This window comes from Neophocaena asiaeorientalis, unplaced genomic scaffold (genome assembly GCF_003031525.2).
Source record: "Neophocaena asiaeorientalis asiaeorientalis breed wild unplaced genomic scaffold, Neophocaena_asiaeorientalis_V1.1 scaffold124, whole genome shotgun sequence".
Classification (NCBI taxonomy): domain Eukaryota; kingdom Metazoa; phylum Chordata; class Mammalia; order Artiodactyla; family Phocoenidae; genus Neophocaena; species Neophocaena asiaeorientalis.
The window spans coordinates 15,121,304-15,265,482 of record NW_020174135.1 but is presented as its reverse complement, the minus strand read 5'-3'; the positions used below and the strand labels follow the sequence as shown (position 1 = coordinate 15,265,482).

At 44.9% G+C, this 144,179-nt stretch overlaps 3 protein-coding genes across 3 annotated transcripts in view; all 3 read left to right on the top strand.

The window, feature by feature from the left end:
• ZNF532 (zinc finger protein 532) overlaps positions 1 to 37,449 on the top strand; it is a 107,671-nt gene extending 70,222 nt beyond the window's left edge. Inside the window, exons 6-10 of the mRNA XM_024754922.1 lie at positions 4,486 to 4,648; positions 8,540 to 8,821; positions 31,536 to 31,648; positions 33,846 to 33,993; positions 35,415 to 37,449. Of these exons, the coding sequence (XP_024610690.1) occupies positions 4,486 to 4,648; positions 8,540 to 8,821; positions 31,536 to 31,648; positions 33,846 to 33,993; positions 35,415 to 35,909 (1,201 nt within the window). The 3' untranslated portion in view covers positions 35,910 to 37,449. The remainder of the gene's footprint in view (positions 1 to 4,485; positions 4,649 to 8,539; positions 8,822 to 31,535; positions 31,649 to 33,845; positions 33,994 to 35,414) is intronic.
• Positions 37,450 to 45,009: 7,560 nt separating this feature from the next.
• On the top strand, positions 45,010 to 110,659 carry LOC112406155 (O-acyltransferase like protein). The gene is given in 15 exon segments (XM_024754866.1): positions 45,010 to 45,018; positions 46,259 to 46,373; positions 62,696 to 62,835; positions 64,349 to 64,427; positions 74,540 to 74,681; positions 75,983 to 76,209; positions 80,290 to 80,427; positions 80,430 to 80,468; positions 81,355 to 81,382; positions 81,384 to 81,446; positions 88,957 to 89,058; positions 94,913 to 95,078; positions 96,506 to 96,585; positions 101,019 to 101,132; positions 110,586 to 110,659. Coding segments are annotated over 15 exon segments (1,473 nt in total). The 3' UTR covers positions 110,617 to 110,659.
• A 22,515-nt stretch (positions 110,660 to 133,174) lies between these two features.
• Positions 133,175 to 144,179, top strand: part of SEC11C (SEC11 homolog C, signal peptidase complex subunit) — a 15,131-nt gene continuing 4,126 nt past the window's right edge. The window contains exons 1-3 of the mRNA XM_024754935.1: positions 133,175 to 133,611; positions 140,709 to 140,818; positions 142,805 to 142,954. Of these exons, the coding sequence (XP_024610703.1) occupies positions 133,525 to 133,611; positions 140,709 to 140,818; positions 142,805 to 142,954 (347 nt within the window). The 5' untranslated portion in view covers positions 133,175 to 133,524. The remainder of the gene's footprint in view (positions 133,612 to 140,708; positions 140,819 to 142,804; positions 142,955 to 144,179) is intronic.

Here is a 144,179-nt window from a genome sequence, read left to right as displayed (position 1 = left end):
TTATTTATTTGGTTGCGCCAGGTAGGCTCCTTAGTTGCGGCTCGCCATTTCCTTAGTTGTGGCGAGCATGCTCCTCAGTTGTGGCATGTGAACTCTTAGTTGCGACACATGGGATCTAGTTCCCTGACCAGGGATCCAACCCAGGCCCCCTGCATTGGGAGTGCAGAGACTTAACCACTGCGCCACCAGGGAAGTCCCAAGAGTTGGAGTTTTGGAGCAAGTTCCTAAGAAATAAAACGGTACAAAACTACAGTAGCGGCGTGGTGGAGGACTTTGATTCAGACGAAGCTGAATTTAAAGCACGGCCCTGGGATTTACACAGCATCAAGCAGATTCTCTAATCTCTGAGCCCGTGTCCCAGCTGTGAGGGGGCAGTGGTGCAGATTCACCTAATGGAGGTGTGGGGACGTGTCCTACTCGGACGGTGCCTTGTACCTGGCTGTACTCACTCAGTGGTGATGGAGGCAGTTGGCAGCAATTCTGAGCTTAGAATCCTTTACTCATGTGTTTTTACATTTGTTTCAAGGGTAGCACTCTGTCCTGACTGAGGGTGGGTTTTTGGATTTACTTTTTCCTTTCCACCTCCTATTTTCCTTCCCCTACCTTCCATCCCCTGCCTCCCCACCCCTGCAGATGTTTTTCAGCCACCTCCTCCCTCCTTTGTTCTAGTCCAGTTATCCTGCCATTCACTCAGTCTTGCAGTTGGGTCAAGTCAAACTTTTAGGTTCATCTTTCAAAATGCCTCCCCTGTATCCAGCCACACTGTCCCCGGCATGCTGTGCCTGTGTAGACTCCACCTTTGTGCGCACTGGTCTCCCTGTCTTTTTTCTAATTTATTTATTTATTTTGGGCTACGTTGGGTCTTCATTGCTGCACGTGGGCTTTCTCTGGTTGCGTCGAGCTGGGGCTACTCTTCGTTGCAGTGAGCGGGCTTCTCCTTGCAGTGGCTTCTCTTGTTGCGGAGCATGGGCTCTAGGTGCGCAGGCTCAGCAGTTGTGGCTCGCGGGCTCTAGAGCGCAGGCTCAGTAGTTGTGGCGCACAGGCTTAGTAGCCCCGCAGCATGTGGGATCTTCCCGGACCAGGGCTCGAACCCTTCTCCCCTGCCTCGACAGGCAGATTGTTAACCACTGCACCACCAGGGAAGTCCTGGTCTCCTTGTCTTGAACAGAAGCCCTCCCTCCTCTCTGCCTGCCAGTCGCCCTGTGGTTCTTTCCTGCACTGTAGCAATAGTTGGAGAGTCTGCTCTGTGGTCACGGCCTATCACTATGTCTGTGAAGTTCGTGGTACCCTTATTTGGACTTTTCTTTTTTGACATTAGCACCAGATTTTAATTTTTTTTTCCCCCCCGGTACGCGGGCCTCTCACTGTTGTGGCCTCTCCCATTGCGGAGCCCAGGCTCCGGACGCACAGGCTCAGTGGCCATGGCTCACGGGCCCAGCCGCTCCGCGGCATGTGGGATCTTCCCGGACCGGGGCACAAACCCGTGTCCCCCGCATCGACAGGCGGACTCTCAACCACTGCGCCACCAGGGAAGCCCCCAGTTTTTAATTTTTTAATCGTTTCTATCTTACAGAAAAGTTGAAAGAGCACTGTGGAGAACTCGTGCGTCCCCTTCACCCATATCCCCCAGTTGTTAGCATTTCTGACATTTGTTTCATCCTTTCATTTTCTTCTTTCTGTATCTCTCCCTGTCTCCTATTTAGGAATAATGGGGCATCATGACATAAATATTTGAGTGTGTTCTGCCTCTCCTCCCCAAAAGGACACTCATGTATATCATTACTACCATCTAGCCTCCCACCCAGGAACCAGCGTGGATTACGTTACCAACCAGTCATAGATCCCATGAAAATTTCTCCAGTTGTTGAGATATTGTCTTTTTTTTCCCTTTCTTTCTGGTACAAAATCTAGTCCAGGAGCACACTTTGCGTTTAATTGTCCTGTCCCATCAGCGTGCTTCCATCTGGAGCAGTTGCTCAGTCTTTCCCCCTCATCCAGCGGAGGATACCGGTCTTGTGTTCTGAGGATGACCCTCCTTCCCGGCCCGGCCCCGCTTTCTCATAGTTGGACTCAGGATACATACTCAGGCAGGAATCTCCTCATCAAATCCCATCGAGGATGCTCACTGCCTACCTGTCCTTCTAGGGATGTTACTCTCCATCATCTAGTCCAGTTGGCAGCGGCCAGATTTCTGTACTGTGAGCTCACCATTTCCCCTTGGTTTTTTTTTTTTTAAGGATAGCTAATTAAAAAAAATTTTTTTTTATTTGGCTGCATCGGGTCTTAGTTGTGGCATGTGGGATCTTCCTTGTGGTATGTGGGATCTTTTGTTGCGGCACGTGGGCTCTTTGTTGCAGCGCGAGGGCTTAGCTGCTCCGCGGCATGTGGGATCTTAGTTCCCGGACCAGGGATCGAACCCGCGTCCCCTGCATTGGAAGGAGGATTCTTAACCACTGGACCACCAGGGAAGTCCCTCCCCCTGGTTATTTGTTAGTGGTTTGTAGGGTGTATTCCAGTATTACACCAAAAACCTGTTCCTCAGAAAAATGCTGAAGTAAATAGATTATGTCCTGTCTTAGACTTTCTTTGCAGTTCAGTAGAAGGCAACAAAGCAAAACAAATAAAACCTGAAAGGAATGTAGCATGAAATAAACAAGCCGTGCCCTTTTTCATGAAAGAGTTATTTCTGAAAGTGTAAGAATAGAGTCCTGAGAAGATACTTAGCCTAGCTAGTAAGTCTTAGTACTTTTCTTGAGGCTATTCTGCTAATTACAGAAAAATTAGGAAATATAAGCAAGCAAAACAATAAAAAATTGCCATCCAGCAGAGATGATGATAGTTATATACCATCTGTTTCTTTTCTATACCCTTTAAACAAATGTGGTCGTATCCCGCATACTGTCTTGTTACCTGTTTTTTAATTTGCATGAAGATCATTCCATGTCATTGGTATATGTCCGCATCATAATTTAAAAAAATTCATGTGTTATTGTTCTTATTTAACTACTTATATTACTAGACGTTTGGGTTATTTCCAGCTCTAAGCTATTTCAGACAGTGAGGAGATGCACGTCTTCGTCGCATCTGGTAGACTTAAGGGTGACACATCATTAATGTACCACCTTTGGGCTGAATGATGAAATCCTGTAAACCTTGTCTGATCTTAAAAAAAAAAAACCCTTTTTCCCATCAAGGGTGCTTGTGCTCTGTGCCAGGGTAACTGACATGTCAGGACCTTCTAAAAACACGTCACTCACGCCAATTAAATTTATAAATTTCATGTGGAAAAAGAGAAAACAAGTTAAATCTATAATTTTCAGGTATAGAAATAGAGAGTGAGGTCCAAAGGTACGTGAGAAGTGGTCTCTTAAGAAGACCCTACGAGGAGACAAGTGGTCTCAAGAAGAAAGCCATTCCTTTTTTTCAGCTTTTCTGGAGAAATAGCAAACAGCCTCAGCTCTTTCTTTCTCATGTGGCTCACACCTTTGGTCAGTGTTTCTCTGCCATTTTCCTAAGCTGCTCTTTGGGATTCTTTGTTATGGTGATCCTGGTTTTTCAGAGGAAACACAGGTGTCCCTAGGGCCTCCCTTAAGGCCCAGGACGACCCTGTTGGGAAAGGGTGACCTCCTGTGGGCAGACGCGCTCACCAGTGACTCAGCAAATCCCTGGGGGCAAAGGTTGGCAGCGGGGAGGACTCTCTCCTGACGGCCAGAGGAAAGTGTGGATGGATAAAGGAATTATGTCCAGAAGGTTCAGAGCTGCTGAGTTAACTTCAGGAGGCTGCTTGCTAGTAACATATTAGGTAGGGAAGTGGTTTGTAGTGGTTAGTGAGTGTTTTAAACCATTTAGAGCACAGTAGACACTCAGGTGTTGAAGCAGCATTTGATTTGTGGATTTTCTTGTATGCATCTTTATTTTCATGCATAATTGCTTCCTGGTGCAGGGCTTTCATTGTTAAGAACAGGTACAGAAATAGTGATGTTCAAGTGTAAAATTGCTACTAACTCTGAAAGAAAACCTGGAACAAGTAACAGTGTGTTCAGGCATCCAAGATGTGTGGGCCTGCTTAGTTCATCAGTCAAATTCTCTCAAGTTAGGGTACCACCATCAGGCTGTGTTGCTTGTCTGATCTTTAAAAATATTAAAAAAAAAAAAAAAAATCAAGGATGCTTTTGCTCTGTGTTAAAGTAGCTTACGAGTAACGACCTTGTAAAAACGTGTCAGTTGTAGATCTGTGGGTAGTACAATGATTTCTAAGCAAATGTGGTCCAGTGCCTCTATACCCAAAATGTTAAGTTGAGCTGCACTCCAGTGATGCCAGCTGCCTTCGAAAGTTTGTTTCAAAGCTAAACTGCTCTATTCTTTTTATTGTGTGTGTTTGTTCTTGCTGCTTCTGCCTCCTGAATTCTTGGATGTGAAGTAGTGGTTCCTTTGGCCTGAGGGATGAGGGCTGACTGACATTTCCCTGCACCTCTTCTGTTTTAGAATAATATATAAGTGTTCCATGTGTGACACTGTATTTACCCTGCAAACCCTGCTGTATCGCCACTTTGACCAACACATCGAAAACCAGAAGGTGTCTGTTTTCAAGTGTCCAGACTGTTCTCTCTTGTACGCACAGAAGCAACTCATGATGGACCATATCAAGGTGTGTGCGCATCTCTTAACGTCCTTTAAATGAACCGCAGATCCATTCATTGGTCATAAATCAAGGCTGAGCTTCAGATTACGGTAAAGCATGTGCTCTGTCGAAGGAAGGGATGGACGCTGGTCGTTGGTAATGAGCAGTTTACAACATGCTGTCATCACGAGTTCACTTAACTGAGGGATGCTTTTTATTCCCGAGCCCTGGTCTGCATACCATGAAAAATCAAAGCAAAGTAACAAATGCATGCCCTGACTTTAAAAGAATAATCAAGCTTTAGGGTTTTTTTTCCCCCCCATATGTGAAAATGAAGGCTGTGAAGTTTACTTTTTTGAGAACTTGGTGTTATATAGGATTTAGAAATAGACAGGGACTCTGATGAATTATGTTAATTTGTATAAATACTGGTGTGTTTAGAAAAATGAAGATTTTCCCTTGAAATTACTTAAGCAGTTAAGTTTGCATTATAATTGATGCCCTGGATCTTGTAGTCTTTTTTTTTTTTAATCAAGTTTCCATGTAAACTGACAGTGAAATGTCCAGGATACAGCACAGTATCTGGCACCTGCTGGGTGTTCAGTTAATGAAATAAATAAATGTCCAGTTTGGACGACCCACTCTCCAGTCCCCAAAAGGGGCACCTAAATCTCTTTATAGCCTTTTAAGCTCACTAAGGACAGAGCTTAGTCCTAGCCTCTTAACTGTCCACTGTGAGAGGTTAAGCAGTTTGATTCCTGTGTCATTAGGAGATAATATCCATTGGCTCTCAGAGATTAAAGTGACTTCCTTTTTAAAAAGAGAAACAACAGACCCAGTATTACATAAACGCAATCTCTCTTTCTCTTAGTTTTTCTGTTTTTAAATGTGTTATACAGAAAAGGTCAGTTTAAAGAGCAAACCAAGTCCCTAAATTATTCTAACCTCATGTTAGTTAAATGAATGGACTCTTAATTCTTGAAAGTTCCCGTGTTGAACGTATATGAGCATAACTGCCTAAAACCTCTCAGAGAGGCCACTCACTAGAAGCCAGGTGAAGGTAGTGACGGCGTGGCATTACTAGGACGAATAAAATGCATGGGAGAAGTGTTTCCTCATTCTCACTTTAAGTACAATAAAATCCTCTTAAGATGTTTTAAAGATTCTTACTAAAATTACAAAATTATCTTGACAATAAATATTTAATGAATGGTCGGGAGAAACTACATACTGCTAATAAAAACACAGGGACATTGGAATCAGACCCAGATATTTTACATGTACGATATGCGGGTTGGGTGGGGTGCGAGGAAAAGAAGAAAAGTTGCTTCTTAAGAGGCTTTTAAAGTATTTGCTTTCTGGAGCTCATGTTACATCTGGAAGTGGGGTCATCCGACTTTGTGGTTAGGGTCTTCCTTGTGTTAATACTGAATTTGGAGGAATACAAGGTTCCAAGAAATAGAGACTGAAGAAGACTGCTAAAACCCTGTGGCCCCAAGGAGGAGAGAATTGTTTTTATTCATCTGAACCTTCACGAGACTCCATGGTACAAAAACAGTGGGAACGCTCACTTATGTTCTTATTTCAAGTATGTTCTGTATGTTCGAAAATATCATCCTGCCTTTATGTGTTTGGGGCTGGGTAAGGATAAAGATAGTTTTAGGGGCACCCTGTTTTTGTTTTTTACATGTATGTATATATCTAGCTTGTGAATTTATTTACATTGTCTAATACCAGCGCTGTTCAGTTTTTCATGAGGAAGAAATTAAGAGAAAGGAGCCCAGGAACCCTGTTTCTCTACATACATATTTATTTAGAGGTAGACTTTTATTTGCCCAATTTAATCCAATTTGTATAATTTCTTTCTTCCACCACAGTGTGGACTTATTCACTGTGTGGGACCCCTGTGCTCCATGTTGGCATCTACATTTAAAGTAAACCTTCAAGTTATAGTCATTCAGGGTTTTTTTTGTTTGTTTTTTTGTGTGTGTGGTACGCGGGCCTCTCACTGTTGTGGCCTCTCCCGTTGTGGAGCACAGGCTCCGGACGCGCAGGCTCAGCGGCCATGGCTCACGGGCCCAGCCACTCCGCGGCACGTGGGATCTTCCCGGACCTGGGCGCGAACCCGTGTCCCCTGCATCGGCAGGCGGACTCTCAACCACTGCGCCACCAGGGAAGCCCCATTCAGGTTTTTTATTGTTGCAGGAGCTAAGGAAGCATTAATTCCAGAAGAATTAAGTTGTATTTCTTTTATTTAAAAACGACATTCATCCTTAAAAAATAATTTTATTTTTACTTAAAATACAAAAACAAAATGAATAAATCAGAAATTCTCATTTTTGCACACATTCCATTGCTCTGTGGTCACAGCGGCACTTTTTTGCCGCCTTTCTGGAGTTTCTATAGCATAAGCCTATCTTAGAATACTTTGATACTTTACCCTCTCTTCAACTTTTTAGTTAGTAAAAGTGCATTTGCCTAGAACCTTATGAAAAGTATATCAGAAGATTTGGGGTTTGTTTTCTTTGGGTTTTAAGTGGTTAAAAATGTAAAAATTTGGCTTCTGTTTTGAAAAGGACCATTTAAACACAGAGGCCTCTGCACTGCATGGTGGAAAAGAAGCAAATGCACAGTTTTTGGTGTCAAGTAATGACATCTCTCCCCAGATTTTCTCTTTGCAAAGGCACATTAGACATTCAGCCCAGGCCCTTTTCACAGCCCAGTTTAACGATTGTCTGGGGAGACCTATAACCTCTGCTCATGAGGAAATTATAGAAGCCCCATTTTTCCCGCTGGGGTGAGACAGTATTGAAGAAGGTTGGTTAATTCTTGGTACAATTTAGAGAAGAGCCTGCCTTGAGAAAGTATGCTGGTGAGTTCGCCAGAGGAACAGCTTCTTACCTGAATACTCAGAGTAGGGAGCTGAGGTCTGTGCCAGTGTGAGTCTCTGTGGCCCAGGGCTAGCCGTGCTAACACGAGTTAGGACGTGTCCTGTTGTCTTTCTGAAGATTCAGGAACTCGGAGGACCCTGAGACAGCCCCATCCAGAGATGAATTGTAAATTGAAGCACAGACATATTTGCTTGCTTTCTCTTTTTGGACTCCAGGCTTCTAGAACACAAACAAAACAAAAACCAAAGTGAGGTCTTCAGGATCAAATTGCACTAGTTTTACGCCAGTGGAATTTGAAATCCTGTGAGTTTAAGTTGAGGCTATGGAGGCTACTATGTTAATGATAATAAACAGGCAATTTAGAAAGGCTTTTTGAGTATCTACTGTGTATAGTTCACATGTCTGGGTGCTATCAGTAAGAAGGGGTGGATTGGGATAGGGGTAGAGATTAAAATTACCAAAAATCCCCCCAGCAAAAACCCAAACTGTAAGAAGTATTTCAAGAATGTGAAAGACATTCAAGGGAGGGAGAAAGGTTTGCTATTAACACATTGGTCTCAGGTGTTTGTTAAAGTTGGTTAGCTAAGGGTTTTGAACCCCTACCAGTATATTAGCCTATTTAAACATTTTTGGGTAGATGTGAAAGTAAAATGTTCTTCACCAGAAGTGGTCTGTGGTAGAGAGGACTCACTCTGGTACATTGGGGGTTGACAGAGTGCCAGGAATGATTTGGACTCAATACAGAAGTCTTTCTTTTCAAATTTTAAAATGGCACAAGCAAATAAGCTTTTAAAAATTACTTGGAACAAGAAATGCATAACTTAGAGCAACTGTAAAAGTTAATACTCCTTTATTTCTTTTTATGTGTATATCTTGCTTAGGTTTTCATCTTGCTATATTAAGAAATATTTCTGAGTGAAAATAAAATCGTACTGAAATGTCTATAATGTAGTAAGATAGTCCACATGTGCTTTCTTTTAGTGGTGTGACTTGTGAAAGATATCTTTTTTTTTTTTTTATAACATAGTCTATGCATGGAACATTGAAAAGTATTGAAGGGCCTCCAAACTTGGGTATAAACTTGCCTTTGAGCATTAAGCCTACAACTCAAAATTCAGCAAATCAAAACAAAGAGGACACCAGATCCGTGAACGGGAAAGAGAAATTGGAAAAGAAATCCCCATCACCCGTGAAAAAATCTTTGGAACCCAAGAAAGTGGCCAGTCCTGGGTGGACGTGTTGGGAGTGTGACCGGTTATTCACGCAAAGAGATGTTTACATTTCCCACGTGAGGAAGGAGCATGGGAAGGTAAGTGACGAGTGAAATCCTCCCTGTCGGTGTAAGGAGGACACTCCAAGACGTGGGTGCTCGCTTGGCTCTGCCGGTAATTACTAGGATGACATCTAAAATCACTCATTATCTCTGAGCCTCAGTTTCTTAATCTATAAAATGGACTCTCTGGGATTTCCCTGGTGTTCCAGTGGTTAAGACTTCGCACTTCCATTGCAGGGGGCACAGGTTCGATCCCTGATGGGGGAGCTAAGATCCCACATGCCGCGTGCCGTGGCCGAAAGAATTTTTAAAAAAAGGACTCTCCAAGTCCTTATAATCTTGTGTGATTTTGCTGATAACGCCTTCACTTGTGCTCCCCGGGGCCAGCAGGGAGTTATCCACCACAGCCGTGTTTATAGCTGAGGAAACGGAGAACCATGATAAACCAAGGTTAAAAACATTTGAATTTGCCTGTTCGCTCTATGACAAACAAAGGAGAAAGGAGGAGAGAAAGAAAGTGGGTGTTTTGAAAACTGTTTGTAACATTTGTCTGACTTCTGTGATTCTCTCCTGAGTTTGGTGATAGGAGGAGGACCTCAGCCATAAACCATCCAGGAGAAGCTCTGTAACTCAAAATCTCTGAAAAATCTGAGTGTGCATACTTTTTCTTTTAAAATAATAAGTATACATCTCTAACTATTACGGATTTTTTTTAATGCCCGTTATTAGACTTAATAAATTAACTAGCAAGATTATTTTTTAATATTACTCTCATTGTCTCAAAGTTGGTTTGTTCCAGTTAGGATCCAAAGAGTCTGCTTTGCATTTGGTTGTTGTATAACTTAAATCTCTTATTCTCTAGCATTCCTTCTTCCATTTTGTTTTCTTTTTTAATGTGCTGTATATGTTGGAAAAATTGGGTTATCTGTCTTGTAGTTGTCCCTCACATTTCTGGACTTAGGTAATTGCTTCCTTTTGACATTGTTTGTTTCTCTTTATCCCATAATTCCTAGAAATTGGATTAGATTCAGGTTGAATTTTTTAGATGGGAATATGTCATCATTGCTGTATTTCTGTTTCACGTCCTGAGGCACCTAATACCAGCTTGTCCTACTTTTGGTTCGGATGACACTGTACTTTTAAAGAAACCATCTTATTGCTTTAATTTAAGCCAATAAAACCAAATAGTTATTCTTGGGGAACCTGTGTAAAAAGTGCATAAGAATTGGTTTGTGATTAGTATATACTAGATCCTTGAAAAGTCTGTTTCTATAGCATTTACGAATTAATTAAAAGCATTACTTTTGTATTCTAACTTATGCTGTTTATTTGAGGTACTCATGAAGCTGGCATGTTTGGCCTTCCTGCCATCCAAACAATGTAAACTTGCCTTTGAGCGTTGATCACAATGATCACAGATGGCAAAAAGATGGTTTTTTTATTATATTTTGTCTAGCTACACTTAATTCAGTATCTCCTCATGTAAGAATTAGTTACTTAGAGAATATAAATGGCTCTAGCAGCAAGCACATAGCTCATTTAACTGTCTCAACCTTAGGCTCCCCTCATGGGCTGTAGCAGCTTAGAATATTCGTGCTAAATATTTGGTAGTTCTTTTGCAGCAATACTTAATAAACCTAGTATATAAATACACGACCTGTAGTTCTTTCAGAGCCCAGTGTGATGATTCTAGGAAAAGTCTTCTTTTCTTGGCATCCAAACTGGATTTAACAAATGTTGAAACAAGAGCAGACGGTAATAATTATCTGGTAGTCCGAACCCTTCATTTCTTATACATTTGAGATTTCTGTAACCAACTTGGAACCTTTCAGAATTATTTTCTTTCCTTTTTTTAAAAAAATATCTTTATCTTGCACGTCTGACAATTATTGGGTCTAGAATATAACATGAAGAGACAGCTCGTTGAAAGAGTTGGTGGGATGAAATGTCACACCTTCCTGCGGGACCACAGCCGGCCGTGCGCGCATGCGCGCCGTCACGCGGTGTGAGCCCTGACGTTCGGGGCGCCGCTCGTCACCGAGGAAATGTTTAGCTTAGCAGGATTTTAGGATTAGCTTTGAAGAAGTTGAGACTCTCTGCCTTTTGGAGTGAGGCACATCAGATTAGATTACAGCTTCAATTCTGTTCACTCGGGCCTCCTGAAAGAACCAAAGGGAGGTGGGGAGGGAAGGAAAGACACGTCTTTCTAAGCTGTTTTGAAATGAAAAGAGTGTTGAACTTGAGTCAGAAACCAAAGTGCGAGTTCTCTGCGCTGAGTCAGACTGGGCCCTCTGCTTCCACACCCCACCTACAGACATCCTTGTGTCTGTTCCCACTCTTTCCTTCTTCCCTCCTGTCCCCAAACCTCAGATCTCCTGTCCCCTTATTTTCTCTCTCCTGCCTTCGGACAGCCAGCAGGCATCCTGCCGTCCGCACATTTCCACCCCCTGTGCTCCTCAGCTGACCACTGCGGGCTCCGTCACCAGACCCGCCTCACTCGTGACCTCCTTGTCGAGGCAGGTGGTCATTTCTCCGTCTGTACGTCCCTGACCCACTGCAGTATTTCACCCGACTGACAGTTCTTCCTAAAAGCATTTTCTACTCTTAAGTGTGGAACAGTACACTCTCTCCTGCGTTTTCTCCTGGTAATTCTCTCTCTGGGAAGTTTCAGGTATCCTCACAGCTTCACTTCTTATATATATCAATATATGTGCAGATAACTTCCAAATCTCTGTTTATAGCTTTGGTTTCTTGCCTGTATTCCAGTGCCTGAAATCCAGCCACTTATCAAGTGTTTCAGCTTCTTGTATCATTTACAGAAGCTTTAAGCCGGTTCAACAAGGAACTTGAACTATTCTCAAATATAAAATCAGAAAGATGAGCTTGTCAGTATTATTAATCCAGTGATCTCATCCAAGCTGTGAGCCTTCTCCCAGATAAATGTACAAATACACAGAATTTTATATACAATTTTCGGGGCTCACGTACCTCCTGAGATACTCTCTTGGTTGCTCTAGGGGTGTCCTAGGGACCTCAAATTAGGATCCCCTCAATGAGATAGTGTCTGAGGTCACTCTTACAGATCAAATAAATCTAGAATTTAAGGCACCTGATAGTAAATAAAAAAGTGAAAGTTGTCTGTACTTGTTCCTATCTTGAGAATTACTCAGTGATCTATGATAACTGTAGCCATTTTCTCATTTGCTGCCAGGTACCCCTGCCCATCAAGGGACCATTATTAACTTTTAAATAGAAAGATCCTAAAGCAGATTTGCATTTACTGAATTCTGGGACTCAGATGCCATCAAAATGGACCTTATGAGACTTTCTGAGGTTCTCTCGGGGCATAGATGTGGTCCAGTTCTGTGTCTGGAAATTGGGAGGAGCCTGGGCTTTCAGAGCCTGACAGACTTGGGTTTGAATTCTTTCTCTGGCCTTACGGAGCCCAACCATTTCAGAGAACAGGTTGTCGAGTAGCTTGGTTCTGAGCACCAGGAAAAAGAATGTGGTGAATCCTAACTACAGGTAGTTCCAGGTAAGTTTTATTTTCTTCCGTTTACCAGGGTACTTGGTGGTAGTGGAGTAACACCAGAGATGGAGAGTAAGTGGGTTTTGCACAACCTCTGACAGAGTCACTCAGTACTGCTTTGTGTAGGATCGCACAAAAGGGCCTGATGAGACGTTGAGTTTATAGCTGGCTCACCATTCATTGCTCTGTTGGAGAGAAAGCTTCCATTTTGGATCAGATATTACCCAATATTACTATCAATGACTTTTGACTGTAGGGAAAGAAACGGGGGCGGGGATTTCCCAAGGTAAATCTTAACCAGTAAACACAGACGTTTCATTTAGGTTTTAAGAAATCGAGCACCCTGATATCATGTGGAGAAGATAGGGTTTAGTTATCTTACATGAAAAAACATTCCACCTTTGTCTGCCCATCTTAAGACCACCATCCTTTGTGGCTGCAGAGATAGCATTCACATCAGGGAAGTGAATGCCCTTTGATTTGGCACTGTAATCTAGCTGGTGGCTCTCCAAACTTGACTGTGCATCTGAATCCCCGGGGGGAGGGCTGGTTAAAATCTTTATTTCTGGGTTCCATCCCCCCCACAGTTTCTGATGCAGTAGGTCTGAGATGGAGCCTGATAACTTGCAGCTCTGATAGGTCTCCACTCTGAGAACCGTTGGTGTACCCTAGGTAGCAGTAAAGGCCCTGGAGCCCATCGATTTGTATGAGAAATGCTTATTTCTTGCCCATGCAGAGTTTGTTACAGGTGTGAGCAGTTCTCTGGGGCAGCTTTCCTTCCAGTGACTCAGCGATCAAGACTGTTTCTTTCACCCCCATCATCTCAACATAGGTGCCCCTGCAGTAGGGAAAAAAGACTAGAGAATCACATGCCCTTATATTCTGGCTGTGACATGCAACACATACCATTGGCCAGTACAGGTCATGTGACCAGATCCACTGGCAGTGTAGTCTTCACTGTGCCCCGGCTGGGGGGCCGGGGAGGGGGAAACGACAGGCAACGTTTACCATGCCCAGTGCGGTGGCTACGGCATTGGAAGTGGTGTGCCCAGGTTCTCATGGCACTGACTGAAGGTGGGTATTGACACTAGCACTTAGGAGGGTAACCGGAAGGGTGAGGGTCTGGAAACAATGTAAGGAGGAAGAGAAGTTGGAGTCTGAGGGAGCTTTGATAGCTGTCTTTAGATACCTGTATCCTCCATAGAAGGACCAGTGCATGATTAATTACAGGGGAGCTAGAGCCTTGTGGGTGAAATACCTACCTACTTGTCATGGGCAGGTAGATTCAGGCAGCAGCCAAGTGACCACCTGTAAAGGGATGGAATAGAAAGGATGCCTTTCAGACTCACACCGGGATTAAATGAAAGCATCTGTAGTAATACACGCAGTGGTGGCCTAGCTACCAGGAAGTAGGCATCTGTATGCGATCATAGTCTAAAAGTCATTCCATCCGTCTGCAAAAAGCATTTCTTCTTACAGTTGATCTGATTTGTAAATTGCAGCAGACCTTGCAGAACAAAGTCACTGTGACCCCCAGTGGAACTGAGTCCAACAGAGTGACCGCGCATTAGAATCACCTGGAACACTAGAATCCCAGCACCCATGTGCTCCCCAGGCCAATTTCCTGGGTGATGCTGGGGATGGGACCTGGCATTGGCGTTTTAAGCCAGGTGATTCTGGTGTGTAGACAGGGTCAAGAGCAGATATCACCAGGGACCTGCTGTGGCCCTCGCTCATCTGACTGAAGCACACACCTTTGCTGGTTTATGGTGCAGGGGAGGCTGGTCCCAAGTGCATTTGTTTACGAGACTCCACCTAATGCTCACTGTTGCGGGTGAATGCAGGTGACACGACTCATGGAAAGTTCAACGTTAGTGAGTAGATGAGCAGCTGGGCCTAGAGTCTCACTATTCAGTGCCTAATTGGAAACTATTCCAGGATGTCTTACTGTTTCTGTTTCTAATGAGTTTGTAAACCCTTTAAAAAAAAGTCCAGAGATCTCATCGCCTCCTTTTTTGGTACTGGTTGCCCGTGACCTGGAATACTTGATATGATTTCGTCTCTTCTGTTGTGAAATAACACTTTCAGCATACTCAGAGATGCAGGTGAAAAGGGGGCAATGGCAGAAATGGAAAATGGGAGAATGAAACGATGAGAGTGTCTGGGAGATTAGCAGAGCTATTGATGTCATTTGCCTTTGTAAATGATGGTGAGTTTCCTGTGTGTGTGTACGTTTGTGTGTGTGTTTATGTATGTATTTTTTTAAAGCACCCATCCGACCTGGATCCTAGCCATGCTTATAAAATATATGATAGGGCATACTTTTTTCCCTTAATCTTTCTGAAACACTTTTAGAGAAAATTATGTAATAAAATGTTACATCTCCTTTTTGTTTCTGTCTTCCTGCTTTACTGTGGTGGTGATTATTAGTTAAGAGTATGAAAATATTGTTTGCAATTAACTGTTTGCCGTTAATTGCCAGATGGTTTCACTTTCATTCTTTTAGCCTTAGTTAGAGTTCATCCTGTTGTCATTATGCCTGTGTTACTTAGGAATACGAAAAGGCCTTTAATTAATGTGACTGTAAGAAGAGGAATAGGTTTTTATCCTGAAACTCAGTCTTTTAGCTGTGGTGGTGTTAACTCTGCCAAAATTATACTACCCTGGCAAGAGGTGAAAAAAATCAGTTTCTCATATCTTTTTGGCTTAGAACTTATTTGTGATTGCTCAAGGTCTCAGGAGAAGTGTATTTAAGTCACTTGTGTATTCTGCACTACTCCTGGTCAGTTGTTGCTGAAGGATGGTTTCCCACTTGATTGTATGTTTCGCATCAGATTTGAGCCCAAGGGTTGAAAGTCACATAAGTTAGAGTTTGTATATTAATGCTTTGTGCAAGAAATGTACATCATTGCTGGTTTCAGGAGACTTATTTTTAATTTTGGCCACTGAAATTGATATTTTATTAATATATTTATTCTTTTATTATAATTTAATTATAATTTTAATATGTAAAAATTTAGAATATATTTTAATTATATATTTTACTATATAATTTAAATTATACGTTTATTATAATTTTAGTATATTTTATTCTATTACATAGTTTATTAGTATAATTTATATGGTTTTATGAAAGTCTTCTATGTGATTCAAAAACTTTAAATGTAAAAATGTCAAAGTTTTTAGTTCCAAGCATATTAAGACACACCTATTGATGATGTTGGTGAGTTGTGCTGATTTGGAAGGTGGGGTGATGAGATGACAGGGGTTGAGGACTTGCTGCCTGTGTGGCATGCACCGTTTTAATAAGTAGTGCCCTTGTCCTTGACGCGGGCTCTAAGGTGGACGTTGTTACGAATGCCGTTTTACAGGCGAGGAGTGGAACCTTAGGGGAGGTTGATTTATTACCCCAGGCTCTACAGCTTGTGAGCAGCAGAGGTAGGATTCTGATCCAGACTCCCCAGCGTAATGCTAGCAGCTACTGTTTGCAGAGCAGGAAAGCTTGATATTTCAAAAATAGCTTACTTTTCATCTCATTGGAGCTTTCAGTACCGATGTGGAACAGTTAGCAAATATGTGACTTTCCATCCATCGTCACTTTAATTTAGGCGCTCGGCCTTGGTTGAAGTTGTTTATGTCATCCTTAAACGAGCATGTGTCTGTGGTTTAGGGAGAAGGTTGAGCGTAACAGTCTCAGATTCCTTAGCTGGGACCCACGGCTTTCCTGGAGCGGTTGCAGTGATGGGAGGTGTCGTTAATTCATTGTGCGGGTCTTCCTCCGGGGTCTCGGGATGCTTGGGGTGGCTCCCCTTTCTTAGAGACTGCCTGGGTTGTGTTTGTGGCTGAGTGGATTGTAGCGGGAGTGGGCTTCCTGGGAGATAGAGGATCTTCCTGCAGAAAGAGAGCTCAGAAACCTGCAGAAATGCGTGAGGGAGTCTGCTGCCTGACTCTAGGAGTTACCTACAGTAGAGGCTCTCAGGGAGGGTAGAATCAGGATGAGAGTTTTGTCTGATGGTCTGGGTCTGGGGGGTTGGGGTGTGGAGAGGCGAGTGGGACCTGGGTGGGGTCCACCGTGGGTAACTGACAGCGTCACACTTGGTCACACTCCTCCCCTCGATTTGTCCCTAGAAGTTCTGCTCCGAAGGAATTAGTTAGTTGACTCTGCTTGATGAGCTGTTGAGGGTGTTCACTGTTCACTTCTTACTGATGCCTAACAGGGAGATGGCACTGGAGAATAACTTCAATTTAGGAGTTAGTGTATCTTTTAAAATATGTAGAAAGCAGCAAGTTTTTATCTTGGGCATTACCTTCCATTTAAAAAGTTTAGGGAATTTCCTGGCGGTCCAGTGGTTAGGACTCCGTGCTGAGGGCCTGGGTTCAATCCCTGGTCAGGGAACTAAGATCCCGCAAGCCGCCCAGTGCGACCAAAAAAAAAAAAAGCTTAATAATTACTTCTTTGATGTTAGTTTCTAATATACTCCAGTTAAACTATTTTAGCAGACCTGTTTTTTTTTTTTGAACCCTGAACAAGAACTTGGAAAGCCCCCGCGTTCCCGGCAATTCTGCCTTGTTTTACTGAACCAAAATACAGTTACAGATGTAGAGAAGGAGCTATGAGATTTGGCACTAAATTCAAAGAAGATGAAAGGACAAGTTGAGTGACCAGTTTCCACTTCTGAAATTTATGAGGGACAGAAAATGAAGAAAAATAAAACCTTCAAGAAAGATTAATAAGTTCTTTTGAAAATGTGACTCAAATGAGACTATAAAATATTATTCGAAATTTTGTTTATAGCCAGAAGAGATTTTTTTTGCAGGTGCTTCAGAAGATTTGCTCTTAGATGTAAAACATTTATATCTGCTCATATGTCCGTTGCAGCTATTTTAGGAGACACTTTTCTGTAATCTCACTAGAGGTTTCTGCAAACAAAGTTGAAGGACTTTGAATATTTATTTATTTATTTATAAAATACATTTATTTATTTATTCTTGGCTGCGTTGGGTCTCTGTCGCTGCGCAGGGGCTTTCTCTAGTTGCGGTGAGCGGGGGCTCCTCTTCGTTGTGATGCGCAGGCTTCTCATTGCGGTGGCTTCTCTTGTTGTGGAGCACGGGCTCTAGGCGCGTGGGCTTCAGTAGTTGCAGCACGTGGGCTCAGTAGTCGTGGCTCGCAGGTTCTAGAGCGCAGGCTCAGTAGCTGTGGCGCACGGGCTTAGTTGCATCGTGGCATGTGGGATCTTCCCGGACCAGGGCTCGAACCCGTGTTCCTTGCATTGGCAGGAGGATTCCTAACCACTGCGCCACCAGGGAAGCCCTAAATATATATCTATACATGCCCAGTTACATGGTCTAAAGGGTAAGAATGGCTTTCTCTGTGAGCTCCTTTAGTGAACGTTTTCTGATTCACTGTAGGACATGGCATGTTACTGCACATTCCATTGGGTATTCAGTATAAAACCCCAAATTGAAAAATGTACAGGGAATTTCCTGGCTGTCCAGTGGTTAGGACTTGGCGCTTTTACTGCCATGGTCCGGGTTCAATCCATGGTCGGGCAGCTGACATCCTGCAAGCTTCGCAGCATGGCCAAAAAAAAAAAAAAAAAAAAAAAATATGTACAATAAACATAATAACAAAGTAGTAGGCAAATATGTTAAGTCTCAGTCATCAGGTCAGCGAGGTTGCCTCTGAAAGTCTTGTAGGATTTAGGGGCTGGTGGAGCCAGAGCGGGAGCTGCTAGGGGTCCCAGTAGAGAGGGTCCCCAACAGAACCAGTCGCCCTGCAGTCAGAACTCAGAAGATCAGACCCAGCAGCAGGTAACACAGCTTAGTGGTAGATCCCCGCACGACCGCCAGAGCATCTCCTGGGAATGTTGGCTGTCGGTCCCGGGTGGACCCTTGTGGGTTTGTCTGAGGTGGAGTCCCGAAGCCCTTGGTGTCTCACCTGGGCCTTCCCACACCTGCCCTGCCAGGCCTTGTGGTTCCAGCAAGAAGAGCTGCTTACAGTCCCTTCACACACACCACACTCTTCCTTGTCTTTGCCACTTCGGTTCCCTTTGCCTGGAAATCCCTGTCCTTGCCTCATTACCTGGTTAACTCCCAGGTGGATCCAGCTAATTGTGGCTAGCAGCAGCGCCCCTGTGCCCGTAGGGCCCCTCTGTGTTCTTCCGCCTGCCTGTGGCCACTGTAGTCATAAATGGGACATCCACTCTTTATTTTTTTTTCTGTCTTCTTCAGCAGACTGTGATCTTCCCGCTACAGAGCAGGGAGATCCTGGTGACTGAAAGTAGGAGCTCAGTTAACAGTGTGGAATGAATCAGAGAGCCCTGGGCCCCATGGGGTACTGGAGAACCAGGCTGTCTGGGCCTTCAGTGTGGCCAGACCCAGGCTCTGGCTGGTTACTCTCACTCCTTTGTGTAAGTGTGGATGGCACCTGTATTTTTTTACCTTGCCGCCTGGCGGGTGCAAGCCTCTGGCCAAAAGGGGCTGGATCAGTGTGAGCTCATCGAACTTAAAGCACTGGTGCTGCCGCCCAGCACAAGGTATCTTTTTTTTTTTTGTACTGGAGCATAGTTGATTTACAGTGTTGTGTTCATTTCTATTGTACAGGCAAGTGATTCAGTTATACACATATATACATTCTTTTTCATACTCTTTTCCATTATGGTTTATCACCGGATGTTGAATATAGATCCTTGCAGTGCAGCATGTCTTTGCACTTGAAGTACAGCTCGGTGGTCCTCTGCCCTGGGAACGTGCAGGCAGCACCTGGTTAGAGAGGGCTGCATCCCGCGCCTGCAGGGACTGAGGTGTTCGCAGACGTTCAGGTGCTTGCAGTGCATGGCCCAGCAGGGCTGCTGTGATTTTGCAGACCGAGGAAGACTCTTCCTCCCTGGGCTCTTTCTGTTTATGTCTCGAGGTTTAGGAGGTGGAGGCTCCCTGGATGCTGGGCTGGTGCTGTTGCCAGATGGGAGAAATACGAGACTTGGCCATCTCCGTCTGCTTTGGGTGAATGTACCAGGACTTGCTGGCCTAAGAATGTTTGTTATTAAAAACATTGCCTGAAGCCGGGGACTTACTTCCCTCGCTGTCACCAGTGAGCAGTTTTCCTCCTCTCCACTTCCACTGCCCCCGACGCAGACTGAAGCCTCCCAGGGTCCCACCCCCGGTTCTCTGTCAAACCTCAGTCCCTTCCTGTGCCCCAGCGTCCCCTCCCTGCCCGTGGCATCCCCGGCAGGCAGATGTAGGTATAGATCCAGTGGGCTGAGGCTAGGGGAGGAGAGTAGTTTCTTTTATGACCTGAAGTGTCCAGGTTTGCTCTGGGATTGGGTTTCTTCATTGAACCAGATCCGAGAATGGTGGCGAGGCTTTAGAATATTGGTACGGTATTGTGGTGTGATGTGAGGAGACTTTTGTGTGCTTGACCAGGAATGCAGCATCCATTTGTAATCTCTTTAGGAAAATACGTTCCTAAGTCCCAACTGGCAGACCAGATTTTTAAATTTTAAGAATTTAGCACCCGACTGTGGTGACCTACATGGGTGGGATGGGGCGGGGTGGGGGGAGGTCCATGAGGGAGGGAATATACGTATACATACAACTTATTCACTTTGTGGTACAACAGAAACTAACACAACATTGTAAAGCAACTCTACACCAATAAAAAATAAAAATTAAAAAAAATAATAATTCAGCACCCGATTCAGTAAGCTGATACTACCTTGAAGCCCAAAACAACCAGAAAATAATTTTATATCCCGAAGTGGGGGCATCAAAGAAAATACAAGGCCATGGTTGACTTGGTAAGAATCATAAACTAGATGGCTCTAGAAGGTGACTCAGAGGTCACAGATTCCCACTCAGTGTTCATTCAGTAATCTAGATCCTGGTGGTACGCGGGACATGTTCTGAGCACTTCCTATGAAAGGAAACCATTCTCCTCACTTGGTAGTTATGACTTTTTCTTTTCTTACCCGGATGGATTACTTACTTTGTTAAATAGTTTTGGTTCTGAATGATTGAGACTTGGCTCTGTTTTCTGTAGAATACGAGACAGGGGTCTAAATCTGGGTTAGCAAACTGGTTCACAGGCCAGCCACCTGTTATTGTAAATAATTTATTGAAACACAGCCACGCCCACTCATTTATCCGTCCTTGTCTGTGGTGGCTGCTTTTGAACTACAAGGCAGGGTTGAGTAGTTGCAGCAGAGACTTTACGGCCTGCAAAGCCTGAAATTTTTACAATCTGGCCCTTTACACAAAAAGTCTGCCAACCTCTGGTCTAAATTTATACTCTGTATGTATTTCCCCCAAACCACGCAGTTCCAATTTGTAGAAGCTTGGATGGTTTAGTACTCAACAATTATTTTTCTTGATGCTTTCACATGTATGAAGTTTGAGCTTCCTGTGCTGTGTTCATCTAAATACCTTTTTATTTGTCTATTCTTAGATGTAGTGAGACTGGAAAATCTCACTAGTGTCCTAGATATTAAATTCTCTCAGAAAAGACTAGAATTTATGACCCACAGTATTCCAGATTTCGGAGGAAGGCTACTCTACTTGTGTGCGTACAAGACCATTTTCTAAGAGAGCATAGGTGGCTTGGGTGAGCAGGGTTATTTCTTGTGATTCACCATCCATGACTGTAGGTAATACTCATACAGAGTGAAAGCTTTACAGTTTTGTGGGCACATACTGACTATATCCGGATCTAATAGGAATAGATGAATTAAATACTTAATGAAGCATTACTTTTTATTTATCCTGGTGAAAACTTTCAAGAATTCTCACAATGCAAATTATACCTTTTATTTATTTAATACATATGCTAACGATACATGTTTCGTTAGTGAATTTCTTTTTTAATAATCAACTTATTGAGTTATTTATATGTAATCTGAGTACATTTTTATTCTGTAGAAAAGCTGATTTATTTTACAGGAGGCATATATTAGACTATATGTATATATAGATAGATAGGTTTTTCACCTGTTCAGGTGATCAGTCTATACTGTTTTGTTCTGAAAGTCTTTGGTGCCTCTGGGTACTTGCACATTATAGGAATAATGTACAGTTCTGAAACGGCTTAGAACAGGCCATTCATTCAGACTTAGGGAATGTTTAGCTTTACATACACCATGTTCTTCCGTAGGTATCTTTCTTTTATCCTACAAATATTTATCAAGTTGCATAGTGTTTGCTATGAGGGAGCTCCAAGTGTGAATTGTAATTCTTGCCCTTAGAGATGCTTATAGTTGGGTAGAAAAATAAAGGATAAATACTTTTAAAGCTAAAACTAGTTTGAGTTGGGTATGAAACAGCAGTCTCAGCAGCATCACAAGGTGTGAACGTAATTAAACGCTAAGCGAAAGGTGCATTCAGTTCAGATTTTAGCTCAGTACCTGTTGAGGCTCTGTGAATAAAGCGAGCAGTAAAATATAGTCCAGCCTTAAATCACGGGAGGATAGAGTGAAATTAAAAATTTAAATTGGGTTTGATACGTGGCAGAGAGGAATGAGACTTACATCTAAGGTACAGGGTTTGAGCATCACTGTTCCGTGGGACATCAGCAGGGGTGGGGAGATGCCAGGGAAGGCTGCACAGAAGAAATGCTACCTCATACTATCCAAAGAGGTATTTGGAGGGTGCACAAGAGGGATTTGCCGTGTGTGCAGACGAGCAGGAGGAGAATGGATATGTGGTACAAGCCGTCATGGCTCTGCCAAGTGGCTGCCAGCACGTAGTACTGGAGGGTGATGCTCTAGGAAGGGGGTGATGGGAGGCTGGGACGGGTGAGGTGGGCAAGTCCAACGGCCTCATTCCCTGAAGCTACAGAGAACGCCAGGTGGGCTTTAGGGAGAGAAGGGACACATTGAGATGTGTGTTTCCAGAGGTTCACTCGTAGCTGTGTGGGATGTGGGCAAGAGAAGGAGAGGCAGGTGGCTGGAGAGATCGGGAAGGCCCACCAAGGACCTGAGAGCTGAGCTGGCTGGAGGGGGAAAGGATGTGAATGGGCATCCAGGAGAGGGAAGGCTGTCTCAGAAGAGCAGGGAGGAATGTGTCATGGTCTTCAGAAGATGTGGATTTGAGAGGCTTTGAATGGAAGGTTTATAAAGTCCCAGGAGATGTAGTCAAAATGGTGGCTTGAGGATTAGATTGTGGACCCTCTCGAAAGCCAAGAAGTTTGGATTTTGCCTCACACATAAGGAGACGGTGCAGTGAAAACCCTGTTGCATCTGATCTCAAACACTGTGTCATCTCCCATTACAAAGGATGATCCTGCGTCCCCGCCCCCTGTAAGGGCAGCTCATCCATCTGCACGCTCCATCCAGCCCCCTGCTGACCACTTGAGGGTGTCACAGCTGCCCGCACTCGTCCACTCTCTCCTGCATCTTTCTCAGCGTCATAAAGCTCTGCCCTGGTACCCTTATCCCAGCAAAGCAGCTTTCCTCACCCCCCTTCCCTACTGCCATTTTTTTCTCTCCCTCCCTTTATAATAAATCTCCCTGGAATCGTTTTCTGTCCTTCTGTTTTCTGCCTCCTTCTCCTGTTTAGACTTTCGTCCCCCCACTCCACCAGAGCCAGTCCTGCCAACCTGTCCGGTGCTTCCGTGTCCCTGAGTTCAGGGGGCTTGGGTTTCTCAGTTGGCGTCTTCGTTGACCTGCCTGAAGCACTCGTCTGCTCTGTCCTCCTAGAAGTGCTTTCTTTGCTGGGCCTCTTAAGCACTATCTTCTCTTGGTTCTCATCCTGCCTCATCGATAGCTCTTCTTGGTCTTTATCATCTTATGAACGTTGATGTGTCCTTTGACTCTCAGACAGTTCCCATCCAGGCCCATGACTCAGAGTGGCATCTATGTCCTAGTGACTCACGGATGTATATCTGCAGCCGGATCTCTCCCCTGAGATCCGGACTTGACGCTAACCACCTATTTATTTAACATCTCTGCTTAGGTCTCCAGTGGGCTTCTCACACTTAACGTATCCAAAACGTAACTCTTTTGATCCCTCTCCTTCCCTGATCCTGCTTCTCCCCTCTTTTCCCAACTGGTAGCTGGTAACTCTGCTCCACCGATGCCCAGGCCAAAGAATTGGAGTGATGACTGACCCCTCTTTTTCTCTTCTTTGTCACCTACATTCAGCCCATCCATACATCTACCCTGGAGGTACATACCAAATCTAACCACTTATCATCACCCTTTTTCCCCCAGCCCAGGGCACAGGATCTCTCCCCTGGAGCCCTGTGCCCTGGCTCCCTGCTTCCACACTTGGCAGCCGGGGTGACCCATCTAAACTGTGTCGGTCATATTGGTCCTCTGCTCAAACCCTTCAGTGCCCCCTCCTCGCACTCGTGGACGATCCAGAGCCCTCAGCATGGTGTGCAAGGCTCTGTTGTCTACCCTCTGGGCTTGCCACCTGCTGTCTCCAGCCCTCACTGCATAGAAAACCGCGGAAAGGATGTGATCGGGCAGTTCCCCAGGGAGATGTAAATGGCTCAGGTGTATGTGCCTAGATGTCCAGCGTCACTCGGCGTCGCAGAGAAACGGAAGTGCCGTAGAATTGACTTCGGCAGGGTTGAGGAATGTGACCTGGTGTTGAAGACTCCTGATGAAGAGACACCGACTTAGGTCACTGGTGTCCTTTTTGAGGACGGTTCGGCAAGAAGGGACACAGAGCCTTAACATTTTTACAACTTGAAAGTCTATTTTCAGAAATCTATCCAAAGGAAATCATTGGTTGACTATAGAAAATTTTATCTGTAAAAGTTGAAATAATCTAAATCATTAATAGAAGATATTTAAATGGATTATGGTCCATTTATACAATAAAATACAATGGTGGATTCAGAAGAATGTGGAATCATCAAAATATGTGTAGCTGTGTGTGCTTTACAAGCGAAAAAATCAGGTGACAAATCACTATGTATAATATAGACTCATAAGTACACGTGAATCCGTGTATCCAGAAAAGACATGGGCAGGATGTACAGCTAGAAATTGATAGTGGGTACCTCAGTTGGTGAGATTAGAAGCAATCTCATTCTCTTTTATTTTGCAATAACCATTTGTTATTTTTATAATTGGCAACAGTAAGGGAAAGAAAGTGAACGCTGCAGCATCTAGATGCATCGTATCACTTCACTTTGATATGGAAGCTGCCAGGCAGGAGTTCCTTCCGTTTCCCAGTCCCTTCTTCACCCGCCCACCACTGGCCGTGTAAGCATCGCACCTGTTTATGGGCAGAGCCTTATCTCCAGTCACACAGGAGGATGTGCTCTTCCTTCTGTGTGAGTCCCTCCCTGTCTCCCCACCTCTGTCCTCAGTGTTTTGTTGGGGTTTTTTTTGCGGTACGCGGGCCTCTCACTGTTGTGGCCTCTCCCGTTGCGGAGCACAGGCTCCGGACGCGCAGGCTCAGCGGCCATGGCTCACAGGCCCAGCCTCTCCGCGGCATGTGGCGTCCCCAGCATCGGCAGGCGGACTCTGAACCACTGCGCTACCAGGGAAGCCCAGTGAGTGTTTTTGTTTTTTAGAGGCTCTTACCAGGATTTAAACATGCCGGTGTCTCACCCATCTTCCAGAAACAAGCAGTGCTTGCTCTCTGTCCAGGACTTTATGGTAAATTTGTTGTTCTGTGAACACTTTGTAGAACATGCTCGTATTTTTCCAGTAGATAATTGTGTATTCAGTTATTTTTTTCTTTTATTCATTTACACAGTGACTATTTACTGAGTGTTTTCTGTATGCTGAATGCCAGGGCTGTAAGGATGAATGATCCACAGCTTCTGTTTTCAAGGACCTTACAAGAGAGTGAAATTCCTCCTGAAATAAAAAACCAAAAACAGGGCTTCCCAGGTGGCGCAGTGGTTGAAAGTCCGCCTGCCGATGCAGGGGACGCGGGTTCGTGCCCCGGTCTGGGAAGATCCCACATGCCACAGAGTGGCTAGGCCAGTGAGCCATGGCCGCTGAGCCTGCGCGTCCGGAGCTTGTGTTCCGCAACGGGAGAGGCCACAACCGTGGGAGGCCCGCGTACTGAAAAAACAAAACAAAACAAAACAAAAAAACCAAAAACAGAGTTCAGGGCTTTTCTTTGGAGGAAGAGGCACACCATATAAATAGGTATTTTATCTGTTAACTGAAAAATTTTTACCTTACTATCATTAGTCATTAGAGAAATGCAGATTAAACCACAATGAAATACCACTAGCCACCCTTGATAATGGCTATAATAAAATAAAATAAAACAAAATGGCAATTATCAAGTGCTGGGAAGGCTGCAGAGCCATTGGAGCTCTTATCCATTGCTGGTGGAAAAACAGAGTACAGCCATCTGGAAAACACTTTGACAGATTCTTATGTAATTTACCATAGGACCCAGTAATCCCATTCCTAGGTATTTACCCAAGAGAAATAAGATCATATGTTGACACCAAAACCTGTCCATGAATGTTTATAGTTTATACTGCATACTTCAATAATTTTCAAAAACTGGAAACAACCTTGAAGTCCTTCACCTGGTAAATGGTAAACAAACAGGGGTCTGTCCATACAACGGAGTACTCCTCTGCAGTGAGAAGCACGGACTACTGATACACTCGATAGAGTTGCCGATGCGTGATGCCGAGTGAGAGATGCCAGGCTCACAAAACCACACACATTAATTATACTGCATGGTCCCATGTACGTGACAAATGGAAAAAGCAAAACTGTAGGATGGAAAACAGATGAGTGGTTTTTAAGAGTTGGGTGTAGGAAGGAGGGGTTGACGCTAAAGGGGCACGTGGGAATTTGGGGGGTGATGGAACTGTTCTATATCTTGATTGTAGTAGCAGTTACTTAACTGTATCCATTTCCCAAAACTCATTAAAAAGTGAATTTTACATTTCGTAAATTAATACCTCAGTGAACCTGACCTAAGATCTTTTTGAGGCAACGGAAAAAAATAATTTTTTTTATATGAGCTCTATTCACATGGTTCAGAAATCCAAATAATATGAAGGAATGCAGTTAAAAGCCTCATTTCTACCCTTGCCACCCTTGAAGTTTCTCTATGCCAGTATCATCGTATATGCGTCTGTGTTCTCATTTTTACCTCTTTTTAACACAGAACACAGTTTATTAAGTTAATTTTCTGCACCGGTTCCGTCTCCATGTAATTTATGATACAGTTCTTTTCATACCAGTGCTTTGAGATCTTTCATTCTTTTCTACTGCTGCATGACAAGAGTATTGTTTTGAGCACGTATCATTTATTTAACCATTCCTCCTTGGATGGAGCCACATTTTTTCCCATCTTTTCCCCTTACACACAGTGCTGCAGTGAATAACCTTGTATGTACAATCAGTTCTGCTGTAATGCCTGTGTGGAAAACACAGATTTGTTCCAATGTAGTTGATACATCAGGGAACAATTGAAGCATAATGTGAATTCCGAGTTTGCTCGTGCGATTCCGTCCCTGAGAAACACTAGGTGATCATTAAACTGTGCAACAGAGTTGTGTAGGAGTCCACCCGGCACACTTGTGCAACACACCTTCTGCCTTCACCAGTGACCTCATCTCCCCGTGGGCTGAGTCACACAGGTCCACACCTGGTGTTACAACTTCCCTCCAATTTCAGATAACCCTCCTTACACCGCTTCACAGAAACTCAAGCAAGCCCCCTGGCGCTCACTTCCACAAGCAAACTGAAGGTCTTTTTCGAGGTAAAGTGCCCCATTTTTTGCAGCACCTAATATGTGTTTCTTAACCGTTTAACATGTGTAAATCCATGCTAGTTTCGTTTTTTATTAAATGAGTTGTTGGCAGTTTTTGAAAGTTACGCCCTGAACTTCACTGTTGCTGGAAGTCTTGTGGGTTTTGTTGCCTGACTCTGCAGAGTTCAATGATTTAGAGCACGTGTTCTATGTATGTTGTGTTAAATCAGAACTGACTGTACCATGTGCGGGTTTATCTGTAGAATAGATTCCCAAGTGGAAGGGTCCAGGGTTTTAGGAGTTAAATTCTGAGGGATTACTGCTGTGGTAGGCGTAAATTATGCAGTTGGTTTGGTTTTCCTTTTTCATAAAAACCGCTATGATAAGAGCTGAAGGATGTGTGTCAGCGTGCTTTGGGAATAACTTCGCTCCCGTTTAATCTTAAACTTGTGGCTGTTCCTGGACATGTGCTGGTTGTCAAGGAGGCCCTGTGCATGTTGGTGTGAGGCAGATATCTCGTGGAGGAGGGAATCGCAGAAGAGATGGAGATGAGTGGGTGTCTGGCCAGATGGGAGTGTGAAGTTGTGGCTTTTCTCCCTCTAACTTCTTCAGAGTCACCTGAGACAGAGGCCTTCAAGCCAAGAGACAGGAAGGGACTGGTTATCAGCATGGAAATGTCTGATCGTGAGAGCGCCCACCTCCACCAAGTGCCATCCGAAAAGAATGGCTTTCAGAGGCATTTTAAATCCCAGAGCTCAGACATGAGCCCAGGGCTGGGGCATGTAGAACAAAGGAGTTTGTTAGGTAAGAGCAGTTAATAATAATGCTTTCTTCCCTAAAGGACACAAAGGTAAAAGAGTCAGAAATTGGAGATGAGGGAGAAAGTTTAGGAGGTGTGCCCAAGTGTTTCATTTGATACTTTGCTCTAACGTTTTAGCAAAATTTTCAGACCCTTCCAGCTTATTAGTTCACTGTTTCTTTAAAGAGTTCTATTTAAAAACAAAATAATTTATAATTCATAAATTTCTTTTCTGATTTTAGTTAACTATAAAAAGTGCACTTAAGGCCCAGGTTCTGTTAATATCAGTTTATGCAGCCTTGGAGCCAGCAGAAGTAAAGGACATTAAAAGTCTTGAATGATAGACTTTTACACTTTCTTTTTTCCTTTTTTTAAAAGTTAATTATTTATTTATTTTTGGCTGCGTTGGCTCTTTGTTGCTGCGTGCGGGCTTCTCACTGAAGTGCCTCCTCTTGTTGCGGAGCACGAGCTCTAGGCGCGAGAGCTTCAGTAGTTGGGGCACGTGGGCTCAGTAGTTGTGGCTCGCAGGCTCAGTAGTTGTGGCGCACGGGCGTAGTTGCTCTGTGGCATGTGGAATCTTCCCGGACCAGGGCCTGAACCCGTGTCCCCTGCATCGGCAGGCGGATTCATAACCACTGTGCCACCAGGGAAGTCCTACACTTTCTTAATACTGTTTTTTCCCATGTGTGATTAAAAATTGCTCCCTGTGTCATAAAGTAGCAGTATGAACTATTATAATATTGAAGATACAAGTTATGAAGATAAATTAGGCAAAGCACCTTTAAACAAGTTAGTATTTAAAATTTAACAAAGAAGAAAGTCATTTGTCTTGTTAGGTATTGTGAACATGGCGGGTTTGATCTGGAAACTGGAGTTTAACTTGTAGTTTTCTTGTCACCAGTGATTTTGAAATGATTGCACAGTTCACTTCTGCAATTTTTTTTCATAAAGATGTTGAAAAAGAGTATCTCATACATCGTCAACTCTTTTTGAAAATAATAATTATCGATTTGAGCTGCTCTTCATTTATTTTATTATCTTCTGAGGATTTCTTTATTGATATTTCTCTATTACAATTTTGATTTGATATTAATATAACTACACGGTAACAAGAAGTAGAATATTAAAATCTTCACCATAATAGAAAATCCAGTCTGCATGTCTCTGAGGTCTCGGCCCTGTTTTGTGCTTAGAAAGATACACTTCCGTTGTCTCCCTCCTTTATGATTATTTGCTACAACTGTCTTGCTTTTAGAAAGATGTCTTGTGTTTCAGCTCTCCCAGGTGATCTTAACATTGTCCATCTTATATGTGCAGAATTCAACAGGAGTTAGGTATTTGTAGATGTTAAAAACCTTTATTGAAACATAGTAGAACTATTCATAACTGACTGTTCTTGACTTAAAGTTTTATTGTAAAAGAAACCTCTTATTCATTCTCTGGCTACATATGCTAATAAAAGAGAGTAGGGATGGCCTATTTAATGTGATCGAAAATTTTTATGAAGGAGAAGGGACAGGATATCTCAGGCACTAGTTGGTCACTTGCTTTGTTGTGTCTTTTTTCCCCCAGAGATGATTCTTACAGTCTGGGATATATGATGTATATCCATATATCCCGGGGATATGCTTAGGAAAGCAGTACAAGCAATGGTACGACTTTCATCTTTAACTTGGAGAAGGAACTTCCTCCTTTGCCTTTGTCTGGGTTCAAGACCTTTTCAGCGTCCGCCGGACTGATTTGTTTTATTTAAAAGATTGTATTTTCCACTTTTTAAAAAATGAAACTTGGATATGTAACTTTATTATTACTAATAAAGTAACACATATTGAGGATTTCTCTGTGTCCCAAGCACTGTGCTAGCCCTTCAGTGGCCCCCTTCCCCCAGCACTCTCTCTGAGGACGGCACTGCTGTGATCCCCACTTGACAGCTTGAGGAGTGGGTGTTTATGGAGTTGGGACACTTTCCCCCGTCACATGGTTAGTGAGTGGTGGAGAAAAGGTGCCAGCCCATCTCTGGGACTCCTCTCAGCCGCCTGAATAGATTTGTTTACCAGCTTGAATAAGGATGTGTTTGTCAGGTGATTAATGTAAACATAAGTTTTTAGAAAACATCATTTCTTTATCACTTAGGTCACAGTTGCTTGCTTACCTCTTCTTATTGCCAAAGTAGTAACACAATTTCACGTGAGAACTTATTCCTTCTTCATCCCTATTTTTTACGAGGGCTGATGAGCCAAATTTGTTTCATTCACGAGAAGAACCGTTCTCTCTTGATTTCATTTCCTCGTGATATGACATTACTTCCAGACTGCAGTGCGTATCATGCCCAAATAATTTGTGTTAAATGTTAAGCCACTAATTTGACTTCAAAGGTTCCACATGGGAATCTGTTGAATTAACATTATGTCTTAGCCAAAGTGGGAAACTTTCACTTTGATTTTATCTCTCTCTCTCTTTTTTTTTTTTTTTTTTTGCGGTACGCGGGCCTCTCACTGCTGTGGCCTCTCCCGTTGCGGAGCACAGGCTCCAGATGCGCAGGCTCAGCGGCCATGGCTCACGGGCCCAGCCGCTCCGTGGCCTGTGGGATCTTCCCGGACCGGGGCACGAACCCGTGTCCCCTGCATCGGCAGGCGGACTCTCAACCACTGCGCCACCAGGGAAGCCCAGATTTTTATATATCTCTTGATCGTGCTCTCTCGCTTTCTCAGTGTCCCTCCCCTGCACACACGCACGCACGCACACACACACACACACACTCTACATATACCAACAGGCAGTATCCCCAAAGTGGTTTCAAACTTGTGTTCTTGAGATAACCAAATGGTATCATTTAAAACAAAAAGCATTCTTGGAAAACTCTTTCCTTATTTAAGCAATAATTAGTTATTATGGGGAGAAGCTAAAATGTTTAAAATTAGCCAGAGATGTAATTTAAAATGGCATATTGGAGAAGGAAACCTGTTCTTTCTGGACATAACAAATTAACTAATGGCTTTATTTGGTATCTGCTGAAGAATTGTTTTTCTAGGTTATCTGCTTTTTAAAAATAACGTCTCTTACGCAAAGAAAATTTATGTTATGTTTTCTTTTCAGCTATCTGGGTGTTTGTGTTCAATCAAAACAATAAGTCTTTTTAAGGAAAAAAATAGTTTTTTAGTCTTGATAAAGTGTGTTCTCTAGAAATGAACCCCTCCATGATTACTCCAGCCCTACCCACCCTTTCTGTTATGTTTTTTTAAAATTGATTGATTGATTGATTGATTGATTTTTGGCTGCATTGGGTCTTTATTGCTGCGTGCGGGCTGTTCTCTAGTTGCGTCGAGCAGGGGCTACTCTTCACTGCGGTGCCCGGGCTTCTCGTTGCGGTGGCTTCTCTTGTTGCGGAGCACTGGCTCTAGGCGCGTAGGCTTCAGTAGTTGTGGCTCACAGGCTCTGTAGTTGTGGTGCACAAGCTCTAGAGCACAGGCAGGCTCAGTAGTTGTGGCGCACGGGCTTAGTTGCTCCGTGGCATGTGGGATGCTCCCAGACCAGGGCTCAAACCCGTGTCCCCTGCATTGGCAGGCTAACCACTGCACCACCAGGGAAGTCCTCTGTTACACCTTTAAAATTTTCTAGTCTTGTTACTGTATTGCTAAACAGCAGTGATACTTAGACTCTTACAAAAGAGTTTTTAATTTGTAAAGTGTTTCCATTTTTGTTCTCTCAAGTGACTTTCTTTCTCTTTTCTCCTAATAAAGCAAATGAAGAAGCACCCCTGCCGCCAGTGTGACAAGTCTTTCAGCTCATCCCACAGCCTGTGCCGTCACAACCGGATCAAGCACAAAGGCATCAGGAAAGTTTATACCTGCTCGTAAGTTGTGATTTCTAATGTGGGAAGCACAGTGAAAGGATTAGCCTGGAACTTCTCGAAGGTTTTTCCCATTTCACCATTAACTTTCCATTTTCCCATTCTCTGCTCTATGGCGTATGGATTTCCTTTCGGAATTGTATTTTGTTTTCACAGACCATTCTTGCTTGGTTTGTAACACTTAACAATATTAAAATAAAAAGGAGCAGTCCCTTGCCCACCCTTTGTATGTTCTTATCTATTACCTTTGTTCTTTTTTTTTGGCCACACAGTTTGTGGGATCTTAGTTCCCCGACCAGGGATTGAACCCGGGCCCTCAGCAGTGAAAGCACAGAGTCCTAACCACTGTTCTCCCAGGGAATTCCCACCTATGTTCTTATCCATTATACAGAGGTAGGCATTTTATTACTGAGAATTTTGGAGAAGTGGCTCACGGGCAGGTAGGTGCACGGTTGAATGAGATGCTCTTCGGTCTCTTACACAGGGAGTTGGCAGCATCAGTAAGCTGTTTGGGCTGGTAGATCTACTCAGGGTTCAGAGCAGGCCGTGGTGGGGCCAGTCATGGAGTCATCCTGGGCTGGACGTTTGCCCCTCGGCTGCAGTGCATCCCTCATCTCAGCACACGCTGTTGGTTAGAGACCAAATTCAAGGAACTGAGTGGGCCAACCCACTGAGTGGACAGTCCATGAGATTCTTTGTATATGAAGGTCAGAGATTGTTATATTATTATTAGTGAGAAAGCTTTCTCACCCACTCAGAACATGCCTGAAGTGAGGTGATATAACAGGGTTACTTACTTTAAGGCACTTCTCATAAAAGAGGACTAAACGACACAGAAGCCATATAGCCAGTGTGTGGCCGTGATGAAAGCAGGGCTCTGTGTACCATTTGGCTGAGGGAACGTGAGAAAGTCAGCTACCAGATCGCCGGGGCTTTGCTGTGTCTTGGTTAGGTAGGGAATGTTTCTTGGGTAGGAAAACAGGGACCCTCCTTCCGTGAAATTAAAGCTGGGAGTGATTTTGGTGAGATGAGAACATTCTGTAAATACAGTCTGTATGTTGAGACTGCATTGAAAGAATCAGTGAATTTAGGAGGAAACCCTGGGCTGAGAAAATGGAAAGGAATGCTGGCGTGGATGGCACAGTCCTTCCTCTAACAGGGGTGTTCATTTCCTCGTGAAGTGCCTGTAAGGCAATAAGATGCCAGGATTGTCCAGCTAATTTCGTTTGTTCTTTGGTGTTGGTGCTGGCTCCCACTGCTGCCCCATAGAGCGTCTCTAACATGATAACCAGAATTTGGAGCCAATCATTATAAAATTCTTAGAAGCCTCTCTGAAGACAGCAAATTTGGTTCTTCATAAGCCATGAGGAACTTTCCATCCACCTTCGCTGCAGTGGTATTCTTGATGCCTGGCTTAGAGTATCTGTAATCACCATGGTCATTAACTTCCATTTACGTGTGTTTGGCCTGTTTGGTTAAGAAAATGATAAATTCATATCTTCTACAGAAGAACTGTGATCGTAATTAACATAATTTTGCACAAGCTGAAATGACATTTTAAATAATTGACATGTTTTGGATATCTGTTCACAGTTTTCTACGTTTTAATCGACTGACTGAACACATGTATTTGAGCGCTGCGGTCCTAACCATGCATATTGCATTTGTGCTTTGATGAGGAATTTGATGGGGAGACAGTCTGTCTTGTCTGTGTTACGGCAGAGTGGACAGGAATCGTTAACACCAGCATGAAGGAGTCAGGCAGGGACTTTCTTCCTATTAAAGTGTCTCATGACGTAAATTCTGAGGGAACCGTCTGAGTCACTGGAAAGGAAACTTTTGAAATTTAATGTTCTCCATGTTAAAAATTACAGCCATCTAGAATAACGAATTAAGTAATACTTTAACCAAACTCAGAAAATAAGTACTCCATCTGACCCAAATTTTTGTGTCCTGTAAGGACACAAAAACTGATAGAAAACTTTTAACGAAAGCTGCAAGAGTTTTTTTTTTTTCACCAATTGGAAACTATGATTCATAGCAAAATTACTCTTTCGCTTTGGATCAGTGGTACTCATGCAGACGACCCTGGCCCCTCTGAGCGGGGCTGTCGGCCGGCTGAAGGCTTTCAGCAGTGAATGTGCACCTCAGTGAGTTCCTTTAAAGCAAGTAGGTTATTTCCTTGTCCTTTTCCTCACAGGCACTGCCCAGACTCCAGGCGTACCTTCACGAAACGGTTAATGCTGGAGAAACATATCCAACTCATGCACGGAATTAAGGATCCTGACTTGAAAGAAATGACAGAAGCCACCAATGAGGAGGAAGCAGAAATAAAAGAAGATACCAAGGTCAAACACTGCACGTGTTCTCTTTACAGTGAAGTTGTGTTGACTTGCTTTTGCCATTTTTTTTTTGCATTTAAATTATTCTACGGTTACACAGTTTTAAAAATTCAGACTGTGCATAAAACTTTAAAATAATAGGGAAGCTCTCGCTGCACTCGTTCTGAGCTTTCATCTTGCTCCTAAAAGGTAACCTTTATTAAGTTTCTTCTGTATCCTTCCAGACACAACTTTAGGGATTGATCTACTTACATATAAAATTTTATGTTGCCTCACAGAAGTGGTCTCTTAGCCGGGGGATTGTATGAACCTAGACTCCTTTTCATTGGCAGTATATTGGTTGTGAGAGGTACCTAATCAAAATTGATTCCATTTAGCTTCTCTTTGTACTGATAAAGGATTAAGATAAGATTCGTAGATAGTGCCTTATTAGTAGGTAGTGAACTTGAAGCAGACAACAGAACGTATACTAACCTGAGTACACGTATACTAACCTGAGTACACGGTGTGTGTGTCGCAAGTGCTGTTGCGGTAAAGCAGACACTTAGGAGACCTGCTGTCTTTGGCCCTGTGCTGCGTCTGGAACGTTCCTGGGTAAAAGCCTATGTGTGCTTTCAAGGAGTTAATCGTTGAAATCAGAATACAAGTCAGACTCGTGTCGCATTAAATTGTAACCCTTTCCCTCAAGTGATGGGGAGGCGGGGGTGGAATTAAAGAACGTATGTGCAGGAGCAGCCCTAGGTCAGGGCGGAAAAGCAGGATGGCTGCAGAGCTGGGAGGACAGGGCGGCCCCTCGTCTTGGCTTTTTAGAGAGCTGGAAGGGAGGGGATTTGATGAGGCCAGAGGGGAAGGAGTGGGAGGAAGGTGAGTGGGCAGGAAAGGGCGCTTAGGAGACTCGGTGAGGCTCAGGTGGCTCCACCTCAGTCTCGGGAGAAGCACAAGTGCAGACATCTTCTCCTCCACGAGGTGCTTTGCAGTCCGCCCACCCCCTGCCTCTCCTCGGCCTTATCTGCACACTCACCTGGTCGCCCTGCCCCGGCCCCCCTGGCCTGCCTCCTGGGCCCCTTTCCCCGTGTGGCCTCCTGGCTCAGGCTGTCCCTGCCACACTGCACGCTGGCTCCTTCGTGGCTCTTCGTCACTCCATTGGCGCCTGCGTCCCACGAGGGCCATGACCTGTCTGTCCTACCAAGCCGGCTGTTGGAGGATGCCTGGTCATCGCTGAGTCCATCTCTGTTGGGGGGCTGGAAGGCACGACCCTTGGGTGGGGTGGCGGCCACGCAGCCTTAAGGAGCCCGCACCCCACCCCACCCCACCCCCGCTCCTGGGACACGTTTCCCCGCAGCCCCGGGGCCCACGAGCACCGACCGCCTGTCACCCACCCAGAGACCGGTTTTCAGTGCGTCACCCGCTCTGTTTTTCTCTCCAAGGTTCCCAGTCCCAAGCGGAAGTTGGAAGAACCCGTTTTAGAGTTCAGACCTCCCCGAGGAGCCATCACGCAGCCCCTGAAGAAGCTGAAGATCAATGTGTTCAAGGTGCACAAGTGCGCCGTGTGCGGCTTCACCACGGAGAACCTGCTGCAGTTCCACGAGCACATCCCGCAGCACAAGTCGGACGGCTCGTCCCACCAGTGCCGCGAGTGCGGCCTCTGCTACACGTCGCACGTCTCCCTGTCCCGGCACCTCTTCATCGTCCACAAACTGAAGGAGCCGCAGCCAGCGGCCAAGCAGAACGGGGCCGGCGAGGAGAGCCAGCAGGAGAACAAGCCCGGCCCAGAGGACGCGCCGGCCGATGGCCCCGTGTCGGACAGAACGTGCAAAGTATGTGCAAAGACGTTCGAGACGGAAGCTGCCTTAAACGCCCACATGCGGACCCACGGCATGGCCTTCATCAAATCCAAAAGAGTGAGCTCAGCGGAGAAATAGCCGCGCACCCTTCCCGCCGAGAGTCCCGGTCCACATTGGAAGCAAAGAGACAGTTTTCTTACAAAAAGTTGGCAGTTATCATAGAGTTAACAGTACTGTCTAGGCTGTTGCAATATATCCTCCTTCCACTCCCTTCTCCACCTCCTCCTGTATATCCTCCTCGATTAAGTATTAAAACAGTATTTGAGTTGAAAAGAGTTTGTATATATTTAAATGAATAACTTTTTATACTCTTTGTTACATGTTTATATCAGTATTTAGTGGAAAATGTTTTGAAGGTTTTTTTTGTTTCGTTCTTGGTTTTTTTTTTTTGTTTTTTAATTTGAGTTAGAATTTTTCTTTTTGTACTGTTTCTTTAAAACAGTTCTTAGTATCAGGGGCAGTTCCTGAATTCAAATAAACCATTTTGTATGTCACAGATTTGAATGGGTTAACTAATTACAGGCTACGATAATGCCTTTTTTAGTGTTTTTAATTTTTAGAATTCACTACATAAATCGTAGGTGATTGTAGGTCTCAAAAACACTAGGGACTTTTAAGTGTCTTAGCACTATCCTCAACGTGCCTGCTCCGCCAGGGAGTGCCGGCCCCGCCAGGACCGCAGCCCGGCGTGTGGCGTCTTCTCCAGGCCAAACTGTGTCGAAAGCAGCCTTGCAGGTCGCTTCTTTCTCAGCGGGGGGATGAAAACTTGGGCCAGAAATCCAGTAAGGAACGTGGATTAATTCCATCTCAGAATGGGGAAGAAGGATATCCTAAAGGGAAAAAACGGGGGTGCGGGGTGGCTGGGGGCAGCGGTGGCTTTCTGGGCCGATTTGCAAGGCTGACTTATAAAGAGCACAAGGAGATATAGCAGCGAAAGGGCTGGACTACTGTAAAAGTTACAAATACGTAGTTAGACCAATAGATTTATATAGTCAAGCTTTTGTCATGTAATTTATTAACTATTGCAAAGACACAACTAAAAATATCAAGTATTTCTCTGGCTCTTGACAGGAAAAAAAAAAAATCACAATTGACTTAACGCTTTGCTGTCTAAAGAGTCGGCGTTTCCTGTTCAGGGTGCTACTGCCATACGTCCTGGTACTTAGTAGACTTGGGACGGACAACTTCCACCTTATTGATGCAGCAGCCGGCATGTTGCAATTGGCCGTTCGAGTCAGCACTGAGCCACCTGGGTTTAGTTCAGCCATTTAAATAAGTATCTTTAACATCGGTAGTTCCGCTTTCTTAGTGCAGCCGAGGTACTCTTCTGTCCCTTCCAAACGTTTATAGTTCTCTGGGAGAGTTCTACTTTTTGGTTTTGTGTTTTCTGTTGCATTTTATATCTTGTATTTATCCCGAAACATGTTTTGTACTTTTTTTTTTTTAAGAGAAGAAATTCTTTTGTGTATATATAGATATACTTGCATGATATACTGTAGTCAACGTTCGGTTCCTCAAAAGGTCTTGCTGCTGTCAGGTGTCATGCACTAACCATATCCATCCCAACTGTATTAAACACATTTCACATGTAAATAAACGTGCGACATTTGGCCCTTGTGCTTCGTGAGAGAGTTATTGATGGTGGGTCGCTGACATCTTCATGAAGTTTAGGGAGTGATTCATTGCAGGGATGGGCTACGGGATATTGCAGAATTCTCCCTGCTCAGAAGAGCGGCATATTCATTCTTGTTAGCAATCAGCTAACATATCGACTCCATCAGTACCTCGGTATAACCCGAGGGTGTGATTAAGTACGCCTCAACTTGAAATTCAATTGCTGTTACTTGTTATATTTATACTTGTGTCGCTCTTAAGTTGTATTCATAGCACTTTTCTTATGTTTCTGCATTTGAACCTTGCAATAAACCTGTGTGGTGGGCTGCACGGGTCTAATAGCCTAGTTTTACAGTCGAGGAAGCTGAACTCATTAAGTTCTTGGCCTAAGCCCTCAGAGCTGGGAAGTGGCTTTGCATATTAGAACCCAGATATTCTTGCTCTAAATCTAGTGCTCGCTCTATGTGTTTATGTACATATTCACAAATACTCCTTTATTCAACAAATAAAAAGTATGCAAAACACAATACTAGAAATTTTTGTTTGTGGCACTATGACTTTTATAAGATAACTTGGGAGGCTGTCTACTCATAAATACCCAGATGTGCTGGGTAATATGAAATTGGCATCTATTAAATGCCTAGATGAGCATCCAGGAAAGTTTTAAAATAGGCCCAGAGGTCCAAAATGAAGAAGAAACTAAAATCCAGAGTAGAAAAACAGCACCTGCTGCTGTAGCCCTGGGAGGAAACCTGGATGGTTCAACTGAAGAGAGAATTGATGAACTGGAAGATGGATTGTGAAGAAATTCCCTAGAATGCAGCAAAGAGATAAGGAGATGAAATATATGGAAGAGCATAGGATTCCAGGACGAAATAAGCAGCTCTAACAAGTTGAATAGGAGCTCCAGAGGGGGAATAGAAGGAACTGGAGAGAGCCAGTGTGGAAAATTCTTAGCTGTTAATGAAAAGACTTGAATATTTGGGTTAACGTGGTGAATGCTGGGCAAAAACTCCACGTTGGGACTTGTGAATTCTACCCATTTTCCATTAGTTGAAGATACTGGGTGTGGTTGTCAATGTGGGCCTTTGAGAAACAGGACATAGACCAAAGGTAGAAAACTGGGGCACAGTCCATGAATTTTTAGGAATCCCATTTCCTCTGTTGGTGGCGAAGGGGAGGTGAGGCTGACAGAGTAGGCTGGGTCCAAGGTGTAAAAAGCCTTGAATGACAATCTTCGGGGGTTTGTACTCTGATAGAGATGAGTTATTTGGACAGGGGAGTGACTACCAGATTAATTGGTGACAGTGGAGGGTGGAAGGGATTTCCCTGGTGGCACAGTTGTTAAGAATCTGCCCGCCAGTGCAGGGGACACGGGTTTGAGCCCTGGTCCGGGAAGATCCCACATGCCGTGGAGCAACTAAGCCCGTGCGCCACAACTACTGAGCCTGCGCTCTAGAGCCCACGAGCCACAGCTGCTGAAGCCCGAGCGCAGGCTCTGCTACGAAGAGTAGCCCCTGCTCACCGCAACCAGAGAAAGCCTGCGCACGGCAATGAAGACCCAACACAGCCAAAATAAATAAATAAATTTATTTAAAAAAAAAAAAAAGGATGGTGGGAGTGTATCAGCATAAGTTAGGTTATGCTATGGTTGTAACCCTGAATCTTAACGGCTTATAACAAGACTTATTTTTCTTTCTTTTTTTTTTTTTGGCTGCACCCCACTGCATGTAGTATCTTAGTTCCCTGACCAGGGCTTGAACCTGTACCCCCTGCAGTGGAAGTGCAGAGTCTTAACCACTGGATCGCCAGGGAAGTCCCCTGAGACTTATTTCTTGCTCAGACTGGAGACATTGCTCCAAATCTCTTTATCCCCTTACCCCACTTTCAACACAATTGCTGCTTATTGGGGGCAGACAAAGTGCAAATGGATGTTCTGGCACAGAAGTGACAGATGTCACTTTTCACATTTCATTGACCAAAACCAGTAACATGGTCCCACCTAATCACAAGGAGGTCAAGAAGTGCAGTTCTACCATGTGCCCAGAAAGCGGAAGACTGAAAATATTTGCACAGCATAAATGACCATCGCAGGAATAAAGTTGAAATCGAAGTAGCTATGGTGCCAACACAGTGGTCCGCATGGGCATGAGGACTCGGCTTAGGGTGAGGGAGGTAATCTTGGAAAGAGGCTGCAGTTGTAGGTAGTATCAAGGAAAATTTCATGCTGTGGGATACAGAGAAAGAAGAGAAGCCTGAAAGTTCAAACCTAGGTGATTTCGTGAACAGATTTTTTGTCAACGTTTAGATGACTTAAATAGAAATATGGAAGTCAAAATTAAGAGCTGTTCATGGGGCAGATGATGAACTTTAGATATTCATTCAAGGTTAGTTTTTGTTTGAACGTGTGTGGTTGGGTGATTTTATTATCAAGAATTGAGTAACAGTAATGCATAAAGAAGTGTGCCACCAAGGTGGTAAAACATGAAATGAAGAAAAGGACAGTGCAGGCTTAGCATCCCTGGCATAGACAACTGCTTCCTCCCAAACACATTTTCTGCAAATTCCTGACTCCTACTCCAGTAAGTATTCCAAAGAACAACTGTTCCACCCCAAAGCTCTGATGGGTGCCTCTCTTCACGGTCGGTGGGCTAGTGAGTTCCGTCCCAGGATCTTTGACCAACGGAAATTTCCTGTTGAAAACTTTGGCGGAGACTAATATATTATTTCATAATATATTCATCATGCCGTGAGCACTGTTATTCTTTTTTTTTTTTTTGATGCCTACTTGGAAGGGGAAAAAAGAAATGTGTTTAAAGAACTTCATAAATAAAATATGACTTAAAGGAACCATTAATCTGTCCCAGAGAATTGTCTGAAAATAAAGAGGGGAGTGCCAAATGCAGGATGATATTTATGCCATTTAGTTTCTCTCTCTCCCTCCCTCTCTCTCTCTCTCTCTCTCTGCAAATCAGATGCTGTAAGGATCCCAGATTGTAGCTCTTACTTTTAAGCATACATTTTTTAAATAAAGAACCTGGAGTTAGTTTCCTTAAAAACTTGGCTTCTGCTTTTGCACAATGCAGTCTTTGCTTAAATGAATCCTTGAACCTTCTTGTTTGACTTTCTTTTTGCAGTGAGGAACCTCACATCCCTACAGTTAATCATAAACCTTTGGGATATGACAATGTGAACTTATTTCTCTGCGAAGAGCCTCTTCTCCTGCTGCTAGAAGCTTCTGGACTAGCTAGTTGTAATTTTGTAGTCACCATTACTCCCAAAGCACTCTGAACAGCCCAGTCTTGGTCCACATGTTTTGGGTGTAAGGCCGAATTTGAGACTTGGCTACTGTCAGTCTTCCCTAGCTAGTTTCCAAATTAAATTTATGAGGTTAGTTTTGACTCAGAAAGCAACACTATTTATACTGTTTCACAGTATTTAAAGGAACGGATTAATTTGCTTTGCTTTTTATTATAAGCTGCTATCCTTGAGCTTTTCTTATAGCTGTAAATTACACTACATGGCAAGTCTGTTTCTAAGCGCACTCCTTTGCAAGATGATATTTTTATCTAGAGGCACTCTATAATTAGAATTCACCCTATCACACCTCCAACTCAGTTCCAGAAAGTGTGGGTTTAGCCTAAGAGTAATTGTCTGACCTTCAGGTTGAGTCAAGTTTAATTGGATTGGTTATTTCTGGAGAAGAAACATCATCTATTTTTTGAAAAAGAACAAGGAAGGCAGAGATCCACTGACTGGAGAGAATGGTGTGAGGTTGACGTGAGTCAGAAAAAAGCAGAGTTGTATGTGTCAAGGGGAATGACCCTGTCTTGGAAAGGGTAGAAGACACATCTCTAAGCAGGGGTGATGGACATTTGTCTTGACTTTGTCAGTTCAGTATCTGATCCCTTTCTGGGGTTGGGAATCTACCATTGTATGAATCTCTGAGGGATGGATCTTGCCTCCTACTCCGAAACCAGAAGGTCACTCTCCCTGACCCCCAGCAGCCTAACCTTAGGCATGGAGTGACCAATACTTGGTCAAAATGATGCTCCTGCTTTGACTCTCGAGCGGGTGATACAACAAAGTAGGGACAGTTTAAATGTACTCATTCTGGTGGCACGGGGGCGATGATCATGGTGATTGCAGATGGAGAATTACACAGAGCATTGCTTTTGTTGGTCAGGGCAAAGGAAGAACCAAGATCTGGAAGAAAAGAATGTAGACATTCCTCGGAATCTCTGCCAGTCGGGAACCAGTCTGCCTTCCGGGAACCACTGACCATCTTGGACCCAGGGGTGCCACCGTGGTGGGACACTTTGAAGCTTAATCCTTTCCTTCCCTCTTAATAAGACACCATCCAAGCAACATGACAATATCAATTATTTTATTTTAATATTTTATTGAAGTATAGTTGATTTACAGTGTTGTGTTAATTTCTGCTGTAGAGCAAAGTGATTCAGTTATACATATATACATTCTTTTCATATTATTTTCCTTCATGGTTTATCACAGGATATTGAGTATAGTTCCCTGTGCTATAGGGACCAGTAGGACCTTGCTGTTTATGCTTCCTACGTATACTAGTTTGCATCTGCTAATCCCAAACTCCCAATCCTTCCCTCCCCCACCCCTCCTCCTCCCATCACAGGATCAGCACTTGCCGATCCCTCTGCCTGGACTGCCTACTCCTGTGGTTATTCCCACGGGGGCCTTTCCCCTTCTTTCAGCTTAGCTCTGAAGTCACCTGCTCAGAGGGATCTCCGGGTCACCTCCCTCAAAGTGCCCACGCCCACCAACAGCACACACCCCGTTTCTTTACCCACGTTATTTTTCTTCCCAGCGCTAATCCCTCCTGCCACTGTATGCTGATTTGTTAACCCTGTGCCATCCTCTGGATGAAACATTCCAAGCTATTCCATGAACTCTTGCCTGCTTTCTGATCTGTGTTCACCATCTCCTCTCATTGCAAGAGGCGTTTTTTGAAAATTTTGCAACCTGGGAGCAGCAGATATTAGCTTTCCCATCAGGTTGACCCTTACTCTTGTCAGCAAAGACAAATCCTTGTTTTCTCAAGTCCATTGCCAAATGATGAGAGGCCGAATGCTCTTTCCTTTTCTGTAGAGCTAGTTACTTGAATAAAATGACTGTGGCATTAATAACAGCAACAGATAGTGATTGCCACTGCCTCAGGAAATGATAGAGGCTTGCTTTCAGGAAAGGAAGGCGTTACTTATTTTCATGTCCTATTTTTATGCCCAGCTCATTGCCTTGTGGAAAACAGGTGCTTAAAATGTCTTCATAAAACAGCTGAATCTCTTTGAAACTTGATTAGTCATAATTTTATTCCTTAAGGGTTGGGACAAACATTACAAGGATCTTGAAAAGTAAGATTCTCTTTTTCCTTTTTAGTTAGGTGGAATTTTAAAAATCATTTAGGTGGTTTCTATTACTAATGATTAAAATGTGGATATGTGTTCCGCTCATTATATTTTGCCCCCAGTTAACAAAAGATGGAGTACCTCATACTGAATTCTAACAGCAATTTCATATTTTCAATAACTACACAATGTCAACAACCGACTTGGAAATCAATCTAGGTTTCAGGGATTTTTCTGTTTAAGCATTCTTAAATATTCAAAGTACCTAAACCTCCAGTACTTTCACCCCTCCCCCTTCTTCACCTTTTTTTTTAACTTTGAAAGAGAGTTAAACACAGGAGATACATACGGAATGGAGACCTTAAACACTAATGTTTGTCTATCACTCTAACGAAATACTAGGAAACAACTGAGGTAGGCTGATTATGTGTTTTTATGAATTTACAGATGGGGAAAGTGAAGAGCTTAAACCCCGGTTTCTGGTGCCAAATTAGGTCCCTTTTTTAATCCAAGTTGTTGCTTTCTCTGTGGAGTTCCAGATTGGATGTTATGCTTCATTTTTTGCACTGAAATTTCAGCTTCTACTTCAGTTTAAGAACAGTCTCCCTGGCGCATAGTAACAACCAATGTATTCCTGGCAGAAAATAGTTTTGAAGGTAGACTCAGAGGGTTCAAGGTCAGAGCAGACCTTAAAGGTAATTTTTATAAAGATGCTTTGATGCTGAATCTTGTCTTTAACGCTCTCATCCAGTGCTCAACCACTATTTGGATACCTCCAAGGTTGGAGACCTCTATACCACTGGAAAGAGCCCAGTTCATCTTTGGGTAGTTTTGAAGAGAAAGCTCTTTATTGTTTCAAAACTGTCCCTTTGTAACGTGGATCTAATGATCTGCTTTTTTTTCAAGGAGCTATTTCAGCTTGTGTGCCTGAATCTTTTTCTTTAGGTCAATAGCAATAACGAAGAGTAATAATAAATCTCCACTCTTGGTTATGGGTCTACTATAGGTCAGACCCTGCAAGGCCCCCTTGTATATACATTATCTGGGTGTCTGGTATATATGTTATCATCTGCCATGTGTGTAGTAGGCATTTTGAATATAAGGAGAATAACAGCTAATTGTTTTGAGTATTTATGGTGAGCCAGATACTGGCAGTACTTTAAATATGTTAATTAAATCACACAGCAATTCCAGGAGGTAGAGACTACTTGTTTTCCTAATTTTCCAGATGAAGTAACTGAGGCAGTGAGATTTCCCTGGGTCACACAGGAAGTGTCAGCTTTGGGTCTTAGCTATTATATGAACTGCCTCTCAGAAAAGCACAAAAGGTTAAAAAGGGCACACTGCTTGCCCATATGGAGCATCTAGGCTGTAGGAGAGAGGGAAACAGAAAACAGATGCCTTCGGTGTGAGGAGATAAAGAGAATATGCCAGGCGAGTGGGGAGTACAGGGAACAGACACCTATTCTGACCCAAGGGGAAGTCCAGGAGGGCTTCCTGGACGAGAGGGCTTAGAAGAATAAGTAGGCTAGTAATGCTCAGGAGGAGGTGAGCTGGGCGAAGAGCACTGGGACAGAGGGCACAGCAGGAACAAAAGAACAGAGGTGAGAGACAGTGGAGTGTGTACAAGGAAGTGTGCTCTGGTCTGAATATTTGTGTCCCCCTAAAATCCAGATGTTGAAATCCTAACCCCTAAAGATGATAATAGGAGGTGGGGCCTTGGGGAAGTGATTAGGTCTTAAGGGTGGACCCCTCATGAATGGGATGGTGCTTTTTTAAAAGAGATCCCACAGAGCTCCCTCGCCACTTCCATCCTGTGAGTGTTCCAGGAAAATTGGACGCGAGGGGATGGTCACGTCCCAGGTCTTGGGTGAGTCCCTGGGACGGGCCGCCAAGTGAGAGTCCTTGGAAAGAATCCAAGAGAGTGAGCCATAGTAAAGTGAAAGCAGGTTTACTGAGAGAGATACACATTCCATAGGCAGAAGTGGTCTGTCTCAGAAGGCGAGAGTGGTCCCAGGGTGTCGGGTCATCTGGAAAAGTGGGGTGGTTAGTGTTTATGGGCTGGGTAATTTCACAGTCTAAGTGGGAGGATTATTCCAACTATTCCAGAGAAGGGGCAGGGGTTTCCAGGAACTGGGCCACTGCCCACGTTCTGACCTTTTATGGTCAGCCTTGGAACTGTCATGGCGACTGTGAGTGTGTCACTTAGCATATGCAAATATATTACAATGAGCGTATAATGAGGCTCAAGGTCTTCTGGAAGTCGAATCTTCCACCTTATTGGGCCTAATTGGTTCTAACCAGTTTATGTCCTGTACTCCACGGCTGAAGGTTGTGCCCTGCCCCCTTCCCTGCTGTCTCATGAGGACACAGAAGGTGCTGGCTAAGACAGCAGGAGGAACTTTACCAGAACAGCAACTTCATCTTGACTTCCCAGTCTCCAGAACTGTGAGCCCTAAGTTTCTGTTGTTTATAAGACACCCAGTCTGTGGTATTTTGTGATAGCAGCCCCAATGGACTCAGACAAAGGGTAGGGGTCTGGGAGGCTAGAGGCTGCTGTGAAGCCAGGAAGTACAACTGAGTCACAGTGGATGTTTTCCATCAGTGTAAACAAAATTTGCATCACATTTTCAATGTAATTAGCGAGGTTATTATTTAAGGACAGGCTTTCTGGAAAGAAAATATTTACACCATGAGAAATCCAGATCCACACATTTTATGTTTTTTTAAAGTAGATGAACGCAGTTACCACCGTCTTTTGTCAGCATCATTTGCTTCCCAGGACATGTGTCCTAAGCTCCCACAAGAGGATGGGTGTGTTTATTTGTCCTACCGCAATGCCTCTCATTCCATGGGGGAGTTCATCCCTCCCACGTGTGGCTTCCAAGTCCGGCGAACACATTAACAGATGAATAGAAAGCCCAGATGATGACGTAGAAGTCCTTCTTTGCTTATCATTTATCTGAATGTTATATAGGTTGGATTCACACTCATTCTCAGATGAAAACCAAATATTGCCACTTAACATCCTCGGTATATTTATTTTTTAAACCCAGAGGTATACACAAGACATCTAACTAGAGAAGATCTAGTTTTATCCGTGTCAGCTGGAAATGTTTATCTGCATGACTAAAGGAAGCCAGGTGGTCAGCGGCCCTCACATCCACAGCACGATTTTGTTCAACAATAACAAGTTGTATACGAATCCGTTTCCATGGTTTGTTCATTGCAGCCGCTTTGCAGGTGGCGGAGGAGTCGCAGCTTGTCTCTGCACGTTAAGGGGTGAGAATGTCACATTTCCCCACAACACGTTATAGACTAGTGTTTCATACATATGAGGCTCTTTGTCTAAGAGGGGAGTTTTATCCTGACAGGTTAAGATCCTGAACAAAGTTGGTCCTGACCTTACTATTTTGTCTTCTCTCTTTTCAGTTTCAACTGCCTTTTGTTTTTCCTGCAAGAAACATTTCTCTCAAGTGCCTGCAGGACACTGATGAATTCCTTTCTGATCTGAATTCAGTGGAACCCAAAGAATATGCTCAAAGAAGTAAGTAGGTTTTTCCTAACCCGTTGGGTAGGTGGACACAGGGCAGACAGGTTTGGGCTGGGGGCTAGAAAAACTCCTGAGAAGTAAAAACCCAGAATCAAATAGGAAAGAGAAGATGATCCTCAATTTATAAATTGCTCTAGGAATCAAGGAGGGAGGAGGAATTTTTATTGCAGAAGGCAATAGAGGGGGTGGTATTCTAGCCAGAAGGAATCTCGTGAGGACCAATCTCTTAATAAGACGAGGATTACTTGTAAACTGTATGGTTTACTATGTTTACTATTCTGAAGTTGATAACATTTTGCTGTCATAGGGGGTGGCTTGGTTTATTTCTTTTTCTAGACATTTAGTCTGCTTTTGGTAAAGAATTGCTTCATTATTCAGGAAACAGGTCTTGCCCATTATATGTTGGATAGTAGATTCTGAGAAGTATTCTGGTGACTGCATTGGCTCAAGCTGGAAGAAGTTCAATGGTAGCCAGGCCTCTTTGCGTGTGATATGGGTGGACTTCAGGCTGCTGTAGTTATTTTTGTTAGTTTCCCAAAATTATTTTCACAAATAAAGGGACATATATTGGTATCTTCCTGAAGGAAAGGGGCAGGCAATCAGATTCATTTTCAGTGGGATAACCTCTCTAGGAGATGATGTTGATGCTGATGTAAACCACTAACAAGGAAAAATGTAAAAACTCACTCTTTCCGAAGCCAGAAACACTATCATAGCAATTTCCATTTCTGTTTTGTACGCATGACTAGTTTATTTTGTATTGGAAGACCTTTAGTAGCATAATATACATTATAAAGAGAAAACAAAAGTTTTGGTCTAATATTGAGTCATTCAAAATGGCACATGGTTTGAAGCAAGTGCCATTCTACACTGAATTATATGTCCTGATAGTTAATGAAACAGTAGGGAGATGTGAATCCAATGGATTCAGTAACCACCTTCAAGTTGTGGTTTGGAATTGATTACGTTTTGCTACAACGTTTGGTAATGTTTGACAGGGAACATTCTGACAAACCCAGGCCAGATAAGCTGGCCAAGAAAATCCAGAAGGGTGCAACGACTTCTGGTGATGCGGTGGTGGTACCTACCGTCATCATTAGTCACAGCCTTGTTGATGCTTTATTTGTCTTATAAGTTACGCTAGTCATGTACCAACGATGTTTCATCTGTAGGCATCTGAAAGTTGAAATTCTTTTTTTTTTTTTTAGTTAAAAATATTTCCCTGTGTTGAATGGTCCAAGAAAGAATTGAATGATGTACATAAGTGGATAGATGACAGTAACTTAATTTAACAGATGAATGCTACTATCTAGTGTTTTAACTGATTTTCTTTCTAACACACCCCAGAAACACTTGACATCGTTGCTTTGACACTTTGCCTGAGATTTTTGAGTGCAGAACATAGTTCTGACCTTTGCTCTCAGCATGGTTTTCCTGGCAGTCATGTGGATGCAAAACTATGAGTCGATATTTAGAGAGTACTTTTACATGGCAGGTACTGTCCCCAGCCCTATGCAAGAGTTGTCTCCCTTAGGCCTAATGCACCCCACCACCATGGGGAGGGTGTTATTATCACCTCTATTTTATAAATGAACCACGAAGTTGTAAAGTATCTTGCCGAAATAAGTGGTGCAGATAGGATTTCAACCCAGATCATCTGATTCCCAAGCCTGCATTTTCAATCACTGCCTAAAGAAGCAGCCACCAGAGAAACAAGACAAAAAAAATAGTCATCAGCAAAAAAAGGAACGAAGCAGAGATACATGTATCAATATGGAGGGAATATACTTAAGTAACATCAAGAAAAAAAAGTTGTAGAAGAATATATATAGTATGTAAAGTTTAAAAGATGCAAATTAAGGTGCTCTACTTCTTTGGGAGACCTATGTATGTAGTACAAATGGAAAGAAATCCATGAGAATGATAACCTCCAAATTCAGTTAGAGGTTGCCTTGCAGTGGGCATGGTGAGGGTGCAGATGTAATTGGGGACCCACCAGATCTCAAACGATGGGTCAAGTTGTGTTTTTTTTTAAACTGGGTGATTGAAACATAGGTGTTTCTTACTGTTTCTCTTTATGCCTTTTTAAGATATGAAATGTTGCATAATAATGTTTCAAAACTCCATCCCCAATCCAAAACACAGAGGTGACAATAGGAGAACCTCGGAATATGGGTGGGGTCTGAGGAATAAAGTGCAGAGAAAGTGTTCTTGAAATTCAGGCTGACATGTTTTTGCACAAGGGAATTGGCATCGTTGCAGCTCAGGAGCAGGGAGAGAGCCTGATATTAGAGCCTGAGACAGACACTCAGTCTGGCAGTGGGAGGACGGATTAAGCAGCATAGAGCTTATGAGAAGGAAGAGTATAGTAATACACCTCCAAAGTGAAGTTTCCGTGCGTCCTTCCCACCATCCTTCTGCATTCACTGTCACGCCCACCATCTTAACGGGAACAGAGTCCATCAAACAGTATTTGTCTGCTTTAATCTTGCCACGCTCTTGGGTGCCTGTCTGATTTTATCCCTTCTTTCATTGCTGAAGTCCTCAGGCCAGTGTTCTGGCCCCTCTGCTTCTTTTTTTTTTTTTTTTTTTTGCGGTACGCGGGCCTCTCACTGCTGTGGCCTCTCCCGTTGCGGAGCACAGGCTCCAGACGTGCAGGCTCAGCGGCCACGGCTCACGGGCCCAGCCGCTCCGCGGCATGTGGGATCTTCCCGGACCGGGGCACGAATCCGTGTCCCCTGCATCGGCAGGCGGACTCTCAACCACTGTGCCAACAGGGAAGCCCTGGCGCCTCTGCTTCTGATTTTGTTTTGTTTTTATACTCCATAATCCACAGAAATCTACACTGAATCCCTTATTATATATAAAAATTGCAGCCTAAAAGATCTCTGTAACCAAGTAGATACAACTTACATTATCAAGAAGAGAAAAATTAGATTGAAAACTATTGAGCATCTAGAAAATAAAATATTATGAACTAAAAATAATGCCTTTGAAAAATATTTAATGGTATGGAAGATAATCTTAGTATATTATTAAGGAAAACAATCAGGATACAAAACGATATGTATAATATAATACCTTTTTCGGAAAACATATAGAGATAACTGTGTGTATATATGTAATATATATATATTTATACATAAACATATATTTATAGAGACAGAGAGAGAGAGAGGTGCTATGTCTCTTTTGTAGAGAGAGATTGTCTGTCTTGTTTTCCTTTGCAAACTCAAAACCTAGCACGGTGCCTGGAACTCAGAGTGTGTATTAGGTGTATACCACATCAATCACATATATATAAATGAATGATTAATAAAAGACTATGAAAACATTCCAAAAAAATCTCTGGCATCCTCCCTCCTGATTAATCATTTTTTTCTCTCAATTTTCTTTCTCCTTGACCACTGTGGTATTCACTTCCTTCTTAAAACTCATCTGTTTCTGATTCAGGGATGGTGTTTCCTGATGGGGATCCTTCTTCTCTCTCCTGCCCTTTCTCTCTCTACCTGATCGCCTGTACCTTCCCACCTGTTCCTTTCCTCATTGTACATTTCTTGTAAACAAATCACATTTTAGAGACAAGGTGTTGGCCCACAGACGTCGTGTTGGGCTGGCAGTCCTGATGCCTGGGCTCTCATCCCGTTTAGGCCGATAGTCGGCTGTGCTGTTGGCCCTACCCAAGCCATTGTCACTTTGCTGAACAAGTTTCCTCACCTATGAAGTGGAGAGGCTGTGTTTCCCAAAGTCTGAAAATCTACAGCAGCTTAAAACATGTTCTAATTCCTGCACCCACCAATCTGCTCCAGCCGGGGTTAAATGTCCAATCTGGCTGTCCAACACAGTGACTTTTAAGGGTTGAATCACATAAATTAACAATTGAGTAAATTATGTTAAGAGCAAAGGGAATGAATACCCCAAATTCACCACTTCCTAACTGTTGTATGCACTTGACCATCACCTGTACTCTTGAACTGAGTCTGTGTGGTGGAAATGTATTGCTGTGCTACCGCACATCATCCTTTAAGCTCAAGTTCAGGGATCAGGCTGGGAGCTTGAAGTCAGCTGTGGTAGAAGTATATTCACCACACAAGTCAGCAGTCACTGTAGGTCAGGGCTTGATGTTTTGTTGACTGTCTAGGCTTCAGAAGTTGATGGAGAAAATGTTACAAATTAAAATAAAACTTAAACGTGTTACGTCTACAGCCTTTGCATTATAAATAGCACCCCAAAACTGTTATTCAGCAAAAACATTGCTCACATCATGGACAAATGAGTGAAGTTCTGACATACATCTTTCTGGCTTCACATCCATATTACTCATTAAGGTGGACAAAAATATCACCCAACATTTATGTGGGGATGACACTGGTGTCATAGGTAAAATCATAGGTTGGCTACAGATATAAGAGTTTGGCAAAAATTAGTGAACGCATTCTGTGAGAATCAGTTGGCTATATATGGAATTTATAACAAGGAATATTATTGATTTAATTATTATTTGTAATCTGTGCGTGTTATGGGCTGAATTGCATTCCTCCCAAATTCATATGTTGAGGACTTGACCCCAGTACTTTAGAATGTGACTGTACTTGGAGACAGGGTCTTTAAGGAGATAATTAATGTGAAATGAGGTCATTGGGATGGGCCCTAATGTACTATGACAGGTGCTTTTATAAGAAGAGGAGATTAGGACACAGACACACTCAGAGGGAAGGCCAAGTGAAGGTGCAGAGAAGGTGTCCGTCTATAAGCCAAGGAGAGAGGCCTCAGTAGAAACCAGCCCTGCCAACACCTTGATCTTGGACTTTTAGCCTCCATGACTGTGAGGAAATATATTTCTGTTGTTTAAGCCACCCAGTCTGTGGTATTTTGTAATGGTAGCCTGAGCAAAGTAATATACTATGCTATACATTCTTTATATCAGTATAATTTATGGTGTATGTGTGTGTGTGTGTATATATATATTTTTTTCCCCTCATTTTGGGGAGAGAGCAGATTATTAAACATTTATCTTCACTGCCCAGCCCCACCCCACTGCTAGCAAACCTATAGGAGCTGGACATTTTTCTTTTTTGGTTGCGTTGGGTCTTCGTTGCTGCACACGGGCTTTCTCTAGTTGTGGCCAATGGGGCTACTCTTGGTTGTGGTGTGCAGGCTTCTCATTGCGGTGGCTTCTCTTGTTGCAGAGCACAGGCTCTAGGCACATGGGCTTCAGTAGTTGTGGCATGTGTGCTCAGTAGTTGTGGTGCGAGGGCTCTAGAGTACATGGGCTTCAGTAGTTGTGGTGCACGGGCTCAGTAGTTGTGGCCCGTGGGCTTAGTTGCTCCGTGGAATGTGGGATCTTCCCCGACCAGGGCTCGAACCCATGTCCCCTGCAGTGGCAGGTGGATTCTTAAGCACTGTACCACCAGGGAAGTCCCTAGGAGATGGACTTAAGAATCTGAATTTTAAGGAAGCTTCTTACCTGATTCTGATCATTGTGATGGTTAGCTGAAAATAGGGATGTCAGTTTTACTGGTAATTTACTGGTGAAAACATATGTCAGACAAGATTCCAAAAGTAGACAAAAAACCCAACCCCTGTATTAATTTGCTAGGGCTGCTGTAACAAAGTACCACAGACTGAGGGGCTTAAACAAGGGACATTTATTTTCTCACAACTCTGGAGGCTGGAAGTTCAAGATCAAGATGCTGGTAGGGTTGGTTTCCTCTGTGACCTCTCTCCTTGGCTTGCAGATGGCCAATGACCGCCTTCTCCCTGGTGTCTCTCTGTGTGTCCAAATATCCTTTTATACAGACACTGGTCAGATTGATCAGGGCCCACTCTAACAGCCTCATTTTAACCTAAAAACCCCTTTTCGGGACTTCCCTGGTGGTCCAGTGGGTAAGACTCCAAGCTCCCAATGCAGGGGGCCTGGGTTCGATCCCTGGTTGGGGAACTAGATCCCACATGCATGCTGCAGCTAAGAGTCCACATGCCACAACTAAGAAGACTGCATGTCGCAACTAAAAACATCCTGTATGCTGCAACTAAGACCCGGTGCGGCCAAAATAAATAAATAAATAAAAATAAAAAATAAATAAATATTAACCTAATCACCTCCTTTTAAAGGCCCTATCTCCAAATGTAGTCACATTCTGAGGTACTAGGGGTTAGAGCTTCAACATATGAATATCGGGATGTGGGAAGGTGGGTGTGGGGAACTCAGGTCAGCCCATACACCCTGTAAAAGCCCATTTTGGATTTCTAACCTTTAGAACTATATGATAAATAATATATGTTGTTTTAAGCCACAGAGTTACAACAATCAAAGTTACATTTTTTTACAGCAGCCACAGGAAACTCATAGACTTGCAGGAAGCTCACTTTGCCTAGTGTGGCCACACATCCCGGTGACCCCATTTCTTACAGTTTTTCCTACCCTTTTGTTCTATCACCACTTTTGGTTCTCCACTCCCGACATCTGCTTGTTTTCCTTGCTATGTTTTTAATATTGGACTCCAGTATAAAATGGTGAATTTATTTAGTAAATATGTGATCCTTATTAAATATATGTGGAGGTAGGAGTATATCTATATATCCATATATCCTTTTCAGTTATTCTAATCTGGGAACTGACTGCCTTTGGCTTTATCATATGTGTTCTAGGATAATGATTTCACATCTCTTGTCTGAATATCTTGTCTCGTTCCATCTTTTCTCTGGAGGAAGGGCACCTGGAAACTAAGAAGGGTTTATGCCCTTCTATGTTGGCAGTTGGTATAAATGTATATAATTTAAAAAGCAGATGACCAGACCACACAATAGAAAAACTATTGAAAGGGGGCTCTGAAGCCATGTTGTGTGTCTTTGGTCCCACCAGGCATCCGATCAGTTATTTCTTCAGGTCTTTCCATGGCCTACTGTGTTCTCCAATTTCCACCCTCCTGGCATCCTGTCTCTCCATAAACTTGTCATACCTTCCCCAAGCACATGGCTGCTGCTTCTCTCTAGGCTTGTAGCTTCCCCAACCACACCTCACAAGCTAGTTAGTAGCATCCTTGGCTTGGATTAGAATCCCCACTCTGAGAGTGTTGCAGGTTGAACTGTGTCCTCCAAAAAGATAGGTTGAATCCCAAACCCCTGGTACCATGGATTTGTGATCCTATTTGGAAATAGGCTCTTTATAGAGGTAATCAAGTTAAGATGAGGTCATGCTGGATTTGGAAGGGTCCTAACCCAGTGACTGGTGTCCTTATGAGGGAACTACACACGCAGACACAGAGACACACAGGGAGAATTGACGCATAATGACTGAGGCAGAGATTGAAGTGATGTGTCTAGAAGCCAAGGAACGCCAAGGACTGCCCGCAACCACCAGAAGCGAGGAGAGAGGAGTGGGCAGACTCTCCTCCAGAGCCTCCAGAAGGAACCAACCCCGCTGACCCCTTGATTTCAGACTTCTAGTCTCCAGAACTGTGGAACAAAAAATTTCTGTTGTTTCAAGCCACCCAGTTGGTGGAAATTTGTTAAGACAGCCCTAGGAAACAAATGCAGGGAGCTGTGGCCTCTCAAAACCACCATCCAGAAGAAAAAAGCATGTGTTTATTATCTGAGACAAAAATAAAAAAGCAAAACAAGCAGTCTCAGGTAGGTCTTGGAATTCATTTTCCTTGCGATGTACCAGGCCCACCCATGGTCATTTCATCAAGTCCAAGCATACCCATTTGTAGCATTGTCTGCAGTGGGGGCCTTTCAGGGGGCATCTATTTATATGGAATTAAAACTTTGCTTAGCATATCGAGGGCCTGATGGTTTCACGTGATGTCTGCATTTCCCTGTACTTTGTTCCTGGGAAGGAGGCGGGTGGAGGGAGGCTTCTGGTTCCCAAGCAGCCTGCAGGGTTTTTCATTTCCTGTTTTCTCTAATCTCCTCACAGCCTTGAAATCTTCCCCAAGCGGCTACTTTTGCTATGAAACTTTCTTAACCCTTCAAGTCCCTTCTCCCTGGTCCTCATGCCTCAGCCCACCCTGATGGCTACGTTGCCGAACTTCCTACTCTGATCACTTACTCCCTTGGTTTCATCGTTTATCTCTTGAGGTGATTATTTCATGTCGCCTATCTGTGTGTCTCATCCTCTCCCCTGGAAGCCGAGGCCTGTGGTTACACTCCTGGCATAGGAGGTAATCCATAGGTGGCACTCACTGGGCGAGCCAATCACTGGCCCCAGCCCTGCCTTTGTTCTGCGGTCATCAGTGGAGGACTGACCATCTACATGAGTTGCGTTCTCAGAATGTCACCTCTTTTCCCATCTGGCTGCCAGTCTAGAGGGCATTTTACTCAAGCCCAGCCTCTCCACTGGCGCTGGAGCTAGGGGCAGAAAAGATGCTGAAACCAAGAAAATCTCAGAATAGAGAAAGGGTGACACAAGGGGCTTCACTGAAATTTCTGGGTTAGCTGGATTTGAAATATCCATGTTGTGGTAGGCTGAAACATGGATCCCCAAAGATATCTCATTCTAATCCCTGGGACCTGTGAATATTACCTTATATGGAAGCAAGAGCTATGCAGATATGTTTAAGTTAAAGATTTTGAGATGAGGAGTTTATCCTGGCTTACCCAGATGGGCCCTAAATGCAATCACATGTATCCTTAGAAGATGGAGGCAGAGGTGGAGGGAGATTTGACACACAGAGGAGAAGGTGACGTGACCACAGAGGCAGAGATCGGAGCGATGCGGCCACAAGCCAAGGGATGCAGGCAGCCACCACCAGAAGCTGGAAGAGGCAAAGGACGGACTTTCCCCTGAAGCCTCCAGAAGGAGCACAGCCCTGCTCACACCTTGATTTTGACTCAGTGATACTGATTTTGGACTTCTGGCCTCCAGAACTGTGAGAGAGTAAATTTCTGTGCCACCAAGTTTGTGGTAATTTGTAATAGCAGTCACAGGAAACTAATACACATACTATTCTCGTTCTTGAAGTCCAAGATTAATAGTTGGTCAGATGCAAGGGGGACTGCCAAGAGGTGTTTGTAAAGAGCCTGCTTTAGGAACCTGGATATCAAATTGACAGCACATTCAGATCTTTTATCCACAAGGAGATCACTGACAACTGATGCTTAGCATTTAATGTGTATCCAACGCAGGGCAAGGACTGTTCAATTCTAGTTTTAAAAAACCTGCAGTGTAACACAGCCATTGGGTAGGTGCTTAATAAATATTTGCTGTAACCGCTGAAGATGATCGCTGCTTTCAGGATTTGTTTGTGGCTCAGCATTCTAGAAGCTTCTGGTGCCTTCACCTTCCTGAGTTAAGTGCATCCATATTTTAAAATCTAAGACCATTGACCAAGGCCTCTCTTTCGTTCATTTAAACCCAGAAATTAATCAATTCTGCATTTTAATATCCGCATATGGTTGCCAAGAAAGAAAATGTGTCTGCTAATTAGCTCGGCAGAATTGAAACAAATTGTTTTTAATCTTTTGGAAATGAAAACTTGGAACAACTGCCATGCAATTTGAAGTAACAGGTGGGCTTAATCATTAGCTTATTCTATCCTTCCCTCCCGTGACAATCACAATGTATTTAGATTTGGACAGGGCCCATGGCCTGGCATCTCAGGTTCTTGACAGAAACTAATTAAGGATAAGGCAGGAAAAGAACAACCTGTCCATTCGATTTCATAACCAGAAAGGAAGCAAATGCAACTGAAAATCTGCACAGCATACAGAATAACCTCAGGTAGAAAACCATAAATCCAATCCATTTACAAAGCAAAACACCAATTGGAAAGAGAACTAGAGTTTAATCTTCTCAAGTGAAGAATTAGGTATCTCTCTACATTTGTCCTTCAGGGATTTATCCAAGGGTCAAGAAAGGCTCTTATAGTTCCAGATCCTTAAACTTTAGGCTATCAAGTTTGGGATACTCAGTGATGGAGAAGGGAATTTGGAAATCATGCAGTCTATTTATAATAAATACATCCAGTTTTGTTTCTGACACAGAGAGGACCTTACAATACGTTTGTGGAGCTGGATTTGGGGCATTTGCACTTAGTTTTTTCAAAATTTAATTCAGTTAACTCAGCAAATGTTTATTGACCTCCTCCTCTGAAATATCCACTGATGAAGACACAGCCCCTCCCTCAGAGGGGAGACAGGCCAACAGCTACAGGCCTTCTAGTCTGATACACTAAGCTAGAGTCTGGGCTGCTTCCTGGGCAGACCATCTTTCAGCCCAGACTCAAAGGATGATTCAGCATTTGCCAGGCAGACAGGAAGCAGGGACATTCCAGGCAGAAAGACAGACAAGTGCGGGCCTGGTGCGTTCTGTATAATGGAGCAGAGGAAATGGGCGTGGGTGTGGGGCGATGAAACTAGAGGCAGGTCTGGTCACTAAAGGCCTTTTAAACCAAGCTTGGAGTCTGGAATTAATCTGAAAGAGCACAGCAGTCAAGGCTAGCGGCACATAGCATCTCCTGGGAACATTTGAAAAACAATTAATGCCCAAGCCTCACCCCTGACCAATTAAGTCATTCTTTGTGAGGGTGGAGCCTGGGCTTTAGTGTTTTTTAAAAATTGCCCCAGGTGATTCTAATGTCTGCCAGGATTGAAAATCCCCTCTCTAGATAAGAGATCTGCAAAGGTTTCCTCTAAAGAACCAGTTAGTAAATATTTTCAGTTTTGTGGGCTGTACAGCCTCTGTTGCAACTACTCAACCTTGCCTGTATTAATAAAGCAGCATTGACAATATGTAAACAAATGAGATGGCTGTATTCCAATAAAACTACTTACAAAAATAGCAGGGCCATAGTTTGCCAACTCCTACTCTAGAGGATGGAACGAGTATCTTTGAAGAATTTTTTAAAATATTGATTTAAAAATTCTGTTCATATTTTATTGTTTATACACTATATTTGTTAAATATGTGATTCTATTCTCATTGTAAAAGAATGGAAACAGGGCTTCCCTGGTGGCGCAGTGGTTGAGAGTCCGCCTGCCAATGCAGGGGACACGGGTTCGTGCCCCGGTCCGGGAAGATCCCACATGCCGCGGAGCGGCTGGGCCCGTGAGCCATGGCCACTGAGCCTGCGCGTCCCGGAGCCTGTGCTCCGCAACGGGAGAGGACATAACAGTGAGAGGCCTGCGTACCGCAAACAAACAAACAAAAAGAATGGAAACAATACAGACAAAGCTCAAGTCTTTCTTGTTCACTCATTCAATTCTTAGTCCCCTTCCTGGATAACAGCTGTTTAGCAATAGGTGTGTATCCTTCTAGAACTTTCTCCTTGCATTTTTGTTCATCTATATCTACCAGAAAGATATTGTTTTGTAAAATTGAAAAATATATTTATTGTTCTTAATCTTTTTTTTTTTTCCATGTTACAGTGTCTTGGAGCATTTCCCACAGCAGCAAATATAGATCTGTCTCATCTTAGTTGTTGCCTATGAATATTTAACTTTTTGCTGCTGAACGATTTGAAACTACTGACATTAAACTGTTTTTGTCCCATAAAATGGATCTTTCATGTGGTTCAACCTAACAGTTTGTGTCCATTTTTCTGCTTTTACAAGCGTTAATGCCACAAGCATCTGGCAGTTCTGTGCTCATATGTTTCCCTGGAGCAGATTCTGAGATGGTGAATTGCTGGGCCACTGGGGATACGGTTAGAAAGGAGCCTTCGGTTAAACCACAGACATCAACCCTGACAACCTTCAGCAAAAAGGGGAGTTTATCGGCAGACGATGGGCAGCTCACAGAAGGGAGAGTAAGGCCTGCTAGGCTTGAAACCGGTCACTGGACCAGTGAGGTCCAAACAGCCTCCACAGCCTCTGAGGAAACCACCTGTGGATGAATGAAGCCCAAGCTTCTCTTCAGGCCTTGACTCACTCCACACTAGTCCTGGGACCTCATGTCACAGGGACAGGAGGGCAGAGCAGGAATGGCCTCCAGGGATCCCATCAGCTTCCGTAATGAGAGGACACACCACCTTGATATTTTTTCAAGACTCCATGCAGTTGGAAAGTGACAATTTTCTAAAAGAACATTTAGTTGCTATTAGGAAGGAGATTAGCTCCCAGGAGGCCGGATTGAGAGAACTATTTCTTCATATTCTTACCAACATTCAATTTTATCAACCTTCTACATTTTTACCGATCAGATGGCTAGAAGAAATTGGTGTCTAATTGTGGTTTCCTGGTGAGACTGAACAACTTTCTCATATTTATTGGTCACTTGGATTTCCTTCTCCAAGAGTTGCCTGTTCATATCCTTAGCAGGTTTTAAATCAGTTTCTTTGACTTTTTAAAAATTACTGATTTGTATTTGTTTTTGGTTTTTCTGCTTTTGGCCACACCGCACAGCTTGTGGGATCTTAGTTTCCCGACCAGAGATCGAACCTGGGCCCACAGCAGTAAAAGTGCCAAGTCTTAAACACTGGACCGCTAGAGAAGTCCCCCCAAATTACTGATTTTTAAATCAACCATAATCCAATATAAATGCAAAAAAATAATGAAAAGTATAAAAATTACTGATTTGTAAGGGCTTTTTATATGATCAGAATACAATTCTTTATCCAAGTTATTAATACAGTAAATATGACCGCTCCCTTAAGAGTTACGTTTTAACTTTGTTCATGGTGCCTTGGAAGCGTTGTAAGGAGAGGAGGGATGTGGTCAATCTTGTGACTCAGGCAGTTTAGCTTAAAAGATGATCGCTGGCTACAAGTCACTGTGGGTACCAGCTCTAAGGTTCTGGGTGTGGTCAGAGCCAAGGAGGGTCACATTCACTGGAGGGAAAAGGGGAAAGTAAGTTTCGCCCATCACAGCAATAACCTGGAATACTTGGAAGCATAAAAATGAGGCCAGTGATAACAGACACCCACTGGATGAGCCCAAGTGGCCAGAGCAACAGAACTTGACAGAAGAGGAGAGGGTTCATGATGAAAGTTTACCCTGGGTAGCTCAGCAAGGACCATTTGCCCAGTTATGGCCAGGACGTTTTCAAAATAACATACTACTTTTTTTTTTTTTTTTTTTTTTGCAGTACGCGGGCCTCTCACTGTTGTGGCCTCTCCCCTTGCAGAGCACAGGCTCCAGACGCACAGGCTCAGCAGCCATGGCTCACGGGCCCAGCCGCTCCGCAGCATATGGGATCTTCCTGGACCGGGGCACGAACCCATGTCCCCTGCATTGGCAGGCGGACTCTCAACCACTGCGGCACCAGGGAAGGCCAACATATTACTTTCTTAAAAAGCACTGATGTAAGCAAAATGCAGTTCCTTCAACCTGATTTCTACATTACACCTTGGGAACACAATTATTAGTAAAGACAGAGACAGAAATGCAAGAGGAGCTGTATAATTTTCCCAGCTGTATTTGGGGTTTCCTCCCCACTCACTCTAAGGAAGATCATTATCTTTAGCTATATATAAGAACCGACATACCAAACTGACAAACAAAAACAGGGTCTTTTTGTATATTTGAGAGGGCAAGAAGTTATGGGTTCAGATTAAAATGGGTTTGAACACACAGCTCTGATCCTTATTAGCTGCTTTGAATACTCAGCTCTGATTCTCGCTAGCAGTTAAAAAGAGGTAGATTTGTATTGCTGTGTATATTACTTATCGTCTCTGTGCTTCGGTTTTCTTACTTGTTCTATCACTTAACAATGATGTGACCCTGGGCGAGTGACCTGACCTCCCTATGCCTCAGAAATTAACATTGGTACGTGTGTGTGTATAGTTCTATGTCATTTTAGCACATGTGTAGATTTGTGTAACTCATACCACAATCAAGACCATAACTATCCATCACCACATCCGTCTTGTTACTGCTTTATAGACGTATGCAGCCCCTTCCCTCCACCATCACTAACCCTTGGCAAACAGTTATAATTACAGTAAATTTGACTATAACTTTGATTCCAAAACTAGAAAAGGAAAAAAAAAAAGTGGTCTAAAGATTAGAAAGAAAGAAATAAGAAGGTAGAACTATTAAGAAAGTTCAGCAAATTCGCCAGATACCAGAACAAATTACAAAGATCGATAGCATTTTTCCACACCAGCAACAGTCAGTTGGAAAATATAATTGAAAATAAAACATTGAGGAAAATAGCCAACTCTACACTACCTAGGAATTGTTTACGTAATCTGTCTTAAGATTATCAAGGAAAAATATAAAGTTATAAATAAGGACACAGAAGATTTTAGTAAATGGCATGACATCCAATGATAGCTTGATACAACGATGATGTCAATTTCCCCCATATAACCTATAAATAAATTTGAAGCGATTTCAATCAGTATTCTAGTTGGATGTTTTGAGGAACTCAATAAACTTTTTCTGAGATTTTCTGCAATTTCTAAAAATTTTCTGAATTTTTCTGAAAGCTTCTGGATACGAATTTTCTGAAATTTGAATGATTAACAGTCCACAAATATTAACTAGCTGAACTTTGAAAAGATGACTAAAGGCTGAATACTTAATATACCTCGAATCCGTAATAATAAAAACCATATGGTTCTGGTATTAGAATCAGACTGGCTTCGTAGGCGTGTGACCTTTGCAATCACACTGCACCCCACACATCAGAGGGCCCCACGCTTCCTTTAGCGTGATTGGCATCACCATCTTGAAATGCTTAATTAATTTTTAAACAAGAGGCCCTGCATTTTCATTCTGTATTAGCCCTGCAAATTATGTAGTCAGTCTTGACTAGAACAAAGATTGTTCAAGACTAGAACAAAAATTACAGGCTCAAAAGAACAGATTTCTATCCAATGAGGAAACCTATAGATAAAGAACTGACAGATAACTGACTGAGAGTAAGTATTTTCGATAACTCAGGTAGAATAGGACCAATATATAGAATGATAAGGAGCTCTTGCAAATCAAGAAAAGAAAATTCATTAAGAAGTGGGCAAAGGATACAAACAGGTACTTTACAGAAGAGAAAATTTAAATGGCTTAGCTATTTTAAACAAAAATATCCTGACTTATTTGTAATTTGATAGACGGAAATCCAAACAATTGGATATCATTTTATATCCATTAACCACCAAAAATGGGAAAGCTGGACGATGCAAAGAAGAGATAGGAGTCAGCATCCCTGGGGATGTGGATTGGGGCGGTCACTCTGGAACACAATCTGGTGGGATTTACACAGTATCTGTGTACCTTCTGATCCAGCAGGCCCACTCACAGGTGTGTATATCTGAGCTAAAGCCTCACGTAGGTTTATACCGGGATACGTATGAGGAGTTTGTCCCTGTGTGTTTTTGTGTGTTAGAGGCCATCTATGTGTCCATCACCCGGGGCATAGCTAAGTCTAAGATGACGATGCGTGATTATACAGAAATCAGAAGCTCTGGACTCGATGAGCACAGTAATACCGTACATAATACAAATGTAGCTCTGAGTTACATATGTGGAAACAGGAGATCTGAAGCACAAGGCCATTCATATAAATTACAAATACATAAAATAAAAGCACCTACAAATGAGACAATATATATCAAACATGGGGGTGGGGGGAATTGGGGGAAAGGAAAGAGAAAGGGTGAGATGAAGAAAGAGGAAAGGAAATGAATTATTTAAAAGAAAGGGGAAGAGGACATATACGAGCACAAACTAATAAAATAGGAGCTTTACAGGACCAGGGCTAGAGAGGCATTAACCGTGGAACTTGATTACTGCACGCTTTTACTCCCAAGATTAAAAAACAAACAATCAAAAACCTCTCTCCAAAATAAGGTCCTACAAAATTGGATTAAAAAATTTTAAGACATGAGTATTTTCTCCTGGCTGTATGGAGGAGAAAGAAAAGCTACCAAATTTTAGTTACTTTTTTCTTTTTTTGTGGTACGCGGGCCTCTCACTGTTGTGGCCTCTCAGCAGGTTCAGCGGCCGTGGCTCACGGGCCCAGCCACTCCACGGCGTGTAGGATCTTCCCAGACCGGGGCACGAACCCGTGTCCCCTGCATCGGCAGGCGGACTCTCAACCACTGCGCCACCAGGGAAGCCCTAGTTACATCTTTTTTACTCCCCCAAAGCATTTGTTTTTTAAAAGATTTCAAACTCTTCATTTTTTCAGCAACAGGTCATGTGTGAGAACGCAGGTCATGTGTGAGAACATACATCATGGTTCTCCTCAGTGAAGAGATGGGCTGTGGGTGCCAAATGCAGGCCCAAGAGTGCCATCTGAATACTTGCCTCTTCTTTTTTCGATCATTTAAATTTTAGAGGTTTAGAAGGTGGAGCTGAATGCCGATAAATTCATTTGAAAGCGACACAAGGAAGCTAAATTTGCCCACTTCTTCTGCTTTGAAATTCAGTGTATGACTCTTTCAGGAAGCTGGGAAGCAATATTTTTAATGGAAATGTGGACAGGCTGGGATCTTCCAGTGAGTGTCTCTCCACCCATGCTCCATCGGGGCATTTCCAAGGGCAGTAGTGCAAGCTTCACGTCCTGCATGTGAGCGTGGGATCTATACACACACTCTTAAAAGACTGGTGAACATTGGACTCATGATATGAAACCTGATACAACTCCACTGGTTGCTTATCTTCATTGGAAAAACAACAAACTATTAAGATGTTTTGCAAAAAGTTAAATTTTAAACAGTTGGTGGAAACTTGCTTGCATGTCCTGAGTATGGGACATTATAGGAGGTAGTTGTCCACAAACCAAACAGGTCTTCAGATGTTCCTCCTACCACATTGCATGGGACAAGACCTCTGGATGACCTTTATGGGGAATCCAAGGTCAAGTTCCAGCCAATATTCCTGAGCATTAACTCCTGACTCACCATCAGTGTTTGGAATACCAAAGGAAATGGACTTCCCATTACCCATAATCCTTTCCCAGAAACAGAGCTCTGAGACGTGAATCTGAGGTTATCCTAGCAGATGGGTTGGAACTTTTACAAATACATCACTAAATAGGTTGACTGAGGTCACAGGGCTCACTATCTTCAAAGCATGTTAATTCTTTTACTTTTGGGGGGAAAAAGCTAGGAACAGCACAGCCTCCTATTAAATACAAAGATATACTTTATGCCTGGCACACAACACTAAGAGAAAATACATTACTAGTTGGCTAATAACAGTTGTATAAAATAACAATAAGAAAACCAAGCTCTTTGATGTTAATGCTATAAAATGGTCTTACAATTGTTAACCAATGGAGATAGGGAGATTATCACCCAGCTCCATCTGTCATGCTGAAAATTTGACAATGATTGCTTGAGGGTTCATATCCTATTTTCAAAGCAGACTAATGATTCTGATATCAGAGCAAAAGGTGAAATGTACACAATCATGTAAATTATATGCTTAGAAGAAGCATCCCAGCAATTTTTATTTATAACTTGATCTTTACTTTATTGGCACCGGCATTCTCATTTTGGGCTTTTTTATTAATAAAATCTTTACTTGGTACATTGTGTCCTGCTACAAAGAAATGACAGCTTGGCAAATTTGTTGAAAATTGTACGAGTTGTTAACTCTTAATGACCTGTAATATAGGAGAGAGATGAACTGGGGCAGACTACCCCACAGTAGAGGCTGCTTTTTTTTTTTCTTTTATTTAAAAAAATTTTTTGGCCACACCGTGGGGCATGAGAGATCTTAGTTCCCCGGCCAAGGATCGAACCTGTGCCCCCTGCATTGGGAGCACAGAGTCTTGACCACTGGACTGCCAGGGAAGTCCCGAGCCTGCTTTCTAAATAAGCAGTTACGTTAACCCTTGGAGCATATTTTTATTTAAATATGGGTGCATGTGATGTTCTGTAAGTTGACTTGAAATACTCTGTAATGGAAAAACCATCTCCAAAGAAGTCAGCAAACTTTTCTTCTTTCAATAACTTCTCTTTTCCTTCTCCCGATCTGGATTCATGGGTAGTACAGCAGCAGCCTTACTTAGGAACGATCGTGCATATATTCTATGAATACTAACATTAAAGAACATTGTGGCATTGTGTTCCCAGGATGGAGCTGACTACAGCGTGGGCATGTGTGTCCCCAATTCTTGTGCTGAAGAAGATGTGACTGAGATGTCTCGGCTGGGTAGGTCCAATAGAATACCCAGTGAACCTGTTGTCTCAGCATCAAGTTTGAAAATCCACGGCCCCTTGGAGCCTCTTGGCCATTCTCTTGGGATTGAACCAAACTTTCATCCTGCTAAATCCAATAAACCGAGACTAATAGAGTTTGGGGGTCTTGGGAGTGGGTGGAGAGGAGGAGAAAGACATTAAAGAGAAGGTAGGAGCTGAATCTCCGGACCGGGGCATGAACCCGCATCCCCTGCATCGGCAGGTGGACTCTCAACCACTGCGCCACCAGGGACGCCCTATGTAATAACTTTTTAAACGTAATCTTCCCTCACTGCCTTAATCAGCCTCAGCTGCCTGGTTAGGTCTGAAGGAAGGAGCTGGATGGTATCTGGTTTCCATATTGTGAGGGTTCTCTGCTGTGGCCCATGTGTGGAAATCAGTTAGGTGCCAAATCCGGAAAGACGTTCTAAACTGGGATCGTGTGAAGCCAATGTGTTGTGATGGATTAATGCTAAGAGGCCAGCATTTGGTCCTGGTTTGCACCTCCCAGCTGTGTGATCCTGGGCAAATCACTTAATCTCTCCCTGCTCCAGCCTCTTCCTCTGTACAAAGAGGGGTAGACCATGTTGTTCAGTCTGGCCCCAAGTCTCTGCAGGCTTACAGTCCCCTTCTGACTTTAGCCAAGTGGAATGGAAACATTTTAGTTCACGTGGAAACTGGTTAGATTTCCTCGAAGTCTTTCAAAATTTTCAAAGGAAGAGCTTTAAAGCCTAAAATTTTTACTGCGAGTGTCTTCTGTACTTATTCTTGTCATCCATCCAAATAAGAACTAACGTGACACATTAAAAGGAAGACATTGTTTCTCTACATACAGAAACTTCCAATACCAAATGTGTGGGTTTCCTCCTCACATTATGAAATTGTGACACTAAGTATCTGGAGGTGGTGCTGACCCCACAAATTAAGGGCTCAGTTTCACATCACTGCTCCCCACTTCAGACACCAATTGTGTAAGTATTGGGTCCTGAGGTTACCCACTACTTCTGTCCAACTTGGCTACAAATCAGGGGTTCCCATGACTCTGATTTGTTCCCAGGATCCTCTCCTCGGGTTTGATAATTTGCTATAATGGCTCACAGAACTCAGGCAAACACATGACTTACTATTACTGGCTTATTATAACGAATAAAACTCAGGAATAGCCAAGTGGAAGAGATGCAGAGGGCAAGGTATGTGGAAAGGGGCACAGAGATTCCATGCCCTCTCAGTGTGTACCACCCTCCCAACACCCCAGTGTGTTCATCACCCTGGAAGCTCTCTGAACCCCTTTGTTTAGGGTTTTTATGAAGGGTCCATTATGTAGGCATGATTGATTAAATCACCGCCTATTGGTGAGTAACTCAATCCCCAGGCCCTCTCTTCTCCCCAGAGGTTGGGGATGGGTCTGAAACTCCCAACCCTCTAATCACATGGTTGGTTCCTCTGACAACCAGCCCCTCTCCTCCAAGAGTCACGTTATTAGCTTAAACTCAAGTGTGGTTGAAAGGGGCTTATAATGAATAACAACGGATGCTCCTCTCAGCCCATCACTTGGGAAATTCCAAGGCTTTAGGCGTTCTGTACCAGGAACTGGGGATGAAGACCAAATATATATTTCTTATTTTTATTTTATTTTATTTATTTATTTATTTATTTATTTTGCGGTATGCGGGCCTCTCACTGCTGTGGCCTCTCCCGTTGCGGAGCACAGGTTCCGGACGCGCAGGCTCAGCGGCCATGGCTCACGGGCCCAGCCATTCCGCGGCATGTGGGATCTTCCCGGACCGGGGCACGAACCCGTGTCCCCTGCATCGGCAGGTGGACTCTCAACCACTGCGCCACCAGGGAAGCCCTATATTTCTTATTATATCACAATATCACACACGGTATTAAAAGCCTCTTTTAAGTGTTGATATTGCAGTTAGTTTTCTTTTTCTTTTTTAATACATTTTTATTTATTTATTTTTGGCTGCGTTGGGTCTTTGTTGCTGCGTGCGGGCTTTCTCTAGATGCGGCGAACGGGGGCTACTCGTTGTTGCGGTGCGCAGCCTTCTCATTGCGGTGGCTTCTCTTGTTGCAGAGCACAGGCTCTAGGCGTGTGGTCTTCGGTAGTTGTGGCGTGTGGGCTCAGTAGTTGCGGCACATGGGCTCAGTAGTTGTGGTGCTCGGGCTTAGTTGCTCCACCACATGTGGGATCTTCCTGGCCTAGGGCTCGAACCCATGTCCCCTGCATTGGCAGGCGGATTCTTAACCTCTGCGCCACCAGGGAAGCCTGCAGTTAGTTTTCAATAACCTTAAATTGTCCTCTGAATTTATGATTATCCCAACAGCTTCAGGTACATTACCTCTCTATCTAAACCAAATATTTCAGGTGGTATTAAAAAGAAAACAGAACAAAACAAAAAAAGAGAAAGCCAGTTGTTATATGTCAAATTTAAATTTCAGTTCTTGTTGAATAAGCCATAAATATCCTAGAAACAAAGAAAAACTTGCAGAGTTGTTATTATATTAGCATAGCAAGTGAATAAATGACTCTCTAATGAGTTAACGGTCATTATTATTTAAGAGATTCATCTGTTAGTCTAGTTTTTCTGCCTAATGCTAAGCTTATTAGCTAGAGTTGATATTAGAATAAAATGGAAGGTTGGAAATTATTATCAATACAAAGATATTTTGATGATTTCTCTCTGAGGAATTGGAAAAATAAAGGGCCCTGATTAAGGTGAGCAGAGTTGACTCGGGTGAATGTATTAGTGGAACTTAGTCCTCACTGCCAAGGTGTTTATCCAGCTTCTACACAGAGGCAGCAGATAGCAATGGGAGCATCTGTGCCCAGGGGAAGAGGTCTCCATCTGGAAAAGATTTGTCAGCTCGTCCTTAAAGCTTTTTGATGGGTTGCCAATATTTCCATTACAGATGTGGAGGCAACCAGCTCAGCAGTAGCTGTTTGTGCGGATTTTTTTCCAACTAGATCACGAGGGTAGGAGTCAACATGAGGGGAAGACTGTGGCAGAGAAGCCAAGAAGAAATGAGCCAGGTGTAGCAGAGAGAAGGACTATTCTGGGCAGGTCAGAACATACTGCTTTTAGGCAAAAAACTGCATAAAGTGGCTGCCATAGGATGTTATAAAATTTCAACCAACAGACTTTGAGTTCCTGATAATGAAAATATGGAGCACCAGTGGGTCTAGATAAGATTTGGGTGTGATGATCCCAAACCCAGTTATAGGCTAGTTCCCTAACAATTCACATCTGCGTATTTTAGCACCACTTACTGTGTTCTGTTTCCTAGGGTTCCTGTAACAAAGTACCACCAACTGGGTGGCTTACAAGGCATCACTCCCATCTGGCCTCCATCATCAGGTAGTGTTCTTCCCTGTGTGTCTCTCTGTGTCCAAATTTCCCTCTTTGTGTAAAGACACCGGTCACACTGGACTTAGGACCTACCCTCACCTAGTAATCAAACCATGGACCTCAGATTGGGACTTGAATACAAGTGCTGGGACTCAAACCCGGCCAGAACCCAGATTGGGATTTGAACCCATGGTCTTTTAATTGAGATCACACACCTGGTCGCAGGACTTAATGAAGCTCAGGTTCTTGATGTCTCCTCTCAGAAAGAATTCAGTGAGAGACAAAGTGATAGGTAAGAAGTGGGTTTATTTAGAGAGAAACACACTCCACAGACAGAGTGTGGCCCATCGTGGCCCATCTCAGAGGGTGAGAGGCCCCGAAATATGGGGTCGTTAGTTTTTATGGGCTGGGTAATTTCATAGGCTAACGAGTGGGAAGATTTTTCCAAGTATTTTGGGGAAGGGGTGGAGATTTCCAGGAATTGGTCCTCTGCCCACTTTTTGATCTTTGATGGCCGGCTTCGGAACTGTCGTGGCGATGGTGGGTGTGTCACTTAGATTATGCTAATGTATTACAATAGTGTATGATGAGGCTCAAGGTCCACTGGAAGTCAAATCTTCTGCCACCTTGGACCTAGTTGGTTCTAACCAGTTTTTGTCATGTCCTATGCCTGTGTCATGTTTTTAAAGGTTGTGCCCTGCCCCCTTCCCTCCTGTTTCATTATGACCTCTTCTTAAGTTGATTACCTCTGCGAAGACCCTATTTCCAAATAAGGTCACATTGGCAGTGTTACCAAACTCAAGAGTTCCCAGGGTGGCAGCGGGGGTGGAGGGGTGTTAGGGTTTGAAATTTTTGGAGTGGACACAATTCAATCCAGAACACTACCTAATACCTAGCTGCTCATTTGGCTCGGTTATCTGAGGTCCTTTAAACATGACAGGGAGTTGGGAAGGTGGTGACTTAGAGACAGATTAACAGGAGAAAATCGAATTTGATTACGGACATTCCGGGGCTCCAGGAGACTATGGGACAAGTTAGACCATTGAGGCTTATGTGCCCTCTGAGAGAAGGAGAATCAGGGAGGGGTTTGGGGCTTCAAAGGGAAGGAAGGCAATTTACATGAAGGTGAAAAAGGACAGGTGTTTGGTAAACAAATGCTTGCTAGACCCTGCAGAGACAACGGACACAGAGAGGAATTTTAACAGACTTTGCTGGGTTTCTTCCTGTCCACACCCCTAGTTCCTATTATACTATAGTTATCTATGATGATGACTCCCTCTCTGGAACATGTCCCCTATCTACATTCTTCTTGGCAGTTAGGACGAAGGTCAAAGGTTCTTCCTGAGACTTTTGCACCTTGATTGTCTTTAGCTTGAAATAATCTGCGTGCCAAAGAGACACATTTTGGGGTGGCATGTTTCGCTCCTCCGCGCTGTTCTCTTTCCTATGCTCTGTGAGGCCGATAGCATCTCACTTTGCCTACTATAATTAGAATTAGGAGGCCTAGATAGTGGAACAATGGTGTTAGCACTGCAAGGGCTGATTTCTTGCCCCGCTGCTATCTCTCATGGATTTCCCTGAGCACTGATTGAGAAAACGGACCTATTTTAATAAGAATAACTTGAATTACCCCCGGAAGTGTCTTTCCAACTAAGGACTCAAAAGGAGCCCAAAACATTTCACAGAATACCATTTTCTGTTCTCAGTTTAATTCCGAGAATATTTATTGAGCACTTTACTATCTGGCCTTTGTGTGAGACATCACGTGTGTGTGCTGGGGGAGGGTCAAAAGGATTGGGAGTTACTCATTTTGGGAAACCTACAATTAGGAAGAAGCGTCTGTGTGCTTGAGCTGTTGGGAAACACTGTCAGGAAAGAGATGCTCAGGTCCCACATTGAGCGCTGGGGACGGGCACACTCGGAGAGGAGCTTTGGGGTGAGGGGCAATGGGGGCAGGGAGAGCCATGCTGGGTAAAAAGGAAACATTTATAAGGAGGGCTTGAGCTGGCCTATTTTTTTTTTTTTTTTTTTTGCGGTACGCGGGCCTCTCACTGTTGTGGCCTCTCCCGTTGCGGAGCACAGGTTCCGGACGCGCAGGCTCAGCGACCATGGCTCACGGGCCCAGCCGCTCCGCGGCATGTGGGATCTTCCCGGACCGGGGCACGAACCCGTGTCCCCTGCATCGGCAGGCGGACTCCCAACCACTGCACCACCAGGGAAGCCCGAGCTGGCCTATGTTAGTGCAGAGGTTGGAGGGGGGCGTGTGCTGAAATCTTGGAAACAGATCATTTATTTGGTTTCAAGCAAAGGTTTCATATTCCCCTGTGTAGACCTGGAATCTGGCACACTTAAGGTTGATTGAATGTGCAGGGGCTGCCAGTCAGTTTTATTTACTATGGCAGGACAGAGACTCAGGTATGGGTGCTTCCTCTCAGTGCTCCTGGGACCTGAGGACATTGACTTGGGTCACTTGATGACATTGGACAAGCCCAGGGAGCCCAACCGTCCATGTGCAGTCCAGTTCTGAGAGTCTTGGCCTGGTTCCCAGCCCAAGTGCTGCCCCACTGAGCATAGCGTTTGGTGAGTCTCTGTGTTAGTTTGCTGGGACTGCTTTAACAAAGTACCACAGGCTGGGTGGCTTAAACAACAGAAATTTATTTCTCACACTGTTTGGCAGCCGGAAGTCCTAGATCGAGGCATCACAGGGCTGATCTCTCCCGAGGCCTCTCTCCTTGGTGTGCAGACAGCCACCTTCTTGCTGTTTCCTCACGTGCGTGGTCTTTCCTCTGCGTGCACACATGGGTGTGTCCAGATTTCCTCTTCATGTAAGGACACCAGTCGGATTGGATTAGGGCCCACGTCAATGGAATGTTTAACTTTATCACCCCTCTAAAAGAGTCACATTCGGAGGTACTAGGGGGGTAGGGTTTCAACATATGAATTTGGGGTGGGAGATTCAATTCAGTCCATAACAGTTTCTTCTCCAAGTCCCTTTGAACTTGATTTTGGACCTCTAGGGTTCAATTATGTTCTATTCATCGTCCTTCTCTTCTGACCCTTAGGCTCCCTGGAGTCTTGTAATCAACATGAGAGGCACTTTGCAGGAAGGGGGAGTGATGCCTGCAATGCAGCCCTCAGACCTAGCCAAGAAGGGTCCTATCCTGGACTCCATATTTAAGGGATGCCACACTTCTCTGGCCTTCCTCTGGCTGTGTCCTCCCCATGGGATGAGATGCTGCAGGGCCAATGGGACATTGCCCCCCTGGAGCCTGCCCGTTGTCTTCCAGTCCGCACTCTCGAGTGTCTAGGACCTGGGAATTGCAGTGGGGGTGGGCCTAGGGGGCGGAGCTTAGGTTGTCCATACTCCTGCCCGTAAGGCAGTTGGTGGTATAGGAACAGAGCATCTGAGGGGAAAATGGGTGGGACCGGAGCTGGGGGGAGGGGGTGGGATCCTGCAGAAGCCCCCATGTACTCCCGACCCAGGCCCAAGGTAGAAGGGGTGAGCCTGAGTGTCTGGGGGACCTAAGCTGATGCTGCCTTCAGTGTAACCATGCTTAACCCTTTCTGTGATCTCCCCCAACACATGTACACACACACACACACTTCCAGCACTATTCTGGCTTTTTGGTTGGGCCAGAGCTATTTAGAGGTTTAAAAGTCACTGCCATGGGCTTCCCTGGTGGCGCAGTGGTTGGGAGTCCGCCTGCCGATGCAGGGGACGCGGGTTCGTGCCCCGGCCCGGGAGGATCCCACATGCCGCGGAGCGGCTGGGCCCGTGAGCCGTGGCCGCTGGGCCTGCGCGTCCGGAGCCTGTGCTCCGCAGCGGGAGAGGCCACAACAGTGAGAGGCCCGCGTACCGCAAAAAAAAAAAAAAAAAAAGTCACTGCCAGACTACAGGGTGGTATGGTGACGGAGTGGGGCAGAGCCAGGAATGTCATTTAGTTAGCACACTGCCTGCAATATCTTTGGGGTTAGGGGGGCAGTGTTCACCCCATGGATGAAGAAGTTATCACCTTCCAGGTTTGCCCGCTTAGCAGTGAGGACCTGGGTCTCCCGTGTCCTTCAGAGTCTGGACACTGTTGCCCAGCGCTTCAGATTTCATCCACAGACAGACTGCTGACTGTGCGGACAGGGAATCCCCCGGGGCAGCTGAGGCGATGTCTATTCTAACCTGCTTTCATCGGCTTCGGGGCTAGTGAGGCAGTTCCTCTATGATTTAGACGCAGAAAGAGTATCATTTGGGACAACTGGGGTACATTTTCCACCTGCTGCGAAATCTGTGCTTCTTGAAAAGGGAGGCTTCAGATCTAACAAAAAAACACACTTTTAAAAACAAAGGGAGGTGAAGAAAATGTAATCTCGAAGCCCAGAAGTATAGTTTATCATTTTATTCCTAATTCTGTTGTCTTGGACTCTTTGTGGCATGGAAGGCCCTTAATTAAAGTAAAAAAAAAAAAAGTTTTTTTCAATAGTGAAGATAAACTACAAAGCTTTTACATCTTGATTTGGGATCTTCCCATGACCTCCAATATGTGCTGTGCAGTTAAAGGTGACAAGGAAGGTTATGGTGGCTGTGGCTTTGCAGGATGTCCGCAGAAGGTCACCACAGGCAAGGGCTGGGCTTTGCTTTGCAGGCCAGAGAAGCTGGTTTTCTCAGTTCATCCGGAGTCCGCAGGCTGGGGTCCTGATCAATCGGCCAGAGGCTCTTGAGTGGTTCACTGAAAAAACAGAACTCCAGTTGATTCTTTTAAAATTAGAATAGAACTTCAAAGGGGAACAGACTTGTCAGCTTGTCAGTACACTTTTGTTTCAGGGTGAGAGTTTATTGGGGAAATTAAAATATTGAATACTACCAGGAAGTAGCTCGGGGAGCAATTCAAAATGATTGGAATTGGATAAAGGAATTCTGCTGCTGTGTCCCCTGTAGGGATCCCCTGATGGAGCCCCCTTACTCTTGGCCAGCGCTGAGGACCCACCAACATCTCCTGCTTCTTGTCTCCACCCTTAACAGGTGACAATAAGACTCACAAGGTATCACACATTTTTAACCTTTTAGTGCCCTATTTGGACATTTCAGAAACCCTCTGGTCACACTCATGGGAACAGTGCGTGCTGGAGGTGGAAGGGACATGAGAATATATTGTGTCCAACCCACCCTTCCTCATTACATACATGAGAAAATGAGACCCAGAGGGCTGAAGTGACTTGCCCAGAGTCACACAGCAAGGTGGCTTGGACCCAAAACTCCTGAATGCGAATCTAGTGGTGTGGTGAGATGAGGTAGCTTGAGGGGATAAAAAGACCACATCCTTCAAGTTCATACAGACCTGGGGTGAGCTCTGACCCTGCAACTCAGCAGCAATCATAATAAAGACAACCAACATTTACTGAGCTCTTACTCAAGGCCAGGTACTTTCTAAGTGCTTTAGAGTTCTCGCCACATTTCATTTTTATAACAACCCTGTGAAGTAGGTATCTCCATTTTACCAAGGGGGAAACTGAGGCACAGGGCAATTAAACTAACTTACCCATGGTCAGATTGTCAAAGGTGGATGCAGGCTCCCAAACTGCAGATCCTGTATTCTTTTTTTTTTTTTTTTTGCGGTACGCGGGCCTCTCACTGTTGTGGCCTCTCCCGTTGCGGAGCACAGGCTCCGGACGCGCAGGCTCAGTGGCCATGGCTCACGGGCCCAGCCGCTCCGCGGCATGTGGGATCTTCCTGGACCGGGACACGAACCCGCGTCCCCTGCATCGGCAGGCGGACTCTCAGCCACTGCGCCACCAGGGAAGTCCCAATCCTGTATTCTTAACCACTATGTTCAAATTCATAAACTTATCTGAGGAGAATTTTCCTTGTCTGTAAAATAAGGTAAATAATAGCTCCTCATAGGGATGTTGACAAAGTAGAAATAATGAACAAGACCTGCCTCATAGCAAGTGGGCATTTAATAAACAGCAGTGTTTTTTGTTATTTATAACCAGTGTTGCTATTTTATGAGACCACGCTGTGCCCCCCATCCTTTGCTGAGATTTTGGAAGTCCCCTGGTCTGGTAGAGTGCGCACCCCAATTAGCAGCAGGAACACCCGGAAACTTGTTAGAAAAGCAAATTCTCTGGCCCCACCCCAGACCTACTGGCTCAGAGCTTGCAGGGAGGGGAGGCGGGAAGCGGTCTATTTACCAGGCCCTTCAGGTAATTCTGAGGCACGCTAAAGCTTGAGACCTCTGCTGCCTAGTCTTCCCACTTGTATCTTTACGAACTATTTCTCGTGGTGACTAATTAACTGTGTCCTAAGTTGGTGCATCTTATCTTCAATATCTGGCGGCACCTTTCCCCAGCTTGTGCCTTCCACTCTATTTTTCCATCTCATGTCGCATATATCTCTCTTGTGGAGACCTGCTCACAGAAAGATTTGAGCCAGCAATGAGGCTTTTGTGGATTGCCATTCCCAGTTCTGAGTGCTGGGAAAAGATGCAGAGCCCGGGCAGGCTGAGGATTCAGGAGACCCGTGGTCCACCTCCAGCTGGGCTAAGAGTTCCTAATTCTGTGAGTTTCTGCACCTTTGAGCTCTAATTTCCCCATGTGTAAATCAGATATATTAAAAGCTAGCTGCCCTTTTTAATGTCAAAGTTTGATTTTGAAATAATAAATATGAAAGCTCTTGGAAAAGCATTAAGTATTTATTGCCAAGTAAAGTGTTACTAATGCAATCTTTTTTTTTTCTTCTTGGTAGATATTTTAAGATTCAGAAATGCTTCATTTCTGGCTCCTTCTCTCCCTGTCTTTACAATAAATTCTTTCTCCTCATCTGGTGGGGGTGTGGCCAGATGTGCTACTGGATCACTCCCCCTGGACATGTCTGTTGCCATGTGTCTGTGAGTATAGGCATCTCAGGTGCCGGGCTGGGATGTGCACGTTGGACTGTTTTATCAACTTTTGCTCACTAGCTACACTTGGCCATTTCATTTGCATTCATTGAATGACGTCTGATCACCATTTACTTTATTTATTTATTTATTTTAAAGGTGAATTTTAATTTAATTAATTAATTTATTTATTTTGGTTGAGTCGGGTCTTCATTGCTGCACATGGGCTTTCTCTAGTTGCGGCCAGCGGGGGCTACTCTTCGTTGCGGTGTGCGGGCTTCTCATTGCGGTGGCTTCTCTTGTTGCAGATCATGGACTCTAGGCGCACGGGCTTCAGTAGTTGTGGCTCACGGGCTTAGTTCCTCTGCGGCATGTGGGATCATCCCTGAGCAGGGTTCGAACCCGTGTCCCCTGCATTGACAGACAGATGGCGCCACCAGGGAAGTCCACCATTTACTTTAAACAAGAAAATTCAAACGTATTCCAGAGGGAGCCAGCCACACCCAAATGTGATGGGCTTTTGGGATTACTGAGAAATGTATTCCATCCCCAGATATTCCTGTTCCTATCATGTGACACTGAAGATGAATTTCTTTTATTTGAGGCATCGCTTCTTCCCCAAACACCTCGGCAAACTTGCCTGTTAAGTCTTAGTTTCATCTGACATTGTTTCTTAGGACAAACTAATGGCAGTAGGCTTGCTGGCCCAAAAGTCGGATCTTTTATAAGGTGCTTTCCTGAAAACCTCATTATTCTGCCCCCAGTAGGAGATGCCCATGTCTGTTTCATTACCCTGCCACCAGCATCAGAAGCTCCCTTTATGAAAACTGGTGCCAATTTGATAGATTCATAAATTGGTTTACTTTACGTTAAAAAAAATTGGTAATAAGGGTTTTTCTTTCTAAGTTTACCTGCTATTCATACTCTTCACTCCCTTTTCTATGTCTGTGTTAGTTGGGTTCTTACTGATTTTTTAAAGTTCATTCTACAGATGAAGGATATGACACAGTCATATCAGCTGCAAATCTCTTCCTCGATGTGTTGGTTGTTTTTTGTTTGTTATGATTTTTTTTTTTACAATTATAATAAGGACTTTAGTGAAATCCATTCATCTTTGACTTTGTAATTTCTTTCATTATCTTTTCTTAGAAAGCCACTCCTAACCCTTAAGCCTCTTAACGTTTGCCTACATTTCAGTAGGGGGCTGGAGAGGGTTTTTTTGCCCTGGGCTGTTTTCTCTGCATCTTACTGTGGTACTGTGGTGCTGGGGTGAGGTCAGGCTTGGTCACATGTGTGTCATCTCCCTGCAGGTTCCTCACCTTGCTGGGCCTCACCCTTCCTCTGGCTGGAACTGTCTATGTGGCAGCCACCGGGTGGAGGTCAGACCGCAAGGCATCACCCACACACGGAGCGCATTCGGCCACTTACGGGAGCCTGCCTTTGAGAGAGCAGGTGAGGAGTGAGCAAAGAAACACAATCCGACGGACTGATTGCCTTGCCCATCCCTCACTGTCAGAAACCCCGAGCAGAGGGAAAAGTAGGTATTTATTTTTTCAAGACCGCTCATGAGAGGTGACTTAGATGACGACACTATTAGAAAATAATCCCTGCAGAGCTGGGGTCTAGTGATGCCCGAGAGCTTCTAAAAGCTGGAGTGAATGTTGGGTCTCTATTCTTCACAGTTCAGTCTTTGTTTGCCATGAGTGTGTTCAGGCGAGGTCGCTGAAAATGCTGCTTTCTTTCTTAGGTACAATTATCCAGTGTGTTTTTGTACAACTCAGAGTCTAGGTCAGAACAGAGATTGGATTGCACTATGGTAATCCTCTAAGGGACCATCCCACGAGCACGATGTCTATTTTCAGTGTCACAGCTACACAGATGACTCACAGAACCTTCCTGGCATTCCTGAGGTAAATGATTTACATATAAGCTGAAGCCAGGGGAGTGATTGTGCAAAAAACAGGAAGGGATTACAATGGAAATAGACAACCTGGTACAGCGTAGTGACAGGCTGGGTAGGGATAAGTCACAGCGGGTTGTGATTTAGTTAAAAATCAAGAGCGTTACCTTTATTTCCACCTGCGCATATGGCAAGGCAAATACACACACACATTCTGAAACAACAATAGCCTCACATGCAAGTAATTTTAGAAGATGTGGAATAATTTTTGTCAGAGCCTCTGAGGTCCACGCGATTGTCTTTCCTTTACTCCAACGAGAGGGAAAAAAACAAAACAAAATTTCAGTGACCGGACCAGAAGAATAGGAATATGTGCTCCAGTAGCTGCAGGGAACACATCCAGTGTGGAAGGCACAGTGATGACTTTATCAGATCCTATTTGGATCTTCAGGCAAAAACAAAGACAGCAGCAACATCAACAAAAAACCCCAACAATGAGAAAAACAGCAAAAGCATGTTTGTATAAAGATGATATAATATAAGCACGGAGAAGGCTTAGAGGTCCCTGTGCAACCTCCTTCCCAAATCAGAAGCCCTCGGAACCCATCGTGATGGGAAGTTTCATTGTCAGGCTTCTGCACGGCTGCAATCCCTGCTGCCCTATAATTTCTACTCTTGGGCCCTGGTTTTTGCCCTCTGGGGTCTCAGGAAATAAATCTACTTACTCTCTTGTTTCTATTACGACCCTGTCAGATGTTGAGGACAGTTTTGATGGGCTCCCCCAAGCCTCAGACCTCTCCATTATTTCTCACCTCACGTGGTTCAAGAACTCTCTATGCTCCCTGGCAGCCATCTAGAAGGTTCCAGGGTGGGCTTGGCAGAAAGAGCATATGCTTAGCAAACCCCAGGCAAACCTGCCTTGGTTTCTAACTCTGCCCTTGGTCAGGTTGTTTGACCTCTAGGAACCTCAGTTTCCACATGTGTAAAATGGGGACATTTCATGGGATTTGTTGAAGGAATTCAATGAGATAATGTGTCCTCACCTCCTCCTAATTCATTCCTCTTTTCCTTGTTCTTCCAGTTAAACCAGGAGAGGGAGGAATGGATAGGGGCTTTAACTGGTCAAGACCTCTTTCTAGACTGACCTTGCTGAGGTCAACTGGGTTCTGGGGTCCTGCCACATGCTTCTAATTGTCAGCTTGAGGGTGAGCCTACAGTCACCAAAATTCACCATTGCTTATCATCGGGTGAAAGGCTAACCCACAGAGCCTGCATTTTAAGACAAGATCACAGGCAGACACCTGCTATGGTTCTAGGAATCAGCCCCTGAAACTTTAGGTTCTTCACCCAAAATAAGGCTCTCCCTGATAGGGACACTAAGGTTGTGTTAACTTTTTCAGCAGCTACATTTAACTGTGGTCTCAAAATGGGGGGTTTCTGTGTTCCATTGCTATAACAATTTTTTGTGTGTGTGTTTAATACCATCAGAGTAAAATATCACATTCCTGAATGTTTGGAAATAATCAAGATGGAGAGACCCTTAGGTTCAGCATTTTTTTCTCTCTACTTTTACACTCACCAGGAAGTCAAATCAACATAAGACCACTGTGTCTTCTAGATGTTTAGAGCCAAATAGGGTATTTCGGACTCCTAGTTCTTTATACTCCAAATAATCATTGCATTTGCTTAGAATGGTTTCCTGTTACGTGAGCCTGCTGTTTACTATTTAGATGAGAAAAATACCAGTGGACTTTGAGGACGTCTTCATGAAGTAAATAGCTATGGATTTCGGCTCCAGGGCTCTTACTCTGTGGTCTGCTGCTTAAAGTGGGCTCACAGTAGTAATCACTGAGAAAATCCAGAAATTCGAAGCACTGTCACACCCATGTTTCTCAAACTTGGGTGAGCACTGAAATCACCCGGAGGGCTTGTCACCACACAGATTCCCAGGCCCTGTCCCCTAAGACTCTGATTCTGTAGGTCTGGGGTGGAGCCTGGGACTGTGCATATCCAACAAGTTCCCAGGTGATGCTGAAGCTTCTGGTCCAGGGACCCCCACGTAGGTAACCACATGCACTGTTTCACCTGACCCTCCCTGTGCCCCTGTGGTTTGTGATACTTTCCATTTACAAATGAGCGAAATGGGACTCAGAGAGGCTGTCTTCTCTATAGGTCAGTTATTTTCAGACCATCTGATAGCTACTGCTAGTTAAGTTTACCCGCAAGTAGAATTTAGATGAAGGAAAATAATAATGACAGCAAAATGTATTCAGTTCTTGCTTGCCAAGTTAGGCATCGGGCCAGATATTGGACAAATATTTTTCTTGAATCCTCACGACAGCCCTGCCTAAAATGTGCTCGGTTTAAAAGTGAGGGAAGAGGTTCAGAGAGGTAAAGGAATGGGCAGAATTGGGCAAAGCCAGGCCCCGTGACTCTGCTTTGCAGTTTGTGGCTTCTCGGGGAACCGAGGGGAGCCAAGATACGAGGTGTAGGACACCGCCGGTTGTGCTGTGACAGTGCCAATTCCTGGGGAGAGAAAATTCTTCTAAATGGAAGGGTGCGCTTCATGCCTTCAGGCAGGCACATCTGAGAGCGACGCCAATGGAAAAACTCATCTTTACAGCTGGAACCTCAAAATGCTAGTTAATTACACTCTTCCATTTAAGAAATTGATTTAGATTTCCAGAGCTTGGTTATAAGCCAGATCTCGATTGTGAATAAGTTTCAATTCTGCAAGGACTTCTTCTGCCCACAATGTTTAAGGCACCCGGCTAAGTCCTGGAGAAGAAATGAGTCTCTTGGAGCTGGCTTGAGTTTTGGAGGGTCCCGTTGCACAATTCCAGATACTTAATTGGCTCTCAGGACGAGCCAAGTCAAATTCGTTTTAGATTAAAGGGAATAAATTAAGTAGAAGGGATTCACCCTTTTTTTTTTTAAAAGGGCATCCCCCCTTTTTTTTTTTTTTTTTTTTTTGGGATTCACCCTTCTTAAAGCAATAGGGCTTAAAAGAGTGAGTGGTAGTAGCTGTGACACTATCTTATTTGTTTTTCACAATAATCCCATGATTATAAGATCTACTTTGATTCCCATTTTGCAGATGTGGAAATTTAGGCCGGAGAAGTTAATTCGCTTGCCAGAGGTCACAGAGCTAATACGTGACAGCTAGATTCAGAGCCAGGCGTGTCCAACTAACTATAAGGTCTGCACCCTTACCTTCCACTCCACCTGCCGCTCTGTTTTCATACCGTGACAGGTAGAGATGTTGTTGGCAAGTGATTCATTCTTGGGAAAGCACTAGGGATGCCATTTCAAGTGACACGCTGGCCTTATGGAGCATGTGATTTCTTAATGATGTCTAAATCTCGCTTGCCTCAACCCTTTGTAAACCAGGACTGGGTCGGGGGGTGGCAGGCGCTGGCATTTTGGGGACTGAGCTCGGGGAGCGTATTCTGTACGGGAGAGTGGGGTCACCAACCTCAGGTCAAGACTGTTAGGGAAAGTCAAGGTTCATAGGGGAGGGAGACGAAGTCCAAAGGTCCACAGATAGATCAAGAGGGGACCACGGAGAACTGAGTTGAGCTTTCCAGGGTTGCAGGGAGGGAGCGTCCGTGTGGCGGCCAGGATCACTCGTTTGTGTCTTTTGCCTCTTGTCTGTGGGGCAGCGTGTGGACTGGTCTGGCTTTCAGGGTGGACAGTGACACCTTTGCTCCCGCCCAGGATTTCTAGGAGCCATGGACCGTGCTCTGAAATGCTTTTCTTGGCAGAAGAATGTGCCGGCCCTCTGGATCACAAAGATGCCAGGAAGCACGTGCTCTGCCCTGACTGGCCTCTGATAATTGAGCTTCCTCTGGATCGTGTTGGGCACGCCGGTCAGATGACCGCATGGCTGTCTTTGGGTGTGGAATGCTGAGGAATCTTTACGAGCCGTCGAGGAAGAGAGGAGCTTTTGTGTAGGGGGATCACGTTGGGCCCTAGGGCGGGAGGCCGCAGCCTTCCACTCGAGCAGCCTTCCTTCTGTTTTAGAGACAGAGCCACGACTTCCCATAAGTGAGTTTCCCAGGCCAGTGTCCAGTGGTTGCTTTACCTCCTCTTGGGTGTAAATCAGGCACCTGATTGCCAGGTGAATAGTGATCGCTGAGTATTGTATTTTCATCGTCCAAAGAGCTGGGTTCCCTCTCGTCATGATGAATAAATCCAGAAACTTTTTTCTTCTCTCCTGGAAAAATTGGCAAATATAAATAAATATTGCGCACTAGTGTGAAATCAGTGTTTCTCGACCTTCTTTCTGCTGCTACACTCCAGACGTACTCCCATCAACAGAGCGGAACTCTCGAAGTGGGGACCAAACACACATATCAGAATTGAGGGGAGGGGCCTGCCCGGTGTGGTTTGAAGATCCTCCCACGAGATCTGAACCATGAGAAACAGGTGATGCTGCTATAGCCCCAAGGGCGCTGCTGGCCCTGTAGAGGCACAAAGGAGCACAAAGCCCCGGTTACGATGAGCTACCTCAGACAGCATCTCTCTCTCTTTTCTTTTTAACTTTTTATTTTATATTGGAGCGTAGTTGATCGAAGTATTTGTTGTTGTTGTTTGTTTGTTTGTTTTTCACCATCTCTTATTCCCAATCCAAGTTGTCCTCTTAAGTGAATTACGGGGATGCATAAAACCCTCTCAATATAACTGAAAGCTAAAGGTGTTCTTCTTGCTTCTTCTGAAAAGATAAATCACATGATTTTCTTCTGTTAGATAAAAAGATATTGCTTTTTATGTCTGTTACAGGTAATGTGCTTGAATGGAAAGCCAGAGTCCTTAAAACTTGATTCTCGGAGTGGCCCGTTCTGTCTCGGCGTCGACACATTTTTCCTGATCAGGTAAAATGGTGTTTTCTCTGCTGTAGTGCTTGTGGCCGCTTGTTTGGGGATGTGTGGATGTGGATGTGTGGCTGTCCTCACTTTAGTGAGAAAAATTGAATGGCTCACGTTGACTCACCTTGGCCTTTGCTTCCGTGCGTCTCTGGACAGCACTGTTGTCACCGGTTCCTCTCTTTCATATCTTCAGTTTATTAAATGATTTAGGATGGCTCTCTAAAATGGGCCTTTTACGAAAGGTGATTTTATTTATCAAAATTGTTTATTTCAGTGGTTCTCAAATTCTGGCTCGTGGTATGATGCAAATTCATGATCAAGTTGTCAGTTCTCACTATGGTGAAATGTGAAGAAATAAGAAAATGATGTGATATTACATAAAGCTATATTTATTTAAATTAACTACTAAGAGGTAGATTTTCTTAAATGTTTGATAAATGTAAGGCACTGTGTTAAGTCCTCTGCAACATTACCTCATTCAATCCTCATAATGTTCCTATACAGTAGGGACAACTGTTATAATAAAATCCCCAGTTTGTTCGTTCTTTTTCTGGTTGAAGTGAAATTCACATCACATAAAATTAACCACTTAAAAGTGAATGATTCAGTGGCAATTAGTACGTTTACAATGTTGTACAACCACCACTTCTGTCTCTTTTCATCATCCCCAAAGGAAACCTCATACCCATTAAGCAGTTTCTCCCCAGTGTCTCCTACCTCCAGTTTTTAGAAATCTGCTGCCTGTGTCTGAGGATTTACCTGTTCTAGATATTTCATATCAATGGATCACACGATATGTAGCCTTTTGTGCCTGGCTTCTTTCACTTAGCATGATGTTTTTGAAGTTCACCTATGTTGTGGTACTTCACTGCTTTTTAATGGGTGAGTCATATTCCTTGTATGGCTAGGCCACAAAATCTCCATTTTTTTTGTTTTTTTGCGGTACGCGGGCCTCTCACTGTTGTGGCCTCTCCCGTTGCGGAGCACAGGCTCCGGACGCGCAGGACCAGCGGCCATGGCCCACGGGCCCAGCCGCTCCGCGGCACGTGGGATCTTCCCGGACCGGGGCTCGAACCCGCGTCCCCTGCATCGGCAGGCGGACTCTCAGCCACTGCGCCACCAGGGAAGCCCAAAATCTCCATTTTAAAGATAAGAAAATTGAGACTAAAGAGGATAGTCCTGGTGGACCCATCGTCTAAACCCAGGCAATCCGACTCCAGAGTCTGTGTTCTAGCCACTGTGCTGGCCTGCCTCTACCTCTTTTGGGTTAAATATCCCTTCCTTCGTAGGGAGATGGTGCTGGTAGATGGAAGCTATTTTTATTAAATGCTAGGCATTCATCCATCCAACCATGCTCTATTGAATGCCTATTTGCCAGGCATTGTTCTAGGTCCTGAGGATACATCAATGGGTAAAACAAACAAGGGCTTCTCATGGGGCCTCCGTTTATATGTGTGTGTGTGTGTGTGTGTGTGTGTGTGTGTGTGTGTGTGCGCGCGCGTGATTGGCAATAAACAAATAACTAAACAAGAAACAATCTATAGTAATAAACATTAGGAAAGAAATAGAACAGGGGGTTGTAGCTGTTTAGACTAGGTCAGAGAAGGCTTGTCTGATGAGAGGCTATTTGATCTGAGACCCAAATGGCAAGAAAGAGCCAGCCATGGGGAAATCAGGATGAGACAGTTTCAGGCAGAGGGAGCAACTAGTACCAAAGTCTACGGCAAGAGAGGAAGAGCCTTGTTAAAGGAGCAGAAGGAAGGCTGAAGCATGGTGAAGGTGGAAGAGATGAAGACAGGAGAGACAGGCAGGGCTGGACCATGTAGGACCTTGCAGCAACGCTAAGGAGCTTGAACATGGGTCCTGGCAGACTGGGGAGTTGCTGGATTGCTTTAATTTGGAAAGTGATATGATCTGGCATTTTAAGAACAATCACGCTGGCTCCTGTGTTAATAATAGACCTAAGAAGGTCAAGAACAGAAGCAGGGAGGTTGATCAGGTGACTTTTGCCGTATTTCAGATGAAAAATGATAAGGCTTGGACTGCAGTAGTGGTGGTTAGAATAGAGAGACAAGGTCATGTTCAAGATATGTCTTAGAGGTGGAAATGTTAGGACCTGTTGATGGATTGGATGTGAAGTGTGAGAAAAAGAGAAGTGTTGAGGACGATTTCTGCTTTTTGCTTTGGTAACTGAGTAGGTGGTGATGGTATTCATTGAGACAGAGAACACTGGAGAAGCAGGGTTTGGAGAGGAAAATCAAGCTTTCTTTTTTGGACAAGTTAAGATAAAGGGACCTTTTAGACATCCATGTAGAGATGGTAAGTAAGCAGTTGGCTGTGTAAGTCTGGAGATCAGTGGAAATGTCAAAGTTGGAGATGGAAATCTTGGAGTCTTTGGGATCCATGCAGAATTTAAAGCCTTGTTACTGAATCCTAGGACCTCTGGTGTCCCAATCTGTAGAAGCTGGGAAAAAAGGGAGGAACCCCAGAGGACTCTGAGAATGAGGGACCTGTGAAATGGGAGGACAAGTAAGACACCTCAGGGACCAGGAAACCAAGAGAAGAGAGCAGTTCAAGAAGGAAGGGTGTGGTCTACGGGGCTCACGCTGGGGGAGTTGAATATGCCAAGAAGTGATCTTTGCTTTTGGCAACATGAAGGTCTCCTGGTGACCTTGTCCACAGTGCCTCCGTGGAACGATGGAAGAGGAAGCCTGGCTGGATCGGGTCAAGGATGGAAGGACGTGGAGTCGCTGACTGGGGAGTGGAGCCAGATGGTTAGTGGGGATCAGAGAGGTCATTAAAGAGAGGCGATTCAAGGACATGTCTATGTAGGATGCTGGGAATGGCCAAAAAGGAAGGCACATACTGATGGATGCTGGAGAGCTTGGTGTTGGCCAAACAACAGAGCCATCTTCTGATCGTGCCTCATTAAAAAAATTTTTTTACAAGTCCATGACATTAGAAAGTGTATGAGCAGGGCTTCCCTGGTGGCGCAGTGGTTGGGAGTCTGCCTGCCGATGCAGGGGACACGGGTTCGTGCCCCAGTCCTGGAAGATCCCACATGCCGCGGAGCGGCTGGGCCCGTGAGCCATGGCTGCTGAGCCTGCGCGTCCGGAGCCTGTGCTCCGCAATGGGAGAGGCCACAGCAGGGAGAGGCCCGTGTACCTAAGGCCTCTCAAAAAAAAAAAAAATGTGTATGAGCCACTGGCTTAGGTAAGAAGTAGCTCCCAAACAGGAATTACAAATAACGGTCCATTTTCTGCAGCACTTACTTTTCTGCTCTCCTGGTGGCTTGCTCCCTTTCCTTCTTCAGGTTTTTACTCAGATGTCACCTTCACAGCAGGCCTCCCTTGTCCTCTCTATTTATTTTATATATATTTTTAATTTTTAAAAATGTTTATACAATTTTTTAAATAAATTTATTCCTTTATTTAATTTATTTTTGGCTGCGTTGGGTCTTCATTGTGGTGCGTGGGCTTCTCATAGTGGTGGTTTCTCTTGTTGCAGAGCATGGGCTCTAGGGGCGCAGGTTTCAGTCGTTGTGGCGTACAGGCTTAGTTGCTCCACAGCATGTGGGATCTTCCCAGACCAGGGATCGAATCTGTGTCCCCTGCATTGGCAGGCGGATTCTTAACCACTGCACCACCAGGGAAGTCCCAAAAACGTTTATACAGTTTTTAAAGGTGACTTTCCATTTGCAGTTATTACAAAATATTGGCTATATTCCTTGTGTTGTATAGTACATCCTTGAGCCTGTCTTATACCCAGTAGTTTGTACCACCCTTCCCCACCCCATTTTGCCCCTCCCCTCTCTCCCCACTGGTAACCAGTAGTTTGTTCTCTCTATCTGTGAGTCTGCTTCTTTTCTTTATATTCACCAGTTTGTTGCATTTTTTTAGATTCCACATATAAGACTTCATGTGTCCTGATTTATCGTTTTCCTTTATCTAACAGTCTATAGATGCCGCTTTATTTATATATTTATATATTTATATTCTGTCTCTCTCCACTGGAATAGAAGGCAGGATATTTCTCTGCTTTGGGTACTGCTGTTATCATCGCCTAAAGCAGTGCTAGGCTTTTAGTACTGCTCAATAAGTAGTTGTCGAAATGACTTCTTAATTGTTTTATGACTCTGGCCCGGTAGGTTCTTGGGGGTAATGCAGAGGAAGTAGGGCACAGAATGAGCTGAGACCTGACCACTAGGGCAGCAGCTCGTGGTCGGAGGTGGCCAGAATGACAACAGAGAGTAGCCCAGACGGGCAAGGGTCAGAGTCCACCGTCTGCACTGAACAAGGCCATGATATGGGAACCATTGGGCACCAGACATTCCAAGAGGGCATAGCTGGGTCTAACCAGGCAGTTGAAGTCCAAGTGCAGGGTGGGAGGCTCTGGAGAGGGTGGGGAGGTCCGCCCAGGGGACAGCAGTTCAAAGACCAGAGCTCTGTTCCCTGCAAGGAGACTAGTAAGGACAAGAAAAAGACGCCTTAGGCTGGCTAGGACTGGTTGGCAGAGCTCCAAGTCCACGGAGGGGAGCTGGCGAGGACAGATCAGGATGGCTGGAACCAAAGCAAAACTCAAGCTGGAGACTTGCCACTAGGAGGGAAGAATGAAGGGCACGAAAGGCCACTGGTCATCCCAGGGCCATCAGTGGGAATCAGAGACAACAGAGAGCCATTGGGTCAGCCCTGAGTTATCCACAACACAGGCCAAGGCCACAGAGATTTCAGATGTCCAAGAAAACTACAAAAAAGCACCCTTTTTATTATAAAGATAACCTACCTGACCCTGGGCTCAGTCTGGGGCCCAGGGAGTGCTTGCTTTTATCAGTGCTCCTCAGAATATGGTCTCTTCCAGCATCATCTGGAAGCTTGTCAGAAATGCAGATTCTCGGGCCCCCCCCCAGGTCCACTGAATCAGGCACTCTGACTGTAACAAGCCCTCCAGGTGATGATGCTGCCCGCTAACGTCTGAGAACCACCGTGCCAGCCCTGGCGTGAAAAGCTGAGAGTGGCAGAGTAGGAGCCAACAGATCCTGACACAGTGCAAAGAGACGAAGACATACGTTTCTCTCTTCTTTATTCCTATTTGCTTCTGTTTCTCATTGTCAGTCTCAGTAACTGTTTTTTCTTTTCCCCTTCCAATTTTCATTTTATTACTTTAGAAAGTGCACATCCTCTTTTAAATAAAATTTTCATTCGAACAATGGAAATGTTACTAACAGTGATACGTAGTATTGCCATTTTGCTAAGAGATTAAAGTCTTCTATCTCATACAAATCCCACAATGAACCTATAAAGTTGGAAGCAATATCGGGCCCATTTTTACAGGTAAGGAGGTTGATGTTTAGAGATGAAATAACTTGCCCAAGTCCTCCCAGCTAGGGAAGTTAGAATCAGAACTGAAACATAATGTTTTTTCATGGCAAATCTATGTCTTAATCACTGTCCCTAATATATTTACATAGTAATACTAAACACTTCTGATTATCACTGGTGATGGTTTTGGAATCCTTTTCTCTCTCTCAGGCCGACTTCATACATCTGTGTTGCAGGATTTTATTCTTTCCCAGTCTGTTTAGGTCACTGGGTCTTTTTAGCCTCCTGGAACGAGTTCTCTTGTTCAGAGTGTGTTTTCCTGCCAGGCTTTCTCTTTGTTCTGTCTTTGTGAACTTAGGATGGTGCATGCCCGCACACAGAGTGAGACCCTGATTCATTCTTCCCGGAAATTAAGAGGAGGCTGGAATCAGAATTGGCTGTGCTACTTCCTCAACTCAGCGCTCTCTTTTACATGTCTCTATAAATTTTGTTCCTATTATAGTGAATCCAATTTGCTGCATCTCTAAAGAAACTCTTGCTGGAAGAGAATAAAGGCATTCTCCAACCCTCCCTGATCCCTTCCAAATCCTGCCCAACACATACACAGCCTTATTTTGCAAGAGGAAACACATTTGTTCTTTTTTTTTTTTAATTTATTTATTTATTTTTGGCTGCACTGGGTCTTCGTTGCTGCACGCGGGCTTTCTCTAGTTGCGGTGAGCGAGGGCTACTCTTCGTCGTGCTGCACGGGCTTCTCATTGTGGTGGTTTCTCTTGTTGTGGAGCACGGGCTCTAGGCATGCGGGCTTCAGTAGTTGTGGCTCACAGGCTCAGTAGCTGTGGTGCACAGGCTTAGTTGCTCCGCGGCATGTGGGATCTTCCTGGACCAGGTCGTGAACCCGTGTCCCCTGCATTGGCAGGTGGATTCTTAACCACTGCTCCACCAGGGAAGTCCAACACGTTTGTTCTTTAGTGAAACACCCACAAGGGTCATCGGTATAAGTGTCAAAAGATTGGGAAACTCAAAAGGTACAAACTCGCAGTGATGAGACCAATAAGTACCAGGGATGTAATGTACAACATGGTAAGCGTAATGAGCACGGCTGTGTGTTTTATATGAAAGTTGTTCAGAGAGGAAATCCTAAGAGTTCTCATCGCAAGGAAAACAATTTGTTTTCTATTTCTTTAATTTTGTGTCTCTATGAGATGATGGATGTTTGCTGAACTTATTGTGATCATTGCTCCATGACGTATGTAAATCAAATCCTTATGCTGTACACCTTAAATTTATACTGTGCTGTATGTCAATAATAACTCAACAAAACTGGGGAAAAAATGGTTGGGAAGCTCACTCACATACTTGCTTACCGTCAAAGGCATCGCCTCAGTTTCTTTAGCTGAATGTTCTGGGTAATGAATTTGTCATCAGGATACGTCGGTTAAGAAGAATTCTAACTGGGATCTTGGGCAGCCCACTTAGTCTTTGAGTCTCAATTTCCTGACTAGGTAAGCAGGGATGGTAATATTTTCCCTTTTGCCTAGCAGGGCTGTTTATTCATCTATTCAGTCATTCACTCAACCAACATTTACTGCAGAGTTGTTTGGTATGGCTGGAGAAGCAAAACCAACACCATTAGTGAAAGTGCTTTGAAAATGACGTGACACTACAGAAATGGAAAGCCTTGATGTTATGACTTCAAAAGACCAATGTGGTAGTTATTAGTGTCAATCACCAAGTAGTTCTGGTTCTCCTCCCTCCAGGTACTTGGTAACATTCCACTTCCTGGCCCCATGATGGTTGGGTGGGCTCCATCACTAGGCTTGACGCATGAGTAGTACCTGGTCTTACTATTATGCTGACAACTTTAAACATGTCACGTCTGGGCTAGAACATTTACTTATTAACTTGAGGCCCTCCAGAACGCTCTTGTCCTATGTCCTCTGCCATGGTCACTGCTGAACTGTCCGTTAGTGGCCGCTCCATCAGCCCGCCTCCCATAGTGAGGAAGTTGCTGAGCCCAAGGTGACTGGCCACGGACGTGTACCATGAACAAGGAAAAAAACATTATGGTTTTAAGACTTGAAGATGTTTTATTACTGCAGCGTAACTTACTGTGTCCTGAGAGAGACAACCAAATTAACCCATGAACTGTATCACTGATAAATCATTCCTGTGATCTATTCTTCTCTTTCTTTCAGTGGCTGGTTAAGTGCAAGGTCCTTTTTAAAGATGCGTTGGAATTCAGACAAAGGAATGACCCCTAAAGTCATACTCAGATACTTTCTCAGTTGCCTTACAAAGTAGGTTATTTATATAAATTCTTAATTCATTATTGCTGTGTAATCATTTATTAATTTTTAGTCTTTAACCCTCTTTTGAAAGAATTTTCCAAGAAAAATAAACTGAGAAAAATAATTTTTTTCCTTAAATACGGTTGCTCTTGCTGGTATAATGGCTTTTGTCAGTGGAAGATACCAGTATTCATGGTACTTTTTTTTTTTTAGATTTTATTTTAGTTTATTTTAAATTTATTTATTTTTGACTGCATTGGGTCTTCATTGCTGCACGTGGGCTTTTCTCCATTTGTGGCGAGTGGGGACTACTCTTCGTTGCGGTGCGCGGGCTTCTCATTGTGGTGGATTCTCTTGCTGCGGAGCACAGGCTCTAGGCACGCAGGCTTCAGTAGTTGTGGCTCGCGGACTCAGTAGTTGTGGCCCGTGGGCTCTAGAGCGCAGGCTCAGTAGTTGTGGCGCACGGGCTTAGTTGCTCCGTGGCATGTGGGATCTTCTCAGACCAGGGCTCTGGTGTTCCCTGCATTGGCAGGCAGGTTCTTAACCACTGTGCCACCAGGGAAGCCTTATTCATGGTATTTGTCCTAATAGAACTTGAACTATATTAAACCAGCAAAAACACCCTTATTCCTCAGCTGATGGACAGCAGGTTTCACTAAACATACATTCAGATTCTCACGGAATCTATGTTCGACAGAATTTGTATGGCTCATATAAATTAATAGCAATTGGATCCTGTAAATAAGAGACTAATGGTAATGATAAAAATAGAATAAGATACAACTGGGAGAGGGGCTGTTTGAAGCTTGGGACGATGGTCATTCCACTGTCGAGCAGGACTAACGTGTGGTTGGTCGGAGCAGGAAGGAATACAATATTGGGACAGAATATGGAACCAATGGGATAGCAGAGCGGCAGTGATGTAATGAGACAGCAGAAGTTTGAGGAGAAAAGGGAACTTCAACTCATGTAACCCAAACCCTTCATTTATACACTTTCTAAATCATGGTTTGTTGCTGAGCCCAGATCTCATTACTTAGGGTCTATGGCTCTCTTGTTACACCACACTGTCACAAAACAGGAAGGGAAGCTTTGAAACAATCTTCTGGGTTCGTCAAATGGACTAGGTAGGGTCTGACTCTGGTCTGCCTGGGCTTGCATTCTGGCTCAGTCATTTACCAGCTGTGTGACCTTGAGTAAGTGTCTCAACCTTTCTGTGCTTGAGTTTTCTCATCTCAAAAATGAAAATAGGGACTTCCCTGGTGGTCTGGTGGTAAAGAATCTGACTTCCAATGCAGCGGACACGGGTTCGATCCCTGGTCGGGGAACTAAGATCCCACATGCTGAGGGGCAACTAAGCCTGCACGCCACAACTACTGAGCCCGCACGGCTCAATGAGAGAGCTGAGTGCCACAAACTACAGAGCCCACGCGCTCTGGAGCCCGCACGCCACAACTATAGAGAGAAAAAAATTTAAAAACCTGCACGCCACTACTTGAGAGAACCCGTGCGCCACAACAAAGAGCCCGCGTGCCGCGGCAGAAGATCCCACGTGCCCCAAGCTCTATTAAATCTAGTCCTCGTTCTGAATGCTTGACGGAATGCTTACTCTTTCAATATCTTTTGGGCACGTGGCACTGGGTTGAGTAGCCTGTCCTGCCCTGTGATCTTCTGGAGGAGAGGGACTGGCATGCAGGCCAAGGGTTCTTAGTGATAAATGCCAAGATGGGTTGTTAGGGGTTGGGATGTGGGATCCAATGGCCTGGTGGGTTCTGCCTGGGACTCTTGCTTCAGAAGAAAACTCCTGGAGCTACGGATTGAAGAGCAAGACGTGTTTTACTAGGCAGATAAAGCATGGGGGGGGGGGGGAGGTGGTGAGGCCTCATGGAGCAAAGATGGCGGCGAGGATCCCAGTGAGTAACTTGTTGCAGGACGTGCACTGGCGATGGGCAGTGGGAATGGAGAGGGGGCCGATCAAGGACACTCAGATTTTCCAGCTCAAGCGACATGGAGGATGGTAATGAATTCTTGAGATGGAGAGCGCTGGAAGAGTGCCAGATGGGAGCCAAGTGCCAGATGGGAGCCAGGAAGAGAGTGAGTCCAACCCGGGACAAAACTTTGTCACTGACGAGGGCCCGGGTTCAATCCCTGGTTGGAAAGCTAAGATCCCACGAGCCGAGTGGTGTGGCTAAAAAAACAAACACACCAAAAACAAAACAAAATGAACACACACACAAAAGAAAAATAAGGGAAGCATCACCAACCTTAAAACATCCTCTTTAAGGTAAACCCAGTGAACAAGCAGCCATGCTCCTAGCTATTCTGATGTTCTCATTCATGATGGCAAGACTCACTGTTCTTACTCAATTATGATTTATTACTTGCCTTTTTAACTCCAAGAAGAGTGGAAGTAAGATCATTTGCTCACTTGCTCTTTCTATATTTATTGAGGGTCCACTATGTACCAGGCACCGTTCTAGGCTCTAAGGATTCAGCAGTTGAGAAGCCATGCAAGTGCCTCTGGCATGGGGGTTACAGACTAGTGACTAGAGATAGACAAAAGATAAATAAACAAATATGCAACACTAAGCTGCAATATGCAAATCCATTTATAATAGGTCGGTGATGATAAGAGCCACAAAGTGATAATTTGGAGAAGGAAGAAAGACAGAGGGTCTTCCACCGGAAAGGTAGTCAGGGAAGGTGACATTTATCCAGGACCCTGAAGGAATTAAAGGAATGTTCTAAGCAAAAAAAATTCCGTGAGCAAAGAAGGATCCATGGAAGGGAACCAAGAGCAAATGTCCTGAGGAGGGAGCCGTGGTTGATGTGTTTGCAGAACCTCAAAGAGCCCAGAGGTGCCAGAGTGGAACAAGTGTCTTGGAGAACAGAAGGAATGAGGGCAGAGAGGTGGAGGGGAGGGGAGGGGAGGGGAGCAGATGGCCCAGGTCTGTAGGGCCAGTGGGTTGTCTTTAGGACTTTCCATTTATTCTGAGAGCAGAAGCCTTCGGAGGACTCCTGTAGGGGAGTGGCATGGTCAGATTTACATTTTGCAAGCATCACTCTGGCTGCAGGGCAGAGAATAGACTGGGGAGAGGGCAGAAGAGGGGGGCCCAAGTGCGGGCTACTGCAAGTTATAGAAAAGGCAAAAACCCAGTTTCTAGGCGTAAGCCCTTACAGATGTTATCTCACGGGAACGAGGAGAGTAGAGGCTCCAGACCCTTACAGCTGTGTGATTATTCCAACTAGGAGCCACATGTTAAAAATTAGTTTAGTAGATTAAAAAAATTGTTGATAATAATGTCTAACTAAAACAGAGGTCATGTACTAAAAATAAAGGCACCCCTTCCAGTCTTACCTCCCACAGGACACCTGTGTTAACAGTTTCTTATGAATTCATACTTGCAGGGATTTTCCGCATATTGTTTACCTGTACTTTCCCCACCCCGTACCCTGTCCCCATGAATAGGAGTATGCTTAATGCAGCATTATTTTACACATAGCTTTTTTTATTTAATGATTTAGTGCTGGCATATTTCTCTATTTGCATGAAAGGGCTCACCTCACTGATTTTAATGTTGCCTGGGATGGCGCCATGTGGGTGGCCCATGCATCACATATTTAACCGGTCCCCATGAATGGGCATGAAGGTAATTTCCAAGTTTTTTGCAATCTTAGACGATGATGCAAAGTCTATACATTTTTGTGCAGTTGTCTGGGCACGTCTGCAGGGTAAATTCCTACAAGTGGAATCCATGATTTGGTGCATCTAACGTTCTGATGGATATCTTCCAATGGACTTTCCCACCCGCCAGGTACGAGAAGGCCTGCTTCTCACACCCCCATGACACAGGCTGGTGTCACACTTTAAAATCTTTGAAAACCCACTTTGACTTTAAAACTTCAAGGTTGGACAAAAATGAAGCGCATGTACATTTATATGATGCTTCCCACGTTTCAGTTTTCTTATTGATCTCCTTTGATTCTCAGAAAATCTTAGGAGGCAGGAACCATGCTCCTTCTTAGAAGAATTTAAGGAACCATCGGCCCCCTTTTCCACAGAAGAGCAAAGGGAGAAATTATATGATTTTCTCAGTGTGAAAAATTTAGACAAAACTAGAAATCATGTTTCACGTTCCTTCCCCTGTACCTCCCCAGGCACGGTCCACCCAGCAGCCTCCACCCACCCCCACTGGCCCCAGCTCGGAGGCTGCCTGGGGCTGGACACTGGCCTCTACCCTGCCCTCTCCTGAGGACATCTGACCTGAACTCTGGTTCAGAGGGGAGCAGGGGGCTGACTTCCTCTCCCCGGGGAGACGGAGGGGACAGATGGTGGGAAGGGAGGCCGGGAGGTGAGAGCCCGAGGCCTGTGGGAGCAGCTGCGAAGCAGCGTGGTCAGATGCCTCATCTGGCAGGACCCAGGACCCAGTGAGGACTCTGAGGCTGTCGCCTGAGCTGATCTGGGGAGTCGCATCTTGGCATAACTGGCGTCCGTTCTCTCTGAATCGGATCAGCAATTTCAGCTCTGTTCCCCAATACCCACCACTCCCCCGCCCACCTGGCGCTCTCTGTGAAGGATGTCATCACTGTGGGGAGGAGAAGAGTCCCACAGGTCCGGGCCTGGGTGCAGACCAGAGGCAGGGTGCTGACCCCTATCTTGGGGGGGGGGGGGGGGGTTGCTCCTCCAGCAGCCCTGCCCTCCCTGTCTGTCATACCCCACCCCAGGCCCTGATGCCCCTTCCGAGATGTTCAGAGGTGCTGCTGGGTCACGTGCTCTATCCTTGTTGCACAGACCTGCAGTCTTACATATGTTCTTTAAAAAAAGAGGGCTCTGATGGAGGCCCACCCAGAATCCACACCAGAATTGCACGTGTCTCCCACGGTGTCCAATAGGGGCCACCAGACACGGGTGGACCAGTGAGATGTACTACAAATGTATAATACACACCGGCTTTTAAAGACTTGGTAAGGGAGTTCCCTGGTGGTCTAGTGGTTAGGACTCTGCACTCTCACTGCCGTGGTCTGGGTTCAATCCCTGGCCCGGGAACTGAGATCCCGCAAGCCGCGTGGTGCGGCTAAACAAAGGCTCAGTAAAAGAAAAATAATGTAAAATAGCTCAATATTTTTTTATATCGGTTATCTGTTGAAATGATAATATTTTGAATATATTGGCTAAAAAAGTATGTTATTAAAATGAATTGTACTTTTGACTTTAAAATGTGGCCACTGTAAGATGTTAACCAAGTGGCCGACTTGTCTCCAATTACATTCTATTGAACAGCTCCGGTCTAGACATCTAGTGCCTTATTCATCATCATTGTAGCTGCTGCAAATCCCGCTTGGAAGCAGGTAGTGTATGAGGGAAGGAAGGAAGAAATAAAGTGAGGAAGGGAGGGAGGAGAAGAGGGAGACTGGAAAGTGATTTTCATCTAGGGAGGCCTCCTGGAAGGAGCACGCAATAATGTCAGATCTCAGTACTGCTATGTGGTTGGACCATCTGGGGCAAGTGACTCAAACTTCTCTGAGCTATAATTTCCTCATTAGTAGAATCGAGGTCATAGTTACCTGACAGGAGTATTTTGAGGTTTAGGAAGCTCCTAGCACAGTGGCTGACACGTCCGACTTGCTCCGTGAATAACAGTAGTTTTGCATAAGTAGCACCTGCGCCAGCACACGACAGGTGCTCAAGAAAAGCTTTTGAACCCACAAATGTATGCAGGTTTGGGGGGTGTGTGGGGAGGTGGTCGCCCACGCAGTACAACCTGTTTTCGAACATCTTATCTGTCATCGCTATGTGCCCACCCGGGGGACCGAATGGAATCTCTGTGGAGAGTCACCCTCTCGCCCAGCTTTTTCCTGCCAGGTTGCAGCCTCTTCACCTGTATTCAGCATGCTTTTCGGTTAGATTGTTCTCCCTTGTGCCCTGGAGACCCGTCTGGGAAGTGCCCGAGTTCCACCTGGAGAACGGCCAGCAAGCGTGTTGGCCGAATTTGCTGTTGCTAGATAACTTCCTCTCGGTCCAGGATGCCGTGAGTTTTAAGTCATTGGCCGTGAAAGGGCAGAGAGGTGCAATACGGTGTCTCCCTTCACATGGTTTGGTGAACTTTCCCAGAGCCAACCTGAGTCTGATCCGCTTTCTTCTGGCATCTTCTCTGGAGTAATAGTGATGCTGTGGGTGGGAAGACTAGCCTCTGGTGATGGGGTGGGAGTTACGGCACCATCCCTGACGGGGCACTTGCTGTGAAAGCGGAGCGGGGGCAGGGGAGTGGGTCTGGGGGGACAGCCATCTCGATGCCTGCCCCGGATGCAGACGCCCACTGCTCCGTCACGGTCCGTGTCGCCCCAGGGGGAAGGACACTTTCTTCACCTCCGCCCAGAGAACCAGTAATGAGACGGAACGTGGCACCACCCCCTCCCCAGAATGAATTCTATCCCATGCCTAGCAGGATCTGACAGAGCAACAACGTCTGTATATGTTGGTCATGGCTTCCTTAAAGCCCTAGTTGCCTCCTAATGAGCCTGGAGCAACTGGAAGTGAAATAGCTGTAATTAAACCATGTCACTGCTTTCGCCTTGAAAGCACAGCTGAAAGGAGCATCACTACAGCGCGGCTGCATAACCGCTGGCCAACCAGACGGCTGCCTCTAGTTCACAAGTGCCCAGCAGATTCGACGGGGTGTACATCACTGTCTAACTGCCTTCTTGTGGACCCACGTCTGTGATGGGGTCCAGGAGGAGAGGATGGGCTGTTTTCCCAGAGTCAGACTGGCTTGGGCCATACGTGGGACAAGGAAAGCTGTTACTTCTCTTGGATAAGTCTGGTCTCCCTGGGGCCGAGGGCGTGGGAGGGGAGGCCAAGGCGCCTTTTATCTCTGAAGCCCTGGAGAGAACTGCCCGCAGGAATTGCCTCACATTGAGTTAGAAATACAGGTAACCGCCTGGTGGCTTTGGCCGCCGATCTCCTGTCAATCATGCGTGGGACCTCTGGGGTTTCCCACAAAAGCTCGCCTGCAGCCAGGCCTCCGTTCTAAATGAACACATTCTCTCCACCTGGAGTTGCGGGAGGGCAGGAAGGCAAGGAAGAGAGAACAACATCGACCCTCTGACTCCAGCGCACCGTAAGGATAAATAATCCTTACATCCGTGAAACGTGATGGAATTTAGTTCCCACCACTGTCCTGGGAGATTAGCTATTATTGTTGTTTTCAACAAGAGAGAAAAGTTGTCTGAATTTCCAGTTTGTAAAATGGTAATAATATCTACTCCCCCGGGACTGTTATAACGATTCGCTGAGATGAGGTATGTGAAATGTCTGTAAATCAAAGTCCTTTCTATTCCCGTGGAAATTTCGCCCACCCGCCTGCTGAGTTCCTCCTCCTGGTCCAGGAAGGTGAACCGATGCGGAGCAGAGCTGGTACATGAAGGAGAGAAGTGACCTTTGCTGGTTTCTTTCCAGTGCAACGGCTGGACGTGGTATCTTGCCAATGACTTTCAGTTCCATCTCATGACCCCGGTGATCCTCTTCATCCACGGAAAGTGAGTCTAATTGGAGCAAGTGTTTCTCCCCGTGTGGCCTCTTTCATAAAACTGTTAAGAGAGTCTCCATTTCTGGGCAAAGCAGCTTTTACGATTTAGGAAACGAACTTTCCAGAAGAGCGAGGACACCAAACCCGCCACTGTTTACTTCTTCCAAGTTCTCCTCTAATCTTTGTCCTACACAATCAGTCTGTATTTTTGCAGAGTTATAATCAGTGTGTCTGTCATATCCAGTCTCAGTTTTTTCCATTTCACTGTTCTTAGAAACATTTCCGCATCTGGACATGACCTGCTTACTTGTCAGTTTCAGGATTTATATACCATTTTTTATGGTGGGCACCTAGATTGTTTCCAATTTTTTAAAAATTATTTTATTTATTTATGGCTGCATTGGGTGTCTTCGTTGCTGCACGCGGGCTTTGTCTAGTTGTGGTGAGCAGGGGCTACTCTTCGTTGTGGTGTGCGGGCTTCTCATTGCGGTGGCTTCTCTTGTTGTGGAGCATGGGCTCTAGGTGCACGGGCTTCAGTAGTTGTGGCACGTGGGCTTCAGTAGTTGTGGCTTGCGGGCTCTAGAGCGCAGGCTCAGTAGTTGTGGCGCATGGGCTTCGTTGCTCCGTGGCATGTGGGATCTTTCTGGACCAGGGCTCGAACCTGCGTCCCCTGCATTGGCAGGTGGATTCTTAACCACTGCGCCACCAGGAAAGTCCCTGTTTCCAATTTTTTATGATTATAGATGGCACCTCAACGAATGTCTTTGAACATGCTACTTTTTCCTCTTCTGTACTTATTTCCTTGGGAGGTTATTTCCAGGTGGAATTACTAGGTCAAAGGGTAGGAACAATTTTGCGGTGCTTGTTACTATTCTGAGATTACTCTTCAGAAAGGTGTAGTAATTTATAGTGTCCCAAGCAATGCATCAGTGTTCCTGCTTCCCCACGTTGGATGTTTATCACCTTAATTTTTGTTAGTTTTAGAAAAACTCTTAAGGCCTCAGTAATTCATGGGAGAATTATAGTTTGTGGATTGTGCATGCCATATTTTAAAAGATTTATTATTCTTTTTGTTAAAATACATGTTCAGTTTAAGAAACACTGGAAAATATTAGGATAAAAAAGGGAAAAAACAATCACCTTAGACCTGTTTCCTCACTTAAGGAGGGGTGATTTTGCTATCCATATTTTTATGTTTATTCTTCTGATCTTTTATTTTGCACAGTTTTTTATACATGAAAGGATTCTGCATATATACTTCAGATCTTTCTTCTAATAGTTTTATGATATAAGCATTTTTCCCATATTATTTTATTTTTTAAGTTAACATACTTTTAATGGCTGTATAACATTCCATTTCATGAACGAACTATAGTTTACCTATATCTTCCCCTAGTGTTAAATACCTAGATTATTTCCAATTTTATAAATAACAGTCTCATAAACATTTTTGTGGTCACCATTTGTCTCCAACTCTGATATTTCTAGAATGCATATCCTTAAGAAGAATTACTGGGTCAAAGGGCATGAGTCTTTTGGGCTTTTGACGTATGATGACAAATTGCTTTCCTTAAAGGCTGTATCAATATTCAGTCCTCTGGCCATCTAATTACACCATTGCCAATATGGACTATTAATAATTTAAAAAACCCCAAAATGCAAACCTTGTTATTTTAAGATAGGTAAGAAAAATTCATTTTTCACATCTAATTTGTAAGTCTTTGATTACTAGCAGTGGAGCTGAATTCCAAATATGTGTTGACCAGCTCTGTTTCACGATTACCTGTTAATGCCCTTTGCAAGGAGACATTTACATCACAGCTGACCCATGATGTTGCCCACTCCAGCCACATGCAAAGACTCAAGTATCCTGGGCAAGGAAAATGCATCCAGTTTTTTTTTGTTGTTTTTTTGGGTTTTTTTTGGTGGCGCTGCACGGCATGCGGGATCTTAGTTCCCCAACCAGGGATCAAACCCATGCCCCCTGCACTGGGAGTGTGGAGTCTTAACCACTGGGCTGCCAGGGAAGTCCTTCCGAATTTTAATGTATCCTAAGAATTGAATAATTTTTAAAAAGGCAGATCTGTCTATTTACATGCATATCTGAAGCACGTGAAGCTTCCTAACTTCAAATGTAGAAGAGTTTTTGGCTGACCACTTAAAAAACACTGTTCCATGCTTCCACTAGGTACAGAGGTAGTTTGCTGGTATAGTGAGCTTGAGTCAGAAGATGTGGTTCAAATCATGACTGATAAATTACCAGCTGGGGGACCCAGTGTAAGTCGCTGGACTCTCATCTTCATTGTTCATGTCTATGAGATGGAGACGATACACTTCACATCAGGGCCAGAGAACAAAGTGAGATCATACATATGGGAGCTAGCACAGTACCCTCTGTGATGGGCTATGGCTGCTGGAAGGGCTCTGGAGACATGGCGGGTGCCTGCAGGTACAGGTGGGCAGGTGCGTGGCTCAGCCAGCCCTGAAGCCCCAGCCAAGGAGAAAGGGCAAGCCTCTACTGGCTTCCTTCGAGGTGCACTGGCAGCAGGATGCCCTGACTGCTGGTCAGGTGTTTAGTGGAGAAAGGGTTGGTTTCTTCTGAGGCCTCTCTCCTTGGCTTGTAGATGGCTGTCTTCTCCCTGGGTCTACTCCTCTGGGGTATCTGTGTCCAAATCTCCTCTTCTTATAAGGACACCAGTCATATTGGATTAGGGTCCACCCCAATGACCTCATTTCACCTTAATTATCTCTTAAAGACCCCATCTCCAAATAGAGTCACACTCTGAGGTCCCGGGGTTTAGAATGTGGTTGGGTGGGTACAGCGGGGGGGAGGGGGGGGGACACAATCCAGTCCATAATAGTCTGTATTAGGAATCTTTTATTAGAGTCTTTGTAGCGGTGGTAGCTAGTGGAGACTTGTCTGACTCCTGAGAAGAGGTACCATGGTTTGGGCTCCAGTCCTTCAGGGCGTTAAACAGATATTTCCTTGGGTGGATGTGGGTTTTTACTGGATGGCCTGACTGAATGGTTTACCACCCACAGAGGACAGTGAGTTCTTAGTATCTCCCCACTCTAGACCTGGTGGGAACCTACTTGAGTGTCCTTATGACTGAGGCATCCTGGCCCCAATGTCAGCATCTTTCCGAGAGGCTGTCATGGAAGGTAGATTTCAATTCCTCAGCTAAAAACCAGCATTACCCAAACTTGTGACTACGCTACTACATTTAGCCTCTAAATGGAAAGAGGTAATAAAAGGAAGGGCTTTTGTTCCTTCAGATAACACACTCTTATAGAATTCTAGTAATTCAAGGAGGACTGAACTGGAGGGTCTGGCAAAAGGCAGGGTAAACATACAGCATTGTTACCATACCTTCCCTGCCCACACTCATGGCAGACATTACTAGTCAATCACTGCACCACTGAGCTAGGATTACTCTTCCATTCCAAGCATTAACAATAAACTAGAATTGCCACTCTAGATAAAAATAATTTTCTCCCTGTATCACTGTGGTGTTAAGCAAATGGTATCTCATCCCTTCCTCGTGAAGAACCACGGCAACTTCGAGCACTGGAATAGGACTGCTAAAGGCAGGATTGTGCTGGTTGGTTTGGCACTCATGTTTGACAATTCTTCCATACCACTGCAGAGTCTCCTGGTCCCGACCCTCACAATTCCAAGTAGATACAACCAAACAGTGCCTTGCTCTGAGCCTGTGTCCCGAAATCTCATTTCCTGCCCCAGAACTGCCCACATACTACAGCTGGGACTCCTTCAGGAACCCTCTCAGCCTTACACGTGCAGAGTCCCAGACTGTGGAGGAGTTAATTTTTGTGGGGCCACCTTTGACCCAAGGGGGTATAGAAGACAGTAGGAAAATGCTTCTTTCTTTCATCCCCCAGGACAGTTTTGAGTTGGTTCCACAGAACATTCTGGCATTGGCCACCATGATACTGCATCTTTGCATTGGCCTTCCTGCTTCCCTATTCCAACCCCATCCCTTATTCCTACCTCTACGTGAAGTACCTGCACCCTGATATCTGTCAGATTCTCCGTTCGGGTGGGTGGAGGGTCCCTGTGTCCCACCTGTGCCTGTCTCCTGAATCAACCACCACGTCTGTCCATACAGCGCTTCATGGGTGGCAAGGGAGATTCCCAAGCACGGTCTCCTTTTGAGCTGCACAGTAAGTTTCAGGGTGAAGATGAAGAAATTCAAGTTCAAGGCCCTGCCCGGGGCCCGGCAGCTAGTAAATGGTCAAGACTAAAGGCTAACTGAGGCTCTCTAACTCCAGCCCAGCTCCGGCCCCACTCGGCCACAGCTGCGCCCATGGCACCCTCTCTCAAAGGCAGGCTGGCAGGAAGCGCCTCTGATTGCCAAGGTTGCGAGTCTTTCGTGTCCACACATTTTGCGGTGAAGGAAAGTGAACGTCCTTTCTTCTTTGCAGAAATCAACACGCCCTTGTCCTCCTCGGGGCCACGCTGTTCTTGGCATCTTTCACCGCCTCTGCTCTGCTCACACTGGCTTATAACCTTCCGGTGGCAGCTCCGTCAGAAGCAAGGTAACCGCTGTTCCCAGCCCGCCCTGCTCTATCCCTCGCCTGCCCTCGGACTGTCCAGGACCTCCCAGGCAGGGCTGCTGTATGGATGCCAGGCTCTTTGCACTGTGCACATCGGCTCCTGGAAAAACTCCTGGGTGGGAACTGTTCGGCCTTGACGGGAACGTTGATTGCGTGTTTGTTTCCAAACTTCTGAACCTTTCAACTTGTGCTGGGGGTCTGCTCTGAAAACACAGGGAACTCACTGTTGCCCATTGAAATACTTCTCGGAGGAAAGGAGCGCCCCCAAGTGGCCGTACTGCGTTTCTCCTCCAGCGGCGAACTGCCGCTTGGAATCTCTATTATGGAATAGATAGACTGAAATTTAAGGAAGCTGGGGTTACCTCTTCAAGGTCACACGCCTAGTAAGTAATACGGTTGTGAGCTGAACCTGGGACCTTACCCACTATGCTATTTTGCCTTTCCAATGGGGGTATGTATAACACTTCTTCCTTATAACCACCCTGAGTCTTCTACAGGAAAAACTGGTAAGATTTCCTGCTAATCTATTCTCAAGGCCGCAGTCAGAGAGATGAAAATGAAAATCGGATCCTGTCAGTCATCTGCTCAAATTCCTCCATTGGTCTCAAGGCAGAATCCCTGTCATCTATCACTTCCCTGCTTGCTGACTCAGGACCAGCCACGCTGGCCTCCTTCCTTCCACACACCCAACATGCTCCCTCCTCAGGGCCTTTGCACTTGCCATTCCCTCACAGGAGAATACTTTCCCTTTAGAATCTAGATCTTGGCAGGGCTAGCTCCTTCACTTCCTAGAGGTGTCTGTGCATACATCACCTTCTCAGAGCAACCTTCACTGACCTCCTGATGTCAAATAGCCCAGAACCGTGTCTGGCACAAAAGTGCTCAAAATGCATTGTGAGTGGAATAGATGAATGAATGAGTGACTGACTACACCCCAGGCCTTTTGACCAGGGAAGCATCACGCCCTTCTCGTCATGACATCAGCCTCTGTGGGCATAGCCAGGTGAGAAGGAGGCTGGCCCCTGTGTAGCCCAGCTGTTCTCAACTCCAGACGCAAATGAGAGGCACTTGGGGAGATTTGAAATCCCACTGATGCTTCCAGCAAGCACCATCCTGGACCAATGGAGTCAGAATCTCCGGGGGTGTGGCCCAAGCAACCGAATTTTGTAAGTGCTTCCATGAAGAGGTTCACTCCTTTCAGAAGAGGTTCACCTCTGGGAACCACATTTTTAGAGCTATCCCAGCATACCAGCCACCAGAAACAACTATTTAAAATCGGGCTTCCCTGGTGGCGCAGTGGTTGAGAGTCCGCCTGCCGATGCAGGGGACACGGGTTCGTGCTCCGGTCCGGGAGGATCCCACGTGCCGCGGAGCGGCTGGGGCCATGAGCCATGGCCACTGAGCCTGTGCGTCCAGAGCCTGTGGTCCGCAACGGGGGAGGCCACGGCAGTGAGAGGCCCGTGTACCGCAAAAAAAAAAAAAAAAATCCAACCCACCTAACCATGAAGTTCCAGAAGAGGGGTTTGCCATTGCCATCCTACTGGGTGTGTTTCCCCATATCAGTGGTTTCTCTGGCTCTGTACCAAGGCTCTGACGGGTGGGATGCCTCCTCCTTGTTGCCCACTCCTTCCCATGCGATCACCCACCAAGCCCCACCGGTTGTTTCTCCTGCCATCCTCTCGTAGCCTTTCCAACTGACCTTGTTGAAGCTCGTCTCATCTCTTACTTGGATTTCTTCACAGTTTTATTGCTTCTTGTCTTCTTGGTGTCAAATCCACCCACAGGGCAATCTATTTAACACACTACCTTGGCCTTGGACTGTGCAAAACCTTTTCATATGACTTCTGTTGATCCATAAGACCTTGAGGGCAGAACATGTCTTATTTACCTCTGAATTTCTAGCACCTGGTTCTGAAATCACTCAATAAATGAATGACCGATAATTTGCTTCTCAATGGAAGAAAGGCCAAGAATTCCCTGCATTATTAGGGTGCAATGCTGACCCCAAATCCCCACTGCTAGGCCCTACCTTGGTTTGCTTAGGTCTTGTGGGTACCTCACCTAAACGTTCTAGAGATGAGGCACTGGTCCTTGGAGAATCTTGTGTTGCTCATAGCAGGAACAGGAGCTAGGGCGTTATTGGAAGGAATGGATACACAGGTGCTACGTGTGTATTTTCCTATAGGTTGGAGTTACGATATTCCCCTGAAAATGCACAGTTCAGTTGTAGATTACAACAGAGGACCATTCAAGAGGTGCTTTAGCGTAGTCCAGGTTCATGGTGCCCAGGGAGAAACTGGGTGTGAGCACAGGGGAAAACCTAAGATGATGACGGGGCATTTGGGAACCACTCAGAGGACCAGGTCAGGACCAGGGAGCATGGAGCTAGAACCCAAGTCAAGCAGAGCTGGAGGAATGACTTCGTTGGGATGAGTAGGCCAAGTACCAACTGTAGAAGCCAGAAAATGAGAACACAGAGTCCCAGCTGGAGGCAGCTGAGGCATATTCCACGTGGTAGGAATAAGGCAGTGTGCATTCTGAGCAAGAGTGAAGGGACCCTAGGCTAAGAGGAGGCTTGTGGAGAGCCCCTGAGGAAGTAACTTTGTGCCCTGTGGCCGGAGCCTAGGGCAGGAACCTGAGACCCAAAGAGGGGAGAGCTTCTCTTTAGAGACAAGATGGTAGAGTGATAAGATGCTAGTCCAGGTTGATGTAGATGTCATCATAGCACCTTGAGAACTGGATCAGAGAAGCAAGAGAGACCCTTGGAAGATAGGTCTGGGCCTAAAAAGGTCAAGTAAGGTGACATCTAAGATCTTGAACTGAGCCCGGTAATAGGATTTAACTCACGGGGCTATTCTGTGAGCTGGAAACATCTCCATTCTCCCATTCCTTCCGCCATTTTATGTCCCTAGGGACAGGTGCAGCCCAGGTACAGGCTGTGTGCCGGGGCCCCTCACATTTATGGTAGGGGGCAGGAGCAATCCCGGAGCCATATGTGGGTAAGGAACAGAATGGGAGGTTAGGAGTGGTGGGAGTGGGTTAGAGCATTAATTTTTCTTTTAACTTTCATCTAAAAATGACGTAAGAGTCACCATGAGTCGCAAAAATAGTAGAGGAGATCTTGTGTACCCTTGACCTACGTTTCCCCCCCAGGAATATGTTAAGGTAACTATGGCACATGATCACAACCAAGACATTGACACTGACATCGACACAATCCGTAGACCTTGGATCCACCAGTTTCATGTGCACTCGTTTGTGTGTATGTATAGTTCTGTGCAATTTTAGCACGTCTGTAGATTTGTGTAACCGTCACCACCACAATCAAGGTACAGAACTCCTCTGCCACCAAAAAGGTCACCCTTGTGCTGCCTCTTCGTGGCCACACCCCCCCACTCTCCCCTACCCCATCCCGACCCTCACCCCAGTAACCGCTAATCTGAACTTTCTATTCGGTCAGATTTGGTCATTGACTGAGGTTTACAAATAGACCCCTAAAGTCACTAATAACACACAAAAAGTGAGCATAAAAAGAATTAAATACACAATGGCCCAAACGGGCTGTGAACGGTGGCTTTCCTTTCCCTGTAGGTGCAGGCCCTGCTATGGTGGATTTGCTCTGTCGACCCTGTCCCCAGTGGCTGCCCTGGCATACACGGTGGGTGACGCGTCCGCCGCCTCTTCAGTTGCCGCTGCCGTCACCAGGCCCTCCACCGGCCCCTGTGGGCTGGGTATTGTTCGCACGTCAGGAAGGCTACAAAGTAGGATGCAGTGACGCAGCACGGGGCTTGCTCCGGGCTGACACACAGGCCTGTTAAAGGCGACGGTGTGAAAACATATGTACCCAGAGAGGCTTTTATTTGCTACTGAATGACTGATAGTGACTCAAAAACATCCACCTGTCTATATACTTAGGGAAACCCACTCACATATTCTGGTTTAGATGTTTATACTGGTTTCCATACAAATGCAGGTTCTGAAAGAAAAATTTGCAGCCTCTCCAATGAAGCTAGTTTAGAAATTGGAAAAGAACAGGTAGGGGGTAATGTCGTGAGAAAAAAAAATTACCAGTGCTGGGACAAGAGTACTGACCGCACCCAGCCTGGGCCTTGGTCTCCTCATCTGAGTGTAGAGACTGAAGAGTTGGCAACATCCCCTTCAGCCCTTTGATGACTGGGGACACTGTTTCTGTTGAGCCTGGCTTTCAGAGTCGGGCAGAAAAAGAGCTTAAATGGAAAGAAAGGGATCATCTCCAGATTAGAAATGTCTATTCAAGTCACCCGACCTTTTCCCCCATTCCTCCTATTTGGCATGAGGTGCTTGAGGTGTCAGCAAATGACAGAGAAAGGCTGGCGGGATTCACCCAGCAAAGGTTCTGGCCCTGCACTGCCCAGAAGCCCTGAAATGACGGAATCAGAGCCAGGTGGAGGCAACACAACTTTTTACCCCTGGGAGATAATCAGGGTGAGTTTAAACTTTGGCCTGTGAACCCAAACCCGTTAACCTCAGCAAAGGTGGCTGGAGAAACCTGGTGAAGCGAACATAACAAAGTCCTGCTTACTGAGCACAAGCTTATGCCAGGCCCCGTGGGGAACTTCATCCCTGTGGTCTCGGGCAATACTGGCCACACCGCTACAGGTAGAGCTATAATTAGCTCTGTTCCTCAGTGAGGAAAATGGTGCCTGGAGATGAAGCAGCGTGTGAAGGTCACTCAGCTAGAAAGTGAGCCCAGGCCTGAGGGCACCGCCCACAGCCCCTGCTCTTCATTTCTCTACACTAGCCACGCCCACCCCCAAGATAAGTTTGATTGTTCAAATTGTTCTTGAGTTTTATGAGTATACAATGATGAGGGATTTGTTCTTTAACTTCAATTTTAAAATATATATATATATATTTATTTTTGGCTGCGTTGGGTCTTCGTTGCTGCGCGCAGGCTTTCTCTAGTTGCAGCGAGCAGGGGCTACTCTTTCTTGCGGTGCACGGGCTTCTCATTGTGGCGGCTTCTCTTGTTGCGGAGCACGGGCTCTAGGTCCGCGGGCTTCAGTAGCTGTGACTCATGGGCTCTAGAGCGCAGCCTCAGTAGTTGTGGTGCACGGGCTTTGTTGCTCCGAGGCATGTGGGATCTTCCCGGGCCAGGGCTCGAACCGGTGTCCCCTGCATTGGCAGGTGGATTTCCAACCACTGTGCCACCAGGGAAGCCCTAACTTTAATTTAAAAAGCTTTCCCTTTCATGGAGAAATGATGTTAAAGAGGAATTGGGTTGCATTCTCCTTGACTGATGTATTTGCATTTATGGGCGGCTGTTTGGATCACATGACCTCCACTTGGTGACAGTGACCCTGAGCTGTTGACAGAGCCTCACAACATAAACAACTGCTCCCCCTGGCCTGGTACAGCCACCTCTGATGTGGTGACAAACAGCACAGTATTCCTATCTAATGTGACAGTCCTGCTGGGTCAAACTGGTTAATGTCCATCAGGATTAGAGAGGAGTGACTTAGGTTAAGTTAGAACATGAAACGAATTTGCAGTATTACCAGTACAATGGAGCTAGTAAATACTATCAGTCATTAGCCTGAGTGTGTATAATACACACCTCTTTTAATCCAAATGATGAGTAAGCCCTCTAGCTCATTCTTGAGCAATTTATCATTCAAAGGTGTATTGTTATTAGCCAACCACAATTATAGGTGTGACTGATGTTCTAGGTTTGTATCTCCAACACTATCTGTAAGATACCAAGACTGATTAGTAGGTCAATGTAGGAGGTGATGGGTTAGATAAATTTTTTTTTAAATGTGTCCACCTGATGACCTTTAGAAAAGTATACTTATAAAAGAACAAGTTTTTCTTCTTCATAATTTTATTTATTCATTTTATTGAAGTATAGCTGATGTACAACGTTATATAAGGTACAGGTGTACAATACAGCGATTCACACTTTTTAAAGATTATGCTCCATTTATAGTTATTATAAAATATTGGCTACATTCCCTGTGTTGTACAATATATCCTTGTACCTTATTTGATATGTAATAGTTTGTACCTCTTGATCCTCTACCCCTATCTTGCCTCTCCCCGCTTCCTTCTCCCCACAGGTAACCACTAGTTTGTTCTGTATATCTGAGTCTGCTTCTTTTTTGTTATATTCACTAGTTTATTGTGTGTTTTAGATTCCACATATAGATCATATCATACGGTATTTGTCTTTCTCTGTCTGAATTATTTCACTCAGCATAATACCCTCCAAGTCCATCCATGTTATCACAAATGGCAAGATTTGATTCTTTTTTATGGCCGAGTAGTATTCCATTTTGTGTATACACCACATCTTCTTTATCCATTCATCTGTTGATGGGCACTTAGGTTGCTTCCATATCTTGGCAATTGTAAATAATGCTGCTATGAATACTGGGGTGCATGTATCTTTCCAAATTAGTGTTTTGGGTTTTTTTTGGATATATACCCAGTAGTGGAATTGCTGGGTCATGTGGTCACGTTTGAGGAAGAAGATGTATTCAGTTGAGACTGTCAGGACAAGAAGGGATTTTGATGGTTCAGATCATCTTTTCCATTATCTTCAGTCATGGCCAAGGCAGACCATGCTGGTCTTGTTGAGTTGCAAGAGCCACCTTCTGACCATGTCACTCCTTCGATTAAAACTTCTCAGTGCTGGGACTTCCCTAGTGGTCCAGTGGTTAAGACTCTGTGCTCCCAATGCAGGGGGCCTGGTTTTGATCCCTGGACAGGGAACTAGATCCCGCATGCCACAACTAAAGATCCTGCATGCCGCAGCTAAAAAAGATCCCACGTGCCACAACTAAGACCGTGCGCAGCCAAATAAGTAAATAAATAAATATTAAAAACAAACAAACAAACAAACTTCTCAGTGATGCCCTGTCACCTACACCAATGGTCCTCAAGCTTAAGTAATAGGCGGACCCATTCTAAAGGAATAAGAATTCTTTTGGATCCTTAGTATTGGCTTAAATTATTTTAATCCTAATTTTACCTAAATACTAGCAAACATAAACCTAGATGCAATTTTTTATGTTTATAGCACATATATTTATAAAGCCAAAACAAATGTATAAAGTAACCATAAAACCAATAAAATCTGAATTAATGTTAATTTAATGTGATTAATTGGCTGGAGCCAATCGTAGTTCATGACATGGTATTGTTTGTGCTGGAGCACATTCTTTTGTGTTTGGCTTACCTGTATGACATGGGTTTTTTACTGACTTAATTCTACAGCTATTTTGTTTGTTCCACAGTAAATATCTTGGTTCATCTTATCATTTGGGATTCAGTTGGGTGCAAATGCACAATTTGTCTATGAGTCCATCTCTATTTATTTACTTGATTATATAAGATACTTATTAAATGCTTGCTCTATGCCGGGCACTGCTCTAGATGCTGGGGATATCACAGTAGGCAAGAGAAATCCCCCTCTTGTAGGAGATTGCAATGGGGAAGGGGAAGTGAGAGACCAGGAGACTCTAGTAGCCTGCATAATGGCCTCCAGGTTACCAGGTGCTAATCCCTGGGAACTGGCAAATGTGAATAAGTTAAGGATCTTGAGAAGGGAAGATTATTTTGGGTTATTTGGGTGCTCCCTAAACACAGTCACATGTATCCCTATAGGAGAGGGACAGAGGGAGATGTGACACACGCGTGGAGGGGATGGTGATATGAAGATGCGGCAGAGAGAGAGATGAAGATGCTGACGTTGATTGGAGTGATGCAACCACAAACCAAGGAGTGCCAGAGCCACCAGAAGCTGGAAGAGACAGGAAATAGATTCTCTTCTAGAGCTTCTAAGGAGAATGTGACCCTGCCAACACCTTGATCTTGGCCACTGATACTGATTTTGGACCTCTGGTCCCCAGAATGTTGAGAGAATAAATTTCTGTTGTTTTAAGCCACCATGGTTTTGTAACTTGTTACAGTAGCCATTAGGAAATGAATCCAGAGCCATATTAAGTACATGTATTTGTAATATAATTTCAGATGCAGATAAACATGGTGAATAAAAATAAATCAGAGGAATTCCCTGGTGGTCCAGTGGTTAGGACTCCGTGCTTACACTGCTGAGGATGTGGGTTTGATCCCTGGTCAGGGAACTAAGATCCCGCAAGCCGCACAGTGAGGCCAAAAAGAAAAAGAAAAAAAAAACATCAGGGGTGGGAGGGTAACTGGATTAGGGGTGCATTTGCAGATATGTGGTACAAAAGCACTCCAGGCAGAGGGAATGCTAAGGCAGCGATCTTCAGTCTGGAATATGTTTAGTGGGTGAGACGGACAGCAAGAAGACCAGTGAGATAGGGATCAAAGATCAAGGCAGGAGAGAGATGGGAATGAGGACAGAGAAGAAGGTAGTGGTCAGGTCATGCAGGGCCTTCAAGGCCATGGGGAAGAAGCTGGATTTTATTCTAAATGCCATGTGACATGATCTGGTTAGTGATTTTAAAAGATTACTCTGGATCTTTTCTTTTCTTTCTTTCTTTTTTTTTTTTTTGTGGCTTGAAACAACAGAAATTGATTCTCTCACAGTTCTGGAGGCTAGAAATTCAAAACCAAGGTGTTGGCAAGGTCCTTCTGGAAGCTTTGAGGGGGAATCTCTTCCACCCTCTCCTATGTCCTCAGCATGCCTTGGCTTGTGGGTGCATCACTCCAATCTCTGTCTCCATCTTCACATGGCCATCTCCCTGTGTCTCTCCTCTGTGTCTGTGTCTCCTTTTCTGTCTGTCACAAGGACACTTTGGATTTAGGGCCCACCCTAATCTAGGATGATCTCACCACCCATTACTTACCTTAATTACATCTGCAAAGACCCTTATTTCCAGTTCTGAGGTTCCAGGTGGACAAAGCCACTATCCAGCCCACTGCAGAAAGCCATAGGTCTTATTCAGAGAGGGATTTCTCATTGTTTTAAATTTTCATTCATTTAAATTAAATAGCCATGAGTGGCTTGTAGGTCTCATATGGGACACCCAGGTGTACAAGACATACCAAGTTACAGAAGGCAAAGGGTCTGAGGCCAGACAATGTTAACAGCCTCGTCCCAAGGCCCAGCAGCTCGTGTTGTGCGCCTTGAATCAGAACCCAGGTTAGCAAAGGGACTTTGCACCTTGTTTTATATGTGGAATGTTTTGTGCTCAGAGGTTGAAACCCACTAAGGATTAAACTGGCCGTAAACTCAATGTTAGCATCCCTTATTATTACTTTCATATTGCTGCAATGGGAAGTTGGGTTTTTTTTTGTTTTTGTTTGTTTCAGTACGTGCCCTTAAAAATTATAATGAAAAAGACCTTCTTAGTAGAAAGTTCACAGCCTTAGGGGCAGAACCCAGAGGGAGCAGTGATGACACAGCATCTTCCCAGGCCCAGGGAGGGGCTCGAAGCTCCATGAATGGGTGTCTATTCCCTCCAGGTCTGGTGCACCGGCTGCTTTCCTGGGATAGCTGGAGCTTCCTGGCCAGCATGAGCTACGCTTGCTACTTGGCGCACCCATCTTCATCATCCTCTACAATGGGATTCAGGAGACGCTTATTCACTACACCGACATCAACATGGTGAGGCAGCCCCAGCTCTCAGCTCCTTGTAGCAACACAATTTGCTCTCCCCGGAACAATGCAAACTATTGGCTTCATTAGAACCTTATTTTCTGTTTGTTTGTTTGTCAAAAGCCTATTGTTCTTTGTTTTATCCTAGGAAGGGCTTCAGCACATGATAATATCTTTCTTTTCTTCTCTTTATTTTTAATGTTTAGGGCTGTTTGTCTTACAGATCTGTTTCATATAGCCAGGATGGTACATTTATTCCAAATGCAATAGGAATCTTGTAGTAAGACTGTGTTCACTCTGCCCCTCTTTCTCTCTAGCTCTGTCTTTCCTCTGGACACTGTTTGCTGACCTTCATCACTGGGCTGGCCCTGACGCTGTTCATTGAGAAACCACGTCAGGAACTGAAGCGGTGCCTGCTGGGATCAGTGCCTGCAGGGCCGTGAGCTTCCTGTAAAACCCAAAAGAGTGGATGGCCCTTTGTGGGTGCTGATGAGTAAAGGCAAGTGTGATCTTGTTTATGTAACGAATGCTTGTGTTCGCAAAAAGCGGTGTGAGTCTGATTTTTGTGAATGTTTAAGGTATACAAGTTCTTTAATATATAAAACAGTTCCGAGTGTTTTCTGTATAAAAGAGCTCTGTGTTAATCTGTTTCGTAGCACAATAATTGCCCTCCAATGTAACTTTTTAGCCAAAAAATCTGTATTTTGGGGGTCTCATACTGCTTGTATTTTCTATATCAGTGATCATAGGAGAACATCAAGTGTAGTGAATTTAATATACTTCAGGTTTTAATGCTCACTTTTCTTGGTAAAATCACAGTATGTCGTTTTGTACATTATAATTGTTTTTGTGTTATTATGATACCTTTGTAGACTCGTAACTTTATCCTGGATGGTATGACCCCCTAGGGTGCACAGTTCATGGGCTCGTCATTATAGGTGTTTCAAACCTTGTTCATTTTACAAGGTGGTCTATTTTTGGTTTTTTGTTTGTTTTTGCTTTTGTTGTGTTTTGATTTTTGGCCACGCTGCACGGCTTAGTTCCCTGACCAGGGCTTGAACTCAGCCCACGGCAGTGAAAGCGTCGAGTCCTAACTACTGGACTGCCGGGGAATTCCCGAGATGGTCTATGTTATGAGGTGAATTGTGTACCCTGAAAAAGATATGAAGTCCTAAACCCCTGGTACCTTAGAAAGTGACCTTATTTGGAAATAAGGTAGTCAAGTTAAAATGAGATCATGGAGGTTGGGGAGTGGGTGGCCCTAATCCAGTATGACTGGTGTCCTTATTAAAAGGGGAAATCTGGGCACAGAGACAGACGTGTACAGAGGGAAGATGATGTGAAGACACAGGGAGAAGATGGCCATTGGCAAGCCAAAGAATACCAAGGATTGCCAGCAGACACAGAAGCTGGAAGAGGCAAGGAAGGATTCTCCCCTAGAACCCTCAGAGAGAGCATGGCCCTGGTGACACCTTAATTTAGGACTTCCAGCCTCCAGGACAATGAGATGATACATTTCTGTTGTTTTGAACCAGCCAGTTTGTGGTGCTCTGTTACAGGAGCCCTAGCAAATGAACACAGTCCCTCAACACAACCTCTAACAGAGAAGGAAGAGACCCTAGTAAGTGGCTTCTATCCCCTCAGTTTCCAGCAAAGAGGTAGAGAGATGGGAGAGACTTGTAAGGCCAAGTGGAGACCATGGATGTCCCAGTTCTCAGGCTTGTGTTCCTTCCTGGGTGTGTAATTTCTTCTTTTTTGGGGTGTGTGTGTGTGTGTGTGTGTGTGTGTGTAATTTCATGTTGACCATCCCTACTTACATATGTCTAACATCACTTATAATAACGCCTTTTGTGTACTTAATAATCAAAGGGTTTATTAACAACCATGGGGTTACCAGGAGCTTATTGGCACAGAACGCTCCCCATCTGTATAAGCTCTCTCTCTCTCTCTCTCTTTTTTTTTTTTTTGCCGTACGCGGGCCTCTCATTGCTGTGGCCTCTCCCGTTGCGGAGCACAGGCTCCGGATGCGCAGGCCCAGCGGCCAGCTCCGCGGCATGTGGGATCTTCCCGAACCGGGGAACGAACCCGCGTCCCCTGCAACGGCAGGCGGACTCTCAACCACTGCGCCACCAGGGAAACCCTGTATAGGCTCTCTTTGCCTTCAAGTGGATTTGCAAGGAAGACCACTGGGGTGAGGAGGGCTGCAAACCCCACATCCTTTGACAGGGCAGTTGACAGCTAATCTTATCCTTTTCCAGGCGGCCTTGGGGAACGAGCCACATCTCCCCGAGGTCTGATCTGCTCTGCTGGCAGAATCTGACCTGAGTGAGAAGCCAAGTCCCACCCGGGTGTGTTCAGTCTGTAATAAAACGCGCACCAAGTTGGCTTTTTGGGCGACTGTGAAGTTCATTGGGTTCCTCGGGAGCCCCCTGGTGGCCGATTCGGCACCTGCACCCTCTGACTTAATTAATTAGGCCTCAGAGGAGAAGCTGATGGTGGGTGACATTTACAGAAGGAACACCGCGATCCCGATGGACCCCAGTGGGAAATGACTCGCCTGCCAACAGTGCTCGGCAGTCCAATTGCCAAGTGCTTCTAGTTATGAGGCAGGAAACCCGGGGCCCTTGGAAACAGCTTTCCAACAATTACCAACAAAGCCTTTGAACGTTTTTTTAATAAGAAAACAATACTCTCCCCACGATTGCAATTTCACAAAACATAAAGTAGGGATAAAGAAGTCCAGTTTTGTTCTGGCTCTTGTTTCAACCCAGAATTCCCGAGAAGTTTAAGATTTATAGAATGTGTGGACCTTATTTGGATTCTATAACAAACTGTAAAAAAGCGTATGACATTTATAGGACCACTGGAAATTTAAGCTCTGCCTGGGTATTTAATGATATTAAGGACTTATTATCTTTTAATGTGATACTGGTATTGTGGTTACGTGTTTTTAGAGTGTTTATCTGTTAGATGCCTACTGAAATATTTATGGACAAAATGATATAAAATGTAGTATTTATCTCAAAATAATATCGGGAAGAAGTGGGATAGATGAAACAAGATTGGCCATTTAGTGATAGTTTTTGAAGCTGGTGATGGGTACATGGGACCTCATTACACTATTTTCTCTATTTTTCTGTATGTTTGAAGTGTGTATAATAACAAAGTCAAACAAGTTTATAGAGGCAGCAGGATGGGAGTATAGTGTCAATTGATGGGTGTCTCCTCTAATTCCTCCTAAATTCTGAAATCCGTGTTTCATCCCCACATACCTACCTGTGGATAAAAATAGGTCACATCAACAGTATAGGATCACCCCCAGCAGATATAAAGGAACTCAGCCCTCCTTAAATTCCTCCTGACTGGTTTCGGGAGAGTCCAGGGACATCTTGCTCGTTTTGAGAACACCTGGGCTCTGCTATTTCCTTTTTGAATGAGCAGACTCTCCTCAGCTGCACCACCCTTCCCCTCCCTGCCATCAGAGCTGCTGCTGAGAGCTGCTGACGGTGGCCAGAGCCTCCTGCACCTGCTGATGTCCCCACGCCACTCTCCAAAGCATGCCGCCTCCTCCCGTGACTTCTCTGTGCAGGATGTGGGCTGAGTTGCCTCGGTGCTCAGGGCCACCGTGTCCATTCCGAGCACAAACGATCTCCACAAATGCCACACGCAGATAAATCCCTGTGCCCTGACTTGAGCCATCTGTGCTTTCTCATTCAGGCTTTGACGCAGGGCTGCTGGGCGCTCATCATGTTTTTATAGAAACCGCTCTTGCAGCTTCCCTCTTTCTAATATACGTCTGTCTCCCTTGGATGCCCTAAGTCTATGGCCACTGGTATGGAGGCGACCTGTGTGGCAATCACTTCCTCTTTACATTTGTCCTGTTCACCAGTACATCTCTACCTCACCACCATGACTGGCACACAGTTGGTGTTAAAGAAGTGTCAGTTGACACAGTGATGGAATCAACCCTTTCTTCCTTTAGATGAGTTTGTTTTTCAGGAGGCTTCTTTTACAGATAGGCAGGCTCTCTCAACGAGGTTTCAGATATGTTCGATTTTATAGGAATTTTCCCCCCAAATGACCCGACCAGACTCCTTCCAGGGAAGCTCAAAGTTGAGAAGCCCCAGGGCATTTGAAGGGGTGAGGAGCCTTTATAACTTTAGTCCCTTGACCCCGAGTGGAATTTAAATCAACGCTGTGCTGATATAGGCTGAGAGGCAGCCACTTTTGGTAACCTACCCACATTCGTGTCCCCTCCTCTCTTGCAAAACAAACTCTGGAGTTGTTCTAGTATCAATGTGCCCAGACAGAGGGAAAGTTTCATATTTAGTATAAGACAATTTCATCTTCCCGTGTGCCTTTGCCGATGGTTGGGCCAAGTGTGGTCCTGTGACTCAGCTCTGACCAATGAGGTGTAAGGAGAAGTGTGCTGGAGATTTCTAGGAAGGATTGTCTTCCCTGAGTATGGAGGAGGGTGGAGCTTCAAGGAGACAGTCCTTTCTGTCCTCACCTCTATTACTCTTGTGAGAGTACGGTGTTATTTAGGGTTGTTCCTGTCACTATTAGGTACTATTTTTTCATTTTTCATTTTTTAAAATTAAGATATAATTTGCATAGAGTAAAATTCAAGCATAAAAGTATATGTTTCTGTGAGTTCTGACAAATGCATACAGTTATGTAATCACCAGCAAAAGCAAGATATAGAAGAATTCCATCACCCCTCAAAATTTCTGGAGTCCTTTTATAGTCAACCTCTGTTCCCACCCCCAGCCCTTAGCAACTATCCACTGCTCATTTCTGTAGTTTTTTTTTTTCCAGATGTATTTATTTTTAAATGTTTATTTTTTTTTAATATAAAATATTCCAAATATTCAAACAAGCTAAAAAATGAAACAATGGGTACCCCACATAGCCATCATGCCTAATAAATGTAGGTTAACATTTTGCCACTTTTCCTTTGGATGTGTTTCTTTTTGTTTAAAAAATAAAACATTGTGAGCACAATGTTTGTGCTTCTCCCTTCTTATCCAAGTTTCATCCACATTTGCTTCTCCCTTCTTATCCAAGTTTCATCCACATTTTCTTTTTTAGATTTTTTTTTTATACGGAACATTTTTAAAGTCTTTTTTGAATTTTGTTACAATACTGTGTCTGTTTTAAGTTTTGGTTCTTTGGTCATGAGGCATGCGGGATCTTAGCTCCCCGGCCAGGGATCGAACACACACCCCCTGCATTGGAAGGCAAAGTCTTAACCACTGGACCACCAGGGAAGTCCCCACATTTTTATATTTTTACTAATAACATGCATGTGTCTATCAATGGTATATAGTACTTTGTTTTTAAACACTATATAATTTGATCCATACCGTAATATCCTTTTGAAATATGATTTTCCCCTTTAAACACCTAGCTAGCCCATTCACTTTGAATGCGAACGGTGTTCTATTGTGTGCATGTGTGCCTTAAATGTTTATCAGTTCATCAGTTGATAGGTAGATATTGGTTTGTTTTCAGTTTTTTGTTATTGCAAACATGTTTGTAACCAACTCCTTGTATGTGTTTCCTCATGGACATACATTCGTTTTCCAGGGTATATAGTCAGGAGGGTCATTGCAGAGTTATAGGGTGTATGTATACTCAACCTTACCTGATGATGATACACAGTTTCCTAAAGTGATTTTCCAAATTTATACCTTCACTAGTGGTGATTGGGGATAGATACTGTGACTCAGAGATCCTCCCCAACACTTGGTACTATTGACCTGTTAAGTTACTGTTAAATCCCAGATGAGTCTAAAGTAGCATCTCATCACTTCATTTTGCATGACCCTGTCTACCAATGGGCTTGAGCATTTTCCATGTGTGTTTTGGCCATTTAGAGTTTCCCCTTCTCAGGCTGCCTGATTATCCTTTTCCTATTCTGCTATTGGGTGTTTGTCTTTTTTTTTTTTTTTTTCGGTACGCAGGCCTCTCACTGCTGTGGCCTCTCCCGTTGCGGAGCACAGGCTCCGGACGCGCAGGCTCAGCGGCCGTGGCTCACAGGCCCAGCCGCTCCACGACATGTGGGATCTTCCCGGACCGGGGCACGAACCCGTGTCCCGTGCATCGGCAGGCGGACTCTCAACCGCTGCGCCACCAGGGAAGCCCGGGTGTTTGTCTTTTTATTATTGATTCTGAGACGTCCTTTATGTATTCTGAAGACTAATCCTTTATCGACTGTGCTGCAAATACGTTCTCCCAGGCTGTGGAAACTTCGTATAGGATATGAATGCTTTACCTTTTAATGCAGGCAAAATTATCAATCCTTTCCTTTCGGCTTGCACTTTTCGGATCCTGTTCATGAAATCCATAGAAATGTTCTTTTGTATTTTTTCCATGGGGGGAGAAAAGCTTCCGTGTAAGTTCCTGATCTCGTGCTGCTGCGGGTTCTTTGAGCTCTTTGTAAGGTGGATTTGTAAGGTTAGAGCAGTTCTCGATAGGGGAGGGTGGTCGTTTTGTCTCTCCAGGGAAGACTGGGCAATGTCTGCAGACATCTGTGTTGTTTTTAGTGGGTAGAAGCCATGGATGCTGTTAAACACCTTACAATGCACAGGATGGCCACCTCCCAACCCCAATCGCAGAAATATCCAATAAAAAATTGTCCGTAGTGCCCAGGTTGAGAAACTCTGAGTTAGAAAACAACAGTGATGATTGCTGGGTTCACACAAACCAGGACCCTCACATTCAAAGCTCCTGTGTGGGGAGGACTGAGGTCATGTCTGGGGCTGTCAGCACTTAGACAAGTAACACTGGGTCATTCTGTGTTGAACTTGGTAAATATGCCCAAGCCAAGTGCGTTAAATCTACACAGGAGGGAACTTGACCGAATCTGCCAAACAACCTAATATTTGCTCTAATCACAGTAGGAGGGGAGGCGGTGCTGCCAGAGCTCTTTAATCAGGCCTTACTGCCATGCTAATGAGCCCTAAAATGTATTATGTGCTGTTTCTGGAAAGGCACAGCATGTATCATATTTTCTGGTCCCAAACAAGTTATCGGTTCACTTCGTTGTTCATTAAAAAAATCGTGCTCTCCATCCTGATGTGGTGTCAGCATGCCTCTGTTTCTTTCTCTGAAAAATGATGGAATTTGACAGGATGCATGGTTCTCAGATGCTGGTCTATGTAGGCCGCTTGCAGCAGTCACCTGAGGTGCTTTCAAAAAATACAGGATAGGGCTTCCCTGGTGGCGCAGTGGTTGAGAGTCCACCTGCCGATGCAGGGGACACGGGTTCGTGCCCCGGTCCGGGAAGATCCCACATGCCGCGGAGCGGCTGGGCCCATGAGCCATGGCCGCTGAGCCTGCGCGTCCGGAGCCTGTGCTCCGCAACGGGAGAGGCCACAACGGTGAGAGGCCCGCGTACCGCAAAAAAAAAAAAAAAAAAATACAGAATAAATTCCTGGAGATTGACAGCCTGGGTGGGACTCAGTAATCTGGACTTTCCTCAAAACTTCCTGAAGCTTTCTAATGAGTAATGGTGTTTTGTTTTGTTTTGTTTTGCTTTTTTGCCTCACCGTGCGGCATGCGGGATCTTAGCTCCCCGGCCAGGGATACGAACCCGCACCCCCTGCAGTGGAAGCGCGGAGTCTTAACCACTAGACCACCAGGGAAATCCTACGAATGGTGGTTTTGAACCACTGGACTCAATAAGTGGTAGGACTGGTTCTACATCATAGAGTCTGGATTTATGACATTCATGAGTGAATAGCAACTTCTCCAAGACATGAACAGTCTTTGATTCAAAGTGAGCTTTCTTGTGCCTGAAGAGGGTCCTTTAAAGGTTTTCCTCGGGAACCATCCTCAGCCTTTCAAGCCCTGGACGTCCTTTGGCCAAAGGTCTCTGCCATTGTGAGTTCATGAAGGGATTTGGGGACGCCGGCCCCGTGCAGCAGCCTCCATTCGTTCACGGACACAGGTGGGCATTCATTCACCCACTCCTCTGTACATTCATCGAGTGTTTATTAGCGCCTGCTCCGTGCCAGGCACTGAGTGAAGTACCAGGGGTACACCGTTGACAAGCACGGGTGCAATTTCTGCTCTCCTTGCTCTTACAGTGTCCTGCGGTGAGGGTGATAATAAACCATGCCCCAGGTACCTAATGACAATGACCTGAGAACTCTGAAAGCCTGATCCTAAGTGGGAGGCTGGAGATAGAATTTCTGGGAAACTAGCCTTAAACTGGGATTTGAAAACCAATAGTAAGCAGTATTTGTTGAGGGCTCATGACATGCCAAGTACTGTTCTCAGCACTTGACAGAAACCAAGGCTGATTTAATACCAACACAGACTCTGAAATAAGTACCACTCTCATCCTCATTTGCACATGGAGACACTGGGCCATGGAGATACGTCGCATACCCGAGGCCACAGCCAGGTGGGGGGACCGGATATAAGTCCGGGCAGTTTGAGTCCGGAGCCCGTGGCCACGGTGTTCTGGTGGCTTTCAGATGGGTAGAGTTAACCTCTCGGGGGGTTTATGAAAAATTCTCTCCAGAAGTTTGTCTGCGGCAGTGTGAGATGGGCTTTGAAGGTGGGAATGATTTAGCACGTTTGTAGTCCTTGAGGATTTTAAGAGGAGTTTTGTGTTTTCTCAACACTTGAAGGAGAAAGAGGACCAAGGAAGCTTAAGGGAGGGTCTTACCATGAGACCTGGGAAGCCAGGGCTCCTCTGAACGTGCTGCCTCCTCCATAGCTTTGCTCAGTCTCCCCGCATCCCCCCAGGAGGCCCCTCGCTCCCTCCCGGTTCTGCAGACATGCTCAGGGTCTTCACGGCTCTGGGCCAGAAAACGCAGAGGACCCTTGAAGAAGGTTAGCACCCTGTGGTTTCCAGATCTGCACTGGGAATGGGATGCACTTGTGACTAGACAGCTGGTAATTCTTCCTCTGGCATCAATGAGGCTCATGGCCTCAGAGAGCCTTCTCAGATATGGAGGAGCCCCATCCTAGGAAATGTCTTATTTTACAGAGACTGGACCTGAGGCAAATGTGCTTCAGGACGCACAGCAAATCGGTGTCCGACATGAGCAATCAACCAAGTCCGGTGAAGGAGTGTCTTTTATTCTAACTAGGTCTGCACTGGAAGGGCGATCACACCCCATGATCTCACTTTATAAAATCCTAGGAGGGGGCTTCCCCGGTGGTGCAGTGGTTAAGAATCCTCCTGCCAATGCAGGGGACACGGGTTCGAGCCCTGGAACAGGAAGACCCCACATGCCGCGGAGCAACTAAGCCCGAGCGTCACAACTACTGAGCCTGCGCTCTAGAGCCCGCGAGCCACAGCTACTGAGGCCACGTGCCACAACTACTGAAGCCCGTGCACCTAGAGCCCGTGCTCTGCAACAAGAGAAGCCACGGCAATGAGAAGCCCGCGCACCGCAACGAAGAGTAGCCTCCGCTCGCCGCAACTAGAGAAAGCCCGCGTGCAGCAACGAAGACCCAACGCAGCCAAAAGTAAATAAATAAAATGAATGAATGAATGAATAAATAAACAAATAAATAAAAGTCCTAGGAGGGATTTTATAAGGGTCTGTCTTATAAGGGTCAGGAGCCTGTTAACTGTCTAGATCTACCCTTCAGTGCCTGTTGGGAGTGTTAGAAAAACACTATTTAGCCAATCATCACATGTTAAGGATCCAAAATATTGTATTCCAGCGTGGTCTGACCTGTAGACATTCGGTTGGGGAAGTAACCATTCCCAGCTCCAGACATTTGATTTGTCAGTTACTATTCGGTACAGAGAAATGAGGCAGGTTGCAATGACCCTGCCGAAGAGGATAAGAAGGTTGAGAGTGTCTAGGTTTAAGTAAGTATCATCAGGACTTCATCAAGGAGTAGGTGGGGAGCTGGTGGCAGAGGGACACAATGGGAATGCGAGTAGCAGTGTCTGCCTGAGTGGCTGCAGAAAGCTATACACTGGAGGGAACAGGAGAACGCTTTCTGCACTTTGCAATGGATTTGCAGGGAGAGCTCCTCTCTCCCCAGACTGCGCCGTCCCAGCTGGGAATCTAGGGGTTGTGTCTCCTTTGAGCATGGCCTGAATCTCAGCCCCGTCTCAGAGAGGAGTGGCTGGTTAGCAGAGATCTCCAGCATTTTTTCCCCAGCTGCCTGACTTCCGTGTCATGATGCTGGTTCCTGCGATGGCAAAGAGGGTGCTTTAGGGCTCAACCCACTCTGTTCCTGGATGGGAATATCTCTCACGGGAACATTGAGGCTACGCCAACCTGGCAGATGGTTCTCCTGAAGTGTAAGGCTCCACCTTGCTGCTGGGGGGCTCCTGCCCCTAAGAAGAGATTATTCCTGGGGCCAGTTACTAGGGAAGAGGAAGTCCTAAGACTGGAAAACAGAACTAAGAAGGCAGAATGTAGTTAAGAGAGAGAGAGAGACCTCAAATGCTTTCCTTTGTTCAAGGCTACATTGTCACAAAGTTTAGTGAAGGTAAGAATTACCTGGGGATTTTGATAAAAATCAGGTTCCTGATTCCTGCTTGTTTGCAAGCATAAAGCACGTGATTCTGATGACCACACTTTAGGAAACACTGATATTGACACTAAGGGGCGGGATGTTCCAAAACGTGGTCCTAGGGGTAAAGGATGTTGAATCAGCACCCACCACGTTGACAGGGATGAGAAGAAGGAAAGTGCTAACATCAGGAGGCTTCCGCCGGGCACCTCCCCCGACGATGCTGTTACCAGAGCAACAGGAGCTGCAAAATCTCGATGCCTCGCTTGCTTCCACCTCTTTCTCCAGAAACTCAGTGTTTGCTCCTGAAAAAGCTCATCAAAAGGTGACCTGTTGGCTGCACGGGGAGAGACTGGCTGACATCCAATGTGCCAGACATCTTTGCTCTCCTGATGATTAAGGACCTCATATGCAGTGGTGCTCTTTGGTGACAGTCACATGGGATATAATTATTGTCACACGTGGGGCTCATTCTGCGAGGAATTTACATGTAACTTTCCCACACACGGTGTCGATACTTCCTCTAGTCTTGCTGCTTCCAATCTTCCAATCATCCAGCCAGATGGTCAGTTGCTGCCCAGGAATTAGTGAAGAACCCTATCTCTGACCATCTCTCCTTTAAGGAAGTTGAAGTTCTGCTCATTGCATGGATTTTTTTTTGTCCTTCAGGGCTACCCCTGACTGGGGCTATAATACCACATCAGTCTTCTGCCTTGTTTCAGAATCAACCTCTTCTTCTTAGTTATCTGGTCCTGAGGAACCACCTATGAAAAGCCATGGCCAGGAAGCTGCCACAGAGAACCAAGCAGGTCCAAGAGGTTTTCCAGCAGATACTACAGAAGCAGCAGAGTTTTTGTGTTTATCTCACTTCTGCCTTCCAAATCTCTCCTCGAATATTAAATCAGTGCCCAGGACACGTGTGCAAACTGAGATTCAGGAATAACCCCACAGTCCCACGGCTCCTCTATGCCAGTGGCTCTTAAACTTTTGATCTCATGACCTCCTAACACCTTCAGAATTATCTGGCGTCCCATAGAGCCTTTGTTTATTATGAGGGTTATAGCTATTGATATTACTGTATTAGAAACTAAAACTGAAAATATTTAATATTAATTTATTTAAATACAACAATAAATTTATTACATGCTAACATAACATATTTTTATGAAAAAGTACCTATATTTTCAAAACCAAGAATTAGTGAGAAGAATGCCATTGTGTCATAGTTTTGCAAATCTCTGTAATGTCCAGTTTAATGGAAGATATATCTGCTTCTTCTATCGTCTACTACTTTCAGTCTATTGCAATATCACACATCGTGTAGATTCTGGAAAACTCCAGCGTATACTCACGAGTGAATGGGAGGATAAAAAAGGACATAATGTCTTAGTAGTATTATGCAAATAGTTTTGACCTTGTGGATCCCCTGGAAGGCTCCCGGGAACTCTGGGTTGTGGGGTGATGGGAGGGTACCAAGATCACATTTTGAGAATCACGGCTCTAAATAATATGCAAATTAAAGCAATAAATGACTCTGGTCATAAATATATCCTGCCTAACAGAGGGTCTTTGTGATAAAGCCCAACACAACAGCTACTGAGCAGGAATTTATAATTTGCAAAAATTAAGGACATGGTAAGATATATTCAGATACTCATATTCATACAACATAGATATATGATATAACAGACATATATATTCATATACGTAAACATGTTTTCTTTCTTACCTTCCAAATTTTCTCTTAACATAGCCTAGAAAAATCACTATTACCTGCCTCGATGATTTCTCTTACCTCCTCTGCTCGCAAAACATTATGAAACGAGCACAGCAACAGTTTCAGACCTGTGGATCTGTGTCATGGCAGACTTTCATCATCTTTCCTCCCTTTGGTGGGAGAAGGCAATTCCTGGGCTCTGCTTGCTTTGATTTGAAGAAATAGACGTGCAGAATCCAAGAGAAAGCCTTAGTTGCAGGTGTTCAGGTGGCCACGAGAGGGCAGCACCTGGGGGAACAGGGCAGGGCTCCATTGCCTTTTGAAACTCACCAGAAGCTTCCTAGAAAAACTGCAGACTTGAACTGTGAATTAGAAGCATCAGAGGATTCATGGTTTCCAGCCTACTGGGAAATTTTGATTGTCGTGAGGACCAAAATAAGGTTTCTACTTAATCCTTTTGGAAATATATCTATGATTTCTAACCTAATATATCCGATATTTTCCAACTGAAAGCAGCTTATGTCTTTTTAGTGATTTCCACTGCCTTCTTCCTGAGGAAGTTGAAATGAAACTAATGTTTCATTTTTTGTTTTCAATCGTTAATATGAGGACTGCCTGTCTGACTTGACCTCAAAGTTCCTGCATCTTTTAATACCCATTGCATCAGACAAATGCCCGGATGTGCCCTCCCCACCTCCACCCCCGCCCGAGCTGAGGGATGATGCTGGCTGGACCTCCATTCTTGGTGACGGAGACGAGACGTCGTGGAGGGCACTGGTGCTCCTGGTGAGAGGACGGCTTGGGGAACTGCTCAGCTCCAGGCTGCTCTGGATGTTCCAGGACCTCTGATCAAAGCCGACCGTGGGGGCCAGCTCAGAGATATCACATACCCAGGGAAACATGGAACCCACACCCACTTGAGGAGTGAGGAAAGGTTCAAGTGCCTCTGGGACCACTTGGGACCAGATGCTCAAGACTTGGTGCCCTCTGGTGTTGCCCAGCCCTCAGCCTGATTTCCACAGTCCCCCTTAAAATCTTCATTGGTACACCTTTGGGTCTTGAATGGAGTCCTGCAACATTGACGATGAAGCTGTCCTTGGTATCACAATGATACAAAAGTGCAGAGTGACACTGGCTAAGGCAGAGCTTCGTCTAAGCAAGTACTTCTTTCTAGCCTGGTCCCTGTAGCAGCAGCATCACCTGGGAACATGCTCGAAATGCAGATTCTCAGTTTCCACCCCAGACCACCTGCATCAGAAACTCTGGGGATGGAGCCCAGCAATCAGTGCTTCCACAGCCCCTCGGGATAATTCTGAGGCACACTCAAGTTTAAGAACTAGCAAAGCAATACTTAAGTGGTTTGTTCATGGTTGCAAAGCCAGATGAAGCTGGAAGTAAATGACCGAGAAAACGAAAGTGAGAATATAAAAAAAGAGTAAAAACAGAGAAGAGAAACATTTTCAAGCAAGTGTAGAGGAAGAGAGCTCCCTGCCTGGGCGTGTGAGAAACGATAAGTTGCACCTGCTCTAGAACATTGTCAGCAGTTGAATATCTATCCAGAGCTTTCCACCCTGCTATGGCAAATTTATCTGGCTAAAAACAACTCTTGGGTTAGTGACCTTTTATTCAGCTAATATTAGTCCTCTCATGGCCTCCAAAGCACACAGAGAAATTGGAGAACTGATGAAAATCTTTAAAGTCTACTAAATACCAAAGCCTTCCCAAACACTGTGTGCTTTTCAGGGTGAGTTGCTTTTTATTGGGATTTCAGATTATTGAAAGGTTATCTGCCTCCTGTTCCTATAGGGATTTAAATAAAACAAAAGAGAGGAGAACATGCTGTGATATGTGATGTGTGCTTTCTTCCCTCCACTGGCCGGGCCTGGCTGACTGCCGCTGTGGACAGTCAGCGGGAAGATTCCGAAGCGCTTCCCGAAAGGAAGCTGCTTCCTGATCAGCAGCTCCCCGCACCTGGAATGAGAACATTCACTGGCGTGAAGTGATACCTTCCAGGTCTTTGCAGCTCTCGCTGCCAGAGGGGCGTGTGGCTGCCTTGTGCCTCAGTTTCTTTTTCTGGAAAGTGACCATTTTGGGGTGTTCCTACCCCAGACAGCCACTGTGCCCCTTCTGTTCATCTTTATTCCTTTTCTCTCCTCTCATTACTATCTGGCTCTTTTCTGTTTGACAGCTATCCCTACTCCTTGAATTTCTCTCTTGGATCCAGCAAATGGAGTTTTTTCTTCCACTTGTAATTTCCTCTTTTTCTCCATTCTCATTTCTATCTCACTCTAATTCCTGCCTCATTCTTCTCACTGATCTTGTCACCTCTTCCATCTTTGTGAGAGAGACTGTGCTGTTTTGTTTTGTTCTTTGTTTTGTTTTTTGCGGTACGCGGGCCTCTCACTGTTGTGGCCTCTCCGGTTGCGGAGCACAGGCTCCAGACGCGCAGGCTCAGCGGCCATGGCTCACGAGCCCAGCCGCTCCATGGCATGTGGGATCTTCCTGGACCGGGGCATGAACCCGTGTCCCCTGCATCGGCAGGCGGACTCTCAACCACTGCGCCACCAGGGAAGCCCTATGTCCTACTTTTAAAATCTGTTCCTTTGTTCCCCAAGGTCTGTCCTTGTCCCATTATAGACAGCCAAAGATGAGTTACCCACTTTGGAGGATAAGAGACTGAGGTGAGTTAGTTTCAAAATCTGAGACTAAGGTGGTGAATTCTTGACTTCTAAGATCAAAGTTCCAATGTAAAACCAAAAAGTTATGAAGGGGGATGCTATCTAGCGTAATCAATTTTTCTTTGAATCCCCTTCAGAATTCTAAGTGAGAGAATGGAGAGGAAAGTTTAGAGGAGAATCAGTAGAGATTACAAAGGGCTGTCTTTGCATCTACCCGCTTCCATCTGAGTCCTGAAGGTGGAGCAACGTTAGATATATGCTTTTCCTAAGATGGAGAATTCCAGAGCAGCAGTGCATCACCTAGATACCCACTTGGGCGTCAGAAGCACTCAGGAAGTTAGCCAAGAAAGACCAAAAGAGAGAGAACTGTGGACGCAAAGAAGCCTGGGGCTTGAGGTGACGCACGTGTATATGAAGCCCGGAGGCCGTGACGGGCACTTCAGTGGGAGCAGTGAGGACAGAAGCCAATGACTCAGCAGTGGAAGAGGTCACATCTAAGGGCTGGATGAGACAGACTACATTTCCAAAGATGCTAGAACAGGTGTGAGACAGATCAAGAGGGAGAAGCAGATGCAAACAACGGCTCCTGAAACTCAGGGTATGCGTCCCTTACCTCAGTTGCCATCTGGGGAAGCAATGAAGGGGGTAGGAGAGAATGTTTCAAAAATCTCCAAGTGACCTAGTTTTAAAACTCAAAGTGACTACATTAAGTTTCTGCAAACCAGGAAGAAAGGGGCTTTAATGTAACTTTTCTAAGTTATAGGAATATAGATTTTTATTCCCCGGCAGCCATGACTGTGAGACTTAACACTTGCCATAGAACATTGGAGGTCACGACTTTGTTTCTATAGATGAGGAAACTGTGTCCCAAGGAGAAAGATGCGTGACTCATGGTGACACTGCTATGTGTGGGCACAGCCAGGAGGACAGCCCAGAACTCCTGAGTCTTATTCCAGGGTACCCAGCATCACAGAGGGTTGCTTCCTGTGTCTATCAAACTCTTGCAGAACGTATCAGCCTCACAGATGTAGCAAATGTAAGAAAACATCTCTCTAGCTTTTTTTAAAAAAAATAGAACATACAGTTAAGCTTAGAAGCCAAATTTCACTGTCTCATGATGGTCAAGTAACAGGGGACATAAATGAAAATGAGCATTTTTGGCTAATGAATGTCATCTTCCTCCCTCTCTCCCTCCCTCTTTCTCTCCCTCTTGCTCTCTCTCTCTCTCCCTCCCCCTCCCCACCCTCTCTCCTTCCTACTCCTGACACATTTCTTAGCATACAATTCCTCAAGGCTGGCTGTAACAACCTTAAATCACAGGGAGGCGTTCAGAAGACTCAGCTGGGATACAAGGGGGTGGCAGTTTGAGAAGTGGTGTATTTTGACAGGAGCGCTTAGGCATCCGAGGGGGAGAGAGATTGAGGAGGGGGGAGAGGCAGCCCAAATTTCCACCTTCTGATGAAGACGTCCCTGGGCAGCAGTGCAGCCCTTCTGAGCCATACCCTTCCACAGATGCAGAATACAATGAAGGCAGAGTGCAGCTCAGAAAGCTGGTGTCTGGTACCATGAACCAGGTGCAGCTGACTCAGATCTGAGATGATGAGACTCATTCCTACCCAGCCAGGCTCCAGTGTTCCTGCCGGGGTTGACCAGATTCCAAGTCATCTGTCAGATGTCTTCCTGTTTGTCTTCTATTTGAGTCCCATTTCTCTCCGTGAAGCACAAGTAGAGCCGAGATTCCTCAGTGTTCGTGATGCAGGGCTGACACTGGTTTCCAACACCATTGGTCTGTAGGTGGCAACTTGAACTTACGAACTGAAAGTTGAAACTCCCACCTGGAACTATGTCTGCTCATGCAGTCCTGGGGGGTTTCAAAGGGTAGAAAAGAGCAGAGGACAGGCTGCACCACCCGGAGTACCTGTTTGGATTTGTCAGACCTAGAGAATTTAGGAGCTGTTCAATAATGTTTCAATAGAGGCTTGATGGTTGTCCAGTCTTTCGGAGGGGATGCCCCCTGTGGGTTGAAATTTGACCCAGATGGATTCTGAATCCCTTTGAAGTATTAGAGGTTGTGATTCTAAATGGAGCAGCTGGTCAATAGCTGGGTGATTCAGGCTTCAAAATCATGCATGGCTGAAGCACACAGAGTATTTTTCTGAAACGTAGGACTGTTCTGTGACTGTAGAGTGTCACCCCAAGAATTGCCTTAGGGCTCCACTTTACTTTGGGTTGACAAGATTTCAATATCTGACCATTATGTTAAATATAATTCCTTAAAGCCCAGTACAACAATTTAAGTGTTTTGCCCCCTCCAAGTTTAGCTAATAGTGTGACACTGAAAAGTCATCTCCCTCTCTGAGCCTTATGCTCACCATCGAAAAGGCAAAAGGCTTTCAAGCGTGTGATTTCTATGGTCTCTTCCAAACTTGACAGCCCACGACTGTCTAAAATCTCTATTGTATGGAATTAGAAATCAGCCTTTCTGGAACGAATTCAAAATTTTAAATGTTCATACTTTTTGGCTCATTAATTCAGTTTCTCGGCATTTTATCTTATAGAACTAGCAAGACACACACATATACGTATACACTCACTGCAGCATAAATTAAAAACAAATGAACCAGGGAGAAGAGACTGGGGTTGGAAGGCTACACTTCAAGCTCAGGGCAGGACACTTCTCCCATCTTGTTAGTTTCCATTCCCACTTGAGAATCTATTCTTGCTGCACCTATCTATCCTTGTAGTTTGGGTGGGTCATAAAATACCTAGGACACGATGGAAAATTCGGGCTGCACGGTCGACTGATGTACCCCAGTTGGGCTTTCAGGATCTTCGGAGGACCAATACAGAAGTTGTTTCTCAAGAGGAGAGTAGGTATCTATGGGAGTTCCCTGACTGTCCAGTGGTTAGGACTTGGCGCTTTCACTGACGTGGCTGGGCTTCAGTCCCTGGTTGGGGAACACACAAGCCGAGGGGCATTGCCAAAATAATAATAATAAGAAGAAGAATAGGTGTCTACAGAGGAGGGCATACATTAACTCCAAAATCCTAAAAGTCTGCTCTGTGATGCTCTTGTGGTGCGTTCTGGAGTTTTCAAAGAGCATTCTTATTTGCCACAACACTTTCATGTTGTGTTATAACCCTTTATTATTGTATCTGTTGGCTCATACAATCTAAGTGGTAGAGCAACTTACACTGGAGCTGAATTTGCTGCAGAATCTTCTCTTGTCATGGTTCCCTCTTAAAACTGGCAGCCTTGGGCTTCCCTGGTGGCGCAGTGGTTGAGAGTCCGCCTGCCAGTGCAGGGGACACGGGTTCGCGCCCCGGTCTGGGAAGATCCCACATGCCGCGGAGCGGCTGGGCCCGTGGGCCATGGCCGCTGAGCCTGCGCGTCCGGAGCCTGTGCTCCGCAACGGGAGAGGCCACAACAGTGAGAGGCCCGCGTACCGCTAAAATAAATAAATAAATTAATTAATTAAAAAAAAAAAAACTGGCAGCCTTATCGTCACTTTGTAGGTGGGTCAATATAACACACTCAAAGTGGTCTGCGTTGACTCCAAATTCTAAAAATACCCCCCAGTGTTGTTCTCTTTATTCATGGTAGTTGTTTAGAGGTGCAGCAACTGGTCTTTCACCTTGAAAGGGATGTCTCAACACGACCCAGACTATTGAACTTCCAGAAACTTCACTGAGATGGCAAAAGTGAAAAATTTTTTTCTCACTCCCTCTAGTTTGCATGTTTCTGAGGCAACATGCAAGGCACCAAAAGTACTTACTGCTTCCTCGGAGTTCCCTGGTGGTCCTGTGGTTGGGATTCTGGGCTTTCACTACCATGGCCCGGGGCCTGGGTTCAATCCCTGGTCGGGGAACTGAGATCCCACAACCTGCATGGTGCAGCCAAAAAAAAAAAGGTACTTACTACTACAAGTTCATCAGCTCCAGCCAGTATAATTTTATCAATGTGATGGAACAATGTGATGTTTTTCAGAGTGTCATGGTGTGTCAAGAGTGTCAAGATCTCTGGAAAGAACATTATGGCAGAGAGCAGGAAAGCTGACATAATTCCAAGGCAAGACTATGAAGGTATACTGATGGCCTTGCCAGGTAAAAGCAAATTGCATATGGTGGTCCTTACAAATTGGCACGGAAAAAAGACTTACTTAGGACAGTAGCTGCATACCAAGTGCCAGGGGCTGTGTTGATTTGCTCATGGAAAAAGTGTGGGATATCGGCTACAATTGGAGTAACCACCTGGTTAAGTTTACAGTAGTCCATAGCCATTCTCCAAGATCCAGGCAACTTCTTTTTTTTTCTTTTCTTTAAAAAAATTTTTTTCTTGTTCTGCGTGTAACTTCTGCACAGGCTGAACATGTGAGTTAATGGAGATGTGATGGATATCACCATCCCTGCATCTTTTAATCCTTTAAGGGTGGCCTGGATCACTGTAACTCCCCCAGGGATGAGATTTTGCTTCTGGTTTAGCATTTTGGTAGGGAAGGGACATTCTTTTGGCTTTTACTTAGCTCTTCCTACGATAATGGCTCTTACTGGATCAGAGAGAGAACGTGGGGATTCTGAGAGTGGGCAAGTATATCTATTCCAAATACACATCCAAGAACTGAGGAAATGGACCACAGGTGAGTCCATACACCAACAAGTTCCACTGTGAGTCAAATTTGAGCTAAGACTTAGTCTATCACCTGATCACTATAAGCTCCTACTTTGACTTGTGGGCACAGTCACATTTTAGGTCTCTAGGAATATAAAGTCAATTCAGAGACAATGTAGAGTGATCTCCCAAAGACCTGGGTATTTCCTCTTCCTCAGTGTGCATCACTCCTGTATATAGCCATAGGTCCTAGGCAAAGAGTTAAGATATATGCCACCTGATTGTGGAGAAGTTCTCTGAGGTGTGACAGACTGGGGCTGGGAAGGAGGAAGCTAGTCTTGAGGAGACTCCCTGGGAAGCTACACCCTGGAGTGCTACTTACACTCGCTAGGGAACCATCCTTTGTGGTGCTGAGGAGACTTGTTGGAGGCTGAGGATCACTGGGTGTCTCACATGCCACTGGAACAAATGTATAATGGCATGTGTCCACCAGTATAGCATCAGACAAAGTAGTTTCGCTGCCCTCTGTGCTCTGCGTATTCATTGTCCCCACTAACCCCTGGCAACCATTGATCTTTTTCCTCTCTCCATAGTTTTGACTTTTCCAGAATGTCATATAGTGGGAATTATATCATATGTAGCCTTTTCAAATTGGCTTCTTTCACTTAGTAGAATGCATTTAAGTTTCCTTCATATCTTTTCATGTCTTGATAGCTCATCTCTTTTTAGCATTGAATAATATTCCACTGTCTGGATGTATCACAGTTTGTTTATCCATTTGACCACTGAAGGATATCTTGGTTGCTTCTTAGTTTTGACAATTATGAGTAAAGCTGCTATAAACATTCATGGGCAGGTTTTGTGTGGACATAGGTTTTCAACTCTTTTGGGTAAATACCAAGGAGCATGATTGCTGGATCTTATAGTTAAGACTATGTAAGAAATTAACAAACTGTCTTCCAAAGTGACTGTAACCAATGTAGGTTTTAGTTTATGGATAAGGAAAAGGGTTCATGGAAGTTAATCAACTAGTCCAAGATTGGAAGGTACCTGGGGATTTCCACTCAATGTCGTTCTGCTTTGCTCCTTACCCAGTGCTCAACATATGCAGGAGCATGGAGGTAAAGTCTGAAGGATGTGCCCTAAGGATATTGGATGGGTAAAACCTGGGCGCCACGTTTGTTGGTCACAGCGATGTGAATTCTCACCCTTCTCCCACAAACCTGCTCTGCCTATAGCTTTCCTTGCCTCAGTTGAGGGCAACTCTATCCTTCCAGTTCCTCAGGCTAAAAACCTTGGAGTCAGCCTTAACTTCTTTTCTTCTCTCATACTCTGTATCTATTCTTTCAAAAAATCCTGAGGACTCTACCTTCAAAATATATCCAGAATCTGAACACATCTAAATACTTTCATTTCTACCATCTTGGTTCCAGCATCTGTTAGTGCTGGTTTTAATGATCACCCTATCTTCCTGATTGACTGATGACAATTGTATATTATACATCTGATGTTTGGAAAACTTTTATGCAGATTAGCTTCTGGCTCCATACCTCTCAAACCTTGTTTCTTTTCTATTATCCACATACTTCCAAGGCCAGGTGCTGTAGGAGACCCTCATATCAGGATACCACCTCTAGTGCAACTTCCTGCCACGATGTCAGGTGAATTGGTACAGCAGGTGGTAGTATTCCTAGAAGCCATTCCGACAAAACGATGACAGGAAATAGCCATGAACCACAGAAATATATCTACTAACCCAAACTAAATGTATCTCCAACTCAACCTCTCCTTAGCTGGATCCTCAAAATGTTCCTTGTCCCTCCAGCATGAAGGGAAGTATGATGGAGGGGAAGTTGGAATGCAAAGAAATGGGAATCAACCAATAGCAATTCAAATATCTTGCTTTTTTAATATTTAAAAAATATTTATTTATTTATTTGGCTGCACCGGGTCTTGGTTGTGGCACATGGGATCTTCTTTGCTATGTGCAGGACCTTTAGTTGCAGCATGTGGGACCTAGTTCCCAGATCAGGGATCAAACCCGGGCCCCCTGCACTAGGAGCGTGGAGCCTTAACCACTGGACCACCGGGGAAGTCCCAAATATACTGCTTTTTAAACTCTTACAAAACCACATGACCATTTTTCTTCAAGGCTTCGGAAGGGGCCTCTGCAAGTGAAGTGTCCTGAAGTGTACGTTTCAGTAGCTTCCTGGTAAGTCAACTTGTGGGTTATTTTAAATTGCCACCTGCTCCCTTCCCGCAGAGCTTCTCCTCTCTCTTATCTGCTTTTCCTACTTCCATAGCACCACCGCTCCTTAGGTACTGTATAATTTACTTATTTATTATGTTTCCCGCTGCTAGATGTTCATTGTTTCTTGTGTCTAGAATAGGGCCAGGTGCACAGTAGATGCTCCAAAAAATTTGCGAATAAATGAATGAAATAAATAATGCATAAATGAGTGAGTGAATAAACTAAATATAATCTAGGATCAGGATTACCATAATCCAGTATTTGGAAATTTAAAAATTTGAGTTCTATTCCAGACTCTGCCACTTTACCTTGACCATGTCATTTAACCTTTCTGGGCTTCTGTTTCCTCGTGCATAAAATTAATTGGCTATTTTTTCATTCAGTTAACATCCGTTGCGACACAGCTATGATCAGAGGATACATCATTGTATTCTCTTGTTTCCTTGCTTTCAAATCCTGTTACTCTTGCAGAGCCCGTAACTCGGAGGCTTCAAAATTCCCGCCTCTTCCAGGCCCCGCCCACCCGCCAAGCCCATGTTTAGACTCCTCCCCTAGTCCGCACAGCCTGCCCCAGTGCAGAAGCCCCGCCTTCCCTAGTCGCAGTCATCCAATGGCCTAGATACACGGCTAGGTGAATACCGAGGGCTTTAGGTGTCTTCCTGGCGCCTGACCAGAGTCTTGGGGAATTCGATTGCTCTTGAGTAGTCACTTCCCCGAGCTGGCCGAGCCATATGCAGCATCACCAGCTCCCCGACGTTCCCTCGTAAGGGTCAGACGAGGCTCCCGAGCCCGGTCGCCCCAGTCTCTGGGAGTCCTGGGTCTTCACTGGACGAGGCTCTCGGCCCGCGGAATTCTGGGAGTGGTAGTTTTCTTCCTCCTGGTTCCTTCCAGGTACACTGGTGGCTAAGACTCGCAGGACTACGATTCCCAGACGCCCGAGCGAGTCTCAGGTCACGTGGCCGGCAAGGCCGTTGGGCGGGGGCCTGGCCGGTGCTCCGCAGCTGTCTGTGACGCCCGGAGACCGCGGGCCGCTTCGGCCCCCAGAGAGCCCGACATGGTACGCGCGGGCGCCGTGGGGTCGCATCTCCCTGCGTCCGGCTTGGACATCTTTGGGGATCTGAGGAAGATGAACAAGCGCCAGGTAACAGAGTCCCGCGTGGGGGGCGCGTCCGGAAGCCGCGACCGGCTGAGACAGCGGGGAGTCGGAGCTCCCCGGATGGGGCTCCCGCAAGGACAGCGCCCCGCGACTGGGGCCGGTGGCGACCCGAGGCTCCCGCCTTGGGCTGTCGGAGGCCCTGGGTTCAAATCCGCACAGACCCACGTGTGGGCACTTTCTTGCACAGACAAAAGCGCAATTAGGGGAGCGTGGCCCGGAAGGAGAAGAGAATAGGAACCCCGTCCTTTGGAGGTCGTGTGGTTGAGAAAGCGGGGAGAGATGACTCTACCGCGAGTGACAGCCTTCTGCACGTATTTGAAGGGCCGTCCCGTGGAAAAGGGAACAGATTTCTCGGGGGGGTTTCTGAGGCCTGAGGTCCTGAAGGAGGCTGCCCGCGGATGGAAGTGGCAGAAAAGCAGGCAAAAGGGGAGAACTTCCTAGCGATGGGAGCTGTCCAGTAATGCTTCCCGACGCGGTTTCTTCCCATCCCTGGGAGTGTTTTCCTGGCCAGGCGTTGGGACTAAATAAAACTCCTCGTGCGGGAGAGCTCACTGGTGGTGCTCCATCATTGTGGACTGAATCAGTGTTCCAAAGGGATTCCAGATGTCTTCTCTAACTTCATTCTTGGATTCCGTGGTCTGGCAGCACCTTGAATATCGGAGGCAGCTGGCGTGGGGTCTTTGGGCGACTGGAGTTGATTTCTCACCCCTCTGGGAGAGGGCCTCGGAAGAAGACTTCCTTTATGCCTCTCCTTAGCCCGACCCCGTCCCCCTCTCTCTTTTTTCCGAGTAGAATTTCAGACTAGTGCAGTAGCGTGGGGGAATTTGGTGACTTGAATCTCATGAACTGTGTTGAGAACCTGGTTGCTTCTAGGTGTGCACGTCAGTTGAGCTCCTGGGAATTTCTGTGATTAAGATGAGTTGTGGCAGAGATTATCACTAGCTGGAAAAACCAACAGCTAATGCCCTGAACATTGATGTGGTTTACAAGAAAACCCTCCAGGAAGTAGAGCTTTACTTTAAAAATCTAGACTTAATTGGGTAGGTTTTAAAAATGTCTCTAAGATTGGTACCGATTACCGACTGCAGACTATCAGTGAACGCCTTCTGGTGAATCTGTCAATCGCTAAGCCAGTTTGCCTTTTGAAAGCTCTGTATATTCCCACTCTCAGTGATAAGGCCCGTTAGTAGCTGGTTGCATTGTCTGTATTTTGCTAGTCTTCTAATTAAAATTCAGAAGCTCAAATCTGCTGCCTCCTTGTCCTTTTTTTTTTTTTTTAAAGCTTTGTCCTTTTGCTTTTTTCTTTTTCCCTCCACAATAGCATCCTGTGACACCTTGTCAGGCATGCTCGCTCCACCAGTCTTGGAAGAGGGGCCTCCTTTTTCTGCTGCCCTTGCTTACAGTTAATTAAGGAAAGAGCCACATGCAAAAACAAGGACTCTTTGTTTCTGCAGTGAGCAAGAGAGGAAGAAAAACAGCCACTGGCATTTCTGCTGCTCTGTCAGCCACAATATCTGGTCTGAAACGTTTGTTTAAAACCCGTAGACATTGGCTATTTTATCTTTGCTTGACAAAGACTGTGAGCTTGCTTCTAAACTCTGCTGGGATGATTAAGTGCCAAGCATACAGAGTTGGTAGGCAAAGATGAACAATAAGAAAAGGCACCAGTGAAATGTGGGGTGTATATTTCCAATCAGCTTGTCAGTAGTTCCATCAAAATTACATTTTCTAGATTCCAGGATTTCAGTCCTAGACTTAGATACTAGGTCCCTTAAAGATAGGGTGCTGGAAGGGTGATGTGTGGTTTTGCAGTTAGCTTGATTGTTAGGTTTCTATATAATTGGCTGTCTCTTGAGCAAATAAATGTCTTGCTCAGAGAAGTTTTTTTTTAGGAATTGATTTTATTTCCTCTCAATGAATTTTTCAAGCATAGAAAATCATACTGGAAAATATATTCTCAGTACGTGGTCTTTATTAGATAAGTGGCAATACTGTATAATTTTCTTTTATCAGGGTGGAGCCGGGTGGTTTGAAAACGTGTATAAAGATGGCAGTCTCTATAGAAAACCATGCCTTGGGGCTTTCCTAATCAGAGCTGCAGTTCATAATGGAACAACAGTTCTTTACTAAATCCTTTAGGTCAAGCAGAGCAGGTGGCGAAGTTTTTGAACGTGAACGCCAGTGAACAACTTCTGCTTCAGGCTGACGTGGCTAGCAAGGCTGATTTTACTTTAAGCAACCGTTTAACATGTTATAGCCCGACACTTGAACAATGTCCGTTTGGCACTCCAGTTTCCTTTTTTGCTCTCCTGGGAATTTAATTTAATTTGATAATTTGCTATTGACACTTAAGCCAAGGAGTTAAAAAAATGGTATGTAACTGTAATTTTGAATTACATTCATTATCCTATTTTCATTTATTACATCGAAATAAGTTATTTTAATGCACCTTTTGTCCCCACTTTCGTAACCTTCACGATTACCTCAAATTACATACTTGCACACAGTTGTAATTTTAGCAAGAGACAGTTTTGAGCTTCGCTTTTCTTTCCTTCCTATCATATCAGAAGGTTTTCATGTTTTGTCACACTCTTCAAAATGATTATTTTAACGGCCTCTATCTTGTCAAATTGCTCTTCCTTTAAATACTTCCCTACCCCCTCCCAGATTTTGAAATTAATCTATGCTCACCATAGGAATTTTAAAGAATAGAGAGTAGTTTAAAGTAGTTTAAATAAGACAGTCCCATCATTCATAATTCCACCATGCTAAGATAGACTCTTAGCATCTTGGGGGGTCTCCTTGTGTTTGCCTTATAAACTGTTAAACAGTTTGTGGAGATCCTACTGCAGCCTACATTTTTCACTCAATGTGTCTTGAGTGTTTGGTCCTCTGCCATTAAAGTTCTTTATTCATTGTTTCCAGTAGTGCAGTAATTTGCCGTTATTTACTCAGTCATTTCTCTGTTGTTGCTCATTTATTTCCCTTTCCCTTTAAAAATAAGACTGTGATAAGTATCTTTGGGCCATAATTCCCTATCTGCCTTTAGGTTTAAACTGGTTTAAACTGAATTCCTAGAAGTAGGGTTACTGGGCCAAGAGCAACCTCTTGATACTAATGCTTGACACTAAATTGCTTTCAGAATGGTTATATCAACTTGCATCCCCACCACTTGAATATATGCTTGCCACGCTCTGAGTATTAGCATTAAAACACACACACACACACACACACACACACACACACACACCCCTTTACATTTACTAGGCCGAAAAGGGGCAAGGGGGAGGCAGGATTTGGTTTAAACACTTTGTGTTTATTCGCCACTTGTGTTTCTTCTTTGGAATATTAATAGTTTTAAGCTTGTACTTCTTTTTGTTGTTGCGATTTTAGTGTTTTTCTTACTACTAGTTTATATGTGCCCACCGTGTATTTCTCACTATTTATTCAACAAACTGAATACTTACTTTTTCCCAGGCCTGTGTTGAACACTGGGGGCACAGCTGTGAACAAGGCTGAAATGATCCTTGCCTTTGTGGAACTTACAGTTTAGTGTGAAAGATGCATTAAATAATTATATGCATAATTATCAAGGTGATGGATGGTATAAAGAAATACAGGATGCAGTGAGAATATATAGCAGGAGGACACAGGCTGGTCTATAGCAGAGGTTGGCAAACTCCAGCCCATTGCCCGTTTTTATAAATAAAGTTTTATTGGAATTCGGCCATGTTCATTCTTTTACGTATTGTCTGTAGCTGCCTTCCCACTACAATGGTAGAGTTGAGTCATTTCAACAGAGATGATAAGGCCCATAAACCTAAAATATGTATTACCTGGCCCTTTACAGAAAAAGTTTGCTAACTCCTGGTCTAATAGGTCAGGGAGGGCTTCCCTTGGGAGCTGATGTTTAAAGTAGGACTTAAAGGTGAGTGAGTGTTAGGTGTGCTAAGGAGAGCCTCCTGGGCCGCGACAGTAGCCGGTGAAGGTCCTGGAGTGGAAAGGAGCGTGTGCTTTCTGAATCACTGACAGAGCCCGCCAGTGGAGCTGGAGTGCAGTGAGCTTTACTAGCTGACACTGGAGAGGAGAGGCCATATATCAGACAGGGACTTAGAGATCATATTCACGCATGGAGTGTGGGATGCAATCAGAGAGCCTTATGCAGGGCAAAGAGATGACCCGATGACCAGAGGTGCATTTGAAAACCAGTGCTGAGTGTAGCGTGGAGCACGCGTCGGGAGATGCACGCGTGGACATCGGGAGCCTGGTTAGGAGGCTCTCGCAGTGTCCGACGGGCTGTGCTGGTGACTTAGATGAGCGTGGTGGCAATGGAAATAGAAGAAACTGAACAAATGCCAGACATATTTAGAAGATAGAGAGGACAGAACGAATGGGTGGGGGGTGACTGCAGACAGCTGGGTGGATGGGAATGCCATGTATTGAGATGAGATCACGAGCACTGAAGCGTTTTTGCAGAAGATAAGTTCAGTTTTGACCGTGTTGGTTGGAGCTGCCTTTACAGACATCCGAGCGAGACTGTCAGGGAGGCAGTTGGAAATCTCAGTATTGGGAGCAGGTGGCATGATGGTGCCAGTGCCGGCATTTGAAGGTCCAGTTCGAGGAGGAGGAACTGGCAGGAAGATTAGAAAGAAAGTGGTCGGAGGGTGGACGGTGTGCCATCCAGGAAGCCAGGGGCGGAGAGCTTGTAGAAGTGATCATCTGTGTTGACAGCTGCCAAAAGGTCAGCAAGGTGAGGACTGACAGTTGTCCGTTGGGTTTAGTGAGCATATGACTGGGTGTGTAGGCTGAGGGGTGACTGTAGGTGGAGAGGAAGGGGAGAAACCTGGGGTAGAAGTTCCTGAGGTTTGGCTGTGAAGAGAGAGTGTAGAAGCCTTACGGAGGATGTGCGGTGGAAGGAGGACTGGAGGTGGGAGAGACTGAAGCCCAGGGGAGGGAGAAGGTGTAGAACAGTACGCCAGCCTCTGTGCATCAGGACCACCTGCGAGCCGTTTGAGAAACAGGGATGCCAGCACCCCTCCCCTCCCATTGGTTCCATCGGTCTTGGATGGAGACCAGATATACCGTGTTCCAAAGGCTCCGCAGGTGATTCCAATGTGCAGCCAAGGTTGAGAACCAATGGTAGAGAACAGCGGTTCTCAAACTGTGGGCCCTGGACCAGCAGCTTCAGGATCACCTGGGAACTTGTTTGAAATGCAAATTCTCAGGCCCCACGCGGGGATGCTAGTGCACACTGAAGTTTGAGAACAGCTGCTGTAAAGGCTGGTCTACACTTTCAGAAGTCAGAACCGTGTAAATCCACCTGCCACATGCCTCCTGGGCCTGAGTGTCTTCAGCCCCCATTTCTCCAGGCCTTGTGCGTTTTTAAGACTATTTAAAACTATATTTAAACTGTGCTTAACACTGTATTCGATCCTCAAGAAGAGTCCATAACCCTGCATTCTGTCTCAGTTAAAATGGATATTTGAGGAAAACAGTACTGTCCAGAGCCATGTGATCTGAGTCCTAGCTCCTAACTCACTTCCAGAGGATATTCTGGAAAGCTGGCAGGTAGTTAAGACGGGATCTAACCTACCTAAACTCACTTGCTCTGAAACACCACTAAAACTATATGTAGTAAAGGGATTTTAAAAAGTCATCAGTTACTCCAAGATAGGAAGCCCAGAAAGGGAAACAAGAGCAATCAAATACTAGAAGCTGGAAAACAGAAGAGTGGCAGCTGACAGCTGGAAGCAGCAGTGGGGGGACGTGGGGGGGCGTGGAGGATACGTCTCCACTGCTTACGCTGCAGGCACCTCCAGGACTCAAGGGCTGGCAGTTCCAGGTGTCTCCAGAATGCGCGGGAGGGGTGAAGGGGAGGTGGGGCTAAAATGAATGAGATGGGCGGAAATGCTGAGAAGCAGTTAGAGCCCAAGCTGTCCTCTCCGACTCTACTCAGAGGTTTCCCCTCGCGGGTGGAGGTCTGGAAGCTTCTCTGGAGGGGTAGACAGAAGGTCTTGGAGTAAGGCGGCTGCCAGGCCTCATGGGGGCTGCACGCTGCATGCCGAGGGTGGAGAGACGGAAGTGGGTGGTGGAGGCCCCTGGAAGGCCAGAGTCCGGCCGTGTAGGTGAACACACAGGCCAGAAGAGCAGGCTCACGTGCCCGGGTGGAGGGGCTCCTTGAGCTAGAGACGTGGTGGGGGATTGAGTAGTTTCAGGGCCAGGTATGCTGCTGAGAGTGGACGGTTCAGGTGGAGGGAGAGGGTCATTGGAGGCGAGGAGGCCCAGGAATTGAGACACCAGAGTGTTGGGTGGGCCATCCACGCTCTTCAGATCACCCAGAGCAAGTGCTGGAGGCAGGCCGAGGCAGGTGCCACAGTCGGAGCCGTCCTGGGGCACAGTGAGGGCGGGCAGCCCTGTGGGCCCTCCGTGGCCTCCGGTGGAGCGAAGGGCGGCTTAGAACTAGATGCGGACTCGGGTGGCCTTCCTGCCGTGTTCTTAACCAAATGTTTGATGCTCATCATTTAAAACATTTATGAAAACCCTAAACATCTAGGTGTTTACAGTTTCTGTTCACTTTTGAATTGTAATTTCCGATGCAGAATAACCTTGTGTAGGACAATGCGCTGTAAGGCTAGGATTCTGCACCCTCATTTGGGACCCTTCTGGCCGTGGGGCTGAGGAGTCCTGGGTGAGCTGTGGGCATGTCGGGGCTCTCAGGTTAGACCTCCGCCCTCTGCGCTAGAGCGGGAGGCCAAGCCATAGAACCTGAGTGGTGGGTCCCCTCAGGGTTGAAGGTTCTGGGGGATTCTGGAGAGGTAAGAAGAGTCGTACAGAGGCCTTAACAAAGCAGGTCCCACAGATTACTCTGGTTTTTAATTTTTTTCCTTTTCTCTTATGGAAGGAGAGAAGATACATGGGCATTCCATGGTCGGAAGTTGAAATTCTACCTAATTTTGTAGCTTGTGTGAACTAGTTTCATGTCCTAAAATAACAGCTTTTTTTTTTTTTTTTTAAAACAAGCTTTGGGTTAGTGAATATTCTGTCACCGGTTCTTACTTTTGGTTTGGCCTTTTTCATTCCAGCTCTATTACCAGGTCTTAAACTTCGCCATGATTGTGTCTTCTGCGCTCATGATCTGGAAGGGCCTGATCGTCCTCACTGGCAGCGAGAGTCCCATCGTGGTGGTGCTGAGGTGGGTCCTGCCAGCCGGCAGCACGGACAACCCAAACTCAGTGTTTTAATTGGATAAAGTTTTAGAGTTTTCTTTCTTGATATCTGTTTTGAGAAGGTTTCTTTTTTTTTTGGCTTTTGTTGAAAAATCGTTTTCAATAGACAGTTGAGGCCTTTCATCATGTTGATGCTTGTGGTCCAGTGTGATGTGATTCACTTTCATGTTTTCATGTTTTAATCCATGTTAAATGACATTTTAATAAGATAGTAATAATGCATTATTTGTGTACACATTGATTTTTAAACATAAGTAATTTAAAGCTCTTACTTGGTTCTCTTTGTCCCGCGTGGGCAGGGAGTCTGTGCCCAGCATGGTGTCTGGTGTTTGCTCAGGTTTCTTCAGCAGCGCTGTGGTAGCTGACTCCTCTCTTCTCAAGACTCTCAAGACTTTTACTCATAGAAAGCACAGTGTATTCGTCTTAGAACAGTTTATACTTTAACTTCCCAGAGCCATGAGGTCATCCAAGGGGAAAACTTAGCAATCAACTTGAAATTAAATAGCATGTTTGTGAGCCCTTAGGTGCTTGGAGATGCTCTGCTCACGGTGCCTTAGATCGCTGAGTCTCCCTGCAGGGGGAGTGGAGCCCTGTTGTTCCACAGGGGGAGCAGCGGGCTGGAGCAGTGACGCGGGCAGGGTCACCGCTGGCCACAGTGGGAGAACCAGCACGCAGGCTTCTTGGCCCCCAAGCCAGTGCCCTTTCCCTCCTCTGGGCCCCGCTGTCACGTGATGGGGCAACAGCTCTGGCCTGGGCTTCACCAGGCCACCCTTCTGTGGCTGGCCAAGGGGCCTGCTTCTAGAGATGCAGCATATGCATAAACTTAGGAGCCTGAGGATGGCATGGTTCACACACAGGGCTGAGGGGGCCTCTAATTCACTGGTGTTTACACTGTGCTCCAGGGGTGCCCTAGGGTCCAGGTGGATGGGTTAGGAGGGAAAAGGTGACCAAGCTCACGGACTATAGACACCTTAGCCTTGCTTCGGTTGTGACAGCTCCACTTTTATGTACTTTATGTGACTATATTTTACCTGGTAAGATTTCATTTGAAGAAAGGATTTTAAGGCTTTTGAAAAAAAGAAAGAGTTAAGCCCCTCAAATTGAGATGGGCCCAACAAATATGGAAGCTGAGGTCCAATAAGGCCAAGTCACCCGCATCTCACAGTTACTTTCGGCAGAGCCAGAACTCGGTCCGAGGTGTTCCATCCCTTCTTCAATCACACAGACACACTTGCGTGCAGAGATTATTGTGAAATTGCAGTACATGGGGACTTTTTTTTTTTTTAAAGCATCCTTTACAATTCTAAAGCAATTTGGTTTGTGAGCATAAACTGTTGACATCACGAGGGATGTGTGACCTTGGGGGAATCCCTGGCCCTCGAGGAAAGCAAGTGTCAGTTGTTATTAGTGAAACATTTCAAAGGACTGCCTTCCTAATGGGGCATGATAATGACTCTTGCTGCCAAACTACAGTGTATTCACCCTGCCTCTGAGACTGGTTCAGGGGTTTTTTTTTAAAACTGCTGTCCTTGTTATCACAGACTGAGATGGTTTTCTAGAAACTTCTTCCCACTGCGGGTCTTCAGGAATTTTGTCAAAGGAGTGAAGATGAAGCAGTAGATGAAGAAATTATCCTAAGCATTTTAGCCATCATTGGCTTTTACTTCAAAGAGTCCACATTTTTCTTAGTTCTTTTTCTACCTAATACAAACTGCAGAGCGACCCGCTAGTGCCCTTTTCATACTCAAATCCAAGAAGAAATCGTTCCCTTTCTCACCATTATCACCTTGAGCCGTCAGAAGGAAATTGCTTTGGTTTGTTTTATATCAGAGACCTGCTTGACTGTTGATGAAAACGGATATTCTAAGTGGTATGTTTGTTGTATTCTTTATGGGTTGAAATATTCACCTGGTGTGAACATAATTCTGATGTGACTTTGTGTTTCTTTCCAGTGGCAGCATGGAGCCAGCCTTTCACAGGGGCGACCTTCTGTTCCTAACAAATTTCCGAGAAGACCCGATTAGGGCTGGTGAAATCGTTGTTTTTAAAGTCGAAGGCCGAGATATTCCAATAGTTCACAGAGTAATCAAAGTTCATGAAAAGTAAAGAGGCTTTACTTCTCTTTGGTTTTGTTTTGTAGACACAACTGTGGACAGTTTGAATGGTTGATTAGAAAGTAGCAGAAACACTGGATTATGTTCCTAGTTTTGCCATTTAGTAATTGGGTGACTTTGAACCTGCTACTTAACTGAGTCTGTAAGATGGGAATAATACTTTACCCACAGTAACTCACAGGGTGATTATGTGAATGAAATGAACTGATGTTTACTAAAGCACTTGAAAAACTTGAATTGCTGCACAATGTACGCTGGAATGTATTCTTGCAGAATATTAGTTACTTGAAGGAGTCTCAAAGAAAATCAAATCTCATGGTAATTGAGGATAATTTTCGTAAGAGAATTATCTTCTGAAATGCAGAAAGCTACCTGTTTCTCAGTGTCACTTTGGACAAACTGGCATTCTCAGCAGTAATATTAGCCCTGGATGAATAAAAATTCCTTCCCCCATCTCTTCCCATGATTTGATCATTGCATATCCTGCATTAATTCTCCCCACCACAAATGGCTTTGCCTTTTCCTTAAATGCCAGTGACGACTTATTAAAACACTTCTTGGGAACCAGAAACAATGACTTCTAGCTCAAACGTATTAAGTTTCCATGAGAGAGTACATTCACGTGATTAGTGAAAACGTTACATATGTGGTTATTCATTTACCTTTATGCAGCTTAGTATAGCATTTTACCTGCATGAGTTATGGGATTAAAGTTAGGTATATATATTTGTATTTTTTAAATAATGGAGCATTGCTCATCCTCTGTGTGTGTGTGTGTTTGTGTCTTGTACATTTCTGGTATGAGATTCTCATTCCATTCACTGCTTCCAGGTATTCCCCAAAGATGTTTGATACTAAAAATATTCACTTCATTTTACTCTAAACATTAGAATGATGTTTCAGTTTGTGTTAAAACACTGGTATTGCACTAACATTACCTTGTTAGTATTTGTTAACTTACCGATGAAGAAATATGCTCAGTCATGATGCGACAGAACTCTCACCTGATTTTATAACGATGTCCAAAGATGGGAAATTGTGCATTTCCTGTAGAGCTGCACTAGCCAATGAGTTTGCCACCAGCAATATATGGTTACTGAGCACTTGAAATGTAACTAGTGTGAAATATACACAAGGTTTCAAAGACTTAGTACCAAAAAAAGACAGAGAATATCTCAGTAATAATTTTACATTGATTATATGTTGAAGGAAT